Source organism: Pogona vitticeps, chromosome 6 (assembly GCF_051106095.1).
Source record: "Pogona vitticeps strain Pit_001003342236 chromosome 6, PviZW2.1, whole genome shotgun sequence".
In the NCBI taxonomy this organism is placed as follows: domain Eukaryota; kingdom Metazoa; phylum Chordata; class Lepidosauria; order Squamata; family Agamidae; genus Pogona; species Pogona vitticeps.
In genome coordinates this window covers 47,291,968-47,436,146 of record NC_135788.1, presented here as the reverse complement: position 1 = coordinate 47,436,146, position 144,179 = coordinate 47,291,968, and the positions used below count along the sequence as shown (strand labels likewise).

The window sequence follows — 144,179 nt, the reverse complement described above, 5'->3', positions numbered from 1 at the left end:
CATGTATAAGCCGAAAGCTAAAGAGGTTAATATATAGACAAAATAGTCAAAAGAAGAAGAAGAAGAAGGAAAAGAAGAAGAAAGATGAATCTTTATTGGAACATGAATAGATTAGATGCGTATATACTTGATATGTAAGATTGAATGATTATGCATTTGATGTGTTCTTATTCTCAAAACCCTTTTTCCACCCCCCCACTGCCCTTTGCCTTTTGTATTCCTTCCCCATCACCCAATAGTTAAAAAAAAAAAAAAAGAGGTTGCAGGCAGGCGTGCAGATGTGACTCCATCCTGTCTACAGCGACAGAGCTTACCGCATGGCTTGCCTGCGTGATCCTTGAATCAAGGGGAGCTTGGCAGCACGCACCTCAGGCCTTGTGGAGTGGAGAGCAGAGCTCTCCACTGAGGTCTGCAGGTCATTGGGGGCGCAACGCTTGCATGGGGAGATGGGAATGTCAGGCCACAAGGGACGGAGTGGTTTTCCTGAGCCACAGGGGACTTCAGCTGGTGAAGGCTTCAGTTACCATTACTGGAGCTCTGTGGTGACCTTGGCGGTTGCTGCAGAGGAAAGACAGGTGGCTGAGTAGGATTCAGCAGAGACAATGGTGCGGGAATATCTGAGCCCCACCAGTCAGATCCCCTCCATTTCTGGGCTAGGAAAGCAGTCATATGGCCTTAAATTTGCCAGGTGCTGACTGAAGAGCTGGAAGGACTTTATTCCGTAAATACCGGTGATAAGCTCCCAGGCTGCTAGATAGTTGGCACCACATGGAGTGAAGGAAGCAAGTGAACAAACTCTGTGGCCGATGATATTGAGCTTCCTGCCTTCCTTGTTATTAGGAGTAGCATTAGAGTGGTTACGTGCTCTGTTCTGTGTAGCATCGACAATAACAGAATTAGGAGGTGGATACTTGGAAAGGTGGTATTGTCTCTATGAGTTTTACATAATTTTTGACCCTCCTAGAAATTTGTGGTACTGACGACGGTTTTGATCATGATCGGTTGATTAATTTTAGAAGAGATGTGATAAATACCATACAGAGTGGAGGTTTCTGGTCTTCATTAATATCCTTGTATATGTTATTGGATTTTGATTGAACCGGTTGCTAGACATCAAGATCCATGGCCTTAGCTATGTGAAGCACTAACTGTGAGTAGGAGGAAAAATGCTAAGACGGAGATCAAGGATTGTTATTAGCGATGTCTGAGTCAGGAGTTGGTAGATTGGGAGGAGACTCCTGTGGGGTAATGAGTCTGAAGTTTCTGAATCAGAGAACTGTGTAGGCTAATGAGATTGGTGAACTGATGGTGGGTAAACCTGTTAATACGGAGAAGTGGACATGTTAGGAGGGATGTTCTGTGGGTAGTGCTTAGTCTTACCGGTACCATGTTTTGATAGTAAGGCATGAGTGGAATGGTGAGGTGTAAGACACCTATATTGGTGAGCCTGGGTAGCAACTAAAGGTGCAGGTGAAGGCCTGGTATAAGTTGTAGTAACCTGAAGAGAAGATGAGCGGACCTGTGAAAGTGTAGCGGGTTCAGAAGTTGGTAATGAAGCTGAAGTCGATGGTTAGGGTTGCTTCAGTACCGTAGCTGGTTGAGCTGTAGGAGATTCAACATGACTTCTCTTACGAGAGGACTTGTGTGGTTTCGGTACCGAAGGAGGAGGTGCAGTATCTTCCTCAAAAGAGTACTGGTAATATTCCTGGGACCTCAGATGATATCGAGGAGGAGACGGTGAGTCTGAGGAGTCAGAAGGATAATAGTATGTATATCGGGGACCCCACAGGTATTGGAGGTTGTGGAAGTTCAGCATCAGATTGGCACGTCTCCAGTTGTCATGAGTTCAGCCAAAGATTCGGAACCTGAGGGGTTAACTGTAGCTGAGGAGAATGCTGAGCGATTAGAAATACAAGCAGCTGAATCACCTTCAGATTCTCCTCTCCCATTAGACAGGGTGAGGGCCAGGCTTCGGCAGAGACTTATGACGCAAAGGTCAGAGGATCACCTGAAGGCTGCCTGCAGAAGCATCTGGTCAACTAGCCCTGAGTTCTGACAGGATGAAAAGGCTTCCAGCGGTCCAATGATTGTTTTTGCTATATAAGCAGCTCCCAGATGGCTGGAAGTTTGTGGAAGCAACAAGTCAAACCTCTGGCTCGCATCCACGCTCATGACTACCTTGAACCTTGTTCTTTGGACCCTTGGCATTGGACTCTGACCCTGGACTACGTTTTGTGATTTGCCTTTGGTATTTGGATATCGGCTCTGCATTCTCTGAACTTCTGACATAGGACTGGCTTATCGGACTTTGCTGTTGTAACCCCCAGGAATGTGACACCGGTGTATGGTGTATTTTCTCAGAGCGTTTATGTGAAAGTAACGGATCAGCTACAATAGATACTGAATCCAATTCGCACATGGAGACAGAGCAACCCATTGACTTGGGACTCAAGTAAGCTGAATGTGGAATTATTTTTATCTCAGCCAAGGTATTAGCTCACAATAGAGACTGGCCAAGAAGAGGAGAAGGTGGTTGGCCTGATGGTGGTGAGATGCAATCATGCTCTGGAGAAAGAGAGTCGAGATCTACAACTGGTTGGTCTTGGAGAGGGAGTGGTGGTTGTTTAATGGTTTGAGAATCAGTAGAAGATTTCTTTGCTTTCTTAGATTTGAAGTGCTCTGATGCCAAAGAGAGTTTCAGTGTCGGTCTTGATTCTGATGTCCATCCTGATGATTTAGATGTAGAGGTGGATTTTGATTTCAGTTTTGCCAATGTCGTTTTTGGCAGCGCAGAAGTAGTGGCTATATCAGAGGAAACAGGAGGAGGTTGAGATGTTTTTGTAGCCTCCATTATGGATGGTACAGGATGGAGGAATTGTTCCCACAGGAAAGATCTGAGGTGCTGCTGGTGGAGTTTAAGAGCTTGTTTTGTAAGCTTTTTACAGAAGTGGCACAAAGATTGTTGATGGGACTCTCCAAGACAAAATAGACAAGAGTCATGTCTGTCCGAAAGAGGGATCTCATTGGGGCACAAAGTGCACCTCAAACGACCCTGTGGGGACTATAAAATGGCAAGAAGGGAAGGGAGGGGAGAGGGAATACGGATCAAAAAGTCTCTCGCTGATTTCTCTTTTTCTTTTCTTTAGGATTTGAACAGAAGACAAGTTGCGAATGGAGAGCTCATTGTGAGATGAAACCTCAGTGGTGGCAAAATGGAACTGAGGCAATTGCCAGGTTGGGCAGACCACATGTACTAGGGGGGTGGTTCTAGCAAACATGTCATAGAGCTCTACAACATCCATGAAACCCCTATAGTGTGCATTCACAGAGACCATGAAGAGGAAACCACAGATAAACAGAAATCCATACCAGGCACAGGGAGACAAAGGTCCACACCAAACTCCAACAATGAAGGAGGGAAAGTTGATTTCAGTTTTTACAACATGCCTAAAAATAGTATAATTGGAAAATCTTGCTGTTTTGCTGGAGACCAAGCAGCAACTTCTCATAAGCAGAGAAAAGTGCCTTTGGTAACATGTCTGCCATGGATTTTATAAGATTTCTGTACCCAGGCACAAATGAAGAATGAATACAAGCAGAGTGTAGTTCTATTCACACATTCAGGAGAGTATCACCCCGAATGCCAGAGAGGAAACAGCAGCAGGTAATTTATCTCTCTTTTTTCCCCTAGACACACCCTAGTAGCTCTCTCAACGTACCAAGGGGCCACCTGAAAAGCAAAGCTTCTATTAGTTAGGGTGCAACTACACAGCAGTGAAAATTAGAATGGGCCCACTGTGAAGTCACATGCAGGAAATCAGATTTCCCTGTGTGAATTCGTTTCAGCTAACCACACAGGAGACAGCAGAGTATGGGGAGGAAATGAACTTTGTTTGCAGCGTGTTAACTGTTTGAATCTTCCCTTCTTTACATTCAGTGCCTGGGTCTGCTTTCATTTTCCCTTCAGTTTCCTTCTCTCTTTGTTTCTTTCTTTTAAAGTTTTGCTGTCCTAGCACTAGGACAGCTGACCAACCAAAAGGTGGGGGGAAGAGCAAGGAGTTAGCAGAGGGACAGGAGGAAATTTAAAGGTAACTTTGCCATAATGTTTTTCTGCAAATCTGGAGGGCCAAAGCACAGCTACCTTCTCCTTTTTCCCTGGTTCCTTGCTTTTTCCCTTCTTTGGTCAGCCAGCTGCCCTAGGCCTAGGCCAGCAAGAGAGAGAGAGAGAAAAGGGGAAGGGGAAGATGAAAGCAGATCCAGGCACCAGGTGTAGGCAGGAGAGGAGTCAAATGGCAGCCAGTTTCCCTGCTACCTTGATTCTATTGTGAATGATTGACAAGGGCTAGATCTTTACAGTTTTTTGAATGAGGATATGTACAGTGTGAACACATGCTCTGTGAAATATTTGAATCTCCCTCTATATAACAGCGTATACTTTATAACTTTATAACAGCGTATACATGGGGAACTGCCCATCAAATGGTGTCAGTCTAGACTTATCATCATCCACCATCAGTAGCTATGCTGGCTAGAGCTGATGGGAACTGTAGTCTTACAATATTGAAGGGCTACATGTTTCCCATTTTGATCTCTATAAGGAGGGGCTTTTTAAGACTCTTACATCCAGAGACTAACCACACTTGTGTATTTGATGGCTTTCAGGATATTGCTTAGAGAAAAACAGGTCATGATGTGGTAATAAACAATTTAATAAATAGGAAGATTTAGTATGCTTCTTGGGTCAGGAAGTCTACCTACCCATATTCTAAAATGTCCACACCCATTGTTTCAGTTAGTTCATGTTCCACAGCTTGTTTCAGTAAATTTTTAATTTTGGATAAAAAAATTAGAATTAATTACAGTGTAATTTTCCTCTGACATCCTTCTGTTTCCTCCCTAAAAAGAACAGCATAGCTTTTTCTTGCTTGTTTCTGATGAACTGAAATTGATGGATAGGTAATTTTCAGAGGCATAGTTGTGTTAGTCTGCAGCACGACTGAGAAATTAAATAAGAGCTGTTTGGCACATTTATTCTGGCATAAGATTTTGGAGACTAAAATCCACTTAATCAGATGCGTTCATATATAGGGGAGGGGGGAGGGAGAGAGAGAAATAGAAATATGGCTAGTCTGAGGGTTGCAAACAATAGGGACTGAAGAAAATGAAACAAAGAAGTACAGACCAATAATTATCCAGAAATACCTATGTTTCATTAATTAAGCTAATTGAATAGCTTTTAAAACACAGTTTTAAGGTACTAGTTAGTTCAAAATTTAGCCACAACTTTTGTAGCTTAAATTGGTTTAATCGATCTATTTGGCCAGAGGACAGCCAGCAGTGAAAGTATTGAAAGAGTCTCAGTGATGGCCAGGGGAAAAGCACAGCAGAAGGGAACTATTTTGTTTTAAATTCTTTGGTTGCAGGATCAACTTGACACTGCTGCATGAAGAAGGCGGAAACAGAGCAGAAGAGCAGCAGTGCAAAGGATGTGTGCATGTGAGACAGGATACCAGTGCTGCCTTTAAAGACATAACTTGGAGGGGAGGAAATCCAAAAGCTTTGGCCACAGAAATAAGGGGAGATGCATTAGCAGTTCTTTATATCTTCTTATGACTGCACTTTATTATTGACAACTGCAATAAAGATAGAATTTAAAATTAGCTTTTTTTGGGGGGGGGGGCAGACCTCACCTGCTAGGATTCCCTTCTAGGAAACTCTTGAAAGAGCAGGACTCTATGCAGAACTCTATGCAACCTCAAACTCTATGACTGAAATCAGTAATAAGCTGCAACTACAATAAGCCAATGGAATCAATGGAATTTAAAGAGGAATTGACTGACAACACACACACTGAAGCAATGGGTCTACTGCAGTTGCAACTTACTGAGTTTCAGCTTCTCCCTTCTTGAAAGTAATTCTGATTGAACCAAGTTAAATTTATTTTTGAATAAACAACACCAATTCATTCAGTCCTAGGTACTTCTCAGGGACATGAATGATTGAATTTATTTGGAATTTATTATCAGATATCTGTAGCTAGAGGAGATGTGGTGGCGCTGTGGGTTAAACCACAGAAGCCTCTGTGCTGCAAGGTCAGAAGACCAGCAGTGGTAAGATCGAATCCACGCGATGGAGTGAGTTCCCATTGCTTGTCTCAGCGCCTGCCAACCTAGCAGTTCGAAAGCATGTAAAAGTGAGTAGATGAAGAGGTACCACCACAGTGGGAAGGTAACAGCATTCCGTGTCTAGTCACGCTGGCCACATGACCACAGAAACTGTCTATGGACAAACACTGGATCTACGGCTTGGAGAGGGGAATGAGCACCGCTCCCTAGAGTCGGACTCGACTGGACTAAATGTCAAGGGGAACCTTTACCTTTACCTACCTGTAGATTGAAGCCTTACACCAGACTCTTAAGCATGTCTGTTTAGATATAGCCCCTACCAGGTTCAGTGGAATTTAACCATGAGAGTAAGAATACAAACAGATGGTGATATCGGATCATATTGGATCACAATGGAAAGAGTAATTTCAGTGGTCATGTGATCTCTTTTAAAGCAAACCTTCTGTGCACATATGATAGGATCCTAGTTGCTTTAGTCTAGTTCTGGAAAAAGAGTAGCCCTGCCATTGGCTGAAAAAGATCTGGATTGGGCATGCAACAGAGTCAGGCTGTGCATTGTCTGGTTGCCAAAAAACAGATCAAACCGAACCCTGTCATAGATGTTCTAAAAAGCAAAAAGCAGGCTAAATCACTTTCTGAACATACCCTTGGTTTAATTGCTGAGGACACATGGAAAATTAGAACATGTTCCACAATATATAGTCTCCTCTGTCAATATTATTGCTGCAAAACTGTGCAGCAATAGATATTATGCAGTGACGGCATTCAGCATTATGTAAGCCAACTCAAAAAATAGAGGTGCACCAAACAAAAAATTATAACTTTGATAATGGATCTCAGATCAGCACCAAATTTGGCACAGATGAAGCTGAATTGCTGCTCTTTCACTGTATCAAATTTGGGGAGATTTTCCTAAAGAGTTTGGGGAGATTTTCCTAAAGAGTTCTAGAGTTATGTTTTTTTGTGAAAACAGTAACACTGTTTTTACCCTATGCAGAACCAAGACACTTGGAATTAGAGCTGATATTTGATCTTTATAATACATTAATAATAAAAAAATACGCATGTCTGGAAAGAAAAAGTCTCCCACTTTTAGTTATTCTGTGGCAGTTGAGTCATTCATGGCTGCTCTAACTGATAGCTTCAAAGTACCATAAAGCAACATAAACTATGAGTTCACAGACTTTCTCTTATAATTTCACAACAATGTATAAAGATTGAACTTTTGAACCTGCTACTCATAAGCCCATTAAATGTCTGAAAAACACACTTAACTATTTGTTACCAAACATTTTAACTGCTTCCTGTGAAAATGTTTTAAAACGTATTTTAAAAAATACTGAATAATATTCAGCAGCTCACTAAAGATGTGAAATTACGTTTTTGTTTTTGCTTTTGTTTGGGTTTGGATTTTTTTGCTTTGTGGCTAGGGAGGATCTCAAAGCAAGTTTTACCCAGTTTACTCATGAGTAAGGAGACAGGTGCAACAACAGCAAAGTACAGCTGCAACTTGTGGGGAGAACATTGGGGTGAAGGTTAGGGAGACAGAAGGGAGGAAACGTCCCTCATTCCCTCCTGCCTTTCTCGCTCTGTATGAGTTACTGACTTCCAAACTAGCACGTTTCTGACTGATTTTTAGTGACTATATAAGTATTTCCTCTTCTAATCAACACATACATTGATACCTTCCTATTTTTCAATCAACTAATCAACATTCCCTGTCAGTTCCATTTCTTTGCCTTTCCCACTTTTGGCTTCCCGCCCCTCCCCCATCTCTTCAACCGTCTCTCCCTCTGGTTTCCCACTCTTTATGGCCTCAACAGCTCCTTTTAAAAAGTGTGTTGGCTGTTCAAATAAGATCCTATTATCTGACAGCCAGGAATGCTGTTTATTCTGCTTGGGCGAGCAACACCCAACCAACTCGTGCGGCATGTAAAAAATTGACCAAGCCGGCACTTAAGCAAAGGCTGCAAAGGGTTGGATCTCACCTTCGGGAGATGGCCATGAATAAAAAAGGCTTACGCTCCAGTGTCAACTGGTAGCCTATCTCCCCACACTGGCCTCTCAATGGCTGATATAGCATCCAGCCAGGCCTCAGCCAATTGTGTCCTGGCATCAGGGCAGGCGACTGAGGTCCTTCTTTTGGGATCAGACTCTCCTCAACACTCTCCCCGAGGGCATTGGGAGGAACGGAGGCACACTGGCCTCTCGGTGGCTGGTGCGCCATCCAGCCATTCCTTGGCCCATTCAGGCCCTTTGTTAGGGCAGGTGATTGAGGTCCAACTTTTGGGATTGTACTCTCCTTAACACTGTCCTCGAAAACATCGGGAGAGGTGGGGGCACATTGGCCTCTTGGTCGCTGATGCACCATCCAGCCAGGCCTCGGCCAATTGTGGGCCGGCATCAGGGCGGCCGATTGAAGTCCAACTTTCAGGATCAGGCTCTCCTGAACACTTTCCCCAAGGGCATCGGGAGGAACGGAAGCCCACTGGCCTCTCGGTGGCTGGTGTGCCATCCAGCCAGGACTTGGCCCATTCTAGCCCTGCATCAGGGCAGGCGACTGAAATCCAACTTTCAGGATTGGACTCTCCTCAACACTCTTCCCGAAAATATTGGGAGAAATGGAAGCATATTTCTCCTCCTCGATATATGCCTCTGCACAGAGAGTACTACCAGTATACGAGTTTTCCATGGTAACATCATTTTGACTTGGAGGAACTTGTCTCGTATTGTGATCCATATCGCATGGAAGCATACCAAGGGCATTCATATTATCAAGAACCAAAGCATGTGCAATATGCACTACTTTCCATCAACCTCCCTACACCAACCTCAGATGCTATCGATAATCATCCTCCCTCTCCTCCAGAGGATTTCATTTCTTATTCACAGATGATATCCAGAATGGCTAAATCCAACTACATGTCGAAAAACCTCCATCACCTGAGGCAGATCTAATCTTCGACAACATTAATCAAGAAAGGGCACCTCCACTCAGTCTTACTTTTATTCCATCGATGCTCAAACTAATCAAGGAAGCATGGGACAAGCCACCATCTACACTAGAAATCTCAAGACGGACTGAAAACCTGTACAAGATGCATGGAACGGACGCTGAGTTTTTGGTGAAACATCCTACTGCCAATTCTATAATTGTTGGGTCTAACCGGTCCAGAGACAGAAATAAGTCTTCAGTGGCCCCTACTATAAGGAGGGTCGGAAAATCGACATCATCGGTTGAAGAATTTATTTGCTCCAATCCTTTTCACTTAGAGTCGCCAACTATCAAGTGGCGATGGGCGCTTGCCAACCTTGGGACAAAATTCTCGTGATACTGGAATCTGCACCTGAATAAATCAAATGTGAACTGATTAATGCCCATACCGAGGCCACCTCACTGGCAAAACTACAAAGGATTGCGGCTAGACATGCGGCCGATGCGGCATGGAAGACCCTAGCATCCTCAATAGCATTGTGCTGACTGGCTTAGATCCATCGGACTGTCTGATGATGCCAAATCAAGGATAGAAGACCTTCCCTTTGACAGCATAGGTCTCTTTAATCAGAAAACAGACAAGCCTATGGAAAACCTTTATAAAATACAGAAAATGGAAAGATCATACACCAACCAACAATCCTTTCAATACCAACGACCTCAATACAGACAGACTCAATTCTATCCACAATCATTTCAACAACAATCATATCAGAGATTCCAGCCATATCGACAATTCAGATCACAACCAGTTGACAGGTCATTTCAAGTTCCACCACCATCAACATCATCCTTTCAGAATCTAAATCAGTCCGATCGATGCCAGCTTTTTCGAAAACCCCAGATAAAGGGGAGAATGGTTTGTTGTGATCGGTCTACAGGACACTTATTTCTATGTTTCGAACCATCCATCTCATCAAAAATTTCTCAGATTCCAATTCAACAACATTGTGTACCAATTCTGTTCTCTACCATTCGGACTTTCCACAATGCCAAGGACTTTCACAAAGTGCATGGCACCAGTTGCAGCGCATCACCGCATTCAGGGTATAGACATCTACCCATACATAGATGACTGGCTGATAGTTGCGACGTCGTACCAAAATGCCATGCAATCTACAACCATCACTCTCGATACACTTCAGAACCTCTGACTCAAAGTAAAATATACAAAATCTCATCTCGAACCAGCACAGTCACCTACATCGGAGCCCTCTTCAACTCCATGCAAGCCAGGGCCTTCATCCCCCTGGAACAAGTTATAAGGTTAAAGAAGGAAATTTGCCTCTTTCAGTCTCAAACCTCCAGTCCAGCCCATCATGGTCAACACCTCCTCAGGCTCATGGCATCCATAACATCAGTAATCCAACACGCCCAACTCAAAATGAGGTTTCTCCAATCGTGGTACCTGCCACTATTCAACCCAGTGATAGACCACCAGGAGAAATTGATGGGACACCAGAGTTAGCCAATCAACTCACTTGGTGGACATTGATGTCAAACCTCTGTGTCGGACAAGCATTCCTGCTCTTCCATCCGACGGTGCAGGTCACCACCGACTACAGCCCGTACGGCTGGGGAACATATTGTCATCATCACAAAATTCATGGCCTATGGACGAGATAAGAACAATCGCTTCACATCAACCATCTTGAGCCCTTAGCGATCATCAGAGCTTTCTTTTTTAAAAAAAAAACTTTTTTTTATTATATAAATCCATCCATATTGGTTTAACATCGTGTCACCAGGGTACAGCTTATAATCATTTGTAAAACAACTACTACACACATTATACTCCTAATCTATACAACATCCTTCTAACCATTGATAGAATAAGTCCCATGTTTGGTAATATTTTGTATCTTCTTTTCCTTTGATTTTCAGTGTTAGTCTGTCCATTTCGGCGCAGTCCAATATTTTTTAATTATTTCTTGATCCGTAGGTGTTCCTTCATTTTTCCAGTACTGTGCATAAATAATCCTCGCCGCTGTTAGAATATGCAGTATTAAATATACATTTTGTCTATCAACACTTTCTGGTATTATACCTAACAGAAAGAGCTCTGGCCTAAAATCTACATGTTTTTTGATTATTTTAACAAGCCATGTATGTATTTTGTACCAAATTTTTTTTGCTTTATCACAAGTCCACCAGAGGTGATAATAGGTTCCAGTTTTTTTATGACATTTCCAACATTTACTTGACCTGTTAGAGTACATCTTAGCTAATCTATCAGAAGGTAAATGCCATCTATAAAACATTTTATATAGATTCTCTTTATAAGATGTTGCCATTGTCATCTTATAGTTTCTAGACCACAGCCCTTGCCATTTTTCTAAGTCAATATTGTACCCAAAATTTTTTGCCCATTGAACCATTGTTTCTTTGACCTGTTCATCCTCCATTTTCCAATTTAGAAGGTATTTATATACTTTCCTAATTAATTTGTCATCTGATGTTAACATTATTTGGTCAAAAGTTGTCTGTTCTTTATAAAAATTGTACATTTTTAGGTCCCGTTCATATCTTGATTGTATTTGCATTATAGACCACCACGATGCATCTAACCCCTGGTCTATAAGGTCTTGTTTTGGCTTTAATTGCCTATCTTTGTCTAAAATATCTGTATAAGTCAATTTTTTTCTAACATTCAAAAGGTTGGGATGAACAAATGCTTCTATGGGTGAAACCCATCCTGGTATTTTCGTGTACATTTTCATTTTTATTTTTTCCCATATTATATACAAGGAGTTTCTAATATAATGGTTTTGAAAATACCTATGAGATTTGGCTTTCTGATACCATAAAAAGGCATGCCAACCCAACTGTAGATCATGTCCTTCTAAATACAGAAGTCTCTTGTTTTTCAGGCTAATCCGTTCTTTCAGCCAAGTTAGAGCAGATGATTGGTAATATAAGGTCCAGTCCGGTAGACCAAATCCTCCGTTTTCCTTGGATTCTTGGAGCATTTTTAGTTTGATTCTGGCTTTCTTCCCTTGCCAAATATATTGTAGTATCACTTTGTTTAGATCGTCAAAATATTTCTTCTCTATTTTCACTGGCACTGTTTGGAACAAGAAAAGTAGCTTTGGCAAAATGTTCATTTTGATTGTTGCAATTCTTCCTAATAGTGATAGTTGTAAGTTTTTCCATTTTTCTAGATCTATTTTTATTTGGTTAAATAGTTTCATATAATTATCTTCTTTTATAGTTACACATCTAGCAGTTAAATATATTCCTAGGTGTTACATACAGCACTGATGTTACCTGTCTGTCATGGGTTTGGAGGGAAAGTTCCATCCTATGGGGAGTGGAAGGCGGGACATCAGGAGGAGGGGCTGTACTGTATATATATGTGGAGCGTGTGTGGAGAAGCTGGGAGAAGCTGGAAAAGCTGAGAGAAGAAGCTTGAGTGGGAGTCTGTGTGTCAGACAGGGTACTACTGTGTGTCAGTCAGTACCAACCTGATAGGTTCAGGTGTCTGTATGGTTAGCCAGAACTGATAGGTTCAGGGTCTGTGCTTCAAGTTAAGTGTTCTGTGTGAACCAAACTGTGTGTATGTATGATTGAGACTAAGCCACGTTACTGTATCTTATTCACTTGATCCTTTTATTTTCCCTGTGTGTTGTTTAAATAAACTTTATTCCTTTATTTGTTAAAAATCCATCCCTGGTCTGTGTGACTTCTTATAGGGAATGGTTGGTGGCAGCTTAGTGAAACTGTGGCATATCCCAGTAGGTCTGGCTAGCAGTTAAATATATTCCTAGGTACTTAACTTTTTTAACTATTTGTAAATCTGACATCTTTGAGAGTTGATTTTTTTGCTTGGCTGTTAAGTTTTTCACTATAACTTTAGTTTTTTCTTTATTTATCTTCAATCCTGCTACTTTCCCAAATTCATCGATTTTGTCCAGTAGTCTCAATGTTGTTTCCAATGGGTCTTCCAATATAAACACCAAGTCGTCTGCAAATGCTTGTAGCTTGTAGCTCTCGTCCTTTATTTTGGTACCTTTAATCTCTGGGTCGTTCCTCACATTCCTATTTAATACCTCCAGAGTTAATATAAATAGCAATGGAGAGAGCGGACATCCTTGTCTTGTGCCTTTTTAAATATTAATATTATCTGTCAGTTCACCATTTACAATTACTTTAGCTATTTGTTCATTGTAGATTGTCTCAATTACATTTGTAAAGTTTTTGCCAAAATCCATAGCTTTTATTTGCTGTATCATAAATTGCCAGTTCACATTGTTAAAGGCTTTTTGGGCATCCAAGAAGATTAATGCCATTTGCTTCTCTGAATGTACCTCATAATATTCTAATATGTCCAAAATTATCCTTAGATTATACCTTAGTTGTCTTTTTGGCAAAAATCCGTTTTGGTCTGAGTGGATGAACTCCATTAAAAACTTTTTCAGTCTTTCCGCTATAATTACTGCAAAGATTTTATAATCCACATTCAACAGTGATATTGGTCTAAAAATTTTTTATATGTGTGGAGTCCATATCTTCTTTTGGTATTAACGTGATATATGCCTCTAGCCATGTCTTGGGTATTTTAGCTTCTAGTAGGACTTCATTGCAGACCTCTTTTATTGGTAAGCTTATTATATCTTCAAAGGATTTATAAAATTCCACTGGTAATCCATCTGGTCCTGGAGTCTTATCATTTTTTTGTTTTTTAATTGCTTCCGTTACTTCCATCATTGTTATTTTCTCATTTAGGAGATTTTTAATGTTTTCTGGTACTTTAGGGAGATTTGCTTTTTTAATATATTGTATTATCTTTTCAAGAGAAACTTCTTGAGTGTCATAGAGATTAGCATAATATTCTTTAGCTATTTTTTTATTTGCTCTTTTTTATATTGGAGGTCTCCGTTTTGATCTTGTAGCTTCGTTATCAGTCTTTTTTGTTTTTCTTTTTTCAATCTATAGGATAGCCACCTTCCAGGTTTGTTGGCATTCTCGAAGAAATTTTGTTTAGCTCTTTTGACTTGTTGAGCTAATTCTTCTGATTCTATTAAGTTTAATTTATGTTTCACTATCTCCATCTGGTTTTTAAGAGTTTTCTTCTGCGGTTCTTTTTGTAGCTCTAGCTCCAGTTTTTTGAGTTCTTCTTTCAGTTTTGTAAGTTGTTGATTTTTCCTTTTATTCCTCTTGGCTATATATGATATGGCCAATCCTCTGAAGTATGCTTTAGCTGTGTCCCAGATTGTCTGCAGGGATGTTTCCTCTTTTTTATTCTCTTTGAAGAAGAGTTCCATTTCTTTTTTAGTTCTTTCCACAAATTCTTTATCCTTCAAAATTTCCTGATTTAAAGTCCATCTTGTCTTTTCTTTTCTCTCTCCTTTCCACTGCATTTTCATTGGATTATGGTCTGCCCAAATATTGGTTTCTATTTCTACTTCCTGTATTTCAGTTTTTAATTCTGAGGATAGCCAGATCATATCTATTCTCGACCAGGATTTATGTCTATTTGAATAGAAGGTAAATTGAGAGCTTTTAGTATTTGTTTCTCTCCATATATCTTGTAGTCCTAGTTCTTCTGCCATCTGAAAGAAAACATTTGGCAGTCTTCTCCTTCCATTTTTCCCTTTTTTGCCATTTTTATAATCTAATCTCTCATCTACAATTGCATTAAAGTCACCTAATATGCAGATGTTTTGGTATTCTTTTTCCAATATTGTTTTGTATAGCTTATGATAAAAATTTTCTTGTTTACTATTAGGTGCATATATTGCTATCATCAAGACCTTTTTTTGATTTATTGTTATTTCTACCATTAAGATTCTCCCTTCTTCATCGGAATAGATATGTTTAGAGTTTAACTTTTCTTTCACATACAAAGCTACTCCTCTTTTCTTTTGTTGTGTAGCTGAGTAGTAGAGCTTCCCAATCTTCGGGTAGATCAGATATTTGTAATGCTGTTGTTTGATGTGTGTTTCTTGAAGACAAATTATATCTGCTTTGGTTTTTTTTAGTTTTGAAAAAACATGATTTCTTTTTCTTGGTGCGTTCAAACCGTTAATGTTCACTGAGAAGATCCCAATTTCATTCTCCATCTTGTTTACTTGTATTTAGGTTTTACTGCCCTAGTGTTCCTTTTTTCTCTTTGTGTTTTGTTCAAATCTTGTTCAGTATCCTTTTTCTGACTCTCTTCTTCACTTAGCTCACTCTCCTCTTCTGGTGTTTTCTCTCTTTTCTTTCTACTTTGTCTTTCATTTATATCTTGTCCCTGTGCTTCTTCTTCAAAGAAGGTTATATGTCTTTCAAGGAATTCTCTTGCTTTTTGGATAGAGTCAAGTCTGTGTCTTCTTGAGTTCCAATTGACCAGGATCCCTTCAGGTACCAGCCATCTGAAATTCACTCCTTTCCTAATCAATTTAGTGGTCAAAATTGATATTGTTTCCTCCCCTCTCTTATTCTCCAAGATATCTGTTTCAATACCACAATTTCCTTTTGTTGGTACTGTATTGGTTCTTCACTGGCCCTTCGCAGTATTTCATCTCTTGTCGATCTTTTCACAAATTTTACATGTACTTCACGTGGTATTCTATTCTTTCTCGCATAGCTTGAATTTAATCTATATGTTTGGTCTATCTCACTTTCCAACTCTTCTTTTTCAATTCCCAGTGTCTCTGCCAAAATGGTTGCCATCAGTTCTGGTAAGTCCTCCTGTTTATTTTCTGGTATGTTTTGAAATCTAAGAATGTTTGAGGCTCTTTCCATCTCCATCACTGCAATTGAGTCTTGTAAATTTTTATTAGCCTGAAAAAGTTCGTGGTTTTCTCTTTTCAGTTCATCCAGTCTCTTCTCTGTTTCTTCTGCCTTATTTTCCAATTTTTCAATTCTTTGTTGGTTCTTTATAGTATTTTGCTGAATATCTTGGAGTTGCGTATTCATCATCCCGATCTGTTCATTGATTTTATCCATTTTCTCTTCCAATTTCTGTTGATTGAGCTTGGCTTCTTCATGGTTTCTTCTTGCTTCTTCTTGATTTTTCTTTGTCTCCTCTTTGTGTGATACAACTGTACCTTGAATCGCTTGAAGTGTTGCTTGTAGATCTTTCTGAATTTTTTCTTGAAATAACATTGTATCAATAGACCTTTGCTTTACTGGACTGGGAGGCCCAGATGATGGTGCAGAGGCTGTTTTTTTAACAGTTTTAGATAAATTTGGTAGACTCATTATGAATATTTTCCCCCAAATATCAGACCAACCCTCCAAAGTTCTATTGATCTACTACACTATCTGTTCCACCCTTTAGGTATTCAACTATTGTCAATATATCATTATATCAGCAATGCCTTATATTAAATGGTCATCAATAATACCTGATCATCACAGCTCTATATTCTAAGCAAACTATTAGCTTTACAATTTTACAATTTGATATAACAAAGTTTCAAGGATTATTCCCACTGTCCAGTTCTCGACGTATATATCCAAGTCTGACCAGATTATCTAGATTTTTTAATTGTAAATCCAGCTCGATCTGAAAGCCATCAGGTTTATCATTTGTAATCCAAGAGTTAATTGTCTGTAATCATCTGTAATTAATCCAAGCTGCAGGTCCAAAAGGGAAACAGGAAAAAAAACAGGCTTTAAAAGTTTTAGCTAAGCCAAGGTCATCATAAGAGATAACTGTTGCGCTTCATCTGGGCTCACCGCCAGTTCCACTGTTTAGACACAACAAAGTTTCAGAGTTTGTGTCCACTCTTTAATGCCTGGAAAGATGATTCCCCGATCTCCATTTGCAATATTAGGTCCAAAAAAACCACCCGTTATTTCCCCTCTATTGCTTTCGAAGAGTTTCTAACAAATACAGATTAATGTTCGATAGGATAGACTTGCCGTGTCTTCTTAGCCTCCCCTTCAGAGCAGCGAACCGCTCCTCTCTTTGGTCGCCGCTTCCTTTCACCAGCTAGGGGACGGCTTAGAATCTTTCTTTCTTTTAAGGAGTTATTTTAGTCAGGAATGTTGATAGAGTTAGTAAAGGGGAAGAAAAATAGTCTCACCCAGGTTGATAACACGATGTAAAATATCCAAAACTTAGTGCTGTTTTTCTTCGGCAGCCGATGACTTGGACAAACCGCTAGCAAACAAGCGGTTTGTTTTCCTCCTGCTGGTTTGGGGAGTTTCCTGGATCAAACGAAGACAATTGCCATTATCTTCGTGATCTACAGGTATCTCCCCCTCGCTCGTCACCTCTCCGGGGTGACTTAAGCCCCTTGGGGCTCCCTTGCAGGCTGAAAAGCAGTCTCGGGGAGCAGAGCTCTGTCTCCCTGGACTGTATCGTCACAACGTCAAGCCGGAAGTTCCCATCAGAGCTTTCTATGCCTTTCTTCCAATCATTGAGGGTCGAGTGGTGCAACTGGCAATGGACAATAGAACTGCTCTATATTATGTAAACAAACAGGGAGGAACACATTCTTTATCCCTCCTGTACCTAGCCATCAACCTGTGTGAATGGTATTATCAACATCACATCTACCCTACTACAGTACATATTTCCACGGATGACAATTACATAACAGATTGTCTCTGCCGTGTGACATCGAGGACTCACGGGTGGTCCCTTAAGAATACCATTTTCGATCAACTCTGTCGCAGTTGGAGAGTACCTACCATCAATGTCTTCGCTTTGAGTGTGAATGCCAAATGCGGTGTCTATTGTTCTCGAGCCGGAGCAGACAAAAACTCCATCGGGGACATGTTCATGACAGATTCGAACAGGGAATTACTTTATCTATTCCCACCGATACCACTCATACAGTGGACAATTATCTGCCTCCGACACTTTCAATTGAATGTGATCCTCTTCGCTCCCTGGTGGCCGAGGCAACCGTGGTTCACTCACCTAAGGTTGATGTCGATGGACTCGTTTAGACTCTCTCTGGTTCCTGACTTCCTAACTCACAACGACGGGATGGTCTACCATCCAGACCTTCCATGCATGAACTTGACAGCTTGGAGGATACTCCCGCCTTGAAGCGCATCTTGAATTGAGCATGAATACCATTGTGACATACACCCTGTGTCCTTTGTTTATTTTCCCTTAAACACAAGTCCCCCCTTTGGATGCTTGTCCACACTTCACGCTGCCACCAGGTAATATCCCCTTAATACCAAATAGATCTTAGCCACATGCTGCCATTTCAACAGATTTATTGATTTTACAGATGTCATGCAAATCACAGGAGTAAATCACAGATGTTAAGGCTTATTCATTAAATATAATTTGCTTTTACTTTGGTTTGTATGTGTATTTCTTCACTGTTACAATACTTTCTGACTATCTATTTATTTACTATGCATTTGAACTCTTATTATTTCTAGCCTTCCAACTTTCCAATCTCTGACATCTTTCTCAAATCTATCTCCTAACTCTCGCTCTTTGATTCCCTATCTGCAACCTCTTTTCTCCAGCTCTTTTCCCTAACTATCTAACTGTCTCACTGTCCTCTTAGTTCCGCCTCTCCTGTCTTCTCATAGGCTCCTTCCCTCAAGGTTCCAATGATGGATAGGTGTGACATGGGGGTTCCACTAATACCTCCCCCCTTAGAAAGTTTGTTCCATGGGGTAAAACATAACCCTCATGAACAACATAGGACTTGCTAAGCAATTTTCAAACCAACAACACATTTTGTTCATTACGTTTCTCAGTTATACATTTTAAATCATGTTTACTTTTACTCTTTTACTTATTCTATACATACATATTGTTAATTATGATGTAACATATTTTAATCTTATCACTTTACACATTTAAATTGTACTACTCAACCTTTGCATTTCTTACCATTTCTTTACTACTATACTGTTACTTTTATCACTACTTACCATTCATTCAGCAAAACAATTTACAACTTTAATTACTTCTTTTATTCATTCATTCATTCATTCATTCATTCATTCATTCATTCACTTACTTACTTACTTACTTACTTACTTACTTACTTACTTACTTACTTACTTATTTATTTATTTATATGCCACCCACACTATCGAAAGGTCTCTGGGCAGCTTACAACATTTAAAATACAAAAAATTGTAACAATTAAAAACAATTAAAATATATATAATTATACATAACTAGAACCTTTTATTTTATTAAAGTTACTTATTACATTGGTCTCTTTTGTCCGTCTTCTGGTCTTCTTGTCCAGGCATTGTCCACCACATTATGAGTCCCCTTTAACTCTCCGGTACCCACAGTCACAGTCTTGTAGGAGTATGGTACACCTCCTCAGTTTCCTATTGTTCTGTCTGTCAATCCGCAACCAGAACCTTGGGGAATGGTCACTGCCTGGACCCAAATGTCTTCCCCATATGTATGGTCCAAGATTCCTCAAAGACCATATAATTGCTAAGCACTCATGATCGATGGTGGGAAGTTGTCTCTCGCTCACCTGCAGCTTCTCACTCAGGAACATCACCAGATGCTGGTCTCCCTTGTTGTCCGCCTGGCTCAGCATGGCTCCTGGTTCAAATCCGGGCATCTTGTATGGAAGACAGTCCAAATTATTTGGACTCACCAGGTGGAAAATCCTATCACCCCACCACCCCGGGAGTCAACATTCAAGATAAAATATTGTGTAGTCCTTGCTCAAATCAGCTGCCTTACTCAGCTTAAGGGCAAAGCTGCCCAGACCTATGACAGGAGAAGAAAAGAAGACAGATATGAGTCCATAGCAAAAGATGGAAGGAAACCACAGGCTACAAGTCGCATCAGTGACTGACGCCAACTTCTGCAAGACAGTCTTGCCCTCTCATGATGTTTTTGTGGGCTAGGAGTGACTTGAACCCTCTTAGGTCTTCTGAATCTCTGCCTAACAGTCTATATATTAGACTACAGTACCTCTCAAGGGTTAGGATAGCCCAATTCCAACCCTTGTCTTGCTCTACTAGGAAGACCCATCCTGCCAAGGTGAAGGCTCAGCCCAACTGTTAACTGTCTCTCAGTTGGCAGAGAAACAAAATCTCTCCAGATTGTGACCTCATTCTGACATCAGCAAATTCTGTTTCTCTTGGCCATGATCTGTCTCCATGCCAACTGTAGCCACTCATTTGCCATTAGACAACCCTTTAAAAGTGACTTCTTCAGTAGTTCAGTAGATCTTTGGCCTTCTGAGGGACTTGAAGATGAGTCTGTTGTGACCTACGGCTACAGTGACGTGCATTCCAGAAAAGTAACTTTGCCAACCTCTGCTTGGTCTTATTATTTTTAGTCATACATCAGAAAGGGTGTGATGGCACTTGACAATCACCTTCCCTTTCCCAATCAGGGGGAAGTTTTCAGGTCACCCTCAGGTTGTTTCCAAATTAGGGTTATGAATAAATGACTTTCATGCTGTTGATTATTCACTGCCCTGCTCAGCTCTTGCAGAGTCGTAGGCATGGTTTCCTTTCTAAAGTCACTCTGTGGTCTCCACAAAGCTTGTTTGGAAAGGGACATGGCCTGTCCATAAAGCAGAAGGTAAAAGGAGATCCCAAGTGTCAATGAGAAAAATAATGGTGGAATCCCACTGAAGAAACATCACAAATAAGAAAATATCATGACAATCACCTAACAAGCATCAATGATGTACAAATAAATAGACAATATATTGGCAGAGAAACAGACCTCTCGGGATTGTGACCTCCTTCTGACATCATAGAGTTGTCTTGCAGTTTGGCCTGAGCCGTATCTAATCTTCAACAAACTGGATCTTTCATTTCATAATAGTAGTTGTGTCCCATCAATTCAATTCTGATTTATGGCAACCCTTTCTATGGTTTTCTAGGCAGGGAATACACAGACATGGGTTACCACTCCCTTTTTATGGGGCATACTAGGACTGTGCATCTTCCCCATGGCTTTCTAGGCTGCTTATTCTCCCTGGAAGCATGGTGGTTAATTGAACTCACAACCTCAGGCTTTGCAGCCAGATACATAAACCACTGAACTATCCAGCCAGTTTTGGTAACATTGCCCAGGGAAGTGTTTAGTGTGACCCAAAAGCCTGCTTCTAGTATAAAAGAAAAAAAATCCCAAACACTGGTGGTCACCCATTATCTTAAGGGTGAGATTCTTATTTCAAAGAAAAATGAGTTTAATATTGTTTGCATTTAAAATAAACCAGTAACCTGACAAGCAGGCTTGTGGCCATACATTGTGCTGCCAGAAGTATTTATCATACTGTTACCAACTCAAAAAATAGGAGTGCCCCAAGCAAGAAATTATAACTATGAAAGTGTTCCTCAGATCAGCACCAGGTTTCGCATGGATGTACCAGCCCATCTACTCCTCCTTTGTGTCAAATCTGGGGATGTTTGGACAAAGAGTTTTGCAGTTTTGATTTTTTTAAAGTAACTGTTTTTACCCTGTGCAGAACCAAATGACCTGGTGGTCCAGCAAACTTAAAACAGATCAAACACATTGACGAGATGAAATTTGCTTGCCTGGAAAGAAAATGCTCTCTGTCTCCCATTTTTTGTTATTTTGTGGAAATTTAGCCATTCATGGCTCTAATTGATAAATTCAAAGTGACTTCCCACTACCCCCATCACCCCCCACCCAGCATTAAGTTCTGTTCAGATCTTCCAAATTAACAACTGTGGCTTTCTTTATTGAGTCTCATGTTAGAGCTTCCTCTTTGCCTATGGGTCCACCCCACTTTCGCCAGCAATACAGTCTATTCTAGTCACTTTTGTTGCTTGTTCAGTCTGAGGAGAGTTGGAAGGGCCCCTGATAGATCCTCCTTGTTGGTTTCATGCCCCCCTGGTCTGAATAGGTTCCTTTGATGGACAAAGAATGGTTGTGGGTGAATGAAAATCTCTCCTCTGCAGATCTTCTCCATTGGCATGGGTTATTATTAACAGTCCTTAACAGCGGTCTTTCTGGTGGGTATGGTCCTGATCTTTCTGGGGATGGATGAAAAGACAGCATGATAAATAGGAGACAGATTATGTCTAAGGCCTCCAGCCCTGTTCAGTGAGGGGTTTTCTGCATGCACATGTATTACCTCCCTGATCTCTCTCTCAAACCACCTATCTTCTCAGTCTAAAATGAGTACATCTTGGTCATCAAATGAGTGTCCTTTGTCATTCTAAGAGCCTCGTGGTGCAGTGGTTAGACTGCTGTACTGCACCCAAAACTGTGCTCACGACCCGGGTTCAATCCTAGGTAGCTGGCTCAAGGTTGACTCAGCCTTCTATCCTTCCATGTTCGGCAAAATGAGTACCCAGCTTGCGTAACCTGCGTAATTAACTTGTAAACCACCCAGAGAGTACTTGAAGCACTATGGGGCGATATATACAGTGGTGCCTCGCTTAACGAGGACAATCCGTTCCAGCAAAATTGCTGTAGAGCGAAATCCTCGTTAAGCGAAAATAAAAAACCCATTGAAATGCATTGAAAATCCATTCACTGTGTTCCAATGGGCTGAAAACTCACCGTCCAGCAAAGATTCTCCATAGGGGCGGCCATTTTTGGTGCCTGTATAGCGAGGAATCCGTCCTAAAACACAGTGGGGAGCCATTTTGAGCAGCCAGCGGCCATTTTGAAGCCACTGATCAGCTGTTTTAAAATCGTCGTAATGCGAAGAATCGGTTCCCGAAGCAGGGAACCGATCGTCGCAAAGCGGATTTTGCCTATTAAAACATCATTTTGCGATTGCAAAAGCGATTGTAAAACAGTCATCGTATAGCAGTTTCATCATTCAACGAAGCAATTGTTAAGTGAGGCACAACTGTAATAGCACGCTTTGCTTTGCTTGCATTGCTTCAAATGAAGAAACACTGGTGATTGTGGTCCTGAGCCGAACGGCCCCTCCTATGCTGTGCCATTCTCCTGTTTAGTGGCTGTTTTGGTTCTCCAGTGTAGAGCTCAGAACATTCCCCTTTGCATTGAACTGCATATACTATATTGCTCCTGTTGCCTTTTGGTGTCCGGTCTTTTGGGTCGATGTGTCTCTGCCTTAGTGACTTTCTGGATTTGAAGTGTAAGGGCATGTACTGTTTACCATAAATCCATGTAAGGAATGACCAGGTTCTTCCATCAGCTCTGGAGCTCAGACTGTTCCATTGTCCTGTTGGGTCAGGACATCCACAGGCCTGAAGAAGTGTCTTCAGATGTTTGTCTTCATTCTTCTTGGCTTCTGTGGAGGTAAGGATGTTTCTTGCTCTGTAGTTTAGCATCCTGATGTATTACAATGTGTGGCGAGAGTCAAACCAAAACCAGGGGGAAGTGAAACTAATGTGGAGGATATATCAGGGCTCCTACCAACTCTGCTCAGATGGAAGAAGCTACTTGGATGAGAAGTGAAACATTTCAACCTAATAAGAAAGAAGCCTGTGTTCATCACAGCTGGCATTTATCCCAACTGAGGGTTGTGACGTGCACCCCGTGTCCCTGTTTGTTTCCCTCAACCCAGGTCCACGCTGGCAACGTTCTTTCTCTCTCACTGCCACCAGTGGATTTCTCTTATCCACACAGTAAAGAAATGTACCCTCACACTTGCTGCCAGTAACAGAATTGGTTTTATTAAATGGTATGAAAGCGTAACTCAGAATCACGGATGGTCTTTATTCATTTTCATTAGATCACAATCATTGAAATATTATATTTTATGTTCCACATTAGATCACTTCTTGTTTACTTATTTCCAATTTAACCAGTGTATATTTATTAGTAATAATTCTCTCTCTATCTATCTCTCTTTCTCAGCAAACCTCACTCCTTCTTCTCTCTAATTCTCTGACTAACTGACAAAACTTCTGCCTCTGCCTCTCCTGTTTTCTCACTGGCTCCTGCACATGAGGTTCTGCTGTGATCGACAGGAGTGACTTGGGCATCTGCCACAAGGGTTAATTTCAGAATGAAACCAAACAATAATTGACATATCAATATTCATCTGAGTATCAAGGTATAAGTCCATTGTTGGAATGACTGCAGGCAATATCAGCTTGTCTAATTTTACAAGCTTTATTTATATAGTACCTTGCTCCTTTATTTATACATGGCTGGCCCCATCTTTGCTGTCCTTCTGCAAGTAGGCAAAGACCTTTCTCTTTACGTAAGCTTGCCTCTGTGACTGGCAGCCTGATTTTTAAATGTTTGTTAGGCATTCCTGCTTTGAATGTGGTTTGGTGTTGCTTTTGCTTGCCATTCTTAGTGTGTGTGTTTTTTTAAAAAATCCCTTTAAGTTATTATATACTTACTGTTTTTAGCTTCTAATATTGTCTTTTTAATTATGTAAATTCCCTTGGGTCCTTTTTAAGGAGAAACACATGGTAAAAATAGTTTAAATAAATAAATAATATATTTCATGTGCTTAGAAACAAATATTAAACAGACTTACACCTCTGAAAAAATGTAGGCATAAACGCTTAAACAGAGATACATCCTTGCAACTTCTGGAAAGCTGGAGATGTGATGCTTACAATGGCCTCCTGTGAGGCAAAGAGTCACCTCAACCAGGATCAGAAGAGTGTACCATGGTGCAGCCTGATGTATTCTGCAGCTCAGGGGAGTAGGATCAGAAACCATGGCAAGTGAGACCAATTTGTCAGGAAGGTGTCTCCTAGGGAGCTGCGGCTGATGCCAGCTCAGGAGCCGAACATGGCACACATCTTGTTTAATCAGGATGCAAAATGTCTATGCCTGGAGTCCCCCACCGATGACAGAGGCAATGAAAGATGGCATCGTTGAGAGCCTGCTCGTGAGAGCAGAACCATAGTCTGCTGAGATGGACGGCCACAGAATCATTTCTGCCTGTGAAATGTACAGCCACTGGACAAATGTGGCAAGCATAACAGCATTCTGAAAGGTTGATGGTGAGAACAAGAAGGCGTAACGAATGAGCGCCACCCTGCTTGTGTATATAATAAACTGTCGTGGTATTGTCTGATGCGACCTGGACCACCCAACCCCGGAGTAGGGGCTCAGAGGCCCAAAAAGCCTTGGTGTTTGCCAGGAGCTCCAGTACAATGATATGAAGGCCGGCTACCAGCGGCCAAGGGCAACGTGGTGGCGCAGACAAGCCGGCCCTGACTGAACCACCACTGACTGAACCAACTGGGTCAAGAGACCAAAGGGTCTCCCTATGCGTAGGTTGGGGGGGATCCCCCCAGTCCAGTTATGCAGTGAGTTCCGGAGTCACCTGGAGCAACGTGGATGGGTGGTCACAAGATATCTGAAAAGTGGGAAGCCAGGCTTGAAGGGACCGCATCCTCAGTTGAGCATGATGTCCCACGACTGTGGTAGATGCCATCAGCCCCAGGAGTTGCTGGACCTGTAGGACAGGGAAGCAAGCGTCTGAAGAAAAAAAAAAGATCATATGAAATCAAGCAATTTCACAGACTTGTCATCAGGGAAGGAAAACCCTGCTTCAAGAAAGCAACCAAAGTCTCATTAATACAACCTACATACTGTGTAGGTTGCAATGTCGACTTCTCTATGTTGACCTTCAGTCCTAATGCTGGCAAAGGGATCATGTCAAGGACGTGTGTTTACCAGCTTGTGACTTGGACCCAGCGGCCAGGAGCCAGTTATCCAGCTACGAGTAAACAGTGATTCCCCCTGCTGAAAGCCTGAGAAAATGTTGATGGCCTGACCGGATGTCATCATGAAAACAAGCATCCAATTCTCTGGACGTAACATGTGAATAACAGAGTCCAATAGAGCCATACAGAATCTACGTAGAGTAATAAAAGAATTCAGGCCTTCAAAATCAAGGATGGACCAGAGGCCTCCATCCTTTTGGGGTGGGGGGTGGCCATAACATGGCCTATGACAGTGGGGTATATTGAATTCAATAGCATAGCCAGTAGCTATGATAGAGAGTACCCAAGTATTAAACATGAAGGAACACCAATCGGAAAGATGAGGGGCCAGACGGCCTGACTGGTCAACCAGAGAGAAGTCAGGTGCAGTAAAGAGACCACTCAGTTTTGTGGTCCTGCCTGCAGATCTGTTGGTCAGGGCACTGTCTGGCCAGATGTCTAGGGGGTGGCGGCTGGTAATTTTTGGGTTGAGACCTTTGATGTTCCCGGTATGCCCTAGGCTGGTAGGAGCATCACCAGGTACTTGCGCTTGTTACACTGCAAATGACCGTGCCACCTTCCGGAACCTGGGCTGGTTATCAAGAATAACATCAGTTTTCTGACTAAAAGCCGTACACCAACAAACGGCAGATCCTTGACCCGTCAGTTGTTTGGATGCTGGTTTAAGGCATGTCAAGCAGCAATGCGCTCGCGACGCGCCCGCCCCATTGCTTCCTAGTGATATGGGAGGCCTTAACGGTAAAGGTACGCAGGAGTTATCCACAGAATTGGCAATAAGTGGTGATGATAAGCACCCATGGCAGAAGAGTAGTTAGCTACATGGCAGCCAGAAAATAAAAACACTGACCAAAGAACTCCCTATCTGTTAACGGTAAAGGAGGGTGAGTAACTGCAGCAACTGATATGGGAGTAGGAAGATTAGTTGAAAGTCTTCTTCTTCTTCCCCTTCTGACTCTTGTGAGTCCCAGCTGAATAAGGTAAGTCCTTCTGACGACTAGGGGAGCAGTATTTCTTAGCATGAGCCTGACCAAACTCAGTCTCAATATAGTTGCCGGGACAAAGAAGGCTGAAAGGGTTAACAGCGGGTTAGGTTGAACCCGCAAACACTTTGCTGCCAGAGCTGAATTTGAGGGAGCACAACACCTTTGAGGCATAGGTGGAGGCACAAAGCACTCCTTAGCCTGTGGCTCAGAACAGAGCCAGGTGAAGTGGGGCGGTGGCAGTGGCAGAAAAGGTGGCGGAAAAGGCTCATAGCTCCTATACCAGATAAAAGGGACTGGTCCTACACAAACTTGTCGGCATGATAGGACCTTCCTGAGGAAAATTACTAGGGTCTACCTGACAGTAGCAGGGTTTTATGGTTGACTCCTATGAGTCTTTTCCTTATGAGCCTATGCAGGTGGAACAGCAGGCTACTGTGTGAACGAGCCCATTGATAAAGAGGACTATTTTGTCCCAAATTATGAGCCACCAAACGAGTGCTACCCCAGACAGGAATATCACTGACTAGCAGGGCTAGCAGTGGGAGTTGCAGCCGCCCCCCTTTTAAATGCAAAGCTAGGGCTGCCAAATGTTGCCCAAAAGCTCTTGCTTTGGCACCTAGCTGATTTTGGAAACAGCAGCTGTGTGAACGAGCCCATTGATAAATGAGGGCTGTTTTATGCCAGACCACCCAAAGGTGTCACCCCAGTCAGACATATCACTAGCTGGCAGCGGGAACTGAAAGGGGCCCGTTTTATCCCCAAAGGCAAAACCAAGGCTTACCGTCTGTTGCGGGAACATCTACAGCCTCGGCACGCAGCTTTCTCTGGAATTGGTAGCTGTATGAACGAGCCCACGAAGGAGGGCTGTTCTGCGCCAACCTCACACAGAGCCTGTCAGGAGAATCACTGACAGGCGGGGAAGGCAGCCGGCGCTGCAGGAGGCCCTTTCTTTTCCAAGGGCAGGGCTGCAGACGCCCAAATCACTGCAGGTTAGATGTATGAACAAGCCCCTTGATGCAAGAGGGCTGTTCCACGCCAACCTCCACAGAGGCTTTAGCCCAGTTAGGAGAATCACTGACAGGCGGGGCCAGTGGCCAGCGCTGCAGGGGCCCCTCTCTTCTTCCAAGGGTAACCCTGGGGATACAGTGGTGCCCCGCATAGCAACGTTAATCCATTCCGGATTAATCGTCGCTATGCAAAAACATTGCTAAACGGATCGAAAAAACCCATAGGGACGCATTAAACGTGGTTTAATGCATTCCTATAGGGCCCAAACTCACTGTTCAGTGAAGTTCCTCCATAGCGCCACCATTTTTGCGCCCTCGGTAAGCGAGGGCAGGGCGCGAAAACACTTGTGGTGGCCATTTTGGAACCGCCGATCAGCTGTTTAAAAAAACATCGCAATGCGAAGATCGGTAAGTGAAACGCTTACCAATCATCGCAATGCGATGTTTTACCCATTAAAAAATTAGATCGCTATGCGGATTCATCGTTAAACGGTGCGCTCATTAAGCGAGGCACCACTGTACAGGTGCCCAACCTACTGCAGACTTGACAGCTATATGAACAAACCCCTTGATGCAAGAGGGCTGTTCCACGCCAACCTCACACAGAGACTTTTACCCCTTTTCAGGAGAATCACTGACAAGCGGAGATGGCGGCTGGAGCTGTAGGCAGCCCATTCTTCTCCCAAGGGCAAAGCTCAGAAGCTGTCCTCTTCTTTTGATAGAAAGAGGAAGATAGCAAACAGGTGGAAAGTTGTTGCTCTTGAGCCTGGGGGTAATCTTGCTATGAAGGTAAGAGACAGCATGGACTGAGTTCCTACTCCAATCCTCTGAAGATGCCGGCCACAGAGACTGGCAAAACGTCAGGAAGAAAAACCTTCAGAACACAGCCAAAGAGCCCCAAAAAACCCACAACAACCATCAGATCCCAGCCATGAAAGCCTTCGAGAATACAAGGTAAGAGAGACCCTTCTCTTTTTTACACCTCCAACATAGGAATGATACATTTTTATTTATTGTATTCAGTTTTACCAGTGTTAAATACCACCTCCATATTACCTTATAACAGTTTTCCTTTATCCTTACAGACATGTTCTTCATAATTCTTTGGTCCCACATTTTATCCCATTCTTCTCCTAATGCTTCTTTATACAAATCATGTTGCCACTGTGCTTTTAATCCCTGTATATCCTGTTTGGTCTGAATTAATAATTTATATATTTGTTTTATAGTTCCCTTTCTTTCTGTCTTTCCTCTAATTTTAATTTTTTTTCAATAACCTCTTCAAATTTTGTCATTTTTCTACTTTTCCCTTCTTTACTTTTCCATTCCCCTGTCCACCTTTCTATTTGAATCATATTAAACCAAGGGATCCTTTCTTCTCCCAAAATCTCTATTATATTTCCTTTATCTTTCATCTTCTCCATATTGTGGACAAGTTCAAATGAAAATATCTTACCAGGGAAGGATCATCACACATCTGCCTCAATAAAAAAGGGGGGAATGTCTCTTGAATACCACATCAGCCTTCAAATGTGTGTTAAACAGTGTAGCAGTGTTATAGGTTGGGGACCTCTGCATGTTTGAACTACATTTCCCATCAACCCTAGCCAGTTGTTCTAACTGTGATGTACAAATTGAAATGGGTCTTCACTAATATCTAGAAGGCTCATGCCCACCCTTTGGTATAATGTAAAACCACAGTCAGAGCTTAGAACATTTACTTTTTTTGTATGACGACTCCTCAAAGCTCCCAGCCAGCATGGCTAGTAGCTATTGTGACAGCCTCCTCACACGTCACAAAGGAGGTGTCACGTCACTCTCACATACACACACTTTATTCACGCTGCCACCAACCATTCCCTCATAAATCTCTTCAGACAAATAAATGATTTTTAAAATAAAAATGTATGTTTATTTGTGAGAACAAAAGGAATGGCAAATCACTTTATCAATTAAAATAAAAGGCAATCTGAAATAATAAAGTATCCCCTCATACACACTCTCTCTCAGACTTTCACTAATACAGTACTTTATAACTTATACAAGCCCTAACTCCCTAAGTCCCTACCAGACCCTATCCAAGCCCTATCTGGTTCATATCATGTCCCTATCTTGGACCCTATCTAAGCCCTATCTGACTCTCACCTCATTCACTCCCCCCTTAAATACCATGGCTCCACCCTCTGAAGTCCCACCTCCCGTCATGCTATAGGCAGATGAACTCCAGCCACAGCAATGACAGGCAGATGACATCATCGCTACCATCACAGCTATAATAACAGAAAGATTCTGGGAGCTATAGCCCAAAAGGTTACTTTACTAATGGTGTGTTTAAGACCCTATGGTCTCTATATGGAAAGCTGCTAGAAATACTCGAGTTGGGTGGTGCTATAATTCTATATCAGCAGCCATAAAACGCAAGACTCAATCCCAGAGAGAACTTCCACGTCTGCATTGCACCAGTCTGGGAACTGCAAGGAGTCTTTAGATAAGCTACTTGCCAAATTCAGAAGACTGTGGGGGGGGAGGGGGAGCTACACTGGAAGCAAGCTTATTAATTGCTATTACCAGACAAGGAATTTCTTGGATCATTCCATAAAGTTCCCTTTGCTGCCTGTTTCACCAGAGTAAGATCTCTGGAAAATGGAGATGACCATGTTTGGTAACCAAAAGCAAAATATTTTAGCTCATACCTTTAAGTGTTTTAAAGACTATTAAGGAAGAAATGAGTGCCCTTTGCAAAACTAATTAACTTTTTCCTTCCAAAGTCTTTCTTTTGCAAGTTTTAATTAAGCGTTGCCATATTCAGGTGGAAAGCTAGCTAAGATTACAAGGAGGAAGGGCATAATCCTGTCTAAACGTACCTCACGGAAAGTTTTTTACTGAAGACAATGGAACATACTTCTGAGTATACATACATTATTGCATTGGTTTGATACTAGCTTTTAATGTATACAGTTACAAGTTCAACTTATGGCAAAACAGGCAAGACAGCTGCTTATAGACTGTTATCTCTTTATTTATATCCTGCTATTATGAGGGTGAAAGAGGAGAGTGCAAAAATTGGCCTGAAACTCAACATCAAAAAAACTAAGATCATGGCCACTGGTTCCATCACCTCCTGGCAAATAGAAGGGGAAGATATGAAGGCAGTGACAGATTTTACTTTCTTGGGCTCCATGATCACTGCAGATGGAGACAGCAGCCACGAAATTAAAAGACGCCTGCTTCTTGGGAGGAAAGCGATGACAAACCTTGACAGCATCTTAAAAAGCAGAGACATCACCTTGCCAACAAAAGTCCGAATAGTCAAAGCTATGGTTTTTCCTGTAGTGATGTATGGAAGTGAGAGCTGGACCATAAAGAAAGCAGACCGCCGAAGAATTGATGCCTTTGAACTGTGGTGCTGGAGGAGGCTCTTGAGAGTCCCCTGGACTGCAAGGAGAACAAACCTATCAGTTCTAAAGGAAATCAACCCTGAGTGCTCACTGGAAGGACAGATCCTGAAGCTGAGGCTCCAGTACTTTGGCCATCTCATGAGAAGAGGACTCCTTGGAGAAGACCTTGATGTTAGGAAAGTGTGACGGCAAGAGGAGAAGGGGACGACAGAGGATGAGATGGCTGGACAGTGTCTGCGACGCAACCAACATGAAATTGACAGAACTCCGGGAGGCAGTGGAAGATAGGAGGGCCTGGCGTGCTCTGGTCCATGGGGTCACGAAGAGTCGGACATGGCTAAACGACTAAACAACGACGACGACAATTATGACAGTAAGCTCGAGGCAGCACACATGTCTTTCCTCCTCCTTGCCTTATCCCCTCAACAGCCCTGTGAGGTAGGCCAGGCTAAGAAAAAAATATGGACAGAAAGAGAGAGAAAAATATTTGGAAAAGGTCACTTAGTTTGTTTCATGGGTGGGAGTGGGTGGGTGAGTTGAACCCAGATGTCCTGGTCCAGCTCCTTAACTGATACATCACACTGAAACTTGCAGGTAGTATAATTAGGCTGTCCTGAGACTGAAGTACAGGAAAATGTCTGAGAGAAAACTGATCCATCCAAAGGGCAAGCAAATAAATAATTTGCTACCAAACTGAATTTTGGTAGGGTAATCTGGCACCCCATTGTAGTTATAGCAGAGAAGAAAAACAAACAGCCTGATGCTGAACAGTGTCCTGGGCCCAAAACCTGGAAACATTTCTTTTTGGACTACGCTTCCCAGAATTCCCCGGGTGTGACATAAAAGAGAGGACAGAGATAACTTTTCCAAAGGCTATCTGGACCTGACTTTAAAAGGCCTTTGGAAGTGATCAGTTCAGAACTCTAGCTGGTGGCTGAGGGGGAAGAAAGAGGGGAGGAAGAGAAGGCGTTAGAAAAGAGAAGGAGGAGAGATGGAAAGGAAAACATGGACTCACCCACCACCAGTTTGTGGCCCCTTACTAGGTTACTCACAAGGGAATTCAGCCTTTAGTGGAGTGGAGAATCTGTACCCATTTAGTGAAGTCTAGGCATTGAGGTAGCACGCTGACTGGGGCCCCCTGGGAACTGTAGTCCCTAAAAAATAACATTTTCAATCTCTGACTTTGTGTCCCCAAATATTCTTGGACTTCAACTCACAGAAGTCCCAGTTAGCACAGCGAATGGGGATGGAGTCAAATAAAGTCAGAAGACCCTCAAGATGAGAACTACAGTGGGGTCTCTACTTAAGAACTTAATCCGTATTGGAAGGTGGTTCTCAGGTTGAAAAGTTCTTATGTTGAATCTGCATTTCCCATAGGAATGCATTGAAAACCATTTAATCCGTATCTGCTCTTTTCCGTCCATAGAAACTACAGTGGAAACTCTATTTAAGAACTTAATCCGTTTTGGAATGGTGTTCTTAAGTTGAAACGTTCTTAAGTTGAAGCAAAATTTCCCATAGGAATGGACTGAAAACCAATTAATCCGTTCTGGCTGTTTTTTTGTTATGTAGAGGTGCGTTCGTACATTGAAGCATTAGTTCCCATAGGAGGGAGAATTTTTTTAACCTAAGATGACCTAAGGTTAAAAAAAGAGCAGGAAAGGTTTTTTTTCCTGTTCTTATCTTGGATTTCTGTTCTCAAGTAGAAGCAAAATTTAGCAAATGGAGCTGTTCTTAAGTTGGATTGTTCTTAAGTAGGGACGTTCTTAAGTAGAGACCCCACTGTACTGGTTTTGACAATATTGGGCTAAACAGGTGGACAAAGCTTGGAATAAGGCAGCTTCCTATGTCCCTGTTATTACGCAGTCATAGGCATGAGCATAGTGCATAGAAATTAATAGACAGCAAGTAATATCATTTTTTCGAAAGGTGTCTGGAAAAAACACCACCGGCTGGTTTCAACAGGCACAGTAACATTTCAGGTTTATTTCTGGTCAGCTGGTAACTCCACATGCAAGGGTTAAACTGAATTTCCATGCACTCCATCATGTGAACTGAGGAAAGTCAGGTATTAGGGACAGTAAGATTTTTGTCTAGATATTATCTCCTGATATTATTTCCTTCAAAATCTTAAGATTACCTTCTCATCCTGATGGAGTCACATCTGTTTCCTTGGCTTCCTGCCTCTCTGCTCTCTTTCACCTGCACTTTTCCCTCAGTCTTGGGAAAGTTTCCTGAAATGCATACTTTGCTATTTATTCCCACTTCCTGAGAGGACGACTCTATCTCTTTTCACACTATTCTTCAGCTCTGCAATTGTGTACAAAGTGACTGGTTATTTTAAAATACAATAATAGAAAATACTCTTTTCTCAGGAATCTTTGATTCACAGACACAATAATCCTGTTCTGGACCTGAGCCACAAATTAATTTTAAAGAAATAACTGTTCACTTTGCAATCTGTACATGAATTAATAACTACAGTAACAAGAACTGTTTGCCAGTTAAAGATCTAAAGTTGATTAATTATCTGGCTTTTAATCAATCAATTGATTACATTTAAATAAGTGAAATTTGCATATTAACAAACTTGCGGTGAGTTTCTGAGGAAACAGAAGGAAATGAAGATGGCTTACAGTGAGGGGGGAGCTACAATTCTTCACTGAAACTAAAGTCATATTTAGTATTTCTTTTATTCCCTGCAGTAATAGAACACTAGCACTACAGCAGAGTAAACAGAGACAAATATTTTCTTCTGTCAGAGCCACGGTTATTAAAGTGTATCCAACTGACTAAGCAGCTAGTGTTTTACTTTATTAGTCTACTGAATGAAATTTAAATTGAACAAAGCTTGTGTTCTGGTGAGGATGAAGTACAAAGCATTGAATAATATTAGATTTACTTCTGAGTAAATCATCTTTGCATTGCAATGTACTAATAGTACATTGCCACCCAAAGTAGACTTTGGTCTAGATGGGCAGAGTATAAATAAAAAAAAATAATGAATACAATAAATAGTAGCTTGATCAGTTAAATTGTTGGGGGCAGTGGAAAGACCCTGTGGCACAACAGAAATAGGTTTCTGAAAACAGAGATCTCTGTTTTCTGCTATGAGTGGCAGCTACTGGTGAGTGGGAGTTACTGTGAGATAGAAGCAGCACATGGGAAAGGAAAAAAATACTTTTAAAAACCACTACATCTGCCACAACCTCCCAGTTGGAAGACCTAATAGTAACACTGACTGTTTAAGTTTGGGACATGGCATCCAAAACACTACCTTTTTCAAGTTCTGGATGGAAGAGGCATTGATTTCTACCCTCTCCACTGCTGTCACTCCTCCCAGCAATCCTAGGACAGGAGGTTTAAATTTCTTTATACCTTTCTGCTGTGATGCATGTATGTGCATGCATGTGTGTGTGCACATGTACCTGTATACATAGTGTCCAGTTGATACTGGATGCATCCAGGAGGGCTGAAAAGTATCCTGTGTCTTTGTTTTAATGTTCTCATCAACTCTTTGAAGCCCCTGAATTCCATCCCAATAACCGTGCTGCTCAGTTGTTTGTGAGCACAGGGAAAACGTAACGGTGACGGGCAGGAATGACCCTCACTGGATGCTTTCCTCCCCAGCTAGATGATGATGGGGCCAGCCTGCCAACAGCTAGTGACTTACTATCATTTCTCCAAACCACTCAAAAGACTGGTTAATGGCATGAAATCATAGTTTTGGGAGGAACCTTGAAAGCAATAGCTGCAATCTTCCCAGCAGACAGGCAACCATTCTGGGTAAATTCCTAGAGCAAAGAATCCATCATATTCAAGGCAATTTGCTCTATTGTCAAGTAAGTTCTTAGCAATGGAAAAACAAATTCTTCCGATCTTTGATCTATGATTCCCAAAGCTGCTACTTCTTTATCATTTCTATTTTGGTTCTAAAGGTTCCAGTCCTGCATGTCATCTTTGTGTCATATTTATGACCACAGTAATCATGATTATCTAAAAAGAAACTCTGTGGCTTTTTGACAGCATCCTCATTTAATGGTAATGCTTGTGGTTGCATTGCCTGGAAAATACTGCTGATAGTTATATGAGTAGACAGTAAAGGCAACCACAAATTAGAAGTAACTAAAACTCCAGAAACATAGATAAAAAAACTTCATGGGAATTGTATAGTTATTTGACAGGTGTACCGCTATATATGTTGCTGGGTTGTAGGAAGAAATTGTACACTCTCTACTAATGCAGTAAGGGGGAATTTTAATCTGCTGAGACAGTTTCACAAAAATGTGGTAGGTGTCTGTTTGGCTAAATATTAGGTTTGAGGCTTAGCCAAACACAGATTATAGGTGCTAGAATCAACTGGACAACTCAGCTATTAAAATTTTAAATGCAGTAGTTTTCAGTGGGTCAACTCTAAGCATGACAGATTCTGGAGACAACCCACAGACTTCAGAACTGAAGAGAGAGGGCATTTAGATAACACAGAATGAAAACCAAAGGCTCAGGTGATTTAGATCTAGGAGGGATTCAAAAGCCACAATATTCTAACAGGACAAACTAATAGAATGAAAGAAGGCAAAACAACGGGTGTGAAAAACATGTTTTAATGATATTACTTAGTTCTCAAGTGTTATGGAAAAGTTCCCAACATGTTGAATTATTCGAAGACACACCTTCCCTTGTCAAATGGTGAATGTGTGTGACAGACTCAGAGCTTGGAATAACTAGCTACAAATAAGCTACTTATATAATCACAGAATCAGAGAATAATTGAATTGGAAGGGGCCTATTCTACTTATAAGGCCATTGAGTGCAATCCCCTGCTCAACTCAGGAATCCAAATCAAAGCAGTTCTGGGAGATGGTTGTCCAAATTTCTTGTGAATGCCTGCATTGGCTCCATTGTTGTACTGCTCTAACAGTTAAGGCACTTTCCCTCACATTCATCCTAAATCTGGCTTCCTGTAACTTGATCCCAATTATTATATGTCCTGGGATGATCGAGAACAGATCTTGCCCATCCTCTGTATGACTATCTGTCAAATATTTAAAAAGTGCTATCATATCTCCTATCAGTCTTCTTTTCTCAAAGCTAAACATGCCCTTTTATTTCAGTCTGTCTCCACAGGGTTTGGTTTCCAGTCCCCTAATTGTCCTTGTTGTCCTCCTCTTAATTTTTTTTTCAGTTTGTTAGCATCCTTCTTAAAGTGTGGTGTCCAGAACTGGACACAGTACTCTAGATGAGGTCTAACCAGTGCCAAATAGAGGGGAACAAATACCTCATGGAATTTAGATACTATACTTTTGTTAATGCAGCCTAAAACAGTATTGGCCTTTTTTGCAGCCATATCACCCTGTTGGTTCATATTCAGCTTGTCATCTACAAAAATTCTAAGATCCTTCTCATTTATAATATCACTGATCCAAGTATATTTCATCTTGTAACTGTGTGTTTGAATTCCCCCACCAGGTGTAGACCTTTGCACTTCTCCTTGTTAAATTTAATTTTGTTGTTTTTAGCCCAGTGCTGAAACCTATGAAGATCTTTTTGAATGTTGTCTGTCTTCCAAACTATTTGCTCTTCCATCCAATTTTGTGTCATCTGAAATTTGATAAGTATTTCCAATTTCTGCCTTCTATAGCATCACTGAAACTGTTTTAGTTACTTCTAAAATTTCAGGGAATGAGTAACCATGCCACAATGTATAGCCTGCATAATTAACTTGTAAACTACCCAGAGAGTGCTTGAAGCATTATGAGGTGGTATACAGTGTAAGCATCCCACCTTGCTTTTACTTAATTTGCAGGGTTCCTTTGCTACTTCTATTAACATCTTTGACTGTAGCTGAGCTTTTTCAGATGGCTTAAGAGTTTTTTTCATCTATTCCAATTAAACTGATTCTGGAGTCTGCACATGATGAGCTTGCTAAACATTTTGGCAGGAAAAAGTGTTCAATAGGAATGCTACTGAGATTATCTGTTGAGGCCTTCAGTGCAGTGTCTTGTCCTGTTTTGTAGGATCAGCTTAAGTTGTTGGAGCCTAAAGATGTAGACCATGAGTGCTCACTGGAAGGACAGATCTTGAACCTGAGGCTCCAATACTTTGGCCATTTCATGAGAAGACTCCGTGGAAAAGACCCTGATGTTGGAAAAGTGTGAAGGCAAGAGGAGAAGGGCACGACAGAGGATGAGATGGCTGGACAGTGTCATCAAAACTACCAATATGAATATGAATTTGACCCATCTCCGGGAGGGCCTGGAGTGCTCTGGTCCATGGGATCACGAAGAGTCGGACACGACTAAACAACAAAAAACAACCTACAGATGTTGCCAGTGGTTTAGGCATTAATGGTTGTATGTTGCATTATTCTGAGGGGACAGCATATTTACACTGCTTACAAGTTGTATACTCACTCCTTTACATTGTAGCCAAGTGTCATTCCTTCAGTGTTGTCACATGAAAAGATAAACTAAAATATTTATGAAATGTGAGGGGTTGTACTCACTTCTGTGATATACTGTAAATGTGGAAACTGCACTGGCTTTTTACTAGCCATGAAGCTGTGTTCAAAGTTGATGCTGACATACAAGGTCCTAAATACCAAGGTGTCCAGCATATTGCTTTCCCTGGAGATGTCCCCCAAGATCCTCAACAGAGGCTTCACAGGTTGTTTGGCATGCCATTATGCAATCTTAAATCCTTCAAAAAAACAAAACAAAAAAACAACCTTCAAGTTTATGTATGTGGGATATTGTGCTTCTGTATCCAAGATTCCAAATGTCAGGAAATGCCTCAATATTGCTCCACAATATTGCTGCACAATTGTATGCCCATGTTGCCAGCAGGTAAAAAGATGTCAGACTTTACACACAAAGGGCAGCCTGAATATTGACGACACCCATATCAGCAGTCAAGATGTTCTACAGCAGTAGTTCCCAACCTGCGCTGACCAGTGTTTCTGAGAGTTACAATCCAAAAACACCTGGATTACCCAGCATTGGGAACCACTGGTCTAAAAGACACCCTGCTATGCTCATTATCCTTTTAGGCATTTTGATTACCTTGTGACTCCAAGCAATAGATACCTAGAGAACTCGTTGAAAAACAACCCTGAAAATTGCTTTGCATTTGGATGAAAAATGTTTAAGTGATGAAAAAAGGAGTCAGGTTCTGGGATTTAACCCTTGTTGGTGTCCCTTTGTGAACTTATGTGAGGAGACTGTTTGGATTTAGAAAGCCTGAAAAGATACATAGCAAAATAATATCTCCCTTTCTGGAGGACTGTCACTCAATTACTTTCTTTAAAAGAAACCTGTTTTTTTTTTTACCCATTAAATAAAACCAGTCTTTTCTGTCTGTTTCTGTGACCTTTCTCTCTAAATATATCCCTCCCCTGCCCACAAGTGTATACAATATTTCATTTTATGAAGCGCCTGCTGGCTAGCCTGTACCACACATGCTCAGTCTTATAACTGTTACTGTTTTCTTCTTTTGAAAGGCCTCTTTTGATGATTAGTATTGCAGACCCCACAGCCTGGATTTTTTTTCAAATAAAAAAGGGGGCTGGAGTCAATGATTCTTTTTCAAGATAAGCAAGACTGATATTTTCAATTTATATTTATATTAACTATTTTAAATCTGGGGACATTTAGGTTTGCATTTTTCTGCACAGGAAAAACAGTTTTAAGATCTTTTCTCCAGCTGCTAACTATGTACTCCATCTCCAGTCCACTGATCTCTGTCAACTCCTTCTCTTATTTTAACACACAACAAACTGTGTCTATTGTAATGAAAAACATTTTTGAAAATGACTTGGATGATTGCATGCTGTGACATAAGTAAATCTCAGAAAACAATATATCAGCTGAAGATTCTTAATGTTAATGTTGAAATTTTATATGTAATATGCAATGCACATTCCCAAACTTCTGAATAGGAAGCTCTATTTCTCTGAGTGAAAGTAAGTACCAGAGTGAGTAAATAGGCTAAGTACTGAAAGGCGGTTTTTTTAAAGGTGTTGTTACATGCTGTCAAATGACACCTGACTTATGGCAACCCCATGAATAAGTAATTTCCGAAATGTCCTGTTCTCAACAGCCCTGCTCAGTTCTTGCAAACTCAAGCCTGTGGTTCCTTTAGGGAATTAATCCCTCTTGTATTTGCTATTCCTCTTTTCCTATTACCCTCAACTCTTCACAGCATTGTTTTCTGTTTTCAGAAAATCTTGCCTTCTCGTGATGTGCCTAAAGAAGAACAGCCTCAGTTTCAACATATTTACCTCCAGAGATAATTCAGGCTTGATTTGGTCTAGGACTCACTTGTTCATCCTTCTGGCAGTCCAGGGTGTCTGCAAAGTTCTCCTTCTTCATTACATTTCCCTTTCTTTAGGCAGCATTAAAAAATTAGGACAGAAGAAGCATAAAAACACTGGGGGAGGAACTGATGAGTTTCTAACCCAGATGAAACCAGACACATTCATTAGGACTGTATTAAAACAAGTTAAGTGATGTTACTAATACAGAAAGATGTGGGTTACAATGTCAGTCTCCTCATGCTCCAGCAGCCATTATGTATCATATCATGCCTATGATCTCATGGGTTGTTCTAGTGATATGTGAAAATCTGTATCATGTTGAATCACTCATTAAATTGGTTACTGAACACAAAAGCAGAACACTTTATAATATTGCTTGCTTTTAACATAAGGAGACAGTTGTGATCCTATAATTTGGAGTTCCACTGAAGTCAGAGGATTTTGCTTCTGAATAAAAGGACAGGATTCTGCTGCATGATTACGATTCTGACAATTCAGTAAACATGCTTTGGGTCAGGTTGAAAAAAGTGAACTTCACTTTTATTGACAATGGTCTATTAGCAAAATCTGTAAGAATACATAGTCTGGTCAAATCAGCAGCAAAGGTTCCACTGAAAACTTTAATCAAGTTTTGATTTTTAAAGATGTATGACTTTTTGATGGGAATTTGATTAACATGTTGTCACTATTTCCTACAAAGTTTGATGTCATTAAAGGGTGCCATTTTATTAACAAAATTATGCCATACATCTAAAGAAAGAGAAACATCTAAAATTAAAGAACAGGTTAATTTTGCAAACAAAAACAAACCAGATATCCGCGAGCTTATTTTAAAATTGCAATGTCATACATACAGATGCAGTCCTAACCAAGGACAAGTTAACAATTCTGGCCGCAAGGCTCTGACCCATCTCCAGCCACCAGGAAGCATCAGCAAGCACTGCCAAGTGCTACCATGATCCTGATCAGAAAGGAGTACTTCTCCAGTTTGATCTTGCCAATTGTATTTCAAAACAGAAGATGGAGCAGAGTGCTGACATTAAAAAAAACTTTTTGAGAAAACATCTCTAACAGCAAGATCTTTTGCAACCTTTTAAACTCATACCTTTCCTGATAAATATGAAGATCAAATTCTTTCCTTCAAACATGCTTCTCCCAATAATTTCAATTGAAATTTAAAATATTGCAGCTCAAAAACAAATGCAAGTATTTGTATATTTAAAGAGAAAGGGGGAATGGCAAGCTTGGTAGGGTTAATTTAAAGCTGGGTATAGAGTGACACCATTCACACATGATGAACTCTATACTGAAATGTAACTCAGAGATTAAGAAAGATAGAGGGAAAATTAGAGCTAAACCCCTGCATATTATAGGCTGACACAAGAAGGTACATGTGAAGAAAGCAATACCCCTTCTCCAAATTGAAGTATTATTTATAAGTGTTTTCCTCAAACCACACGTATCTGCCCTAAAATACTTAAATTCCCCACCCCCGCGAGAGGGATGCTCCCATGTTTGGGAATCCCTGATTTATAATACAAATTAACCTACATTAAAATAGCAAGAGCGGGACGTGGTGGCGCTGCGGGTTAAACTGCAGAAGCCTCTGTGCTGCAAGATCAGAAGACCAGCAGTCGTAACATCGAATCCATGTGATGGAGTGAGCGCCCGTCGCTTGTCCCAGCTCCTGCCAACCTAGCAGTTCGAAAGCATGTAAAAACGTGAGTAGATAAACAGGTACCACCATGGTGGGAAAGTTAACGGCGTTCCGTGTCTAGTTGCACTGGCCACTTGACCACGGAAACTGTCTATGGACAAACGCTGGCTCTATGGCTTGGAAACAGGGATGAGCAGCGTGCCCTAGAGTTGGACACGACTGGACTAAATGTCAAGGGGAACTTTCACCTTTACCTAAAACAGCAAGAAATTTATGTCTGAATAACTTGCCTACAAAGAAGAGGTAGGAAGTTAGGAAAAACAGGCTAGGAGGGGAAAATGAAGAGAAAAAAACATCAGCACAGTGAAGAGCAAATATGTGTAGTGACTCATTGGGCGGGGACAGAAAGCCAAGGAGGAAGGAGAACAGAAAGAGGTATCCTGGAAATGGTCATGGCTGATTGATAAGAGCCCTGAAGGAGAGCATTCTGCACTGCAACGTTTTGTTGCTTGTCTTGTTTATTATATCTCTACAAATCAGAAGGATAATTAGCATGACAAATCTTCAAGTATTTGTTACCCTTGCCCTTTGTTTTAAAACTGAGATTTACCATCTTCCACCCAGTCCTATGCCTAACTCTATGAAGGATTAGTCTTAATTCAGAGACTATAGCAAATAAAAAAGGTGGGACACAACAAACCTACTAGTCTTAATTAAAAAAACGAACATTAGTTTTAACAGAACAAAAACAGGAGACACAACCAAAAAAGCTGTATCTCTCATAATTACCCCTTATGTGAGCTTAAAACGTATACCCAGTTCCTTTATCCTGTGTTCCATTTCCCACTATCTTAATATTTCAGAATTTAATATGAAGAGAATATGCTTTGCCTAATTTATTGAAAAAGGAAGAGGCAAAGTCTAGCAGAATTACACTGATCTGAAATTGTGATGCAAAGCATATATTACTTAAGTAATAACAATGCAGCCAAACATAATGAATGAGAATAGTGTAGAGATGTTCATAATCTGTAATCGACTAGTATCTCTTAGAATCAACCAGAATGTCACAAAACAAAGTTTTTGGTGATAATTTGTTTGGTTGTAATAATTAGGAAAACACAGGCAGTGGTGAATTTTAATCATTTTTTCCTAATAAACACAGCTTTGTCTGCTTTTTATTAGCATATCCTGGTATTTAACATTGTGGTGTTCACTGCTATTTGTTTAGAACCAAAGTTGTTTATTTGGTAGTATGATGATAATTAGTTTGTCATTATAAGAATTAAAATAAAGGAAAAAGGAATTCTGTTGCAGAGGTATAGATAGTTTAAGTTCTAGAATTTACAGTTTTAGAGTTCCCATCCAGTCTGGGGTTCCCAGATAAGAAAATGATGCAATACTGAAAAGTTGGTTTTTAAAATATTTTATTACCCCACCTCATAAAATAAAATTTCCAGGAACCAGATATAAAATCAAATTGAAACCTAATACAGTCATTTTCAAACCATCACAAAAGAAAAACAGATGTGAAATACATGCAAATGATTTTAGTCACAGCAAGAGTAGAATTACCTCAAACTATAAAATCTAGCTGAAACTGTGGTTTAAATCTATCTTTTAATATGTGAAGCTGTTTACATTTTCATCATATCATGTTGTATATAATAACTTCCCTGACTCCTGTTTTAGAAGGAAGATGGGATATAATTCCAGTAAAGCTAATGAACTACTACCATTGAAATACCATCGAATCCCAGAGACTCCTAGAAGTTCTTAGAAGTACTAAAAATCTACAAGTGAATTTGATTTTCAGTTAACGTTAAGAGTGATTAAAATTATCATTAAAAGTCCAGGAGAAGACATAAAGCCATCTGTAGAGGTGCCTCCAGTGACCAAATGTCACAATCGGAAAGTCTAATTAATTTATTTGCAGAAACACTGTGGCTTACAAATTATGCTGCTAATGATTTTTTAAAAAATTAAAAAAAATCCAATTCCTCCTCCAGAAATCTTGAGGCTTTCATGGGATTTCATTTCATTGTGGGGAAACCTTTGGGAACTGTCGGATGGGAGGAAGTCTTTAATTTTCAAAAAATGCCACTGTATTGTGTTTTTCAGAAATTAAAGACTTTCCTCTATCACCCAAGAATTTCTTATGATGAAAGGGGTCCCCATGGGAGCCTTCAGACCTTTGAGTGGGGGAATTGGAAATTCACTGCATCTGATGCAATCATTAATCTTAAACAGTATAGCTTTACAGCACCAGGATTTCAGCCATAGTTACCTTTCTAATTCAGTTTGAGGAGGCACTTGGAGAAGTCCCTTCCCACATAGGCATTATTAGGGCACAAGAGATAAATGTTGAAAGAAGCATTCCTTCAGGTCCCAAGCCATATATAATTTTTCTAGTATGCTGTGCATTCATACTGTTTTAGCTATCTTACTAACATATTTTGCACCAGGTTAGGTTTCTAGTTTGTTTTCAAAGAGCATCCTTCTGTTTGGCACGTTACAGCAGATTTCTGCCAGTGTGCAAAGCTCACTTTTTTCTTCACCATCAGAAAGGAAGATGTTTTTGAAATTCACACATTGTCCGCCTGTACATTACTGTAATCCACAGCTGGGAGGCCATCAAGGAATTCATCAGGAATTGTCAGCTTTCAAATTGATACAGAAGCAAGCAATGAGTCTGGGAAATGCTCAGTTTGGAGCAAGATAAAAACCTTCAGATGCTTAGTAGCATATATATAAACAGTCTGTGGCACAGGAATTCAAGATAAGAACCCTTCTAGCTGAACTTCTGAGCAGCATGTATGTTATATGCATGATCAATATAGTTGTGAACACATGAAGACTATTGGATTTATTTCAGTGTAATATTTTCTGGATTACAATCCACTTCATCATTAAACAATAAAATCTTGAATTTCTTTTTAGTTTTGAAAAAAAAATTCTATAGCTTGTCTTATGTCTCTACATTTTTGTACAGAAGAAAACATAGGAGTCTGCTGTCTTTTGCAGTGTTGAAGTGCTGTTTTACCTAGATTAGTATTGCTAAACAAATTGAGGTGCTAGGCCTGTATCTCTCCACCACTGGGTTCCAATCCAGCCATCCAAGGTTTCCCAGAAAGCCACTCTCTCTTCTTTGTGCCCCCTCTTTTTGGCAGTTTTCCAGTTTGAATTTGATGGATTTTTTTCTCATTCTAAAAGGCTAAAATGCTTCGGCTAAAGCGCAGTTACTGGCAGTAAGAACTGTAAAGTAACATTGCTATTTTTGGCCCATCCCCACTGGAATGTACCCTCCCTCCTCCCAATTTTATCAGAAATTAAATTTGGCCCTTGAGCTGAAACAGGTTTTTCACCCTTGAGAATCTCTCTTCATGTTGCAGACGGAGGTCTCCTGGGGGTGGCGTGGGGGGCTGAGCCAAGAATATTTTTTAACCAACACCAAATTAAATGGGAAAAAAGGGGGCAAGGCCATATGGTCTTCAAAACAATATAAATGCAGTAATAGGCAATACCTTTATTGGACCATTAAGAAAATAAAATAAAAATAGCGTGAGCTTTTCAATGATCATTCATTGTCCTCAGGCTCTGCACCAAGTTCTTGTGGGTAGCTCCAAAATAATACGTTTACATTAAACCCCAAAAGTTTCATGGCTGCTGTTGGGGGTCAGATACAGCTTTTTAGATGGAGAGAGCTGAATTTAGTGGGCAAGGTTCCTGCATGATCCCTGTGAACAGAGGAATTATACATAACTAGCATGGGTATCATGAAATATTAATGTATTGTATTTATATTCTTTCAGGTCAAGGACCTACAGCCTACAATTTATGGCAAGACACACTTGTTTACTCACAAGTGGATCTTGCGGGTTTAGGACTACATACAGCTGAATCCAGATTTCTTGTAAGTTCCTGGAGTGCTTTCACTTGTGGTTTCTGTTATCTTAAGCATTTTAAGAAAATCAATTAATTTTTGTTAAAGCCAATAAATAGTTTCCTTTCTAAAAAGGTAACTAGCTATATGTCTTTTCTGATATTTTTGATCACTAATCCCCAAACATGTTTTTAAAAATCAGTAAGGCTGTAAAGGCTAATGTTACCGAAACGAAAATCCGTATGTTGTGATCCCACACATTATTAATTGGGAGCAACTTTGTTTTTGAAAGTCAACAGGCTTTCCTATGGAATAGACCTGATCAGCATCATTTCACGGGCTCTTAAAATAAGTACATTTGGTGGGAAAGGCAAACCAAAGCGGAAATTTGAAGTCGTTACGGAAAAGCTAAACTAGTCCTAGTTCTCCCCGTCAATGGCTCCCCACTTTTAAAAAGATGTGAAAGGAAAACATCTAATTGAAACAAGACTCCTTTTCTTCGCCTTCCACCGGGTAGCCTCCCGGTGGAAAGAGCCAGCCACGCACAAAAGGAAGCAGTAGTAAGAGGGTTAATGTTTCCTGTTTGGTTTTCGATTCGCCCTCCCCCCCGGCCGCCCCCCCCCGCCAAGCGCTCAGGCGGAAGTGAGTTCGCTCCTTGGGAGACTAAAAGGGTTCCGAACTCGAGATCAGTTTCAATAATAGGCATTCTGGAAGAGGGTTTATGAGCAACGTGATCGTATCGGCGCCGTGCAAACATCAGGCTCACCTAAACCGACGGGAAGGGAAGAGGAGGGGGAAGCATCCGCGGCGGAAATTTAAAAACGCCAAACGCCGAGCGCCGCGGAAGAAGGGAAGCCACTCTTTTCTCCCCACCCGGCTGGACTCCAAGGCGGCGTTAATTCAAGCCCTACCGCTCACCTTTTCTTAAGGTTGGGATTTTGATGAAAAGTAAAGCCGGGATTGTCTCTCTCACCTCCCCCCCCCTTTTTTTTTGTTTCGTCTCAAACGAGAATCGAGACTCTTCTTTTCCTCCGAACCCCTGCACGAAGGGTGGACATGACAAAGGAAACGTGACACACACACCATCCGGTCATTGCGAAGGCTTGGGCGGCTGAAAGAACCGAAGAGAGAGGAAGCCAAAGGACTTGTGTCTGTGGGGGGGGGGGTGTCGGACTGTGGGCTGCTCGAATAGCATCGCCCCGCGATTCCTATTTGTGTAAGTGAATATAATAGGCCCTCCATGAATAATTCAGGGCGGGCGTCCGAGACCTGCCGTCGCCGCCGCTGCTCTTTTCCCAGGCGGCTACTTTCGCCGGTCTAACGCAAACTCCGCGTGCGCTCGAGCGAAAGGACGGCTCTAAACCGCGTGCGCGGCGCCGCCGATCCTGCTCTGCTGGTAGCGACTGCGAAGCGGGAGCACCGTCGGCGGGGGGGGGGGAGGAAAGAGGAGGGAATCTCGGGAATAGAGGAAGGGACGTGATCAATGCGATCATCCGATCTCCCTGGAGGATCTTTGCGGAGACCAGGGAAAGGCGCGGAGCAGCAAAGGCGACCACCCCCTTAGCGTAAGATCGCTCTTTCATTCATTCATTCATGCGCACATCCCACCCACCCCTTTCTCTTTTAGTAGCCCGCCTGCCTATAACCTCCTGCGCCGGCCGAATCGCCATCTCTACTTCCCGCGTCTCCGACATGCCGTGGTGGAGCCGGCGTGGGCAGATCGGTTCCGAAGGCGTCTGCCTGGAAATCTCGGGCGGCTGGAGCCTCACGGAGTCCTCAAGAAAGAGCTGAACCAAAAAAGCTCTCTTTTCTCTGCCCCTCCCCCCCCTTTCTCTACTGGGCGGAAGAAAGTCCTTCTCTCGCCGTCAACCCGCTTACTTTCCAACGATCTAAAAATATAAAGCGCTGGATTTAAGGACTTTACCCCCTCCTGCTCCCCGAGTGTATCCCGCCGAAGGAATCGCGAAGGAACCACCCAGCCGATCCACTTCACGCTGGATCTCCAAGGAGGGGCCGATGTACTTTTCTGCTCAGGAGACCTCCGCTCGCCTCCCACGCCATCGCGAAGAGGTGCCGAGTTGGGAAGCGGAGGGGTGGAAGGCAAAAGGGAAAGAAAGACGCGGCTGCCGAGGCTAGGCAGCGCCTTGCAGCCGGGAAGAGCGTGCGCGGCTCGGGTGGGAAGACCCAAGAGACCTCGTGCCTGACGCGGCTTAAGAAGGGCGGCGGACGGGAAAGCTGAGGAGGAAGGAAAGGCCCGGGGAAAAGGCAGAGGACGAGCGGCCTAAAGAACACTCCCCCCCCCGGGCTCGCGAAGCCCACCAAAAGGAGGCTCCCGTGGGCGGCCGGGGCCGTCGCACAGCGCTGCTCTCCCCCCCCCCCGCAGCGCCTAATTGATGCCACCCACCAGGGCTTGCCAAGCGGGTCGCCGTCGCTCGCCTCGGTTCATGGTGCCGCCTTGCTAGCGAGGCGCGCGCTCTGCCCCTCCCCCCCGCTCCTCTCCTCCCCCCTCCCTCCCTCCCCTCCTTCCCAATGGCTTCGTTCCCCGAGTCGGATTTCCAGATCTGCCCGCTGTGCAAGGAGATGTGCGGGTCGCCGGCTCCCGTCTCGTCCAATTCCTCCACCTCGTCGTCCTCCTCTCAGACTTCCAACTCGTCGGGCGGCGGCGGCGGCGGGTCTTCGTCCTCCTCCTCCTCCTCTTGCACCCCATCGAGGCGCCTGCACGTCCTGCCCTGCTTGCACGCTTTCTGCCGCCAGTGCCTGGAGGCGCAGCGCCATCCAACCGCGGGGGACGCTCTCAAGCTGCGTTGCCCCATCTGCGACCAGAAGGTGGTGATCTCGGAGCCGTCGGGCATGGACGCGCTGCCTTCCTCCAACTTCCTCCTCAGCAACCTGCTCGACGTGGTCGTGGTGGCCGCCGCCGCCGAAGACCAAAAGAACAACGGTCGGCCAAGCGGACCCGGCGGCGGCGGCGGCGGAGGAGGAGGAGGCGGGGGTCCGGGAGGCGGAGGGAGCGGCGCCGGGGGAGGCGGGAGCAACAGCAGCACCAACAACCGCCACCACCACCACCCCCGCCAGCAGCAAGCGCCGCCGCCGCCGCAGCAACAGCAGCAGCAACACCGTGCCTCAGCCGGCGGCTCTTCGCCGGGCTCAGCCGGCGGCTCGGCGTCGTCGGGCGGCGGCGGCGGCGGCTCCTCGCTGCTCCTGCGGCGGCCCCACAGCCGGCAGAGCGGCGAGCCCCGCTGCAGCTCGTGCGACGAAGGCAACGCCGTCAGCTCCCGCTGCCTCGACTGCCAGGAGCACCTGTGCGACAACTGCGTGCGCGCCCACCAGCGTGTCCGCCTCACCAAAGACCACTTCATCGAGCGCTTCGCCCCGGGCCCGCCCGCGCCGACCGGGCCCGGGTCCGCCTCGGCGGCCGCCCAGCTCACCCTCAGCCAGCCCTATGCCGCCCAGCCTTACAACATCCTCTCCGTCTTCCCGGACAGGGTGAACTACTGCCAGCACCACGACGACGAGGTAAGGCTCCCGCTTCCTCAGCAGCGCCTTGGGAGTGTGAGGGGAGCCCGTTGCAACCGGGCGGTGGGCGTCGAGGACGAGGGAAAGAGGCCGGGGGGGGGGGTGTTTTCGAGGCCATTCGCGTAATCCTGGCTTCCTCCTTCGGTATGGGGGGTGGGGACCGGAGGGAGGGAAGAATGGAGTCGTAACAACAACAACAACGTTTTGGTCGGGAGGATTGAAGTAAGAAGGCTTTGAGCGCGTGAGGAGAGGTTCCGGCCCCCGCCCTACGTTTTAAGGGCCGGAACTTTTGGTGCTTCTTGTATTTGGCAGTATTTTTTTTTAAAAAAAGTTGCAAAACAGCGAACCTTTTTTTGGCTCCTTCATGTGTAGGCACAAGCATCTTGCTTGGATCACACACACCCGCCCCGAAATAAGGCATGCTAACTTTTTAGGGTTCCATCTGTGGGACCCGTGTTCTGCCTCGTGGGATGATGATCTGGATTAAAGGGCAGGGCGATTGAAAAGGGCATTTAAACGCTTGTCGTCTTCCTTAAGCTTACTGTTGGTTTGTGGAACTTCATCTGGTAATTTAGAAGTATTCTGCTTTTCCACTTGTGCGTAAATTAATCTGCATTTTGATCATGAGGATGCTTTGAGGAAAATGCAAGAGGAAGAAACGACACATCACTCTGATCCTTGTTGTGGTTTTGGAAAGGTGCTTTTAAAGACACACACTAGGATGTTCCCCTACAGCAGTTTCTCCAGTATTCTGGTGCAGCTACTGCAAAATAAAGGACTTCTGTTTTCGTAAAGTGAGGTTATGTAAGGAACTTCTGAAACCCTTGACTTTTTCTCATTTTGTGTCTTCCATGTAACATTTTCTCATCTTGATAAGCTGATGGTTCTTGTACCATGTGTGGAGTATTTTAAAATTGACACAGATGAATTTATTTTTGATGAATTGTCATGTTGTCTCTCTCATCCCCAATATTAATAGGAATAGACTTTCCTTTCCAGGACATCTGCCACCCTTCATTCCTTCCCTAAAACAGTTTCAGGGGGCCCTGGTTCCAGTTCTTACTTCCCTCTTCCCTTGCATGCTTTGTTCACGTGGAGCTGTCCATGCTTAACCAGAGCAAACCAAATCTCCACAATGCGCTCCGCTGCAGAGTAGCAGAGTTCTTGCATGTGCTGTGGGGGGGGGGGATGCTTGGAGTTGTTAAAAACAACACCTGGGGGGGGAGGGGATTCTGAAAATCAGCTGTATACCTTCCATTTGGCAATTCTGATGATTGTAGTCTACAGCCACAGAATGCAGCATCTTCTTTGCTGCCTGTTCTGACAAATCTGGTGGCCTCATGGAGGTAGCTGTGTTAGTCTGTTTCAGGCTGTGTAACAAGACCCTAGTATTGTGGGTCATTTAAGACTAGCAAATTTTATTGAATTGTGAGATGTACATCTGAGGAAGTAGATGATAACCCACAAAAAAACACAGTGAAATGGATCTATCACTTTTAAAGGTGCCATGACAATTTTGGAGGGTTTTTTTTGTTTTTGCTGTGTTTTGTTTCTGTTAGATGTGGTGATTTCATGGTTGTTTCTAGCATTTCCTGAGACCAGATGGGCAGCTAAAGTGGGGAGGTCCCCTTCCTTGAATTTAGTGGCTTACAATAAAGAAGTTGCTAAAAATTCACACCCTGCTTGCTGCTGCTGATCCTTACTGTACAAATACTCTATATTACACATTATGGATGGAGCATAACCTCTTAGGGCATGGGATTGGGAGAGAGTCCAGTCATTCTCCTTTTTGTGAAGGGATGTGGTAAACAAATGTACTAATTTGATTTGCAGAAACTTTCCAGGACTTAATTTAAACCAGGGCTGAGGAGTAGAAGTTTATGGATGACTGTGTCTCTGAGAGTATGTGGAGTTCCTTTTTCTTAATACTACAGATCAGTTGTTCACATGTAGGATTAGAGTCTTCTGTTCTCCTTTTTTTTTTTAATGAAAGCCTTTGCATCTTCTGCTTCAGCTTAGTGTTAAATGTTGGCATGGTTAAAAAATAATCCTGCACAATTCTCTTGTGGTAGTTTGGCATTAGAAAAAGAATAAAGTAATTTAATAACTGTTCTGATTACTTGAAATGCGGAATGGATGAGTTGGGAGAAAATGTGTAAATAAGTTGAGTTGCTGATTCTAAACACTACTTCAAATAGAAGAAAGTTTTTTTCTGGAATTTTTTGTCTCTGTAGGTGCATTTACAGATGCTCAAAACAAATCTATTCTAAAGAGATGGATGGATGACAGAGTATCTGAGATGCTGCTTTTGATAATCTTTCCACAAAAATCATGAATGGCTGATCACAAGGCTTTTGCTGTTCTTCAGGAGGAAACTTACTTTTGTCTTTAACAGTTGATAGAGGGCAAATAGTTTCTATTTGTAGAACAGTGTCTTTAAGAAATTGGAGATTTTTAGCAAGTGATAGAGATGCAAATATCCTCACATTTGAATTCTGGGAAACATTTCATTTGTAGTATGGATTTCCTGTTTTTATAGGTGTGTGATGAATGCATCAAAGGAATACAGGGAAATAAAAGAATTATATTAGGGAGAGTTTATGTAGTGATTATTACCTTTAGGTTTATGTTCTTTTAGTATTGTATGTGTTTGCAGTTGACTAAGACAGCCACTGATTATTCTAGTTTAATGTATAAATAAAATACTGCAGCACATTGAAACTCCCAAGTTAGTGTAATTCTTTATTACCTTTATTCCTTGAAAGTACTGGCACAAAGGAACATCATACTTGATATTGATCTATATCAGTATATAAAATCAGTTACCCTAACATGCAATAATTATTAGGGAGTTTAATCCTAAAGAATAACATCTAGTTGCAGCTGCGTGGACTGGAAGTTCAACTTGTAAGCTGACATTCCTCTTGATGGTTTGCGTAGTGCCAGAGTGGAATTTTCCATTAGCTTCATTGTTAGAGGCTAGCCTGTTCCCTGCTGAAGTTCTCAGTTGATCCTGACTGGTTTTGAGATAAGATCCATGTCTGAGGCTGAAGGATTCCCTTAACTATTCCTCTGTAAATAGTCTCTTTAGTTTAAAAAAAAAGAACAAAAATTTAATATATTTTTGAAAGGGCTGGTTTCTTTGCTGTTTATTACAGGAGTCAAGCATTGTTCCTGCCAGGAAACTAGTAGCCTTTTTCTGTTTCTTTGTCACCATTTAGAAAAACAAAGAAATTTACTGCCTGAATTTGGTGAATAAAAGGAACCTTTAGAAAGGCTTTCCATGAAGGGTTTGAGGGAATGCAAAAATGTACTCATTAGCTTTTGGCTGTCTCCACTGAACTTTCTAGTGTTTGCCTATTTCTGATCGTCAGAAGGACATTCAGAAATCCAGACCAAAATTAAAAATGGAAGGTGAACTGCTCTCAGAATTGCCCACCTTTGTATGTATGTGTCTTAAGAGTATTGAAATACTGAACACTCTTTATTCCTGTGGCACACAACAGCATTTTCTGTACTGCACAATTCACATTAAATTGGTTAGCTTTAGAGAGGGTTCTGGAAATAATTTTGTTCCTGTAGGTACATTGTCTTTCTTAATTGAATTAGTACCTAGTACAAATTAGTTGTAATTAAACCTTAATGTAGGTTCCAAATAATAGTTAGTGCTTGTGCATGTTGAGTAAATTATACTATTCCTTGTATTGTGATCATGCTCATATATTTTTTTGCTCCTGTAACATTATACAGTGGTGCCTCGCTTAACGAGCGCACCGTACAACGATGAAATTGCATAGCGATCCCTTTTTTGGGATCGCTAATGCGATCGCTCAACGTTTTTTTAATAGGGCAAAATTCGCTTTGCGAAGTCTGGTAAGCGTTTTGCTTACCGATCTTCGCAAAACGAAGCCCGACGATCAGCTGTTAGGCGGCCAAAATGGCTGCCGGAAGCCTGGAAATGGCCCAAAATGGCCGTGTGCAGCGTTTTCGCGCCCTCGTTAAGCGAGGGGAGGGCGCGAAAATGGCTGCCGGCCATTAAGAAGCATCGCTGAACGGTGAGTATTCGGCCCATTTGGAACGCATTAAACCATGTTTAATGCGTTCCAGTGGAATTCCCTGCCCCGTTCAACGATGCTTCAGCATAGCGAAGGTTAATCCGGAACGGATTAACCTCGCTATGCGAGGCACCACTGTAAATTATAATTGAACGGGCAGAGTGTAAAAAAAATTGTATCACTGAATTTTTGGGATAGAGTTGAATGCATTTTGTCTGTGATACTTTTTCTATAGTAGGTTGTGTATAACTGACTAGAAACTCTGTCATTACAACTTGGTTTTAATTTTAGGGTTAGGTTTAATTTAGGAAAGCAACACCACTGAATAAAATGGGAATTACATCCATGCGAAAACATATTGCACTCTTAAAAGAGGAGTCAGACTGTTATACTTTCAGATGTGTTACATGCTGTATATTCTGTAGGGACTTATTGCCACCTTGCATGTTGCCTCTAGTAAGTGTGCCTGGCAGGAACCTTTCTGGGCTGGCATGATGGTCAGGCTGTCCAGCACTAACCAATCATTCCTTCCCTGCTTCTGAATTCAAAGAGAGCCCCACCTCTCTCCTTTTGAGCTCTCTTTCTCTCTCTGTTGTCGGTGGCAGTTAGGAGACGGTTGAGGTCTGTTGCTGAAAAGCAGTCATATTTGCCAGTTTCCCATTTGATCAGTTCAATTGTAAGTAATGCAACCTTTTGTTCTTTCTCTTATTAGTGTCTCGGAGCAAGTTATTGAGACTGTAAGTGTCAGTTGAGGAGAAAAAGGGGTAGACTAATCTGGAGAATTTGAAGCTATTCTGCTGTGTAAATCTCTCCACTTCCGTTACACAGCTAGAGGAATTTACCAGAATCATATTCAAGAATAAATTAAGATTTTTTAAAAAAAATATTTTTATTTTTTGCCAGGAAACTGTAGTGACAGTTTTATATGGCATAGATGGCTACAGTACATGGATAGATTGGTGAAAATTGTGTCTTTTACTCTGACCAGACATCAGCATAGCCAGTGATGAAGTTACCTTACAACACCTGGGCAACAACACTTTGCCATCTCTACTCTAGCAGAAGTGCCTTATAATAGCATTGAGTGCAGCCTCTGTGTCTGGCTCACCTGCTGCTCAACAGCTGATAAAGGGCCTGGCCTCCCATCACAGCAACAGTGTAACCTGAACAATTTGTTCTTGCCACTGACTGAGCTTTTTAGGAATGTGGCGAGCTGTACAGGCACAGCTGCTATATGGATCAGTTTAAAGTAACATTTTCTTGTCCTGGTGGCCTTTACTTTCCTAAGAGAATATTAAAGAGTGGCAGGAATATGAGTTAAAACTTGTCAGCAACAAATGTAGCTGAAGTACATCCAGTGTTGTTTATTTTTCGTATAGTAACCCGCCCCCAAGTAACAAAAACAAAACCTAGAGAATGACCGAAGTGTGTCTTTAATATTGTTAAGAAAGAAATATTGTTCTAAATACATCATTGTTTTATTGTACCTAGCAAAATCAGAGGTGAGGATTTGAGTGTGTGTGATCTGGGAAACTAAACGGTTGAGTTTTAGTAATTGGTCACCGCTAGTTATAATACTGTATTCAGGAGAATTTCACCAAAATATTGGGTGCATTGAAAACCCAAACAATTTGGGGAAATTCTTCTGTATATTGTAATTAGAAGTCTGACTAAACAACTTTAGTCATTCATGGTTACTCAAAAGTAAGTCCTTTTGTGTTGAATTATTCCTTCTCTCTGAAAAGTCTGTTAGGACTCCCATGTTAATAAAGTCTTCAGCTTGAAACATCCCAAGTGCCTAATCAACCAGGCACCAAAACCCTGATGGTGGTTCACCAGAACAGGAAATATTTTTAATTCTACATTTATGGCTTTAGTTGCCTTGGATGAGGGAAGTAAGGTGTCCTGCATTTGTTGATTTCGACATACTTTGCAGTCTTTTTCTATAATTCTCCCACTTCTCCTTGGTGTCAAAGTCAAATGCATGATTCTGGAACAAAGTCCTCAGAACACTACATGATTTATAACATGGTAATTGGTAATTGGAAATGAAAGGAAAGTCCAATGTTGCAAAGAAAAATACTGCATAGGAACCTGGAATGTAAGATCTGTGAACCTTGGTAAGCTGGATGTGGTCAAACAGGAAATGACAAGAATAAACTTTGACCTCCTGGGTGTCAGTGAACTAAAATGGACAGGAATGGGCGAATTCAATTCAGATGATTATCACATCCACTGTTGTGGACAAGAATCCCATAGAAGAAATGGAGTAGCCCTCATAGTCAACAAAAGAGTGGGAAAAGCTGTACTAGGATAAAATCTCAAAAATGATAGAATGATTTCAATACAAATTGAAGGCAGACCTTTCAACATCACAGTAATCCGAGTTTATGCACCAACATGCTGAAGAGGCCGAAATGGACCAATTCTATGACTTACAACACCTTCTAGAACTGACTCCAAAAAAGAGAGATTCTTCTCATTATAGGGGACTGGAATGGTAAAGTAGGGAGTCAAGAGATAAAAGGAACAACAGTTTGGCCTTGGAGTTCAAAACGAAGCAGGGCAAAGAATAATAGAGTGTAGTCAAGAGAACAAGCTGATCATCACAAACACTCTTTTCCAACAACACAAGAGGCAACTCTACACATGGACATCACCAGATGGGCAATACCGAAATCAGATTGATTATGTTGTCTGCAGCCAAAGATGGAGAAGCTCTACACAGTCAGCAAAAACAAGACCTGGAGCTGACGTCATCAGCTTCTCATAGCAAAATTCAAGCTTAAACTGAAGAGAGTAGGAAAAACCACTGGGCTAGTCAGGTATAATCTAAACCAAATCCCTTATGAATACACAGTGGAAGTAAAGAACAGATTTAAGGAACTCGATTTGGTGGACAGAGTGCCTGAAGAACTATGAATGGAGGCTCGTAACACTGTACAGGAGGCACCAACAAAAACCATCCCAAAGAAAAGGAAAGGCATGAAAGCAAAGTGACTGTCCAACGAGGCCTTACAAATAGCAGAGAGAAGAAGGGAAACAAAATGCAAGGGAGATAGGGAAAGCTACAGAAAATTGAATGCAGACTTTCAAAGAATAGCAAGGAGAGACAAGAGGGCCTTCTTAAATGAACAGTGCAAAGAAATACCCGGAAAAATAGAATAGAGGCAAAGAAATAGAGGAAAAGAAAGGGAAAAACCAGAGATCTGTTCAAGAAAACTGGAGATATTAATGGAACATTTTGTGCAAAGATGGACATGATAAAGGACAAGAAAGGTAGGGAGCTCACAGAACCAGAAGACATTAAGAGAAGGTGGCAAGAATACACAGAGGAATTATGCCAGAAAGATTTTGTTGTCCTGGACAACCCACATAGTGTGGTTGCTGACCTTGAGCCACACATCCTGGAGAGTGAAGTCAAGTGGGCCTTAGAAAGCCTGGCTAACAACAAGGCCAGTGGAGGTGATGGCATTCCAGTAGAACTATTTAAAATCTTAAAAGATGACGCTGTTAAGGTGTTACACTCAATATGCTAGCAAGTTTGGAAAACTCAGCAGTGGCCAGAGGATTGGAAAAGATCAGTCTACATCCGAATCCCAAAGAAGGGCAGTGCCAAAGAATGCTCCAACTACCGTACAATTGCACTCATTTTACACGCTAGCAAGTTTATGCTCAAAATCCTACAAGGCAGGCTTCAGCAGTATATGGACCGAGAACTCCCAGAAGTACAAGCTGGATTTCGAAGGGGCAGAGGAACTAGAGACCAAATTGCTAACATGAGCTGGATTATGGAGAAAGCCAGAGAGTTCCAGAAAAACATCGACTTTTGCTTCATTGACTATGCAAACGCCTTTGACTGTGTGAACCACAACAAACTATGGCAAGTTCTTAAAGACATGGGAGTTCCTGTCCCATATATAGATTTCCTGAGAAATCTATATATGGGACAGGAAGCAACAGTTAGAACTGGACATGGTAGAAGTGATTGGTTTGAAATTGGGAAAGGAGTTACACAAGGCTGTATATTGTCTCCCTGCTTATTTAACGTATATGCAGAATACATCATGCGAAAGGCAGGACTGGATGAATCCCAAACCGGAATTAATATTGCCAGAAGAAATATCAACAACCTCAGATATGCAGATGATACCACTCCGATGGCAGAAAGTGAGGAGGAACTAAAGAACTTCTTAATGAGGGTGAAAGAGGAGAGTGCAAAAAATGGTCTGAAGCTCAACATAAAAAAAACTAAGATCATGGCCACTGGTCCCATCACCTCCTGGGAAATAGAAGGGGAAGATATGGAGGCAGTGACAGATTTTACTTTTGGGGCTCCATGATCACTGTAGATGGTGACAGCAGCCATGAAATTAAAAGATGCCTGCTTCTTGGGAGGAAAGCAATGCCAGCCTTAGACAGCATCTTAAAAAGCAGAGATATCACCTTGCTGACAAGGGTCCGTATAGTCAAAGCTATGGTTTTTCCAGTAGCAATGTATGGAAGTGAGAGCTGGACCATAAAGAAAGCTGACCGCCGAAGAATTGATGCCTTTGAATTGTGGTGCTGGAGGATACACTTGAGAGTTTCCTGGACTGCAAAAAGAACAAACCTATCCATTCTAAAGGAAGTGGTTACTGGAAGGACCACTTAAATACTTTGGCCATGTCATGAGAAGAGAAATCTCCCTGGAAAACACCCTGATGTTGGGAAAGTGTGAAGGCAAGAAGAGAAGGGAATGGCAGAGGACAAGATAGTTGGACAGTGTCATTGAAGCTACCAACATGAATTTGATCCAACTCCGGGAGGCAGTGGAAGACAGGAGGGCCTGGCGTGCTCTGGTCCATGGGGTCACAAAGAGTCTCGTGCATGACTTAATGACTAAACAACAACAATTGGTAATTGGTAATTTTAGTCTGTGTGGGTTCATCAGTGGGTTCACTCAGGCAAAGTTAGCATAGGGCACAGGTTTTTTTTTCCCCATTACACTCTTGGATTTGTGATGGCTTCTACTTGCCATAGTTAAAAAATATTTTCCCATCTGTGCCTTTTTGGCATACTAATTGTAACAGTGGACAACCATTATTAATCCGGTTTCCTGTACCTGTGTACTTACTGTGAGTGATGAATGTCGTTACAAAGTGTTTATAGACATGAATGTTCTTTTAAGCAAAAAAATAAAAATAAAAGGACCTTTTATCCTTGTCATGGTGGGGCTGAGATTCTTTGATAGGAAGATTGGTGATATGTACCACACGAAAGATTGACAAAACCTGTTTTAGGGGACCTTTCATGTGGTTAATCCAGCAGGGCTTTCTTCCATATGTGGTATGTGATGATGAGCACTTCCATTTCTGATTTATTACTGTGCTTGCTAGGTGGACACTAAAGAAGTGTCCTTGAATGGGGATACCTTTAAGGCAAAGGGCAAACACTTTTATCTTACCTTAGGTCTGCCGATTGCCCTGGGGAAGTTTAAACAGCAGCTTAAAAGGTGGGCAGCCAGGGTGGGGGCTGGAAGAAGGGAAGGTTATTTATTTAAGCAGCACTCTTCCATCTGGGGAGGCTTGGCATTCTCAGAGTGTGGACGTGTTCTAGGTGGGGTGTCTTCAGAAGAGGGACAGGAAGTTTTAGAAGAGAAACAATCTCTCCCATGCTCACTGTACACATTTATTCTCTCTCTCTCTCTCTCTCTCTCTCTCTCTCTCTCTCTCTCTCTCTCACTCACACACACACGCACGCACGCACGCACGCACGCACACACACACACACACACACACACAGAGAGAGAGAGAAAGAGAGAGAGAGAAAGAGATTTGTACTCCAGGTTTGAATCAAAGTTTACAGATAATATGGATACGAAATATCTCAAAACTGCATGGGGTTTCAGCACAAAAAATTCTCTGTGTAATTTTCAGAAACAGGGATTGTGGAAGTATATTTGCAGAGCTTTTTAACACAATAATTGCACTTCACCCTCTTATTTGGTGTAGGTAATGGGTGTTCTGTTGTGTTGGTTCTACCTTCTTAAATCTGGTTTTCATAAATAATTTATACACGCTGAGGATACCTGCCAGTGCTATTGCTGCCTTAATCAGATTTTCATAAACGTCACATTGGAATAGTCATGGCTTGTGGTTCTTATAATTCTGAAGTATCTCTTGAAAATATTGGAACAGTGCCAGTTCCAAGAAGAGAACCAATGGTAACATAAAAAACACAGCTATCTGCTGTGCAAACTACAACATGAGAGAGTTGATCAAGTTTGCACTTTTTTCAGCATTGAAAAGAGGAATCTCCATTTTTGGTTGGGACAATGTGACCTGTTGCAGAAGGATGGCACTCCGAAGAGTTTTTAGAATGACTCATGCCGGTCTAAGTGAACTTGATGCTGGGTTTCAGTCATAAAACCAGTTTTTAATGTGTGCAATCTCTTGTATCTGTACATTAGAATTGTCCCTACTAATTTCATCCCTTCTGATCACTTTGGCCTAAATCCTAATGCTTATTCCAACTATAGTAGACTAATTGAATCAGTTGTTGAAGCTTGCCCCAACCCTTATACAAAACCCATTGATTAAATGGTTCTGCTGTAGTTGACATTTAAGATTATGGCTCTTATTCGTTACTGAGATTTATACTATATCTATCAAATATATTTTCATGGCAGCTTACAATGATATTGTGGGAAGTGATCTTTCTAGTAGATGTTTCTATCTTGTTCCGTATAATGCTTTTTGCCTTGAGTTTTACCTTACTTTTGCAAATATAACTGCTGCTGGAACTAGAACAGTTTTTAATGTTCGCTGTTCTTCCTCTTCTTCTACCTTCTTTTTTTGTAGTTAATATTGGCTGAAATCTAGTAGTAAGTTGCAGTTAGAGTGGGGTCACTTGAATCAGTGAAACTTACAGAGGAGTTGACTCCCCACTGATCCAGTGGGCCACATCTAGTTGTGACTTACTAATAGATTTCAGTTAGAGTCTTCTATTGTAACTTATTTTGACACCTTTTAAACAAATGGGTGGAGTTAGAGTCTACATGTATAATTTGAGACTTTATGATATCTCAAGTCTGTGCCCTTTTCAGTAATCCTTTCTCTTGCGTGTAAAGCTGCAGTACTTATATTCAGAGTTTCTCCCTGAAAAAAAGTTGATTGAAATAGGAAGGAAAGATTCCAGATGTGTTATTGCTAATGAAATATTTTAGCACTTGCAGATTAAAAGGTAGTTGCCTATGTAAATATTCTGTTTGATCCTTTTAAATATTTGTATACTTGCAGATTTTAGCTCTAAATACTGTCTTTTAATGATGTAACCTTCCTTTTTAAGGAGAAAAGTGGGGTAAGATTATTTTAATTAAATAAATAAACCCTGAATGATTTCCATCACCCAAACCAAATATGGCCAGTGGCAAAGGATGGCACAAATTGTGATTTGAGAATAGGGGAGGGGGATAATGTTGCCTTTTCTGGTCTCAAATTTGGAAGAGGGAAGATGGAAGTGAATTAGTGCCATAGTTTGGTGGAGATATATATGTCTGTATGAAGAATAGAGGTAATGAGTATATACAACCTTCCATGGTGTGTAAAAAAGGAGGATTACCACAGGATTCTATAGTATTATATTTCGCCTTCTGACTTTAAGGGAGAATCATTTTTAATATAACCACCTTTTTATTGTGATCTGCTGTAATGCACGTTGGTCTTGGCTGTATGCTGTTAGTCTTGGTTGCATCAAGGTATTCATTGTGGACTCCAGCAATTTTTTTTATTTTCATTTCTTTCCTTATAACTATTAACTGTTCTCAGTGCTCCCTGTGATATAGAGTGTTCGCCATGCAAAACAGATAGAACGGATGGTTTTTTGGGGATTTTAGCAAAGACATAGCTGCACAGATTTGCAACCTATTTAATTTCTCTCGAGATGTGTTTCAGCTGTGCTCAAGCCACTTCACTCAGGCTATTGCTTACAATGTGTGTTGTGACTTGTGCTGAGTCTGAAGAAAGATTTACTCTTGCAGAGAAAAGCATATTCTTTAAGACAATACAGTGGTGCCTCGCATAACGAGCGCACCGTTTAACGATGAATTCGCATAGCGATCCGTTTTTTGGGATTGCTAATGCGATCGCATACTGATGCCTAGATAGGCAAAAACTCGCTTTGCGACGCTTATGTTGTGTTTCGCTTACCGATCTTCGCATAGCGTTTTTAAAAATCAGCTGTTTGGCGGTTCCAAAATGGCCACCGGAACACCCAAAATGGCCACGCGCAGTGTTTTTGCACCCTGCCCTCGCTTACCGAGGGTGCGAAAATGCCTGCGCTATGGAGGAACATCGCATAACGGTGAGTTTTGGGCCCATTTGGAACACATTAAACGAAGTTTAATGCGTTCCAATAGGCTTTTTTGTCCTGTATAGCGATGTTTCCCCATAGCGATGGTTAATCCGGAACGGATTAACCTCGCTATGCGGGGCTTAGATAAGATTGTACTAATTCCCAAAGTGATGTGGATTTGTGTTCCTAGTACTTTGTTAAAATGTGAGAAACAAATTTAAATGTTGAAGGTGAAATAGTGAAAAAACCTTGTGTTGTATGTTCTGGAATCTGTATACTCTACTGCAACAAGAGGTGTGGCCTTTGGAACATATGAATGACCTGATTTCAATGTCTTGATGCAATTTTGCCTCTGTAGCGTATGCTAATTGCCCCAAAACAAGTCTTGTGATGGCTTGGCTGTGAGTGTTTAATTTTTTATTAACGTTAATTTTTTTAAAAATTAAGGTCCATCATCCCTGCAACACTGAAGCCATAATAAAGGAATTTTGGTGGCAAGTTTTTAAAAACAAAAATAGTGTTCTAGCATTGACATATCTTTTGCCTACTTCCTTATTTCCGACTTTGCCATCTTAATTGTGCATTCAGTTAAAACTGGGAAGTTGTATTTCCTTAGAAACTAAGTAGTGGCAATGATGAATACCAGTGTAGTCCATTATGTTGCCCTGTGAATTCTGAGGTGGGGGTGGGGTGAAGAGACTCTCAAACTTCAGTTCCTCACAGCATGAATAGAGCAGAAATGAAATGGGCACTTTTATCTCCTTGAATCTATAAAAACTGATTCCAATCTGATTCTGAGCATACCTCAGTTAGAATTTCCAGTTGTTTTATGGGTTTGTCATTTGACCTTAGTAACTAATCATTAAAAAATTTGTTACAAACTTAGCACAGGGTGGGTAATATAAACACCAGTGTTTTTCTTAGTAACTTGGTGTGAAGAGAGTGACAGAGAGTAATTCAGTTCAAAAATACCTTTCTTTCTAGAGTATTATATTTCTGAAGAGTGGTATGCTACAACAACCCAGCAATTGTGTTAAAACGAAATCTGTCCAAACAGTTGTGTGGCAGCAGCTACAACCCAGCTGTCCAGTCTACAGTGGGCGCAGAATCCATCCACTCTGCTTCCTTTGTACAACTAATTCATAAAATCAACAATTGAGATTGAGTAGCAAGTAGTTTCTTAAGCCAGTTCTGGTCAGGATCTGCCTGGCTTGAATGTAGATAATTTCTGAATTGATAAAGGTAAAGGTTCCCCTTGACATTTTTAGTCTAGTCGTGTCCGACTCTAGGGGGCGGTGCTGATACAGAACGCTAAACCAGACATTGTAAGAGACAAGGAGCTGCTATTTCTCCATTTTGCTCCTTTCATTTACAACATCTTAAAACAAACCTCAAAAACCTCAGTTGTAGAGTTATAGGTGATAAATGGTGTGGTCTTTGTGTGGATGTTGTAAGGAGAAGAAGCTAACGCTGTCGTACTATAACAGCTATAGTTGGCTGAGACTAGAGAGATGTAGGTTCTAGTTCCCATGGAGGTGTGAAATACCTACTGGTGATCTTTGACCAGTCATTCTCAGCTTTCCTTACCACACAGGGTTGTTGTGGGAATGAGGGGAGCTACATGTGCTGTCATAAGCTTGATGAAGGGCACTATACAAATTAATACGATTAATGATTTGGAGCATTTAGTTTGGCCATGACACGTTTTAGAGAGATTTGGACAACTTGCTTGTTGGCCTTAAAAGTTGTAGAAGAGAGGAGTTCTCATTAGCCAGATGTTCTAGTCTTTCCTCAGTCTGAATGAAACCAACATCAAAAAAAGAGTCCAGTGCATTAATATCATGTATTTGGGGATATTAAGTAGGAAAGGGAGCTTCCAGTCTTCTTCCTTTCATATAGTATGTTGTATAAAATGAAATCTCATGGTTGTGGATATGTTTCCTTCATCATCATTATTGGTTATGGCAGAGCAGTAGGAAAGAGAAAAATGGTCCTTTAAATTAGGGTTGTGTTATCACTGAGACTCAACAAATAAATTTTGTTTTGGATAGCAAAGATGAACTGGTAGAACCTCCTGGCTTGGATCTTCTTGTTTGTCTTTTCTGCTCCAAAGCAGGATTGTAGATTAACTTGAAGAACTGCTCTGATTCTCAACCTTATCTGAGAATGGAGATGAATAATGGAGGTGAGCTTTGGTGTGCTGGTCAGATGGCTTCCTGACCTGTTTTCAAACTCTTCCTAGCTCCTTCCACTGTACTTTGTCTGTTATTAATACTGCGTGTATTGGGAATAGTGAATTCTGCTCCAGTTATCCAATATACAATGAGATCTTTGTTAGGCTAGATTGTGAACATAATATGTTCTAAAATTGGATATTGAAGTGTAAGAAGCTTTCCTGTGGTAAGACAGAGGAAGCCCATTTAAACAGGGGGCAGCTTACGGTCCTAGTATAGTCCTGCTTCTATACCAAGGGTCTTGTGACTCTTACAACATTTTAAAGCAGAAATTCCCATTTATACAGCTAGAAAAAAGGGGGGAACATAAAAATGTAAATACCTAGGACTGAAATCCTTTGAATTGACTAAACAAGAGATACCACCTTTTCTTTCAAGTAGTTGGTGAGGAACATCCTGTTTTCTCTCTTAATGTATACCTATGAAGTAGATGCTGGTCCTGCTTACCTTAAACTCAAAAGATAACTGTCCTTCTGAAAAAAATACACATGCTACTTCCTTCCATCCCATCCCCCTTTAAAGAAAAGGAACACATTGATAACCTCAACAAGAATCATTGACTGTTTGGGGCAGTGTAGACTTAGGCTCTGTTGGCATGCTTGAGTAGTGACTCAGATGCCTGGAAGATTCTGTGTTTCTCTCTTTCTTATTCTCTCTTGATAAGTACTGCAAGGATTTGTGCTACCTTAGGCTAGTTAAATCCAGACTCTTAAAAGTTTTTATTGGTTTTTATACCAGTAACTAGTATAGAGCGCCATCTGGTTGCTTATCATTCAATGTCTGCAAAAATTAAAAAAAATGATGCATAGCTGCAATTCAGCAACTTTTGGATTAAAAAACACATTTGGTATTGCTTACTTAGATTGGTTTGCTTGGAAAGGTACCCTTTTCTAAGTTAAACTGTGCATACACATAATTATTTAGGACTGCCTTCCCTAATTTGTCATCCTCCAGATACGGTCTACAGTTCCCCTGATGCCAAACCAATGTGACCATTAGGGATGTTGGGAGTTGTGATTAGATATATCTAGGGGGGTACAGGGTGGGGAGGTTGAATCAGGAAGTATATAAATTACCACCTAAGGCCTGTAGGGCAGCATAATATTTTCATGGGGTAATAGAAACTTAAATCTGCTTTCATTATGTTGTAAATACTGTTTGCATTCTGCAGCTATTGGTATATGTTCCCAATTTCCACAGGAAACCTACTTCCAATTTTATGACTGATCAGGAATTGAAGGAAATTCAGTAATCTTGTATCATGTACACTTTTAGTTTACGTTGTGGTGAAATCCTGGACTGTGTATTAGAATACATTTCTGTTCCTAGACAGACTTTCCCAGTACATCAAACCATATGTTTCTTTATGATACAAAAGCACTCCAACTATACTGAAACCTTACTGAATCATTAAAAGCATGCTTACAGTTCAGTTGAAGGGTATATTGAGAGTGGATGGCGTTAAACTACATTATTATGTATATAAGAAAACAACCACATTAACTGTAAGTGTGCAGGCAAAATTACAGCCATGACTGTTGGTATCTCTATGTAAGATAACCTGTTTCAGTACAGTACTTGTTCATTCATTTACTTATTCTCATATCATCTTACACTGATTTTAAAAGATTTGCAGAAATAGAGTTTATAGAATATCAAAATACCTTAAACAGAGCTTCAGAAAAAAACTTAAATAGGGGGCTAGTTACATGCCTCCTAAAACAAAAATAACAGGTGATGAAGGTTGAGGAGAGGGAGCCTCTAAATTCTTTTATGGGAAGGAAATGTCAGAGTTAGGGCAGAGCCACAGAGAGAGGGCTTTCACCAGCTACTTGCAGTGGATATAAAAAGTTTACACACCCCTGTTAAAATGTCAAATGTCTGTGATTTAAAAAAATGAGACAAAGATAAATCATTTCAGAACTTTTGTCCACCTTTAATGAGACCTATGAACTGTACAACTCAGTTGAACAACAAACTGAAATCTTCTAGGTGGGGGGAAGTAAAAATAAAAAACCCTGAAATAATATGTTTGCATCTGTGTGCACGCCCTTAAACTAATACTTTGTTGAAGCACCTTTTGATTTTATTACAGCACTCAGTCTTTTTGGGCTTGAGTCTATCAGTATGGCACATCTTGACTTGACAAAAATTCTGAAATGATTCATCTTTTTCTCATTTTTTACATCACAGACACTTGACATTTTAACAGGGGTGTGTAAACTTTTTATATCCACTGTATGTATCCGTGCCTCTACCACTGCCACCACTATCAGGAGAATGTAGTGTATCTGTGTGTATGGTGGCAGAACTGTAAAAGAAAACCACTGGCTACTTGCATGGCATGCCAATCCTTCACAGATCATTCTTACTTGTAAAACTAGTTGTCACTTGCAAAGCTAGTTGTTAGGCTAGCCATTGGATGCTGGGCATTATGATGGCTAAAATCCATTGAAATTGCAGTTGCATATTGGATCCCCTTTTAAACCTGTTGTCTGATAATTCTGAGTAAAACTAGAACTGCTGGTCAGAATTGGATCAGCTACATTCAATGGCATATCTCAGTCAGCATTTTTCTCAGCAGCGAATTGCCATAAGTTATTATGCCGTTGGGGGTGTTTGCTGTTGTGCTTTGAGTTGTGCTGCAAATGCATACCCTGACATTAATGTGGGACAGTTTGTCACTAAGGTTTTCAGCAATCTTGCTGGTGCACCAGTGAGGTACAGAAGTGTAAAAATGTATGAGAGTCAGGCCAGTGTGACTAAAAAGAAATCAGAATATTTTCAGATTTAGGGAGAAATTTTATTTTGATTCTTAAACTTTTTAAAATGAAAATTACAGTCATGGTGATTTTAACCCCACACTCCAGTTACATACGTAATCATTCTCTGAAACTCTGGCATGTCCTTATAAGTTGGGAAAGATCTACTGGTTGAGAATCCTTTCATTGGGATATGCATGTTTCTTTTGATCAAGAATAGTCTTTGGAACCCCTTTATTGCTTATGTGAATTTGGAAAATGAGACACATTCTTCTCCACAATAAACTGTAGTAGGTTATGTGATGTTGATTCAGGCTAGCCAAATATATTGCCTTCAGATGTGCAAAAACAGACACTAGAGTATTTATGTGATACAAGAGTGACTGCTGGACAGAGGAACACATTTTGTATCCTACTCAGCATTTGAAAGATTAAAAAGGTGATGAGTAAGCTGAAGTTGAACTTTAAGAAGATGAAAATCTTGATTACAGAAGAACTAAGAAACTTTAATGTTGACAATGAAGAATTTGAAATTGATTTTGTATTGCTGGGTTCAATCATCAATCCAAAAGAAGACTGCAGCCAAAAAATCAAAGACTGAGACTAGGGAAAGCAGCAATGAAAGAATCAGAAAAGAACATCGAGTGTAAGAATGTATCACTGGAGACCAAGACCGTCCACACTTTTGTATTCCCGATTACCATGTATTGATTCACAAACTGACAGGGGGGAAAATGGTTCATTCTAAATATGGCGCTAAAGGAGAGCTTTGTGGATATCCTAAATTGCCAGAAAAAACAAGTGGGTTCTAGAGCAAATCTACCCTTAAGTATCTCTGGAGGCAGAAATGATGAAATTGAGGCTTGTCAGAATTTGGGCACATCATGAGAAGCCAAGATTTTCTGGAAAGACGATAATGCCAGGAAAAGTGGAGGGCAGCAGGAAAAGAGGAAAACCAAATACGAGATGGATTGACCCCCTAAAGCAGGGGTAGGCAATTAATTTCTATAGGGGGGTTCATGAAAAATCTGAACTGTGTTCGGGGGGTGGGTAGTAATAGGCCACCATTGGGTGAGGCCCTGCGGTGAACAAATGACAAGGCTGACATAGTTAACTCCCTAAACTTTTTAGGGAGTTTACTATGTGAGTGTTGTCATTTGTTCACCGTGCGGGGGGGGGGGAGAACCCCCCCGACACTGAGCTAACTCACCTGTCCTCCATTCCCCCGTGGCATTCCTCTCCGATTGTCTTCTATCCTGCGCAGGTGACGTGATGTGTCATCATGTCGCCTGCACGAGGATTGCTTCTGGCCTCTTGAGCTGCAGTCTCCGCAGCCTGCGGCTCAACAGTAACAGTCAAAACTCGTGAGATCCCAGCGTCGGATCTCGCAAGTTTTGCTTACTGCTGTGCTGAGTGACTGGAGCCAGAACTCTGGCTCACTCAGCAGTGGCAGGCGGGCCAGACAGGAGCGGCAACGGGCGGGCCGGACTGGAGGGACGACCGGCGGGCCAGACAGGAGCGGCTCCCGGGCCGTATTTGGCCCTCGGGCCACACTTTGCCCAGGTCTGCCGTAAAGGAAACCAGAGGCTTGAGTTTACAAGAGCTGAGTGGGAGAAAATCAGAAGTGATACAATATATCTTGTTGCTGGAATCAAAGGAGAAGGTAAGTGACAGCTCAAGTTGTAAGTAAAGCCTATTATTTCCCATGCACACTCCAATCTCTGAGAATCTACACAGGATTCAGACTGAAGTTACTGCATGTATACACTTGGCTTAGTTTACTGAAATCTACACTCCTGAAAATTGAGTGTACAGTAGACCCCCAGTATCCACTGGATCAATATCCACTGATTCATTTATCCGCTGTCACCTGCAGTCAATGAAACCAGTTCACTAGAAGCTGTTTAAATTCTGCAGATCCATCCAGGCCAGATTTTCAGAATGTCTGGAGCAAAGTTGCGTAGAGAAGCTATAGGAGAATTCTTGCTAGCTTGGAAGAAGTTGTTGGGGGAATGAGGTTTCTTGAAGGAAAAGAGTTCCTCTTTCATACAAGTAAGGAATTGATAAATTAAAGTTTAAAAGCAAAGTGTTTGCTCTATGTAACTGGATCACCCAAAGCAGCTTAAGTTCTGGCAGATCTATTCCTCGGATCCAGGCCAGATCTTTAGAACACCTGGAACAAAGTTTCACAGAGAAGCTAGGAGAATTGCTTGCTTGATAGAAGATGGAAGGTTTCTCGTGGAACAATGTTCCTCTATCCATACAAGTAAGAAATTAATGAATTAAAGTTTAAAATCATATTTACTAGATGTTTGCTATTACCTGTGCTTTTTAAGCATCTATGGGGAGGCTTGGAACCAATTCCCTGAGGATACTGGGGTTCTACTGTATGCGTGCGCGTGCGTAGATGATTGCTGTATAGTCTTTGAGTGGACATGTCACACACTTAGGACATGTTGTTGCCCTTCAGATCATAATTATTTGCATTTCTCCCCACTTCTGGTAGGAATTTTTCATTTACTAGATTTCCAGCAATACAGAAAACATAATGGAATTAGGGACAGAGTGGGTTGGACTATCTCAGAAGCAGCACAGGGAAGGCTGGCCACATCCTACTATACACTTTATTCAGGTACAGAGCAGATTGGGTAGGGGTGTCTTTGCACTCCTAATTTGGACTATATAGTAATTACAGGATCTGTTAATGAGTATTGGAGGGTATTCTCTGTTTTAAGTGAAATTCATATCACAGCTGCCAGTTATTTCCAGTTATTTCATTATTTCTTTTTCATTTCTACATATCTGTTCAGTGTTTTTAAGTTTTTCATGTTCTTTGCTAGTCCACTTGTTTGTACGATGAGAATCCTCTTAGCTATAACCTAAGTACAATTAGACTTCACAATTAATGAAGTAAATTGCAGTGGCAAATGGTTCCTACTTAACAAGTCACTGATTATATCTTTCTTTGCACTGAATTGGTAAAAAACAAGGAATAAAAGCAGCACCTCATTAATTAATGGCAGTTTGCTTCTGCAGGAACATCAGAAGTATGAAAACATTGCACTGTAAGTGTAACTAATAAGTAGGATTCTGGCCAATGTTTAATATTTTGCAGGGTTGGAGTGGCAATATTTGATTTTAACATGTATACAAAAAGCTATGGTCATGTGCACTACTAATTCTAGAGTAATACCTCAATCTGCTACTGCCTAGGGATAATTAACGTTGTAATCCAGCACATCTGGAAGGGTACTAGTTTAGTTAGGGTTTCAGAGTGGGAGTTAGTAGTTATGCATACCTTAACTAAGGCATGAGGGATAGGGAGGTCCTCTAAATGCACAGTGTGAGAAATTACTTACTTCCTAGAACATCAAAATATATTATTAGATAGGAACCTGAGTGTTTGTTCTATATCCCATCATCTTGTTTATTTACAGAGAATTAATTATTTTCTTCAGTTTTATTTTCCTTTTCCAGCATACTACACTCTAAAGTAACTATAATGCCATAGTGGGAAATTTTATGATGAGAGTAGAGCTCTGCCAGATTGCTACCAGAAAACTTCATGGGCCATTTCTTGCAAAATAAAAGGTCAACACTATGCCTTGGTAGCAGCTGGGAACTAATGATTTAACACTACTTTGACCTTTGACTTCTTAGTCTATTTGAATCTGACCCAGCATTTTAATTTCTCAGTACTTCCAGGCTTTGGACTTTTGTCTTTTTCCAGATGTATCTGGAGACTTGTTACCAAATTGGGTGCCCCTGTACTACATCACTGAAGTCTTTAAGCTTGAAAAGGAGAAAAGAAAACATGACACAGGCTTTATACTTGCATTTAATAAGTCTTGATTGCTTATTAGCAATAATAAATATAAATGTATTAGCCCATATGATAGAAAGGCCTGTCCTTGTAACAATCAGGTACTGGTCATAGACAACCAATAAATGGTACTTGATGATCTGTTTTTGTATTCAGTTTGGGATTTAAGAGTTCCTCTCATATTTATTATGAAACTTGCAGTCCAAACATTCAAGTATTCAGTTTGAAATAATTAAATTGTTTGTATTTCAAACAGAAGCTGTAGAGGGATGGGCAGAGAGAAATTTGACGCTAAAAATGTGTTCTTCAATACACTTTTGCCCCATCAAGGAACTCCCTCCTGGAAGGAGGTCAAAGTGATGTACAATGCTTTTCTTCATTTTATATTTCATAATACCCCTGTAAAATAGGTAAGTCATTAAACGGGCAAGAACACTGTAACTGATCCAAGTAACTAACCAGAGGAAATGAGTGCTATTTTTAAACCTTTTCTCCCTTCTTTGGCTTTGCTTCTGTTTTATTATTGAATTTTATTATATTTTAAGTTTATTTTTCTCAGCTTGTCTGATTACAAACAATCCTGGTATTCTGAAGTTTAAACATTGGTCTTCTAGAGTAGAACATTAGGTCTGCTTGCTAACCACTAGCTTCTAGCTTCATTCTAAAGCACCACCTGAGAGTCCTTACTGTGGAACTCTAAATTGCTCTGGGTGAGTCAAATGGAATTTCTAATTGTCCGTCATCAAATATTTTTAATGAATTAAGAATGCTTTTAAATTGACAGCCTGCATTTTTGTTGGCTTATGGACATGACTGGACAAAAATTGTCAAGGGGAACCTTTACCTTTACCTTATGGAGATATTTAATATAAATGGCAAGATGACAGACTCTTCTTACTCAGTTCTGTATTCAGGGTCCACATAGACTTTGCTTGGTAGTTTGGGAGACATTCCTTTCTGAGTTCTCTTCAGAGAACTTCTGTTACCTCTCTGAACTAATTTCTGCTGGCCACTTTCTTACTGCTGGCATTTTCTTACATATCGCCAGGGTGGATAAAAACCAATTATTTTTAAAAATCAAATTGATTTAAATCACAGTTTAAATAAAAAGAATCATTTTTATTTAACTTGTCAAAGAAAATCTGATTTTTAAATTCAAATCAATTTGATTTCAGTCAAATCCACCCTGTATATTACTTACTGGCGACCTGTTTAAATGTACCGGACTGGTTAGTAAGAATGAACTTGAGTTACATTGACTTCACTGCATCTGCTCTAATTAGGACTAGTATTGGATTTAACACATTATCTCTCTTCATTCATGAGGCTTCCAGAGACTCTTCAAAACAATCCACACGAGCTGTTCTTCACATATGTGTGCTGCTGGGCATTTCCAGACAGGTTTGTTGGGCTCAAGGAAGAAGCTTGAGACTTCCATGCAAAACATGTATTGTAGTACAGCAGGTTTTCAGTTTTCTGATAGTCCAGATTTATTGCTGCATGTACATTTGTCAAGTCTTGACTGAAGCCAAACTTGTGATTATCCCTGTTCTTCTTTGTGTCCTCTGTGAATGCACACAAATGGGTTTTACTGAGCCTGTGCAGGACTTCTCAGAATATTCTAGAGCTTAAAAAGGCATGATTAGTAGGACGTTACCCCGTGGCGCGCATGCTCTGCCCGCCCATAATACCTCAGTTCCTTTTAGCCGCCGCCGAAATCTGACTTCTGTAGCAACTACTAGAGCAATTTTCTGATTTTCTCAGTCATATGTTTTTTTGATCTTATGGACTGGACTGCCTTATGTTTTCGATTCCTGGATTACGGACTTGATCAGTTTTTAATTTACAGACGTTTCCCTGTGAGTTATTTTTCTTTTGTATTCCCCCCCACCTTCCCGCCCTTTTTATGGCCTCTTCAGGCCCATTCAAGCGTTGTATGACATGTGCCAATAAGATTCCTTTTACTGACGGCCATGATCATTGCTTGTTCTGCCTGGGCGAAAGTCACCAGACCCACTCCTGTCCAGAGTATAAAAAATTAACAATTAAAGTCAGACTGCAATGACTTTGGTCCCATTTGTGGGAAAAATCCTTTATACCCTCAAGCCATCCAACCAGCCCCACAATGGAGCCTACCTCCACTCCAGTGCCTTGGTCTGAGCCTTTTCACCCACCGGCTCCAATTACTCCATCTACCAAGGCTTCCAAGCCAAAATCCTCTTTGGCATCGACATTGACCTTGGTGTCGAAGTCGTCCTCAGCTTCCACTATGGCCCGACCTGGTAAAAAGCAAAAGGAGAAGGACAGGGCTAAGCAAAAGAAAGCTAAGCAGATTCCTAAGCCTCACCACCCTCAAGAGCCTCCGGTCATTCAGATTTCCCTCCTGTCTCCCATTTTGAAGGAGTCATCTGGAGATGTACTGGACCAGGACTCCATTTCAGAAGCGGGAGAGTCAGTACCGCTTACTCAAGCTCCAGCTTCGGTATTGATACCGGGCTTGTCTCGAAGTCATGGCCGCTCTGAGGCTCAGTAGCGCAGTGGTTAAACCGCTGTACTGCAGCCAAAACTGTGCTCACAACCTGGGGTTTGATCCCAGTTAGCCGGCTCAAGGTTAACTCAGCCTTCTATCCTTCCGAGGTCGGTAAAATGAGTACCCAGCTTGTGGGGGTGGGCAATGTGTAGCCTGCATAATTAACTTGTAAACCGCCCAGAGAGTGCTTGAGGCACTATTTATTTATTTATTTAATTGAATTATATACCACTATGGAGTGGTATATAAGCACCACACTTTGCTTTTGCTTTGATGTCATATCCAGCCCGGCCTCGGCCTGTTCTAGCCCTCTTTCGACCAGGCAGGCAACTGTCACCCATCTCTCGAACTCAGAGGCATCGCTCTCACGGTCCCCTCCGTGTAAGAGGGCAGCAAAGCGGCACCATGTTCCCCCCATCTTCTCAGTATCGGAAGGTAATCTTTGTCCTGCATCTCTCTCGATGCCACTTGCTTTCTGAATATGGAGAGCCTGTTTATGAGGTTGGCTGACATGGTGAACACTATCGATACCGCTTTGACGAGTTCGATCTGCTGTTTGAACAGGATTACTATGAGCGTCCCAAGCGTGTTCACTACGTTTATGTCCCATTTGAGTCCTCACCATCACTGTTGCTTCCTCCTATTCGGAGCCGGCATCGAGCCTATTATCAACTTGATCTTATGGTACCGACCTCTAAGAAAACTAAACACCATCTATCTCAGCCGGGTGTCTCTCGATGCGATCCAGCTTCTGTTCAACACAAGCCTGTTCCATCCAAGTGCACATGCGCTTCTTCAGTCCTTCGGTTTCAACATTGTGCCCCACAACCACTTTGTGTGGATCCCAATCTGCCCATCATGTCCTGACACCGATTGCTCTTTCAACTGCTCGGGTCCGTCAACGCTCTCCTTCACCAACTCTCTCCATCTCTGGAAATTCCTCTGTTTCGACAGCTTCTGAACATGATCCTCCCTCTGAAGCTTCCAGGGAGTCTCCATTGAATTTAGCGACGCCGAATTCGGATGTTGCAGATGTTCATCCTCTGTCCCCCTCTGAAGACTTTACCTCTTATTCCCAATTCATTCTTCGGATGGCAAAGTCCTTGGAGCTCGATATCTAGCAACCTCCTCCCCCTAAGCATGATCTCGTCTTCGACAATATAAATCAGGATAAATCCCCTCCGTTGAGTCTGGCTTTCATACCAGCGATGCTGAACTTTATTAAAGAATCATGGGACAAGCAGTCCACCTCCCTCCAAGTTTCCAGATGGATTGAGAATCACTGTCGAACACATGATACCGACACAGCTTTCCTTGTCAAACATCCTGCTCCAAATTCTATTATTGTCCAGTCAAATCAATCTCGCACTGGTAACCGGTCAACAGGTACCCCCACTAACCGTGAGGGCAGAAAGATGGACGTTCTTGGCCATTGTTTATATTCTTTGGCCTCATTTGGGATGAGAGTTTCCAACTATCAAGCAGCAATGGGCGCTTATCACAGGCAGTTGTGGAACAAAATACTTCCTGTCCTACTCCGGCCTCTTCACAGACAGTCTCTAGATGGATTGTCTCTGCCATTACTTTGGCTTATGACTTGGCAGGCAAGGCCAGCAGATGTGCTAAAAGCACACTCTGCAAGAGCAATGGCCACTTCCACTGCATGGCGTTGAAGTCGCTGACATTTGTCGAGCGGCCACTTGGTCAACTCCCTTGACTTTCGTGACACATTACCATCTGGATGTCAGGACCAAGAAATAAGCAAGTTTTGGAAAGGCTGTGCTGACTTCATTGTTGGCGTGACGGCCCTCCTTCCAGTAAGTGAGCTTGCTAGTCACCCATTTGTGTGCATTCTTTGAGTGGTCCTCTGTGAATCCACACATCCCACCCATCCTCCCACTATCTGTCACTTAGTGTCTTGAGCTTTGTTTCGGTCAGAGTCTTGACAACAGCGGACATTTTCAGAACTGAGGTATTACGGGTAGTCAGAGCATGCACACCACGGGGCAATGTCCTACTAATAACATATTTTTAAGCTCTAGAATATTCCAAGAAGCCCTGCGCAGTGGCAGTAAAAACCAGTTGTGTGGATTCTCAGAGGACCGCTTGAAGAACTATGGTTACAGGTAAGTAACCTCTCCTTTTAAAGAAATGGTATCTGCGTTTCTGATTTTTTTTTTACATTCCTCTGTTAGTTAACACAAACCTTAGATGAAGCAAACTTTCATAGTTGTCCATAAGCACTTACATTACTGTTATTGTTTACTTGCTGGTAAGATGATGATGATAATTAAAGCCAAAAACTATACACATTGATCAAGTAATAAAGTTTTTATTGATGCGGCCAATCAACTGGCCATAATTCTTCCTTTTAAGAGGCCAAGTATTTTTAGCTGTTTGAGAGTTCAGTATGAACTGCACATTAGAGGAATTTAGTACAATATAGCTGTCTCTGCATCTCCAAGGAAAAGGAGAGTAATAAAGTGCTTTGTTCAGTCTGCCACCTTCTCCCTTGTTTTTATGGAATCATAGAATAATGGAGTTGCAAGGGGCCTATAACACCATCAAGTCAAACCCCTTGCACAATGCAGGAATCCACATCAAAGTATGTCTGACAGATGGTTCTCTAATTTTTTTAATGCCTCCAGCATTGGAGTGCTCACCATCTCCTGAGGTAACTGTTTCAGTTGTTGTACTATTTGAATAGTTGGGATGTTTTTCCTGATAGTCAACCAAAATCTGACTTCCTATAATTTGAGCCCGTTATTATGTTCCTGCACTGATCAAGAACAGATCCTACCTCTCCTATTTGACAATTTTTCAAGTATTTGAAAAGTGCTATAATATCTCCCCTCAGTCTGCTTTTCTGAAGGCTAAACATACCCATTACTTGTTTTTCCAGCAACATCGCACAGCTTGCGGTCTACAATAATTCCAAGATCCTTCTTGCTCTGTAGTAATGCTGAACCAAGCAATGTAACTTATGTGTTTGTTTTTTTCTTCCTCTAAGTAAGGGGTCTCAAACTCAATTTACCTGGGGGCCGCTGGAGGCAGAGTCTGTGTCAGGTTGGGCCGCATCAGATTTTCCACCAAGCAGAGTAAGAGCCCAAGGAAGCCGCCCAGGAGTTTCCTTAGCCTAGCTGGGGCTCCGAGGAGGAGGGGGAGCGTGCGACCCCTTGTCACTGGCCACGACCCCCTCCACCTCCTTCTTCACTACCACCAGCTGCAGCAGGACGAAGAAGCGGAGAAGGGAGGGAGCACTGGCGAAAGGAGGGCACAACATAAAATAAAATAAAAAACCCCTCACAGAATCGCCTTGCCAAACGAGAAAAGCCCCCATCGGTACCCGCGAAATTAAACAGAACGGGGTGGGCCCCCCACAGATCCGCAACACACACACACACACACGGAGGTCCGGCAACCTTCCTCTGAGGGGCCCCCTCAAAAAAAGGCGCACTCAGCAGCAGCACCTACCTCCACCACGACAGAGGAGCAAACTTTGTGAGGCGAGCCCAGGCAGCCTCCAGAGCCGAGGCGGCTGAAGCAGGAAAAAGAGGAGGAGGGGGAAGCACTGCTGGGTGCTGAGGCAGCCACTGGTCAGGCTGGTGCTGGGGGTGCTAAGAGAGAAAGGGAGCCAGAGAGCCCCTTCACTGGAAGAGGTGGTGGTGGCAGCAGCTGTTGGCGGCACTGTTGGAGGTGCTCTTCAAGGCCGGGCTGGGAGCGAGCTCCGCTCTCAGGCATCGCACGGCGGTGGCTCGGGCACTCGGGGAAAAGGACTGGCAGTGTGCCTCACTCGCCGGCTCTCCCCCAAGACAGTGTCTCTTGCACCCTCCATCCAGAACTGCAGCCTGCCAGCCAGCAGACAGGTGGGCTGGCTGGCAGGCAGCAGTTCCGAATGGAGGGTGCAAGAGGTGCTGTCTTGGGGGAGAGTTGGCGAGCGAGGCAAGGCTTTTTTTTGGCTCTTGGCAGCAGAGGACACGCGGGTGCTTCAGGGGGGGCAGGCAAGGCTGGGCCCGCAAACTATCATCTGGCGGGCCGCAAATGGCCCCGGGCCGCATGTTTGAGACCCCTGCTCTAAGTGTAGTACTTTGCGCTTATCCCTGTTAAATTTCATTCTGTTGTTTTCAGCCAGTGTTCAAGCCTATTAAGATCTTATTGAATTTTGTTTCTTTTTTCCAGGGTATTAGTTATTCCACCCAATTTTGTATCATCCACAGATTTAATAAGCTTTCCCTATGCCTCCTCATCAATATCTTAATAAAAATATTGAAGAGCACCAGACCTAAGATTGAGCCTTGTGTTATCCCACTTGATAACTTCTCCCAGTTTGAAAAAAAAAATCATTGATCAGCACTCTCTTGAGTAGAATTCTGTAACCAATTGTGTATCCAGCTCATGCCTAGTTAGTGTGCTAATCAGAATGTCATGGGCACTGTACTTTGTCAAAGGCTTTGCTTAAGTCAAGATGCATTATGTCTACAACATTCCCACCAACTACCAGGGAAGTTACCCAATCCAAAAATGAGATAAGATTTGTTCTTGAGAAATCTGTGTTGGGTTCTAGTTATTATTGCATTGTTTTCAAGGTACTTGAGTGACACTACAATCTGCTCCAGAATTTTCCCTAAGATTGATGTCAAGCTGAATGAATGCTCTATGATTCTCAGGTTCCTCCTTTTTGAATTTTTTAAAAGATATTGATAATATTAGCTCTCCTTAAATTGTCCAGCACTTCATCAATCCTCTGTAATTTCAAGAAAATAATAGACAATGGTTCTGAGAGTTCCTTGGCCAGTTTCTTCAATAGTCTTGGATACAGTTCATCCAGCCGTGGAGATTTTACTTTTATTTTGTTTTTTAATAAATTGTGTATTTGGAAGAGAATGAACATGTGTTTCCACTGTGCCAAATCTCTTTGCATTGGTGTGGTTGTGTATTTGTTCATTTAAAGAAACAGTTTTATTTCTGAATCTTAAGTCCTAGAAAGAGAGAGGTGAGAAAGGGAGGGATACGAAACCAGAGCAAACTTTTTGAGGAAGTGGGCTAAGAACTCAAAAACCCTTTCTGGATCAGAACAAATCTTTATTTAGCCCAGCAGCAACATGTTTTCCACTGTGGTCAGCCAGATACTTCTGCAAAGACTTAATGCTTTATATTGGAAAGCCTGCTCATCATTTCTGTGCACAAGAGTAGAAGGGAAGCTGCAGTTTTACTGTTGAGAGTAAACAAAATACTTCTCCATTTTTGATATACAGTATACTGTGGCTTGCCTTTCATCTTTTGTTGGGGGTTTTAGCTATGTTCTGCTCTATTAAAACTGTTGGAATAGAGCATTCTTGCAGCAAAGGATTTGAACCGGCGATGGGGTGGCGGCAATGGAATGGACTGGGATAAAAATAAAGAGGCCTCAGTCTGTTTCTCATAAAAAGGTAAAGGTTCCCTTTGACATTTAGTCCAGTCATGTCTGACTCTAGGGCACGGTGCTCATCCACGTTTCCAAGCCATAGAGCCAACGTTTGTCTGAAGACAGTTTCTGTGGTCACATGGCTAGCACAACTAGACATGGAATGCTCTTACCTTCCCACCGTGGTGGTACCTATTTATCTACTTGCATTTACATGCTTTCGAACTGCTAGGTTGGCAGGAGCTGGGACAAGCAACGGGAACTCACTCTGTTGCGTGGATTCGATCTTACAACTGCTGGTCTTCTGACCCTGCAGCACAGAGTCTTCTGTGGTTTAAACTGCAGCACCTCTTTTTAAATTTATATGGCAATTCCACTGTTAGGCTTCCTTCCTTTTTCGGAGGTCACTTCCTTCTTCTTTCTCTTCTCCATCTTAAGAAGAGAGGCAGCCTGCACACATGGAAGCCAGCTCTAAGTGTACCTGTAACTAAGTTTTGGACTCTGTGTCTCCCTGTAGTACATCCTAATGATTTCCGAAGTTAATGAACAAGACATTTTTCTTTCATGCTTTAATACCAGTCTTGAGAGTGTTTGCCTCTCGATTCTCAAAACAGAATTATATGTGTCTTAGCCTGTTTGTGGAAGAACTGCAGGGGTGGAGGAGAGACTGGAGAGAGTAGAAATGCTTCCACTGAAATAACCAGATATGTCACTTGATATGTTTTGTGTGAATTGTTGTTGTTAGAGAAGGGTGGAGTTTAAGGCATCTCCCAGGAAAACCATGAGCGTTTCTCCTTGCCTGAGGCCCTGTGTATACTGTATATTAAAAGTACTTTAACAAAAGCTGAATTTTACAACCTGTAAAAACTTTGGACTTCTATCTATTTATTGAGGCCAATGATCTCCAAGTGCCTTTTGAAGAATTAGAATTTCAGGTGTATTAATCTGTTCTAGAGAATATGGCCACACTAGTGGAGTTACCTACAAAATTTTCATCTGCCTTTTTTTTCATCCATGGAACTTGTTATTCAAAATGTACAGTGGTGCCTAGCATTACGGTGTTAATTCGTTCCAGCAAAATCGCTGTAGAACAAAAAATCGTAAAGCAAAATTTAAAAGCCCATAGAAACGCATTAAAACCCAATTAATGCATTCCTATGGGCTTGAAACTCACCGTCCAGCGAAGATCTTCCATAGCGCAGCCATTTTCGCTGCCTGTGCAGCGAGGAATCCATCCCAGAAAACAGCAGCCGGCCATTTTTTTTACCCGGCGGCCATTTTGGTGATGAACTACAGTATAGAGAGGCCAGAGCTAAACTGAAAAGGGGCATTAGGGATGCCAAAGCTATGTACAGCCAGAGAATTGAGCAACATCTTGAGAGTTCTGACACTCGTCGAATATGGCATGGCCTAGGACAAATCATGGGGCAGAGTAACAAAAACAGTCTGTGTAGCAGCAGTGATTTTTTGGCTGAGCAGTTAAATCAGTTTTTCAGCCGTTTTGAGGTGGAAACAGGAACAACCATTATTCCAGCACCTACTGTCTATAATACATCACTAGAATCTACCATTGACAGACAACCACTAGTACTGCAGATTTCAGATGTGAGACACGCTTTCCAGAATATTAACGTTCGAAAGGTAGCTGGACCAGATGGAATCATGGGACGAGTTGTTAGGGGCTGTGCTGCAGAATTAGCTGGAGTTTTTACAGATATTTTCAATCTATCCTTGTTGCAGTGTTCTGTCCCCACTTGCCTGAAGACATCTATTACAGTGCCAGTCCCCAAGCAGTCAGCTTGGTATCTCTCAATGATTATAGACCAGTAGCTTTAACATCTGTTATTATGAAATGTTTTGAGAGATTGGTGCTGGATTACGTTAAGGCTAGTCTTCCACCTTCTTTGGACCCATGGCAATTTGCATGCAGGAGAAATAGTTCTACTGATGATGCTGTGTCCATTGTACTCCATACTGTATTGAGCCACTTAGAACAACAGGGAACTTATGCGAGGCTGTTGTTTGTGGATTATAGCTCTGCTTTTAATACTATTCTACCAAATAGGTTGTTTTTTAAAATGATCAACCTGGGATTACCTCAGGAGATCTGCATGTGGATAAAGGATTTTCTGACAGATAGGCCACAGTCAGTAAGGATAGGATCTCACCATTCTTCTACCCTGGTACTAAGTACAGGAGCTCCCCAGGGCTGTGTGCTAAGTCCCTTCCTCTATTCCCTGTACACACATGATTGCACCCCACTGTATAACACCAATGCAATTATTAAATTTGCGGATGATACGACGGTGGTGGGGCTCATAAATAAGAACAATGAGTCTGCTTATAGAAAGGAAGTACAAAGGTTGATACTTTGGTGTAAAGAAAATCATCTCACACTTAACATCAAAAAAACTAAATAACTCATAATTGATTTTAGGAGGAAGAGAAATGTACATTTACCACTGTACATAAATGGCGAGGAAGTGGAGAGAGTTGGTAGTTTTAAATTTCTGGGCACTTACATCTCAGAGGACCTCTCATGGAATATAAATGGCAACATGCTAGTGAAGAAGGCACAGAAGAGGCTATATTTCCTGAGAATGCTCGGCAAGTTAAATTTATCTCAGCATTTACTTCTGTCATACTATCGTAGCACCACTGAGAGTGTCCTAACCTATGGCATTCTGGCATGGTTTGGGAGTAGCTCTGTAGCGGACAAAAAAGCTCTACAGAGAACCATTAAAATTGCCCAGAATATCATCGGGCTCCAGCTACCAACCCTGGATGACATCTTCACATCCCGCTGTCTGAGGAAGTCACACAGCATCCTGAGAGACTCTTCCCATCCTGCTTATAACTTTTTTGAACTGTTACCATCTGGCAGAAGATATAGAACAATTAAGACTCGGACCACACGTTTTCTGAATAGTTTTTATCCCAGAGCTATAATTGCAATCAATAATGAGCTTAAAGACCACCAGTAGTGAATAATTAGTTGAACTGTGTTACTTGGCCTGCGGTGTAGATGTTTGTATTTTTAGTGGGAGACTTTTAGTGGGTGGGGAGTGTTTGGGGAATTTTATGTGTGTGCATGTGTCTGGTCTCTGGGTGTCTGTGAATTTCGTTGTATGGGTATACTGTGTATATACTTACAATGACAATAAATTATTATTATTATTATTATTATTATTATTATTATTATTATTATTATTATTATTATTATTATTATTATTATTATTATTATTATTATTATTATTAATTAAACCGCCGATCAGCTGTAGGAAAATCATTGTTTTGCGAGAATCGGTTCCTGAAGCAGGGAACCGATCATCACAAAGCGAAATTCCCCCATATCGTAAAAGCGATCGCAAAAACTTCATCGTTATGCGATTTTGTCGTAAAACGGAGCACCCGTTAAGCAAGGCACCACTGTATTTTCATCATGGATAACTAATCATTCTTTTGCTTTCTATCATCTGTTTATTGAGAAGAAGCCATTATATATTACTTGGAATATAATGTTGTAATAGTCTTCTATAAGGTGTTCCATTTTACAATGCAAAAACCCTGTTTGTATTTTGTAGAGTTGAGAGTAGAGGTGGGCACGAATTAAAAAATGAGTCACCAAAGCATTTTATTTTATTTTATTATTAGATTTTTATCCCGCCCTTCTGAAAAATTGTTGAATCATCAGTTTGTGTTTTTATGAACCAATACCACCGATCAATGAATTTTAGTGATTTTTGATTTCTGAATTTGTTTTGGCTATAGAACACCCCACCCAGCACTTAGAGACACCAAAATTGCAAGGACGTTGACTCTTCTCTACAAGCCCTGAAAGTTTGGTGAAGATTGGTTTTCAGATGTCTGAGTAATACACCCATAAATAGCACCCTCCCCAGAAAATTCCCCCTAGGCACCCAGAGACATCAGAATCACAGAGAAGCTTAGTGAAGATTGGGTTTCCCCAAGCCAGCTGCTAAAGAGCACTTTCCTTGGGGGGGGGACCCACTTTGTGGGTGTATAACTTGGATGTCTGAAACTCAATCTTCACCAATGTTCAAGGGATTATAGAGGAGAGTCAGTAAAACCTTCTCTGTGATTTTGGTTTCTCTAGGTACTTTGGTGAAACTTTCCTGGGGGGTGCTCCTTGTGTATGTATAACTCATATGTCCAAAACCCAAACTTCACCAAACTTGCAGGGCTTGCAAAGGAGAGTCCAGGGAAGCTTTCCAACGAATTTGGTGCCTCTTAAGTACTTTGGGGGGATTTTATAAGCTTTTAAATTAAAAAACAAATTGATTCCTTGATTCATCAGAACAAATTTATAAATTTGTGATTCACGATTCATCAACCTTGATGAATCATGAATCAAAATGAGTTACCATTTTTCTGATTTGTGCCCATCTCTAGTTGTGAGTTACAGCAATATGATGTTTATAAAGCCAGTGGTTTAAAGTGACAACCGGCTTCCCTTGCAGCTGCCCATTGACTGTGGCTCCAGTGCCGCAGGAGAGCGAGTGAGTGAGCGAGCGAGCGAGCAAGCTGTGCTGCTGCTACTGCCTGTGTCAGCCATGCACCCAGCAGGGTGCAGCGCTGCTTGCTGTCAGGGCTCAGCTTGAGCTCATGCAGCTGCCTTGTTGCCTGCCTGAAGAGAGCTCATGAGTGGCACTGGAGGAGGTGATTGGGTGGCTGCAGCAGCAGGAGGCGGAGGCAAAGGAGGAGCCATGATTGGCCATTCAGCATGCATCACGGCTGCCCATTGACTGCGACTCGAGCACCGCAGGAGAGCAAGCGAGTGGGGTAGAGCGCAGCTCAGGACGCCCAGGCAAAGGCCCTGCCTATATTTGGGGAAGGGGAAAAAGTTGTCCCCTGGGTGGCCCTCTGGAGGATCCACTGACCTGGAGGGTGCCTGCTGAGGCCACACAGGCTAAAAAGGGCCAAAATTGGGGGCTGTCCTATACACAGAAAAAAACCAGTATGTGTTTGTGTCATTTATGCTCATCACAAAAGTCGTGAAAGATGGTAGATGCCCTACAGGCAGAAGTCACAGCGGTGTCCTCAGACTGAAATTTTTATTTAATTTCTTAATCTTTAATGACTTCCCTTTGTTGTCTTGAGGTTGAGTCTTAACCTCGAGGGTGTAGTGAGTACCATATTGGCATCAGGCAATAGATATACCAAAATGATCCTGTTGTGTTTATATGGGTGGTATAGCTTGATGGCACTCTTCCATGCATAGAAAACACAATGAATAGTTGTTTTTCTAGTCTGATGTGGAATAGGCTTCACCCCTGATACTATCAAGCAGCAAACCATGGCATTCGGCAGCATTCTGGGACCTCTGGTTCAGTTTTTGCAAGTACAGTCGTGCTCCGCTTTACGATTACCCCGTTTAATGACGAATCCGCTTTATGATGATGTTTTTGCAATTGCTTTTGCGATCGTAAAACGATGTTTTGAATGGGGGTTTTACGCTTTGCAACGATCGGTTCCCTGCTTCAGGAACTGATTTTTGCTTTACGACAATCAAAAACAAAATGGCCGCCGGCTGAAGAAAATGCCCCCCCCCCGCTGTGCTTAGGGATGGATTCCTCACTGCACAGGCATGGAAAATGACCGCCCCTATGGAGGATCTTCGCTGGACAGTGAGTTTTCAGCCCATTGGAACGCATTGAACAGTTTTCAGTGCATTTCAGTGGGCTTTTTTATTTCGCTTTATGACATTTTCGCTCTACAGCGATTTCGTTGGAATGAATTAACGTCGTCAAGTGAGGCACCACTGTAAAATGTTTCCTAAGGATCCTGAATTGCTGCCACTGCCACCAATTCATCTGTTAGCTTATAATCTGGTATAATAGGCATTTAGTCACCCACACTTTGAGGCTGTGAGGACTGTTCCTCTGGAAGTGCTAGCTTGGAAGATGGTATTCACTGTGGACCTTTTCTCTCTCCCCCCCCCCCCCACCCCGGTTATTGGGCTGTGCTTCCTACTAACTTGTCCTTTCTGTTGGAGATTAACTCTCTGGTTCTTTGGAGTCAGGATGGTTCTCCCTAAATGTTATCTCACACAAATGAACTCTGGGGAGAAGTTGTGGCACAACTTTGACATAAAAAGAGCTCTGAAGTTGTTCACTAGATGTAGAACATATTACCAAAAGTCTGTTAGCCTGTAGCAACATGTATATTGGCATTAATATTAGTAGCTGTTCTAATCTACAACATACATATAGGATGTTTTAAAGTAGGACATAAGGGGTCTAAAGTTAACAACAAAGTCAGTGGGTGGAATTCTAATTTTATATCAGAGGGCTTATGTATTAAACAAATATAGCATGTAGTTTGTATTCTACAACATATTAGTCAAAAGCAGTATCTTTGAGTGAAGTGGTGCTTTGGATCCCAGAATTAAAACCAGTCTGCAGAGACACAATCTATTATTTGTTAAATTGAAAAGTTGACTTGTGTGTTCCATTTTACTGGCCAGAATCCTACTACCATTGTATGCTTACTTAAAGGAAATGATGTAAGCCTTCATGGCAAATTCTGCTCATTAAAGAGGTGGTGGTTTCAGTCCTGGGTGCCTGCCTGATCATGCAATTGGACTTGTGCCTAGAAAGGCAACCAGCATCTCCTTAGTGAGGAGCAATCTGCTGCCAAAAACTATGCAGTTTTTCTTATATACGTGTAAAGTGACTGTAGATTCTGGGCCCTGATTTTTCTAAGCTTTTGTTCTCTTCATACAAAAAGTATTTTTCTTGCATTATTAGTTCTGTGAACATGCAAATGCCAGAATATGTAGAGTGACTTGTTCAGAAAGTTAGTAAATAAGTTAACTAGTCTGACAAAGTTGTTTACAAGTGAAGGTCTATTAAACTTTATAAGGTGTTTTTACGAAGCATAGCCTTTCAATAACAATTTAGCATTTCTTCAGCAACTTCACTGATAGAAGCCTGTCGGTGGATGTCTTTTATATGATGTTCATTGGAGAATCTTCATGGTTATCCAGATGCCAGTGTTGTAATGTGGGAGGAAGACCCTGCAACCAATTCCAGTGTTCCATTTTAGAGTTACTACTGCAGGTAGTGTTAACATTTCATATATTCACTATTACAGAGTGTCTTGGTTTTAGTGCTAAGAGCAGGAAGAAATTGAAAACTCTTGCTCTTGGATTCGTACATGACTACACAAAGTATGATGAGTAAACAGCAAGCCAAGTCCCCATCAGCTTCACAAAAAATCTGAACTTCTTTTGCATCATTGCTTCCAGTAGAAGCTGCCACAGGGAGAATTCGCATTCCATTGCTTTTGTTAACTGTGCCGGGCACTTGAAACCTCTGTAGAGAAGAGGCAAGTGGGTGGAGCCTACTGAAAAGCTGACCAGCAGTGAGGGGGGGAGGGGAACTGGCATAGGAATTGTCCCCCTCAGGTCAGAGTTTATCTCTAGTGGCCATTCATCAGATGTAGGTTGATTACTATGGACTCCTAGGAGACATTGAACTGAATCACAGCCCCATCCGCCCCAATCCTATGTAAAAGCAGATGAACAAGGGTAGTGGTGAAGGAGTATGACCCACCACCCCCCAGGAATTCTTGCTGCTGTAAAATGGGTTTTTCTTGGTGGTGGTTGAGGTTTTTTTTTTTTTGCAGTGCACTGTAAAGCTCTTTCCTAGAGCAATCAGGTTTATGACCTGGTTCTGGCACCCTTTGGCCTGCTGTGGCTATAAAAGATGAATAGCCCTGTGATATGCTTCACCGACTTCTGAAAATGAAGTAGGTTCCTGTTTGCCTTGTTTGGCTTCTGTCTTTTTAAAATGCTTATGACCAAGAAGTATCTCCTATGTTTAGGAAATGGACAGTTACGTTACAGTTAATGTCTCTCTTCAGTGCTAATTGCTAGTAAGAATATCTAAACAGTTCTCTCTCTGCTTTGCTCTCTGCTTCCATGTCATATTTGTGCTTTGTGAGATGTCCTAAAAAGATACTTTAAAAGATACTTGTATGGCTGAGGCTAGAAAATTGGTAAAGCTTAATGACTTCATCAGCAGATGGGAAATGTGGCTGTGTTCTCCCATGAAGTGTTTCTTACTTAGTTGAAAATGAGGTCCGTTTTACCCCAGTGGGTAGGATGGCATAACCAGAAATGACACTAGGTTGTTTACAGATATTATGAATGGAAAAATGTATTTAACACAAAGAACAGAAGGAAATTATAAATGTCTTTTGTTAGTTCAAAAATGATACAACGTTTTCAAGTAGAAATCAGAATGGCAACATTCCACGAATAAAATGATAGCATTCACAAAATCCAACCAGTTGTTGCATGTAAAAATTTTCCCAAATTAAACAGACTACAATTCTGCTCTCATTAAAGCAGTCTGAATAGATACAGTCCTGAACTAACTGAATTAGTTCTTTAAATGAAATTTCTGTGATATGCAAGATTGAGAATCTATGAAATGCGCATTCACTTGAAGCGTTATCACATAAACACCCTCCAGCCCTGACTTCTAGAAGCAGGCCTAAAAGTTCTCAAATCTATGGCAGCAAAGCTAGTGAATCAAAATATGATTAGAACAGAAACTTAAATATTATATCTACCTGATCCAGTGCAGGGATATGCATAACACTGTGCTGAACATCCAGTTAGGTAGGTCCAGCATAACTTCCTCCTAGATCCCAAATGGGGGATTCTAGAAAGGGTCAATAGAAAGTTTGGTTGGGAAAAGGATGGATGGGGGAGGGAAAGTAGGGAATGGGAGCTTTGTATCATCACCTGGGGGAGAAGAATATGAAGCTCACTACTACAGGTGGCCAATCCGATTGGACCCTTCCTCCCCAAAACCAGGTGTCCACTTACCACTTGCAGTACAGTGCAGTGCATGGGGCCATTATCCTTTACACAGTGCCAATCACAGAAGTAGCCCCATTGGGGCTTCCCCACCTCCCTGTGCTCTCAGCAGCTGAGCTTGGGAGGCTTATCATCCTGCCCCCTTGCCGGATTTATCAGCAGTGCAGGGAGGCAGGGAAGCCCCAACCAGGCTACTTCTGCAGTTGGCAGAGTGCAAAGGACGATGGCCCCACATGCTTCAAGCGGTAAGTGGATGCCCAGCTCAGAAGGGGGATGGCCCAACTGGACTGGCCACTTCTGGTGGTGAGCTTCTTACTCGTCTCTCCTGGGAGACAAATTCGAAGATGCCATTTCTACAGGAAAATCATCTTCTCTTGGAAAGGGAAAGGAATGAAGAAGCAAGATTTAGGAAAAAGGTTGAGGGGAGAATGCTTCTTCTCTCAGAATGCATGGGCTTTGTGTTCCATTGTGACACCCATTAACTTTCCTACTTTCTGATCAGCTTCTGTACTTTATTTCTGAGTTGCTAGCCACAAGATGGTTCCTCATAGGTGAATAACATTGTAGGGCTAAAACTTTTGGAAGCAGTTCTATTGTTTTTATGGGGTGACATATAAGGAACATCCCAGACTCATGGAGTAACACATTTTCAGAGGTCTACACATTATGTATCAGTCTCCATACAGGCCCATTGTTTCAGGTTCAAAGACGTTGTGTCAGTTATGCCATGACGTTGTCCCCAGCATCCCATTTTATCTTACCCTGCATAGGAGCCAAACCTGGATCTGACCATTTTCTTGCCCCTTGTTCCCCACTTTAGTCCCCTCTTCCTCCCATTTAGGTATCTTTAGGATATTTTTGAGGGTGAAAGAGGAGAGCGCAAAAAATGGTCTGAAGCTCAACATAAAAAAAAAACTAAGATCATGGCCACTGGTCCCATCACGTCCTGGCAAATAGAAGGGGAAGATATGGAAGTAGTGACAGATTTTACTTTCTTGGGCTCCATGATCACTGCAGATGGAGGCAGCAGCCACGAAATTAAAAGATGCCTGCTTCTTAGGAGGAAAGCAATGACAAACCTTGACAGCATCTTAAAAAGCAGAGACATCACCTTGCTGACAAAAGTCCGAATAGTCAAAGCTATGGTTTTTCCTGTAGTGATGTACGGAAGTGAGAGCTGGACCATAAAGGAAGCTGACCGCCAAAGATGTGATGCTTTTGAATTGTGGTGCTGGAGGAGGGTCTTGAGAGTCCCCTGGACTGCAAGGAGAACAAACCTATCAATTCTAAAGGAAATCAAGCCTGAGTGCTCACTGGAAGGACAGATCCTGAAGCTGAGGCTCCAATACTTTGGTTATCTCATGAGAAGAGAAGACTCCTTGGAAAAGATCTTGATGTTAGGAAAGTGTGAAGGCAAGAGGAGAAGGGGACGACAGAGGATGAGATGGTTGGACAGTGTCATTGAAGCGACCAACATGAATTTGGCCCAGCTCCAGGAGGCAGTGGAAGACAGGAGGGTCTGGCGTGCTCTAGTCCATGGGGTCACAAAGAGTCGGACACGACTAAACAACTAAACAACAACAGGCTATTTTAGGATAGAAACCTAATTAACAATCTGTAATTCAGCAAAAACCAAATTCAGATCTCACACCAATTAGATCAAATAAATTTCATTCCACTCACACTAATGTTGTCTAGTCATTAAGTTGTGTCTGACTTCAATGACACTGCCCAACCATCCAAGTTGGTCGCTTCAATGACACTGCCCAACCATCCAATCCTCTGTCATCCCCTTCTCCTCTTGTCTCCACACTTTCCTAACATCAGGGGCTTTTCCAGGGAGTATTCTCTTTTCATGAGATGGCCAAAGTATTGGAGCCTCAGATTCAGGTTCTGTCCTTCCAGTGAGCACTCAGGGTTGATTTCCTTCAAAATGGATAGGTTTATTCTCTTTGTAGTCCAGGGGATTCTCAAGAGTCTCCTCCAGACAAACAGTGGTTTTTTGTTTGTTTCCTTCAAAATACCTCTTGAACATCAGACATTTCTCACTCCAAATAACCAGGGTTCAGCAGACAACCTCACCTTGTACTTTAAAAAGGGAGAGTGTCTGGACCATGTATTTGTAAATATAGGCTCTAAACCCAATATCTCATTGTTTTCAAATGCACAGAAAAATTAATAGAATGTTTGATTGGTTTCTTGGCAGCCCTCACAGTATTAGTGATGTGTCTTAATCTACTTTTCTATGAAAATATCAGGCATTCAGGTGATTTGAAGCAAGGAGAGCATACAGTGGATAAAAAAAAGTTTACACACCCCTATTAAAAAGTCAAGTGTCTGTGATGTAAAAAAATGAGACAAAGATAAATCATTTCAGAACTTTTGCCACCTTTAATGAGACCCGATGTTCGACCCACCTACCAAGCTGCTAGAGGTTACTCCTGAACTCATAGTCCAGCTGCTATGGTGGGATACACCAGTCAGTCTCTTTATCAGCATACCCTTTGTGTCCCTCCAACATACACTTTATGCCGATGTCTCCTTTCTCCCGAAGGTTGTCTCTGAGTTTCACCTTAAGCAACCCATTATTTTATCTACCTTTTTTCCATCACTGTTCAATGACTTGGAATAGTACTTTCTCCACTAATTGGACATCAGAAGGGCTCTGTCATTCCTTCCACAAGTCGAAGGGACTCTTTGTCACCCCTCAATTACCTCACAGAGGTTCCCATGTCTCTTCCCAGACCATCTCTGAGTGGATTGTCACAACTATATGCCTCGCATACCAGCTCACCAGAAAGCCTCTGCCCTCGGGCATTAGGAGGGAAAGCTGAGCAACTTTGTCTGTCTGACTCTAATGGTTTTGGGATGAAAATTTAAGGGCGAAATTCATCTTTGGGATTTTAAAATGGAAACTGATTTGATATGTTGTCTTTGGGAATTTCAATCTAATCTTATCAATCAACTTAAGGCTCAAATTTCAGAACTGGAGACAGATATTAAAGCAATACTTCTTGGCTCGGACACTATGATAGAGACAGGAGACAAACAGACAGCATCTTCTGAATCAGCTGAACAACTATCAGCACCAGAGAGAGAGGGAGAGACCACTGTTCCTGAGGAGGAGACGGGAGATGAAACAATTGACTGCTCTGAACTAATCGAACAATGGCCTGCGGAGAGGCAGAGAGAGACTTTTTTTAAAATAAAAAAAGCAGAATGAAATACTTTAAAATGAGGAAAGGAGGGGCGGGGATAAGGTGGGAGAGTACATGGATTTTATCCTGATGGAAAATAATGTTAAAGGGAAGACATGGGAGAATTTAGAGGCAGAAATTTATGATCAGAGGTCAAATAGACCTGTGTTGCTTGGAAATCAAGATATGGATTATACTGAGAGGAAATTAGTAAATCGCATAGAAAATGTCTTAATGAAATTTTATAGATGCCATTTTAAAACTGGTTAAAGGGGAGTAAGAAATTAATCTTGGAAGTTTGATACTGGAATCGAGAAGCAAAAGTGAAAAGGGAGGAAAGTAACCTGCGGATTAAATGATAAAATTTCTTGGTCCTGAGAGATATATATTCACACAGAAAGCAATATGAGTAATTACATTATGAGCAATTTTGGCTAGGTGGGGTAGCTAAAAGGTAGTTAAATATATGTAGCTATAAATTTCATAAAGGTCAATGAAGAATAATAATATTAGATGCTTTGGCTCTTATAGTTTATATAGAGCTTAAATATGAGTGAATCACTATGTTGATTATATAGACTAGACTTACAATGTCTTTTTACCTGTAAAAGTGGGGATCTTTCAGAAATGTATTGAGCTGGCCTAGAGCTTCTGTGTGGGGAGGTGTGTATGGCTAAGCTACCTTTATGATGAAATTAGAATTGCTTATGATGAGTACTGGTTAGAGGTCTATGCAGGTGAAAGAACATATAGAGACTTTATAGATAGCACTTTAAAAGCCAGTAAAAAGAATGAAAGAAATGAATTCCTAGATTCACAAGGCTATAAATAATTGGAAATCCCTGGTTTATACATGGAGCAAAGACATATGATAAAAATGGGGAAGTTACTGGCTGAATGTCTTAAATGGTTGATAAGTATAGGTAATGCTTAAATTAGATTACATATTCTGATCACAATTGTTTAGAAGGTATTGATGATGAGTTAGAAACATGAAGATACTAAGTAACTTGTGAACTATAGTTGGTCTATGCAACTAAGAATGGCTTGAATACAAGATCAATACAGGTTTAAGTTTATATATTAGACAATTTAAGTATGTTAATCTTTAGGGTTATGTAGTCAGAACTATATATTAAATGGATATGGCCTAAAGATGCTTAGTAGGGCAATATGGTTTATGTAGTCAGGTTTATATGTTAGATGGATATACTATCCCCGCATATATGTTTTGTGTTTGTTTTGTATGTTTGTCTGTGTTTAATAAAATAAAAAAAGAAAAGAAAAGAAAGAAAGCCTCTGCCCTCGGGCATTAAGGCACATTCTACAAGGGCTGTTGCTGCCTCCACAGCTTTCCTGAGAGGTGTACCTCTACCTGATATCTGCAGGACTGCTACCTGGGCAACTCCATCTGCATTTGCAACTCATTACTGTCTAGATGTCAGGGCAAAGACGGATGCAGCCTTTGGCAGAGCAGTGCTGTTATTTGTTATTCTGTGATGTCCCTCCTCCAGTAAGTCAGCTTGTTAATCACCCTATAATATGCATTCACAGAGACCACAAAGACCAGGTTCTTCAAGTGGTCATCTGTGAATTCACACTCCCTGCTCGTCCTCCCCTCTGTCCGTCATGTCTGTTTCACTTTGATACAGTGGCGGTCTGTTCTTAGGGACTGAGGCAATCTCCAGGATGGGCGGACCACATGTACTAGGGGGGCCATCCTGGTGAATACATAATAAAGCTGTAGAACATTCTGGAAACCTCTGCAGAAGCACAGATTTAACCCTATAGTGTGAATTCACAGATGATCACTCGAAGAACCAGAGTTATAGGTATGTAGCCTCTCTATTAGTTACTTTAAAATATTTTTTTGTCTTTGTCACATGAATGCATATTGAGCTGTTTGCACAGAACCTGAAAATAACACATCACAAGTACTAATGTTGCTTCTGGAGTGATAATGTGACCAAAGTTGCATTCTAAAAGTAATACAGGAACTAGTAATGTTCTTAGGTTTTTGTTGTAATGATTAAGCTTGTGCTTGTTAATTCCAAATGATGTTTTGTTGGGGTTATTTTGGGAGCAGGTTGGACAATTAAAATTCTCTCCATCAAAAAGTTACTGAGTAGCAGTGAGTAACACAGTGAAACACCAAAGAGATAAGAAAAGGCCAAAATGTTGCTTCCTAAAAGTAATGCACAATGTGATAATTTTTCAAAGGGAACATTCCAAGCTATGTACGATAAATTAGATATGCAGTCATTTCAGGACCTTAAACCTCTGCATCTTTTCTGAAAAATTACCATGTGTTGCGTCTTAAAGTCCTGGACTCTTGGATTGCATTTCTATGACTAAATGATCGGTTGGATATGATGGTTAATTGTTATATATTTACTTGTGGAGTTGAGTCAAGCCAGGAAGACATAGGTTAGAGAGAGGTGGGATTAAAATTGATGTTTAATAAAATGAAATATATAGTTTTTATTTAAGTTATACTTTTAAAAATCTGTTGTATAAAAGCTAGGATTATTTTAGTAACTTGAGTATAATTGCACTGTACTCAGTACTGCTTACTAGATACAGTACACTGAATGAAAGGAGACTTTTATATATAAATGGATAACTGTGTAACAATTTCTCAAATATGAATATTTACATATTACTTGCCAGAGATGGGCTACAGATTGTTCTCATTTGTTTGTTTGTTTGTTTGTTTGTTTATTAATACATACCCCGCCCATCTAGATACAAGTTTATGCAGCAATTATATTAAACCTAACTTTGACTTGATTCATACTTATTTGCTATAATTTTTTGTGGAAGGTTAAGATTGAGTTAAGATAGAATGAAACTGAAAGGAGACACAATGAAAAACAAAAAAGAACAATAGCAGAGGACAGCATTAACTAGTGTACATTTGTGAATGCTTAAGGTTCAGTCCTGTACCACTTGCTTCAAAGTAAGTCCAACTGAAATTAGTTATTCTTCTTTCTGAATAGATATTCATCGGAGGTTGCACTGTTACCTCAGGCTACAATGTCCACTGTCAAAAGAAAGATATTACATAGGAATAGTTTAAAAGCTTGTTGTTGTTTAGCAGTTAAATTGTGTCTGACTTTTCATGACCCCATGGACCAGAGCATGCCAGGTCCTCCTGTCTTCCACTGCCTCCCCGAGTTGGGTCAAATTCATGTTGGTAGCTTCAATGACACTGTCCAACCATCTCGTCTTCTGTCGTCTCCTTCTCTTCTTGCCTTCACACTTTCCCAATATCGGGGCTTTTCCAGGGAGTCTTCTCTTCTCATGAGATGGCCAAAGTATTGGAGCCTCAACTTCAGGATCTGTCCTTCCAGTGAGCACTCAGGTTGATTTCACTTAGAATGAATAGGTTTGTTCTCCTTGCAGTCCTGCAGCACCACAATTCAAAAGCATCAATTCTTCAGCGGTCAGCCTTCTTTATGGTCCAGTTCTCACTTCCATACATCGCTACTGGAAAAACCATAGCTTTGACTATGTGGACCTTTGTCTCTGCTTTTTAAGTTGATGTCTAGGTTTGTCATCGCTTTCCTCCCAGGAAGCAGGCGACTTTCAATTTCGTGGCTGCTGTCACCATCTGCAGTGATCATGGAGCCCAAGGAGGTAAAATCTGTCACTGCCTCCATATCGTCCCCTTTTGTTTGCCAGGAGGTGATGGGACCAATGGCCATGATCTTAGTTTTTTTGATGTTGAGCTTCAGACTATTTTTTGCACTCTCCTCTTTTACCCTCATTAAGAGGTTTTTAAAGTCCTCCTCACTTTCTGCCATCAGAGTAGTATCATCTGCATATCTGAGGTTGTTGATATTTCTTCTGGCAATCTTAATTCCGGTTTGGGATTCATCCAGTCCTGGCTGTCACATGATGTATACTGCATATAAGTTAAGTAAGCAGGGGGACAATATACAGCCTTGTCATACTCCTTTCCCAATTTTGAACCAAACAGTTGTTCCATATCCAGTTAGAACTGTTGCTTCCTGTCCCACATACAGATTTCTCAGGAGATAGATAGGGTGGCCAGGCACTCCCATTTCTTTAAGGACTTGTTATAGTTTCTTGTGGTCCACACAGTCAAAGGCTTTTGCGTAGTCGATGAAGCAGATGTAGATATTTTTCTGGAACTCTGCCTTTCTCCATAATCCAGCGCATGTTAGCAATTTGGTATCGTGTTCCTCTGCCCCTTCGAAATCCAGCTTGTACGTCTGGGAGTTCTCAGTTCACATACTGCTGAAGCCTACCTAGGAGGATTTTGAGCATAACCTTGCTAGCATGTGAAATGAGTGCAATTGTACGGTAGTTGGAGCATTCTTTGGCACTGCCCTTCTTTGGGATCGGGATGTAGACTGATCTTTTCCAATCCTCTGGCCACTGCTGAGTTTTCCAAACTTGCTGGCATATTGAGTGTAGCACCTTAACAGTGCCATCTTTTAAGATTTTAAATGCTTCAACTGGAATGCTATCACCTCCACTGGCCTCATTGTTAGCCATGCTTTCTAAGGCCCACTTGACTCCACTCTCCAGGATGTTTGGCTCAAGGTCAGCAACTACACTATCTGTGTTGTCCGGATATCAAATCTTTCTGGTATAATTCCTCTCTGTATTCTTGCCACCTCTTTTTGATGCCTTCTGCTCCTGTTAGGTCCCTCCCAGTTTTGTCTTTTATCATGTCCATCTTTGCAAAAAAATGTTCTTTTAATATCTCCAATTTTCTTGAACAGATCTCTGGTTATTCCTTTTCTATAATTTTCCTCTATTTCTTTGCATTGTTAATTTAAGAAGGCCCTCTTCTCTCCTTGCTATTCTTTGGAAGTCAGCATTCAGTTTTCTGTAACTTTCCCTATCTCCCTTGCATTTTGTTTCCCTTCTCTTCTCTGCTATTTGTAAGGCCACATTGGACAGCCACTCTGCTTTCTTGCATTTCCTTTTCTTTGGGATGGTTTTTGTTGCTGCCTCCTGTACAATGTTACGAGCCTCCATCCATAGTTCTTCAGGTACTCTGTCCACCAAATTGAGTTCCTTAAATCTGTTCTTCACTTCCACTGTGTATTCATAAGGGACTTGGTTTAGATTATACCAGACTAGTCCAGTGGTTTTTCCTACTTTCTTCAGTTTAAGCTTGCATTTTGTATAAGAAGCTGATGATCAGAGCCACAGTGAGCTCCTGGTTTTGTTTTTACTGACTGTATAGAGGTTCTCCATCTTTGGCTGCAGAGAATATAATCAATCTGATTTCGGTATTGTCCATCTGTAGATTTGCCTCGTATTGTTGGAGAAGAGTGTTTGTTATGTTATGTACAGCTTTTCCCACTCTTTTGTTGATTATGAGAGCTACTCCATTCCTTCTACGGGATCTTGCCCACAATAGTAGATATGATAATCATCTGAATTGAATTTGCTCATTCCCATCCATTTTAGTTCACTGATGTCCAGGATGTCAATGTTTATTCTTGCTATCTCCTGTTTGATCCACCTCCAGCTTACCAAGTTTCATAGATCTTACATTCCAGGTTCCTGTGCAGTACAGTATTTTTCTTTGCAGTATCAGACTTTCCTTTCACTTCCAGGTGCATCCACAGCTGAGTGTCCTTTCGGCTTTAGCCCAACCACTTTGTTAGCTCTGGAACTACTTGTCCTTGTCCTCCACTCTTCCTCAGTAGCATGTTGGACACCTTCCGACCTGAGGGGCTCATCTTCCAGTGTCATATCTTTTAGTCTTTTGTTTCTGTTCATGGGGTTTTCTTCGCAAAGATACTCGAGTGGCTTGCCAATTCCTTCTCCAGGTGGATCACATTTAGTCTGAACTCTCCACTATGACCTGTCTGTCTTGGGTGTCCCTGCACAGTATAGCCCATGGCTTCTCTGAATTACTCAAGCCCCTTTTGGCACAACAAGGCAGCAATCCATGAAGGGGTAAAGGCTTACTATCTAGAAATAAAAAAGGGAAAAAACCACAAAGCCTTGATGACAGAATGAAACTATATACTCATATTTAGTTGTAACCTAACAGGGTTTCATGGTCAGACCTGCACCATTATTCATGAAATATGTGAAAAGTATCAGTGGGAATCTAAATTTAAATCAGTTGTGAAGATCAATTTTTCATCATTTAAATCAATGAATTAAATCAACCATTTTTCCTTGCTGATTTAAAACATTGATTTTAAATAGTCTTCACTTAAATCAATCCACCCTGCTATACATATCATCCTGTAACTTACAACTAGTAACTAGATTTGAACTTTAATCAGGATACTCCTGTGGTGTTTGAATGGGTTCTGCCAAATCTGATGTTAGAAATTGCTCCAATAATTCCCCCTTTGAATGGCACAGTTGGCATTAAACAGCCACCGTCTAGATCAGGGGTTTTAAACTCAATTTACCTGGGGGCCACTAGAGGCAGAGTCTGGGTGAGGCTGGGCCACATCAGATTTTCCGCCAAGCGGAGCAAGAGCCCGAGGAAGCCACCCAGGAGTTTCCTTAGCCGACAGACAGGTGGGCTGGCTGGCAGGCTGCAGTTCTGGATGGAGGGTGCAAGAGGTGCTGTCTTGGGAGAGAGCCGGCGAGTGAGGCAAGGCTTTTTTTTTTACTCTTGACAGCAGAGGATGTGTGGATGCTTTGGGGGGGCAGGCAAGGCGAGGGCCACAAACTATCATCTGGTGGGCCGCAAATGGCCCCCGGGCCTCATGTTTAAGACCCCTGGTCTAGATAGTGTACAGATAGCATTCTGTTTTCAGATAGTTTGGCCCTGGCTAACAGCTCACAGAGGAATAAACCATAATTTCTGTGACTGTAGCCAGTCCAACTCAGACTATGTGACTGGGGAGCAATGTGTAAATAACTATCTAGCTCAGTGGCAGTGAATTTTTTTGGACTCGATTGCCCAAACTGAAAAACCAAACCCCAGCGGGCGGCGTGCCGCAGTGGCGGAACTGGAAGTAGCAGTGGAAGGGAGAATCCCAGGCACAGATGTACCTCAAGATCCCACTCCGCCGCCAGTGCCAGCTGCTCCAGATATGCCTGTCAAAGTGCCAGCACCAAGGCTGCAGTCGTCTTCTCAGGTTTGGCTGTGTGGAGGTGGGGGGTGGGTAGCAATCCGGCGACTAATGGCTCATGTGCCTGCAGAAAGGGCTCTGTGTGCCAGCTGTGACAGACGTGCTGTAGGTTCGCCATTGCTGACCTAGCGTCTAATAGCAGGGGAAAGGGCTACAGAATGGAATTATATAGAATTATAGAGATGTCAAGAGCTGTCCAATCCCCTGCCAAGGGGGTGGGAATACTGTAGCACAATGGTTTCCAAACTGGCCAGGATTTCTGGGAGTTGTAATCCGAAAACATCTGGAGACCCAAAGTTATGTACCACTGCTGTAGCAAAAACCTCACAGGCAATTGGCATCTAATTTCAGTTTTAAAATTCCCAGTGAAGGAGTATCTACTACCTGTTAGGCAGTCCATTCCCTTGGCCAGCAACTGTTACTGTCAAGAGGTTCTTTCTATTGTTTACATGAAATCTCTTCCCTTGAAGTTTAAATCCATTATTTTGGATGGTTTTGTCTAGAGCTACCAAAGCAACAACAACAACAAAACCTTGCGCCATCAATTGACAGTCCCCCAAATGTTTGCACATGGCTATCATAGTGCCTCTGTCTTCTCTTCTCCAGTTAAACAAGCATTTCTCATAAGATTTGATTTCTGGATCTTTTACTATCTTGTTCACTCTCCTCTGGATACATTCCAATTTGTTGATTTCTTTCTTAAACTGTAGATTTTGAAAAAGTAGCCATGTTAGTCTGTGCAAGCTTTTCAAAGTAGTAGTAGTAGTATTTATTCATTTTATTTTTTTATTGTATTTATACCCCGCCTATCTAGTCATTTTGACCACTCTAGGCGGCTTACAACATAAAGCATAACAAGTTCAAGAAAATTTATAACAAATTAATTAATTAAATGATTCTGCAAGATGGGAAAAATACAAAATAAATCAAATAAAGAGGGGAAAAAAGGAAAGAGGACAGGAATTAACTGGAAGGGAAGGCCTGCCTATATATCCATGTTTTTAGTTGGTTCTTAAAAGTACCCAGCGAGGGTGCAGCGCGAATCTCCGGAGGTAGGTTATTCCAGAGGCAAGGAGCCACCGCCGAGAAGGCCCGGTTTCTAGTTCTTTCCTTCCGGGCCTCCCTCGGCGTCAGGCTCCTCAGCCTCACCTCCTGGCTCGCGCAGGTGACACGGGTAGAACTAGTTGGGAGTAAGCGTTCTGCCAAGTATCGCGGTCCTAAACTGTTTAGGGCTTTATATGTAAGCATTAACACTTTGAAGTCAATGCGGAAACGGATGGGCAGCCAGTGTAGCATGGCCAGAGTAGGAGAGATATGTTGGTATTTTCTCACTCCATTAAGGAGTCTGGCCGCCGCATTCTGCACCACTTGAAGTTTCTGCATCAGCTTCAAAGGAAGCCCCATGTAGAGCGTGTTACAGTAGTCTAATCTAGAAATTATGAGTGCATGTACTAAGGTAGTGAGCGCCCCCGTGTCTAGGTAAGGTCGCAGCCGTGCAATCCGCCAAAGGTGGAAAAAGGCGGTGCGGACTACCGACGCCATCTGTGTTTCCATAGTGATCATCGCGTCCAGGTGTACCCCCAGGCTGCGGACCCCACTCTTCGCAGCCAGGGCCACCCCCACAAACATGAGGGAGTTAGTAACAACAACAACAACAACATAAACATAAACATAAACATAAACATGTTGGCAGTCCCAGTAATTAGATACCCAGCTGGAATAAGAGATTGGACTCAAAATGAATTCGAAGAATAGGGTCAGAAAACATGGAACCTAATGAACATGCATCACACACTACAGTAATGCAAACAGATTATGTTTACCACAAAAAATCTGAAGCCATGGATTACTACAAATACAGCAGGTAGTAGAGGAGGAAAAAAGAAGCCTAAATTATTAGATCAGTACAAGCACAGAAAAATTACTTAAGGCAGTGAAAATGGAGAATATTTTGAGAATAACAGAAACAAAGGCTTGATATAAGAAACAACAATTTGAAAAGAAATTAAACAGCTGGAAAAATAAACCACTACATGGACAACACCTGAGAAATATTGATGGAAAGCATGATCATAATTCAACATAAGCATGGCTAAAATTGGGGATCCTTAAGAAAGAAACCAAAGGCTTGATTTTTGCTGCACTAGAACAAGCACTCCAAACCAAGGTGATAAAAACCAAGATCCAAGGAATTAGTGCTAACAGCAAATGTTGACTACACCAAGAAAAAACATGAAACTCTGTCACACCACATCTGTGAATGTCCAAAGAATGCACAAACAAATTACAAAATTAGACATGATAGAGGAGCAAAAATTAGTGTACCGGTCATTATGCGAAACATATAACCTGTCAGCCTCTAAAAACCCATGGGAACATCAGATAGAGAAGATGTCAGAAAATGAGGAAGTCAAGATCTTGTGGGATTTCTGGATCCAAACTGATAGACAACTTGAACATTAACACTTGAGACATAGTAGTAATAGAATGAAGAAATGTCTAGTTCATTGACATTGCAAATCCAGGGGATGCCAGAGTTGAAAATAAAGAATTGGAAAAACTAACAAAGTACAGAGACCTGGCAATTGAAACATCTGGCTTGTGGATGAGACACACTTCAGTGGTCCCTGTAGTCATGGGGCTTTAGGAACAATACAGTGGTGCCTTGACTTAAGAACTTAATCCGTATTGGAATGGTGGCTGTAAGTCAAAACGTTCTTAAAGCAGCATTTCTCATAGGAATGCATTGAAAACCGATTAATCCATTCCGGCTGTTTTTTGTCCTTATTTCAAGGCATGGTTCTTAAGTCAAAGTATTAGTTCCCATAGGAACTAATGCAAAGCCAGTTAATCCATACTCTACCACTAGGGGTACAACTTTTTATTTTATTTTTTTCTTCTTTTGACCTAAGATGAACTTAGGTCAAAAAAAGGGCAGGTGTGTTTTTTTTTTGTTTGTAAGTCAAGGCACGGTTCATAACTCAAAGCAATATTTCGCATCCGGAGCTGTTCGTAACTCAAAACATTTGTATGTCAAGGCGTTTGTAAATCAAGGCACCACTGTATCAAGAAATTTCAAGCAGTACTATAAGCAGATGCAGATCTCAGAAATAACACCATTAGACCTAGAAAAAATGGCAATACAGTGGTCCCTTTCATAATGAGTGCACCGTTGAACGATGAATCCGCATTGCGATGCGGATTTCCCCATTGCTAATGCGAGGGCATACTCGCATTACGATGGGGGAACAGCTGTTTGGCGGTTCCAAAATGGCCGCTGGAACACCCAAAATGGCCACTGGGACACCCAAAATGGCCGCCGGGACACCCAAAATGGCTGGCGGAACACCCAAAATGGCCCCCGGGACACCCAAAATGGCCGCCGGAACATGGGAAAACATCGGAGAACGGTGAGTTTTGGGCCCATTTGGAACGCATTAAATGAAGTTTAATGCGTTCCAATGGGTTTCCCCGTTCCGCTTAACGATGTTTTCCCATAGCAAAGGTTAATCCGGAATGGATTAACCTCGCTATGCGGGGCATCACTGTATTAGGAATAGCATATATGCAGTGCCAAAATGTAACAGAAACTTAGGTTTTTGGTTAAAGCTTGCATCTGTTATATAATACCAGTCAATGTTTTTATAGTTTTGATTGACTGTGCCTGATGTTTTTTAATGATGATGATGATGATGATGATGATGATGATGATGAAGTAACATTTGATCGATAAAGCCATCCGTTCCCTTGCGCCTGCATTTTCCTTATACCTTCTGTATCTTGTTCCCTTGTACCTACATTTTATCAAACCTTTGTTTGAAACAGGACTCTACCAAAGTGCTTATGATGTAAAAGACTCATAATCTTCCCACAACTGTTCCATATTCAATATAGCTGGCATTTTGAAAGACACTGAAGCTAATGGATTCATAGGTGAATGGACACCATAAGCTGTTCCATGTTTAGTGCTCTGTGTTGGGTATCATCTTAAGCAATTTGAAAATTTTGATTTGTCCTTATTTGCATGGAGAGCGGGATTCCTTTACTCCAAAAGTGGAAAACCATCTTTCTTCCAGATATTGTTGGACTTCATCTCCTATTGGCACAGGTCACCATGACTACTAGTCAAGGCACTTAGAATTATAATTCAGTAACATCTGAAGAGCTATAGGTTATCCACTGCCTATGAGTCAAGCCAAGAAAAAAGGATACAGTAATGCCCCACCCTATTTATGGAAATTTAATGAAGAACACTAGCGAATGAGAGCAGGTCTGTTAATTTGCCATTATCGGCCAGTAGCAGGGTTCTTAAGGTGATGCTTGATACACATCCATCTTTCGCAGTTATGGAGATGAATGGACTTACTTTCAGTCATGAACTTGGTTTCTTCATCGTGGTCTTCTGTGAATGCACACAAAAAGGTTTAAGTCAGTGCCAGCGTTGGTTCCTTCGGAATGTTCTCAAGCTCTGCAGAAAAGAAACATAGTTTAAGATTGCCTACACTGCGCATGCTCTGCCCGCCCAAGCCTCAGTTCCATTTTTCCGCCATGCGAAGTGGTTCCTTTCGGCTTAAGCTCTGCTAATTCTTCTCTACTGTGAGTTTTCTCTCAGTTTTATCGGACTTTTTTGAATTTGGCGTGTATTTGACTACTCTTTCTTCTTTACGGACTTGAATTGGCTGCTTCTGATCTTTCCCCCTTGCTTTAGCTGGGGTTTTGCTTTTCCCGCCATTTTTACTGGCTGAGCCTTCCTGCGTGGGTTCTTGCCTATCCCCCCCCCCCACACTCTGGCCCTTTTAGCCGGTGCGTGGCTTGCTCCGGGAAGATTCCCTACCACGACGGGCACAACACCTGTCTTTTTTGCCCATCTTCTTCTAAGACTACTGCTACCTTGAAGCCTGTAAAACAAGCGAAAATCAAGCAATCTGCCAAAAGCAAAGGTTCTGCCCAGCAGCTAGCTCCCATCTCTTCATCTCTCCCTTCACCAGTTTTGGAAGATTCATCGAGGGACAAGGATTCCATGTTGGAGGCAGCCCCTTCGCTTCCTCCTAGACAAACAGAGCCAATTTTACCCCTTAGCGTCCCCTCTCCGACGCCTAGCCAGCTTGTTCATGCCACCACAAGCTTGGCTTCAGCCCCTTTGAGCCCTGTTTCCACCGGGCGGGCATCCTTGCCTCATTCTATATCTCTGGCTTCCTCCCATCCATCGCCGCCGCGCAAGAGAGTGGAAAAGAGGAAGCATGTTTCTAGCGATCGACGTCGATCGCCCCACAGGGAGGATAAAGGGAAACATCGTTGTTCTCAATGTCATCACAGGTCTTCTTCAGAGGATTCATCTACCTCGGGGTTGAGTCGCAGAAGGCACAGACAACGTCGTAGAAGAGATTCCTTTACTTCCTCTTCTTCAACATCATCAGACCATCGTTGACGTCGTCATGTTAAATATGTGTATGTATCCTCTTCATCTGCCTCGACCCTGCCGCGAAAGCATCAACGTCGTCATCGGGACAAAGTTGACACACTCCCTCAAGCACCGTGAGGAGTTCAAGCGGTAGAGCACCCTGTTAATTCAGCTTCGATGTCGACAGCGCTGCCACCTCAACAGCATGCTACTCCAGTAACTTCCTCGATAGGAAGGCGTCTTTACTCCCTTATTTCTTTCATTATTCGAGTGGCTAATTATCAGACTACATTAGGTGCTTACCAGAAGCAGTTATGGCTCAAGATTCTTCCGGGTTTAAAGCTGTTGGCTGAAGATGTTAGGCAAGGGTACCTTAACACCTATGAGGAGGCCCAAACTGTCTCTAAGCACCAGAGAATCGCCACTAGACATTTGGTGGAGGCAGCTGCTAAGATTCTTGTGAAAGCTGTTACTCTTCGCAGACATGCCTGGCTTTGGTCTGCTAATATTTTGGATGATGTGAAGACCAAGGTAGAGGACTTACCCTTTGATGCTTCGGGTCTTTTCAATGAGAAAACCGACGGTCACCTTGAAGAGTTGCACAAGGCCAAGAAAACGGCTAAATCTTATTACATTCAGCCCCAACCCAAATTCAGTAGATATCAATGGAAGAAGCCCTCCGGCCAATATTATCAACCTTCTCAACAATACAGGCAATTCAAGGGTCCATCTCAAGCTAGGTCTTTGCAAGGTACTTCTTCAAACTCTACTTACCATGCTCAGCCTTCCCAGCGACGTCAGTCGTACAAGCCTCCTGCCAAGAAACACAAGCAATATCTTTGACTCAACAGCAATACTGCCACTCCCCACCCCCGTGACAAGACTACAACCATTTATTCAAAATTGGTCCATCATCACAAGAAACTCGTGGGTTCTAGACATCATCCACTCCGGTTATTGGCTGTCTTCAAAACGCTCAGAGTGTTCTTCTCCCTAGTACATGGGCGTGGAGTACAAATAGTCACAGACAATACCACGGCCATGTACTATATAAACAAGCAAGGGGGCATACGTTCTCACTCCCTGTTGTTTCTAACGGTGACACTATGGGAATGGTGTTATCGCCATCACATCTTCCCAGTGGCAGTCCATGTGTCGATGGAGGACAATGTGCTAGCTGACGGGTTGAGTCGATGCATGAATCAGATGCATGAGTGGGAGCTGAATGCCAAGGTGTTCCACGATTTGTGTCGTCGTTGAGGCATTCCCACCATAGATATTTTTGCCACGCAAACCAACAGGAAATGCCCATTTTACGCCTCCAGGGCAGGTCGGGGACGAGGTTCCATGGGGGATGCCTTCATGATACCATGGACTATGGGGCTTCTCTGTCTGTTCCCACCGTTTCCTTTAGTACAGAGGACGCTGGTCAAACTGCAACAGGAATCTGCAGAAGCAATTCTAGTGGCACCGTTCTGGCCTCATCAGGCGTGGTTCCCGCTCTTGGCCTCAATGGCAATCGACTCAATGACACTTCCGACCTTTCCCACTCTGCTCACTCAGGATGCGGGCAAGGTGTTTCATCCGGACTTAATCTCATCTCACTGCCTTGGGTTTGAAAGATTTATTTCAGTGTGAGCTTTTGTGGATTATAATCCATATCCTCAAATATATGGAGCATAATCAAAGGGGGAGGGGAGCCATGTCACACTTGTACCTGCTCCAAAGGCAATGGTGGATGGTTTGTTGTTGTTTAGTCGTTTAGTCATGTCTGACTCTTTGTTACTCCATGGACCAGAGCATGCCAGGCCCTCCTGTCTTCCACTGCCTCCCGCAGTTGGGTCAAATTCATGTTGGTAGTTTCGATGACACTGTCCAATCAGCTCATCCTCTGTCATCCCCTTCTCCTCTTGCCTTCACACTTTCCCAACATCAGGGTCTTTTCCAGGATGTCTTCTATTCTCATGAGATGGCCAAGGTATTGGAGCCTCAGCTTCAGGATCTGTCCTTCCAGTGAGCACTCAGGGTTGATTTCCTTCAAAATGAATAGGTTTGTTCTCCTTGCAGTCCAGGGGACTCTCAAGAGTCCTCCAGCACCACAATTCAAAAGCATCGATTCTTCAGTGGTCAGCTTTCTTTATGGTCCAGCTCTCACTTCCATACATCGCTACAGGAAGAACCATAGCTTTGACTATTCTGACTTTTGTTGGCAAGGTGATGTCTCTGCTTTTTGAGATGCTGTCACGCACAAACAAATGCTTTCAGCCTATAGGGGCCTTCATTAGGCACGACACCACTTATATGTGGGTGGTGCTGGAAAAATATAAGGTCCAAAAATCGTAACTACCCTGTTTCCCCGAAAATAAGACTTAACCTGGAAATAAACCCTAGTATGATTTTTCAGGATGCTTGTAATATAAGCCCTACCTCAAAAATAAACCCCAGTGAATTGAAACCCCGCCCTCCACCATTGTGCATCAACCAGAAGAAGATGACATGACTATAATTGAATAAGTTAGATTGTTGTACATAAAAAAATAAAACATCCCCTGAAAATAAGCCCTAATGCATTTTTGGAGCAAAAATTTATATAAGACCCTGTCTTATTTTCAGGGAAACAGGTAGACGTCTATGCTGGAGCTGCAAATTCAAGCCAGGAGTCTTGATGTTAAGTGCCACCTCTGGCAATGTGAATTGACTTGTCCCAAACTTGCCAGACAGAAGGGACAATTTATTTGTCCTTTTGTTGAATATTTGGGAAATTTCGATTCACGTTGCTAGAAGTGGAATTTGAAACCAACTCTTCTTGCTTGTCTTTGCAGCCCTCCTTGTGAAACTGGTATAAACAACTAGTCGTGATTTTTGGGGCTCTTGTATTTTTCCGGAACCATCACTACTAGTAAATGGTGCCCTTCTTTGATGAAGGATCATACAGACCTAAAGCTAGCATTTGTTTGTAAATTTTTAGTGGCCTAATAGAGATGTCAGCTTTGAATGGAGCATAGTATATACAGAAGACATGGTAGAGGGTGGGAACATGCTGAGATGGGAAAAAGATGTTTTTAAAGAAATAGCCATGTTAGTCTCTTTCAGTCTGTTAACTGAAATAAAGGGAAGAAAAGGTAAAAAGGAGAAAAAGTAAAGGATAAAATATTGTAGCACCTTAAAGACTGATACATTTGTTTCAGCATGAGCTATCATAGATCAAAATCTGAGGAATTGTGTCTAAAGAAGTAGATTCTGATCCATAGAAGTTCCCACTGAAAGAAATCTGTTAGTCTTTCAGGTGCCATAACATTTTGTTTGGGTCTCTTTCAGTAGCTTTCTTTTTAAATTGGAGAAAAAGGATTTAAATTATGTTGCTAATATGCTTTCAAAATGCCAATGAGATTGTCAATGCCAATTTTACTTAAAAAAATTTGCTTTTGTCACTTGCTCCATGGATAAGGCAGATCCATAAACAGCCCCTAAGGATGATTGCTTTAAAACAATACTGTGAGCTGTTTAGTAGCATTATGAGCTTTTGTTCAGAGTGAGAAATGTTCCTAGATTTTCATAAAATGCATTTGAAAAACTGTACTATGTGCATGAAAGCTCATGCCAAATAAAAGTTACTAGCCTTAAAGGCGCCACAAAACTCTTTGTTATTGCTAGAAAACCATTTTCCAGCCGATTTGGGTAAATGGAGAAAGCAGGCATGTGAAATAGCAATCCTTTCCCCTCCCACTACCTTAAGATCAACATCTCTTGATGCCTTACCACCTTCTGTGATGAAAGGAGAGAAAGGAACTCAATTATTATTGGAGATGCTTCTAATAGTTAGCCTAGGAAAGAGTCTTTTGGAGTCCTGAGCCTAACTTGAAAAACCAGTTTTATAGTCAAGACTTAAAAAAAGAGAGAGAGACTTCAAGTTAGCCTTCTTAAAAATTTTTTTTAAAAAAAAAAAATGTGCTGGACCTTTGAAGGACCATTGTTACTGAGCTGGCATTTCTTAATATGCAAGTAGACTATACAATTTCTTTAACAATCTGTTAAGTGTTTTGATTACTTTTTTCTCTCCTTTGTGGTTTGTGAATGACTCCTAGTACTGCGCCTTGTATTCTTGCAGAAAGTAGCATCTGGATCTGCATGACAGGACTGCTCTCTGGCCTTTGACCTAGCATTGCTTCTGGCATTAACTGTTTCAGAGGGTTAATAGTAGGTTTAGCTTGAAGCTGAACCCTTGCTCATATTGACGCCATTTTCTCTTCAGATGGCCCCTTTTCTCTAGAGGGAGGGGTGATACTTTTAACAAGCAAGAGAATTGTGATATTCATGTGACTCAATGGCTGGGCTGATGCCTGAGGTTCTTTCACTACAGAGCTTTAAAATTAGTAAAAAGATTTTTGCCCTTAATGGCCACTCTCTATATTTAGGAATGAAATGAAACTTAACCATACAATAAATTGTGTTGCAGAGGAACAGAGAACTTCCTGCCAAAATTGCACTGCTGAACTTTACATCAGATAACGCTCCCAAGCACATTATCTATCTGTCTGTTTGTTTGTTTTGTTTTGTTTTGTTTCTACTCCCTTCCTCTCCCAGTTCAATGACCTAAGGCTGCTTACAAAAACTGCTGGTCAAAAACTGCTATTTTATAGCAAATTATTTTTATCCTCAGCAAAGACTCACAGATGCTGTATTGAAAAATTGCTCTGCATGTGTTTTTTCAAGTATTTAACAAAATTATGGGGTTAGATTGTAAAGTGGGTGCAGTAAAAATGAACTAATTTCTAATTTTATTCCTCTAAAATTCTTTGTGCCATGTACCTGTATGCTTTGGGTAAACAGATAATAATAACCACCACCACCACCCATGGAAACATCAGATAGAGAAGGTGTCAGAAAGTGAGGAAGTCAAGATCTTGTGGGATTTCTGGGTCCAAATTGATAAGACACCTTGAACATAAATAACACATGAGACATAGTAGTAACAGAATGAAGAAATGTCTAGATCATTGACAAATCTAGGGGATGTCAGAGTTGAAAATAAAGAATTGGAAAAACTAACAAAGTATAGAGACCTGCCAATCTAAACATCTTGCTTGTGGATGAAACACACTTCAGTGGTCCCTGTAGTCATGGGGCTTTGGGAACAATATCAAGAAATTTCACACAGTACTATAAGCAGTTGCAGATCTCAGAAATAGCACCATCAGAGCTACAAAAAATGACAGTATTAGGAACAGCATATATACTGTGCGGATATTTAACAGATACTTAGGTTTTTGTTTAAAGCTTGTATCTGTTATATAATACCAATCAATGTTTTATAGTTTTGATTGACTGTACCTGGTGTTTTTGAATAATAATAATATTAATTATAATCATGATGATATGATGATGTGCCGTCAAGTCAATTCTGACAGTGACCCTTTTCAGGGATTTCCAGGTAGAGAATACTCAGGAGTGTTTTACCAACAGTTGAATAAAATATTGAGTCACCTGGTTTTGTTTGAAATAAAATGTAACCTAAATTTGGGGAGCACCAGCTGGAAATGGTTGACTGTTTCCCATTGGCTTGAATTCTGTTGAACTAGCTTTGTTTTTGCTATTTTAGTGTATTGTGTTTTTTAATGTCTCATATCTTAGTATCTTTTGCTTTTCCATCTGTAAATCTAAAGCTGCTGCATAGCTCTTCTGTGAACAAACTATAGCCTCCAGCAAGTTGCTAGATTGCACTTCTCATAATCCATAACTCCTGGTTATGCTGACCCAGGCAGTCCAATATCATCTGAGCAGGCACAACTTGCCCATTCCAAAGAAAAAGTAGAGTTGAATTAATGGTCTTCTGAATTAAATCAGCTGCAGCACGATGCATAATTTTTGGTGTTGGAAAGGAGGAACATCAATGGCTTTTGCCATTGCTCTTAATGAACAATTAAATATGCTACTGTCTGCTGCCTCCCTCTGCTGGGTGGAATGTGAAAACAGCTGTATAATTTACTGGGGAATGCATCAACAAATCACTTGATACAATATTTTAGCAAAGTTTAGTGTAAACCACTTGAGTGCAAATATATAGTTAAGAGGGGTGGGTGGGTAGGGGTAAACTGCCGTTAGCCTTTGTAAAGGTAGTTCAAGCGATAGTCTTTATTATGTCAGGACTGATGCTAAAAAGAAGTTCATTGTCCAGCTTGGGTTAATATCCAGATCCTAAGATCTGGTTTGCAAGGAGACTTCTATACCCATTGTTCCCAGTGAATTTTACTGGTGTTAATTGTTTGTGTTTTAGACAGCAAGGGAATTTATTAGTGTTATTTTACTTCCAAATACCAGCTGTGTCCACATACATGTTGCTGAACCTTACTACTTGCAAGTGTTTACCTCTTGTCTTATCTCTTCCACTTACAGGTGTTGCATTTCTATTGTGACACATGTTCTGTTCCCATCTGCCGGGAATGCACCATGGAACGGCATGTGGGCCACAGTTTTATCTACCTCCAGGATGCTCTGCAGGACTCCAGAACCCTGACGATTCAACTATTAGCTGATGCTCAACAGGGACGCCAGGCCATTCAGGTAAGTGTGCAGTTAGTATCAAGAATGTTGATGCTAGGGCTGTTTCCCCAAAGTCCCCCGGCTGCTCTCACACATTCAGTTGTAATAGCAGTCATTACCCATTGTTAATAAGATAATTAATATGGTATGGAGGGTTGGGCTTGGACTTGAGAGAGATGGCTTCTAGTCACCACTGAGCCATGAAACTCACTGTCCAAAATTTTGTTGCTTAGGATAGTAAATTGCACTGAAGTAGGGCTCAATGAATTATTGGAGATTTGGTGAGTAAACTACATAAATTCCATTGATTCAAATAGGCCTACTCTGACTGCAACTTACCTTAGCATGGACAGTTGCAGTTAGAGTAGAACTGTTTGAATCAATGGAACTTCCAGGAGAGTTGTCCAGTGTCTTTTGGAATTATCTGATATTATGTGATTTTATCTAAATAATGTATATTTATCTTTCTGGTCACTGACCGTAAAAAATACAACAACAACAACAACAACAACAACAACAACAACAACAACAACAACAACAACAACAACAACAACAACAACAACAACAACAACAACAACAACAACAACAACAGGAAGTTGACTGACCAAATCCCAATGATTCAGTAGATCAACTCTTGTGCAGTGTATTATGCTAAAGCAGCAGGATTTTGACCACTGAGTGATCTCAGTCACTTTTTCTCAGCTTGACCACTAAACTACCTCACAGTATTGTTGTGGAGAAGGGACACATAGAATCAGGTATGTATTGAGCTCACTGGAGGGATTGTAAATGCAACAAATAAATAATTGAGGCATTAGTCTTCAGGGGATAAATTAACATTTTTTTAAAAAAAAAACAGAAGTATAAAGCCATCTCTGCTTGGCAGTTGATCTCTGATTCCATTTTTCACTTTGGATCTTGAAAGATAGTAAAATTTCCAGAGGGGGTTAGCTTTCTTCGTACATTGCAGCAAAAGCAGCAAAATCATGTGGCACTTTAAAGTTTAAAAAACATAAGACTTCCCAAGACCATGCATGTAATTGTGTACCATGAAAACTTAGAATATAATAAATCTTATAGTCTGTATTAAGATACCACAAATGATCAAAGTCATCTTGTGAGTTGTGTCTCCATTTGCAAGTGTTTGAAATGGCATAAATATACCATGTAGAAATATGGTTTCAGCTTTAAATAAAAAATTCATTTAGAGACACATCATTATTTCAGATTTGCTGTGGACCAAAAAATAAGGTAAATTACTTTTACAAAAAGAATTCACAATTGGGCTCCATTTTTTCAACAGTGGAGGGTCAAAACTCTCTTCAGCCTTTTGTTCTTAGGCAGGAGAATGGCTACTTCCTTCTGTAATTCAACACATGGGAGACCCATATTTGAATAACTGCTCTCTCTCTCTCTCTCTCTCTCTCTCTCTCTCTCTCTCTCTCTCTCTCACACACACACACACACACACACACACACACACACACACCATAGATCAATGCCTTTTTTCCTGTTGTGCCCCTTATCCCCCCTCCGATAAAGGGATTTTGAGAGCTTGTGCACAGGTTTGTGCTTCCTACCCAATTTTAATTGGCCTCATTAAGGTTTTGCCCACATACAGTGTTCTGATTTTGGATGTTGTAAAAAGCAAGGTGTGTCAAGTTTATTTCTAGTCTATGCGAAAATATAGTGGTTTTGTTTAGGATTGCAAGTCTTACACAGTGAGATTCCCAGAACAGTATATTCTCTAGGCATTTCAAGATTCATTGTTATTCATTGTTATTCTTGGAAGTCTCTACATATTTGGCAATATTTAGAATGTAATGGAATAGTGAAATTGTAAGCGGCCTATAAGGCCATCAAGTCCAGTTCCCTGCTTGATAAAGGAACACAAATCAAAGGATACCTGCTGGGTGGTTGTCTAGGTTTCTCTTGAATGCTTCCAGTGTTGGAGCACTCACCACTTCTCGTGGTAATTGGTTCCACTGTCTTTACTGCTCTAACAGTTAGGAAGTTTTTCCTGATATTCAATCAAAATCAGGCTTCCTATCACTTGAGCCCGTTGGTGCATGTCCTGCACTCCGTATGGCAGCCTTTAAAGTATTTGAAAAGTGTTAACATATCAACCCTCTGTTTTCTTTTCTCAGGGCTAAACAGGCTCAATTCTTTCAGTCTATTCTCATAGGGCTTGGTTTACTGTCCCCTGATCATCCTTGTTGCCCTCCTCTGAACTTATTCCAATTTATCAGCATCCTTCTTAGAGGGGAACTAGCAGCTCATGGGATTTGGAAACTGTACTTCTGTTAGTGCAGCCTAAAATAGCATTTGCCTTTTTTCCAGCCACATCACGCTATTGGCTCATATTCAGCTTGTGATCTACAACATTTCCAAGAACCTACTCACTTGAAGTATTGCTGAGCCTGGTATCCCCCATTTTGTAACTGTGCATGTGGTTTCTTTTTCCGAGGTGCAGTCAGGTAAAGGTAAAGGTTCCCCTTGACAAATGTTCATTCATGTCCGACTCTAGGCACAATGCTCATCCCCGTTTCCAAGCCATAGAGCCATTGTTGGTCACGTGACCAGTATGATAGACACGGAATGGCATTACCTCCCACAGTGGTGGTACCTATTTATCTACTCACATTTTTACATGCTTTCAAACTTCTGGGTTGGCAGGAGCTGGGACAAGGTATGGGAGCTCACTCCGTCGCGTGGATTCGAACTGCTGCTCTTTCGGCCTTGCAGCCCAGAGGCTTTGCAGTTCAACCCTTATCCCTGTGGAATTTCATTGTGTTGTTTTCAGCCCAGTGCTGCAGCCTATCAAGATCATTTTGAATTACAGTGGTGCCTCGCTTAGCGACGTTAATTCGTTCTGCACAAATCGCTGCAGAACAAAAATGCCGCTATGTGATATTAAAAAGCCCATAGAAATGCATTGAAACCCCTTCAGTGCATTCCCATGGGCTTAAAACTCACCGTTGAGCGAAGATCCTCCATAGCGCCGCCATTTTCGCTGCCTCTTAAGTGAGGAATCCGTCCCTAAACACAGTGGGCGGTCATGTTTTTTTCCCTGCGGTCATTTTGAAATTGCTGATCAGCTGTGTGAAAATGGGGGCTTTGCAATGATCGCTTCCTTGCGATCATCGCAAAGCAAAATTTCCCCATAGAGAACATCGCAAAGCGATCGCTTTTGCAATCGCAAAAACAGCATCACTAAGCAATTTCGTCGCTAAATGGAGCGATCGCTAAGTGAGGCACCACTGTATGTTTCTGTCTTCCAGGGTATTAGCTGTTCCACCCAATTTTGTGTCATCCACAGGTTTTGACAAGTATTCCCTATGCCTCCTCATCCATGTCATTAATAAAAATGTTGAAGACCACCGGACCTAGGACTGAGCCTTGGGGTATCTCACTTGTTACTTCCTCCCAGTTGGAAAAGGTCCCATTAATCATCACCCTCTGAGTACGATTCTATGGCCAATTGCATATCCACCTGACATGTGATCTGTTCAGGCCACACCTAGTTAGCTTGCTAATCAGGATATCATGCGGTGCTGCTGAAGTCAAGATGTACTATGTCTACAGCATTCCCTCTGTCTATCAGGGAGGTTTTTGTTGCTTAGTCGTTAAGTCATGTCTGACTCTTCGTGACCCCATGGACCAGAGTACACCAGGCCTTCCTCTCTTCCACTGCCTCCTGGAGTTTTGTCAAAATCAGTGAGGTTACCTGATTAAAAAAATGAGATCAGATTAGTTTGACAGAATTTGTTCTTGACAAATCTGTGTTGACTTCTAGTTATTACTGCATTGTTTTCTAGGTCCTTGCATAAAATATTCACTCTACTTCGTTGGTGCTCTTGCTTTCAAGGAATCAAACAAGAAGGATGCATGTCTGTGAAACACAGGGGTCAAGTTTTTGTTCTTTTCCCATCCACTTGCAGGCTATCTTGAAGTGTCTTTCAATTTTCCCATCACTGGGTACTTAGTGAATACTACTAGTATTAGTGCATAAAAGGCCAGAATCCTATTAGTAAGTTATGTAGGCATAAGTGACAGTGGCAAATTGTCATTAATTAAAAATGCGTGGTCAACCAGTATCTTTGTTAATTAGTGGCAGTTTGTTACTGTGACTTGGGCAATTTCATTCAGGCACACATAAATCACCAATAGGATTCTGTTCTAAAAACAAGAGTATAACCTGTTAGTTGTCACAATATCTTCTTGAAAGCCTTAGTCTTAAAGGTTTAACATCATAAGCAATTCATTTACTTTTGAAAATGTTACAAAAACTGGTTTGTGTGTGTGTTGTTGTTGTTATTTAATTCAAGGTATGTTGGGAGAGTTTTGTGTTTTTTAACTGGTTAAACTGGTTTAACACATGTTGAAATGAAAAGTTTGCGGCTAAAAGAATTTTCTCACCTCATACAGGGCCTGTTTTAGTTTTGTGACCTGGAATATGGGAAAGGGCATTACCTCTTGTATCATTAGTATTCAACAGCACTTGTGATTATGTTATCTACAATTTCATAGTTTATATACTTAGTCATTTTGAAATGGAAAAGGCAGTATGTAGTTTCTCACTAAACAGCCCCATCTGCTGGCAGCATGGTTTTTGAAAACCTTATTTTGAAAAAGAATGATTTACTTTTTTTTTCTTTATCCAACCAAAAGAAAGAAAAAGGAGGAAAAGGTAAGAAATATACAAAAGGTTGGTGAGTATTGGTTGCCTTATACCAAAGAGATTTAGTTGTAAATTCATGCCCAATAGTGAAGCTTGTTTTGTGATTGTGGACAGGTGGCTATTTCTCAGTTTAACAGCATATATTGGGAAAGTTAACTTTTTATACTGTAAGTCCCAGGCTTCCCTTGCCTATAGTATGCATTCCCTACCTTTGGTCTGTCCTCAGCCCAGAGATAAACAGTGAACAAGATTGCTTTAAAACGTTCTTTATTACATAAAACAATAGGTACTGCACAAGAAGATAACAGGCCAGAAATGTTGCAGAAACAGACTGACTTGTTACAACCAGTTCTAATTTGATCTAGTAACAGAAAAGCATCCAGTCACCAAAGCAAGGGAGCTGTTGGAATCTAAGCCTTTCTCTTAAATAGACACATCCTGTATACTGCATTTCCCTCCTTTGGTAGCTGCTGTCCAGTATTATAGTTGCACAGTGAAAAAGATATCTGAAGTTGGCCTGCAAAGGCTCGAACTCATTACTCCATTTGAGTCGTCTTTACCAGTTCCCCCTAGTTAAGCCATCAAATTTAGGCAGAGAATGACTTGATTGTTTCTGAGTGGGGTGGATGTTTCTTGTGCGTCTGTTGTTTTCTTGTGCTCCTCCTCCTCCTGATCATTGTTCCATTACACATTTTCACTATATATGCTTGTGGTTCACCAGTTTGTGAAGTGACAGGTGCTGGAATGAAACTTCTGTTTGCTGGTGGCTTTGATCACCAACATGGAACATCAGCAAGGGAGTACTTGCTTTAGCATAACAACATTTCTGTTGCTTTAGGAGCTGGCAAGGTCATGCATGTAGTTCTGAGGACAAAGCTGTAGAAGTGGCTGCAATGTGCTATGCTTCCTGAACAGCTGGGCTGGAACAAGAGGAAAACCTGTGACCAGGATGTTTCTGAGCCTCAGCATTGCTGAAGGAGTATTGGGTACCATCTTGGAGTTCCGTACGCAGCATCTGTTCAGCAGTTTTGACTCTAAACTCAGCCAGTCCATTAGAGTGGGGGCAACTGGGAATTGAGTTTGTCATGATAATACTCCATTCTATGGCAGATCACTATGCATGGTTGATGGACCATGGTCAACAAAGATATCTGTGGGAATGTTCTGATGATCAAAAAGTGATTTCACTTTAGCTAAAACAGCAGGAGCTGTTTGAGGTAAAGAATTTGAAGATACTTAGTGTAATATCATGTTACGAGGAGACCATGATCTTCCAATCTCTCTCTCTCTCTCTCTCTCTCTCTCTCTCTCTCTCTCTCTCTCTCTCTCTCTCTCTCTCTTTATTTATTTATTTATTTATTTACTTACTTACTTATTTATTTATTTATTTATTTATTTATTTATTTATTTATTTATTTATTTATTTATTTATTTATTTATTTATTTATTTATTTATTTATCTAGTATGCCACCCACACTACCCAAAGGTCTCTGGGTGAGTTACAACAATTTAAATATAATAAAAGTTATAAAGTTAAAACAATTAAAATACAATTAAAAATACAGTACTCTAAAAATTTCCATCGAGACCCACAGTTGATATTATTTCAATTAAACATCTTCTGGAACAAGAAGGTTTTGACCTGGCACCGAAACATCATCAGTGTCAGACGAATCTCAATTGGGATGGTGTTCCATAGTCTGGAGGCAGCTGCTGAAAAGGCCCTTTATCTCTTACCTCCTTGAGGGATGGCTCTTTCAGGAGGGCCCCCTGGCTAGATGTTAATTGCTGGGTAGGTTCATATAGAAGGAGGCGGTCCTTCAGGTATCATGTAGTTTTCATTTCCCATTTTTAGTGAGTATGGAGGAATATACCTTATTTTTCTGTGTATAAGACGCCCCCATGTATTAGACACCCCCTTTTCTAACCCAAAATTAAGAAATCTAAGTGGGGCTTAGCAAGTGTAGGGGGAAAGTGATCCAAGTGCTGCTTTCTCCCTTCATGCTAAGCCCCGTGGGAGGGGGAAAGGGATCAAAGCAATCCCACAATTGCACAATCGTTTTGATCCCTTTCCCCCTTATACAACCATGGGATTGTTTTGATTCTTTCCCCCCTCCTTTTGGTAAGCCCCATGGGACTTAACAGTTTGATCCCTGCTTTCCCCTCCACTTGTTTTTGTATTCTCCTCAGCTTACTTCTGTGTATAAGACGACCTTCAATTTTTAGTCTAAAATTTTTAGACAAAAGTGTAGTCTTATACACAGAAAAATACGGTACTCAGTGTTTAGATAGATAGTAACTGGCCAGTTCTAAAGACAGAGATGAGCAGACTGTATTTAAACTGGTTTTAATACACAACAAAGTACATATGAACAGGAAACAACAGTTTGGGCATGCTGCAAAAAAAGTCTTGACTCGTCACAACCAGTTCTGACTAGATCTATCAAGACAGCCAAACCCATTTACCTAGTCAAGTACACACAAGTGCCCTTGTTGACTGGAGGGTTGTGGAAGTTGAAGTCAAAATATAATTGTTTGAAGCTTTTTAGTTTAGTACTGGTGGGAGTCTGAGAGTTCTGGTGCAAAGAAGTAACTTTTTGAAGCTCAGCTCTATCTACTTCAGAGGGTTTTGTCAGATTTGAAAGTGTGTACATGTGTGTGTGTGCATGCATGAAAAACCTCCAAATAAGGATAAATGGGTAATGCAGAATAATTAAATATAAAATTCTTGATTCCTGTTCTGTATTTCAAACATGATCCCCTTATTTGATTTCTTTTTATTTTATGTAAGTGTTTATTGAGATTTTCTGTAAACTGTATTAGAAGTGACTAGTACTAAAAAACAAACTCTTAAAGAGTGAGAAATAAAATTCTAGCTCCAAATAAATATAATTAAATATGAAATCTAAACGTACAAATAGTGTTATGTTCCAGTTCAGGAGGATTAAAGTAAATTCACTTTTGTTGATCAGATTTTTTTCAGCAGCTAGACAGAGGCCTAACACAGAGTTACAGCAAGACCAAACAAAACTGCTTTGGGATTTCCATTCTTGAAAGAGCAGTTGCATTAATCTGTAGAAAGTTCAGCCTCTAAATTAATAGAAAAGATACATTAAACTACTTTCCCCAGTAGCATAGTTCAATGCGTCAGAAGCATCAGCCATTGCCTGATAAAACAAGTGTGTCTTCAGTGTCTGCCTCAGTGAATTTGAATTGTGGAATATCCAGATTTTCAGTTGTTTTTAAAATACTTAATTGCCATCTGCTGTATCTCTCTGATGTCACTGAGACATGGATCCAGGGTCACTAAAGCAGAACTTAAGATGGGTCCCAGAGATGGGTCTCTCATAGGAGAGAAGGTGTTCTGATTATAACCTTCCCAATGATTTTGTCTCACAAACAAACAAAAAGAAAAAGAAAAGAAAACGATCTGAGGGGTTTTTGACACAGAATATTTTGTGTTGATCGTCATCTCCAGGTTACTGTGTCTCACTTTTAAGTGTGCAACAGAACTAAGTGGCAAACCCTTGCTGTGGACTTCAGGCTAGAGATCTGCATGGTTAAATGCTGCCCTGCAAAAAGCTTCTGCATGAAAAACTGCAGTGTGTGAGGGAAGTGGTTTCAGTAAGCCATTCTGCCAGCAAATTTGCTTTGTACTTACAGTAGTGGGAAGATTGTTTCAGAGGGAGGAGTTAGCCATGTGGCTCTCCTCTTTTAGCTTGAAGTAGTACAGCAGAGGAAAAGACTGATAGTACAATTTTTCTGCATTCATAAAACAGTACCTTTGTTAACCTTTAAAGGAAGCAAGAAGAGAGAGCTGCCATATTAGTTACTATGGCCAGACCTTTGTGTTTGTCTGCTAGTGAAGAATATCATGGAGGAGGCAGTCTGAAAAAAGGTCACTTAGAATGCCTTATAAGGCTTCTCAAGAAAGCCTTGACCTTTTGAATTGGGGCTGGGAGTAGCCATGGGTTCTCTTTGCTTAACTTTTGTGACAAAGGCCAGTGCTTAGTTGTTTAGTGGGCTCTCTGGCAAAGAGGTATATAATGATGATGTGGACTTTGTGGAGGAACTTCTTAAAGGAATGAAGCTAGTTCTGAAAGTCATGCTGTAGGTCTTGCTCTTTCTGCAATTGCTGATTCCCCCCCCCCCCCAGATCTTGCTTTTACAAAACCACAGCTGTTACAGTGTGAAAAGGTATGTTGCTGCCCCAATATATCACTCTTTTAAAAAACCATCACTGTCAATAGTGGTGACTCCACAGACATAGGAGTAGGAGTTCGACCCTCCCTTTCCTTAGGTGAATTTTGCTAATCTAAACTGTGTCAGTGGTGCTTTTGTTTGTAGATCTCTAAACCTTAAAATAAGATAGAAACTATCTGCTTTCCCTTTTCTAGAGCTATTGTTAGCAGTAAAACTACCAGTGCTAATTTCCCAGTCCTAGTGCTTACTTAAAAAGTACAGTAGATGTAATCAAGGTGGATTTGATTTAAATCATGGATCAAATCAATTTGATTGTTTTAAAAAATCATTGATTTGTATCCACCTTGGGTGGAATCCAGACTTCATCGTCCTTATAGAAGGCATCACTTGGACTTAGGACTGATTTGTCCCACAGAAGCAATTGCTCTACTTCAAGCATGACTAAGTTAGAATCCAGCTAACATTTGGAGCTAACATTTATTTGGTGAATCTGGACTTCTAAATTACTGCTACTGTTTAATTAATCTGAAACCATTTTTAAATTTTGGATTGTGTGTAGATGTCTTGCTAAGTTGTTCAGAATGAATGATTTAGCTCTGTGAGAGGTTAAAACTGATTGAGCTTGTACTCTTCAGATTGATAAGATGTAATCACGCTTGGAGTAGCACTTGTACATGAGCTTTTAGACAGAAATGCCCAAGGTAGTGGATACAATTTCCTGTTCTATTTTTATTTTCACAGTGTGCTTTGAGATAAATTAGACTTAGAAATGGTGGCTGGCTAAGAAGGATTGGTGTTGTCACCAGTCTTACTGTACCACACATGTTGGCTAGGCATAATGGGAGTTGTAGTCCAGCTCATCTAGAGGGAGAGCAGATTGGGATGTTCTTCTTCATGGCCTTTGTGAGCACACAATTGGGTTTAGACAGCGCCTGCGCTGGTTTTCTCAGAATCTTCTAGAGCTTTTGTAGAAAAGTAACGAAGTTTAGAGTTGCCCCTATAGCACATGCTCCACCCACCTCAGCCCTCAGTTCCATTTTACCACCTTAGTGCTTGGAACATCTTGGTCTTCGAGCTCTCTTTTTCGACTAATTTTATCTAAATCGCCTGGTTTTTGACACGGACTCCCTTTGACTACTCGATCTCTCTGTTGCCCCTCGACTATGGGCTGTTTGATTACTCCTTATTTGATGATTTGTTGATTGAATTAACTGGAACATTTCAATTTCCTGCCTTTCTCTGGCTTACTGCGTTCACAGTTCATATTACTTGCTGTATATCTACTTCTCCTCGGTTCCATCAGACATTTCTCAGTGGACTTTCCTGTTCTGGACTTTACTACCCTCTCAACCGTGAGTCCTTCTGCTCCCTATCCCCATTTCTACTTTATGTCCCCCTCAGGACCTTTCAGTAGGTGCATGTCTTGTTCACGAAAGTTACCCTTCTCGGATGGTCACGACCGCTGCCTTTTTTTGTTTAGGGGAGACACATCAACCCCATTCCTGCAGACATTGTAAAATTGTTCACTAAAGCCGCTCTTAAAGCTTGTTTAAAACTTTCTGTGGGATAAGACCCTCTCCGAGATTGAGGCGACACCAACACCCTCAGCTACCCCGCAGTCAGAAATAAGGATTGCCTCTCCACCTCCCTTATCGATGTTGAAACCTGCTGACAAAATCGCAAAAAAATCATCCATGTCAACAACTAAAAAACTACCTGCCTCCACGTCAAAGACTTCTTCAGGCGCCTCTTCGAAGAATCCCCTGAAACAGAAAAAGTCATCGTCTAAGGACAAGAAGGACAAGCCTAAAGACCATCACCTCCTATTTCGCCATTGTTACCATCACCAGTTCTGGAAGATTCATCCCGGGACCGGAAATTTCTTTCCGAAGCAGCAGCTTCTCTTCCTCCATGTCAGCTGGAGGCTTCACCTACCACACTTGACCGTTCTCCGAGCTCTAGCCAGCTAGAGGACATTGTTATTTCTAGCCCAACTTCTGCCGATCATAGCCCTGTTTCTACCGGGCGGGCATCACCAATACCTTCATCGCCGTTGACTTCCTTGAGGCTGATTTCTCCACCTCGAAAATGAACGGCAAAGAGAAAACATCTGTCTCCGGATCGGCACCGAACTTCTCAACGTGAGGTTGTGGTACTACCTCGATTGTCTTGGCCCCGACATAAGTCAAAATACAATGACCCCATTTACATCGAGGTTGATCGTAAGAAATCACACCATTGACGTCGACACAACGATTCTGACACCGACTCGTCTTCGAGTGGGGAAGACTATCGTAAAAAGAAGATACAATATGCGTATGCTTCTTCATCTTCCTGTACTTCCTTGTCTCTGCCTCAGCATCGACAAGATCTCAATGTTGACACCCGTCAAGCTTCTAAACATCAAGACGGGAGTAAAGATACCACTAATTGTGCCAAGACTTCCCAGTCAGCGTTGAAGGTTGCACAGTCAAAGACTCATTTGACCTGCATACATCAAACATCTGGACTGGACAATAAAAAACAAAAATCAAATAAATCTTCGCATTTACCTTCCACTTCTGATCAGGAAGACATGCTTTCGTCTGCTTCTTCAGATCAGGATGATGAGTTTTTTTCTGAGGCCTCAGGGGAAACACCTGAAGAAGGAGAAACTTTTGAATCTGATGCTGGTGACTCCCACCCATCCTCATCTTCAGAGGATTTCTCCTCATACGTTCAAATGATTTCCAGGATGGCCAAGACACTGAAACTCCAACTGAACAACCTCTACCCCTTAAAGAGGATCTTGTGTTTGGAGATATTAATCAGGAAAAGGCTCCACCATTGAGCCTAGCTTTCATTTTGGCTTTGATGGAACTTATCAAGGAATCCTGGAACCAACTATCTACGTCTTTACCAGTAGCTCGTAGAACTGAAAATCTATATCGCACGCATGGAGATGACACTAATTTTCTCATTAAACACCCTGCTCCTAACGCCATAATAGTACAGTCAAGTTCATCTAAATCATCTGGAAAATCTTATGTCACTCCTAAAAATAGAGAAGGGTGTAAATTATATGTTTTAGGTCGGAAAATATACTCCATCACCTTTCTGCTTAGAGTAGTGAATTATCAGGCAGCCATGAGGGCATACCAGAGACAGCTTTGGTCAAAAATTCTTCCAGCCCTTCAAGCAGGCCCAGAAAATACAAGACAGGGTTTTTTGAATACATATGCCGAGGCTCTTACAGTTTCAGAACATCAACGCCTGGCTTCCCGCCACTCAGCAGACGTAGCTTCAGAAACACTAACATCATCTATTACCCTGAGTGGGCATGCATGGCTCAGGTTCTCAGGTATTATAGAGGATTTTAAGACACGTATAGAAGGCTTACCATATAATGCCAAAGGTCTCTTCAACGAGAAAACTGATCTCATTGGAAAATTTACACAAATTTAAAAGAACAGCTAAATCCTACGTAATCCAACAACAGCCTAAATACCACAGATATCAATGGCGCAAGCAATACCCTCAACAGCAGTACCAACAATCATCTTCTCAATCTTCCAAAAATCAGAACCAAAATAGATCTTCTCAAGCTTCTTCTTCTGCCTCCACCCTCCAACCACAAACGTCCTCACAACGACAGCAATCATACAGGCCACCTGCTAAGAAATCAAAGCAGTATCTTTGACTTAAACACAAGGCTATTCAAACCCTGGCAAACTATTCGACTGGCTCCATTCTTTCACAACTGGGCCCATATCACAAAAGACTCTTGGGTCTTAAATATCATTCAGTTCGGCTACCATTTAGAGTTTGCAGAATTTCCTCCTCTGGGACACGTCAAATTTACGTCTTTCGACCCTGTTCTAGAAGAAGAGATTCTAACTCTTCTCAAAAAAATGCTATTCGACAAGCACCACCACGGGACATACCAAACAGTTTCTACTCCCGTTACTTCGCAGTACCAAAAAAGGATGGTGGGATCAGACCCATTCTAGACTTAAGAAACCGAAACACTTACCTGTATTCACAACGTTTTGGGATTGTCACATTAGAATCCATCATTCATTTCCTAAAATAAAAAGATTGGGTTCATCACCATCACAGAAAATATCTCCACTTCATTTTTCAAAAAACCATTGACCAGTTTTGTGCCCTTCCCTTCGGACTGTCCACAGCTCCTCGCACTTTCACGAAGTGCATGGCTCCAGTAGCAGCCTTTCTGCGACTACACGGCATACAAGTCTTCCCTTATATAGACGACTGGCTGGTGGTATCTCCGTCCAAACTAAAGGCAATTCAAGACACCAAGTTTGTTGTGCACACTCTGGAAGACCTCGGTCTCACAGTGAATGGAAAGAAATCCCATCTAATACCATCTCAAATGTTCGCCTATATAGGAGCAAGACTGGACTCCATCAGAGCTTGAAAATTTCTACCACCAGACTGCATCATGAAACTGCACAGAGCTGTTTGCAAGTTTCACCCATCATGCTCAGCATCTCCTCGGTCTCATGGCCTCCACAACATCTGCTTTAACACACACGTCTCAAAATGCTCTCCCTTCAAGTGTGGTTCCTGGCTCTCTTCAACCTTCTTCTAGACAGCCCAAGAAAACAACTACTTGTCACCTCGGAACTTGCAAATCAGCTGGGGTGGTGGACGTTTCTGCCTCATCTTCTGATTGGCCGTCCATTTTGATGTTGCAGCTCTCAGTGCAAGTGACAACGGATGCCAGTCCCACAGGTTGGGGCCCCCACTGTGGACCCCACATAATACATGCTCTCTGGTCCCATCGTGACATACATCTCCACATCAATCATCTAGAGATGCTGGTGGTCATAAAGGCTTTCTGTGCCTTTCTTCCACTAATACATGGTCGGGGTGTACAAGTGATCACAGACAACACCACGACCATGTTTTACATCAACAAACAGGGAGGGACGTGTTCCATGTCTCTTCTGTACCTATCCATACATCTATGGGAGTGGTGCTATGACCATCATGTCTTCCCAGTGGTGCTTCATATATCATCGGCGACAACGAGCTAGGACATCCCAGAATGGGGACATCCTAGAATGGACATGTTTGCAACTCAGACCAACAGGAAGTGCAGGAGATATGCCTCTCGAGCGGGAAGAGGATTGAACTCACTTGGAGATGCCTTCATGATTCCATGGGAATCAGGTCTTCTTTACCTTTTTCCTCCAATACCGCTCATACAGAGAACTCTAGTCAGCTCATCAGCTGAGAACAGATGTAATCTTCAAACCCTGCTCACATACATCATTTGTTTGATGCAGGTTTGGCTTTGTCTACCCTCAAGGTTTACATTTCAGCAATTGTCTCCTTTCAGCCTCACGACTCTGACTCAGTGCGTCTCTTCTCTCATCCAACTCTAAAAGCCTTTCTCAAAGGTCTTTCAAATATCCAACCTCCTGTACCTCAATGGTCTCTTCATCTTGTGTTACACGCTCTTATGTGCCACCCTTTTGAACCCATGGCCTCCTGTGACATTCACATACTGTCATTCAAAACTCTATTTCTTGTGGCTGTTACATCTGCAAGAAGGGCAAGTGAACTGGCAGCTCTTTGATTTGACACTCCTTATCTTCAGTTCTTCAAATACAAGGTTATTCTGTATCCAGACGTTTCATTCTTGCCTAAGGTTGTCACTGATTTTCACCTTAATCAACCTTTGACATTGCCAACTTTATTTCCTCAACCGTCCTCCGACATTGAACACATGCTCCACTCATTAGATGTCCATAGAGCCCTTGCTCTATTACACGTCTCGGACTACGGACTTTCGTAGCTCTCCAAAGTTATTCCTCTGTTTTCATGGATCACATAATGGTTCCCCTGCTTCTTCTTCAACCATTTCCAGATGACTTGTCTCCACTATTGCTTTGGCTTGCAAGCTAAATGGCAAGATTCTTCCAGAAGGCCTAGAAGCACACTCCACCAGAGCTGTTGCTACATCTACAGCGTTGCTGCGTTGTGTGGATGTTCCAGATATCAGCAGAGCAGCAACATGGTCCAATGCGCCGAGTTTTGTAATGCACTACAGGCTGGACCTTGGGGCCAAAAAGGAGACAAGTTTTGGAAGGGCTATTTTGACATCTGTTCTACAGTGACAGCCCTCTTTCCGGTAAGTGAGCTTGCTAGTCACCCAATTGTGTGAATTCCCAGAGGCCACAAAGAAGAAAAACAAATTACTTACCTGTAACCATGATTCTTCAAGTGGACCTCTGTGAATTCACACATCTCACCCAGCCTCCCCACTATCTGTCACTAACTATGTCTCTGCTAAGCACAGGCTATTGTGGCGGGTAAATGGAACTGAGGGTTGAGGCAGGTGGAGCATGTGCTATAGGGGCAACTCTAAACTTTGTTACTTTTCTACAAAAGCTCAAGAAAACTCTGAGAAGACCAGCACAGGCGCTGTCTAAACCCAGTTGTGTGAATTCACAGAGGTCCACTTGAAGAACCATGATTACAGGTAAGTAACCTGTCTTTTTAGATACTTATCTAAATGAAGTTAATTTTTAAAATTTTCTCATCTAGCCTAAAAGCCTTCTGGGGATATTAAACCACTCTTCAAGGTGAGAATTGTATTTACTTCTCAAAAAGGAACTCAAGAAGCTTGCCAGTTTTTAAAATCGTAATGGTCCCTTAAGCAGATATGGTAGCATGCCTGGGTACATACTAAGAAACAATGAAATGCTAATGTGGTTTTAGGAAGTTTTAGATGTGCAGTCTTCATTCTGCAGAAAGTAAAATGGGAGTGAGGGCATTTGGTATACTCGTATTGGTAATTTATTCCAAACATATGGGGTCACAATTAAAAATGCCCAGTTTCTGGTGGTAAATTCCTGGGCCTTCTTAGATGTTGCTGTTAATAAGCCTGAGGTTGGATGGGTGGCTATTTTGTAGAAGAGATGTTATAGCAGGTATCAGCATTGTAAACCGTTTAAGGGTATATAGGTGATTACCAGCACCTTGAATTGAGCATGGATGTGAACAGGAAGCCAAGTGGAGACATGCCAGAACTGGAGGTATGTGTTCATATCTGTTGATACCTGTCATCAGTCAGCATTTTGGACTTGCTGGAGCTTCCATGCTAGCTTCAAGGTCAGTCCTATTTAGAGAGCATTACAGTAGCCTATTCTGAAGATTACCAAAGCATGAACTACTGTTGTTAGGCATTTTTGCTCCACATGAGGGTGCAGCTGAGCAATCAACTGAAATTGATAAAAATGCTTCTTCGTAGTGGCCTCTGTGAAAGCGCACAAATGGGTTTTACTCTGTGCCAGCGCAGGATGTTCAGAAGATTCTAGAGCTAAGAAAAAAGAAACAATTTAGTCCCCCCCCGGGTGCAAGCTCCGCCTCCTCAACTTTCCTTTCAGTTCCTTTTTTCCCACTGTTGAGTTAGGACGTGAGGAACAGTAGAGCATTAAGGAAAGTAAATTCAGCTTTGATAGAGATTGTACCTCATTTCATTTTTTCCCTAATCGTCTAATTTGTTGATTATTCTATTATTATTTTTTCGTAGCGGTAGATCTCCATTTTGTCCTTTTTCACTACTCTCCCCCTCCCCCCTTCCCACCTTTTCCTCTGTTTCTTCAACGTGGTTCTCTATGAATCCACACTAGTGGGTAAAGACAGCGCTTGCACTGGCCTCTCGGAATCTTCTAGAGCTGAAACAGAAAAGTAACAATGTATTAGGTTGCCCTGTACAGTGCATGCTCCGCCTGCCAACGGTTCAGTTCCATTTTTCCGCTTGCGAAAGTTGGAACCTCTCGGATAGAGCTTCTAGAATTCTATTATTTTGCTATCTTGAACTTCCTTTTTTTTGACTTGGACTGACTACCGCATATCTTCTCGCTGTTGCCCTGACCTCGGACCGGTTTTTGACTATTCTTTGCCTCTGGCGCTTGTGTTTAGAGCCTGTGTGGCCTAATTGGCCTTTCGGGCCCTCCTGCTGAGGTGCCACGCGCCTACCGGACTCATCCAATTAAGTCTAATTGGCCCCTGTTGAGCCGCCACGCGCCTTCAGGATATCTTCACTCAGGTCTCCGTTCGGGCTTTACTTCGGCAAGCTCCCGCACCCTACTCTTTGCTTGGAAATTTTGCTCCGGTCGGTCTATGCCTCCTAAGGAAAAGCTATCCCCGAGGAGAGGACCCTTTCGGCTCTGCACCGCCTGTTCCAGAAAGCTTCCTTTTCAGGATGGGCATTCTCTCTGTTTGTTCTGTCTGGGAGAATCGCACTCGGTCTCCCACTGCAGACATTGCAAACAGTTTACAAAAGTCACCCTCAAGGCTCGTCAATAGCACCTGAAATATTCTCTGTGGAAGCAAACATTGTCGGCCTCTCAACCTTCCGACATGGAGGTAGCCCCCTCCACTTCTTCCGTGCGGTCAGAGATCAGAGTGATCCCATCCACATCGGCGGAGCCATCTAAAGACAAACCCTCTAAGGGCAAATCTAAAAAGAAGGCTTCGTCAAAAAAGTTACTTACCTTGGCTTCGGCTGAACCTTCCATCCCGTCGACATCGGAACACCTGAAAAAGAAGAAAGAAGTGGTTAAGTCGGCGTCGAAATCGAAGGAGATTACCCTGGTGGTCCCTCCTATCTCCACTTCGCTCCCTTCACTGATTCTGGAGGACTCCTCTCGTGATCGAGAATCCATGTCGGATCTCGGAGCCTCTCTCCCGCCTAGACAGGAACCGCCTGTCGTTGTTGAGAGGTCTCCAACAGCAAGCCAGATCGGAAAAATTTTTTCTGGCTTGACCGATGCCCCTGATAGCCCCATTTTGACTGGGCGGGCGTCTCGATCACGGTCGTCGACACCGGAGTCTCGAGCCACTAAGTCTCTGCCATCCTCTCCACAGAGACCGGTGCAGCCTACCGAACCTTGCCCTCCTCGACGCCCAGCATCTGATGTGGAGGAGGAGCTCCCTTCGAAGAAAGGCCGGCAACATTGTAAACGCAAGCGCGTTTCCGACGCCAACAGGCGAAAAAAGCACCGTCGTTGGGACTATTCATCCTCTGACTCTGACGACAGCTTAGAACGAAGAAGGTCTCATCGCCATCGACGTCGGAGAGACTACTCCTCCGAGTCTTCGTCAACGTCGAGAGACAGGAGGCGACGGAGGAAGAGGGTGTGCTATTATTCTTCATCTTCGCCCTCTACATCGCCCCTGAGGAAAAGTCGACACCGCAAGTGTTCTGTTGTCGACAAAGGCCAACACTCTTCGTCGACGAATGGACGTCCTGCTGAGCCAACGACGTCGAATGTGATGCCCCCCTCTACGTCTGTGGCACCTACACCACCTCCTGGGAATCCTCCTCCTCATAAATCGGGCAAGCCCAGAGAGATGCCCCGTCAACCCATTGTGCTACAGTCTTCTGGGGATGATGGTGGTCCAGAGTCACATCCTTCCTCGGATCAAGAGGATAACGATGATCCTGAGGCCTCTTTAGAAACTCCGCCCCCCCGGGAGCCTTTGGGGTCGGATGCAGCTGATATCCATCCCTCCTCCCCCTCTGAAGATTTTTCCTCATACCCACAGATGGTTTCTAGGATGGCTGCTGCTTTGAGGTTGGAGGTGGAAAAGTCACTTGCCCGTGAGGATGACCTCATCTTCGGTGATATTCACAAGGAGAGGTCTCGTCCTGTTAGCTTGTCCTATGTTCCTGAGCTTGTGGACCTTATTACAGAATATTGGGAGCACCCGGCGAATTCCACGTCCTTCTCACAGAGGACTGAGAACATGTACCATGTTCATGGGCCCAAGACTGCTTTCCTTCTGAAACATCCTGCTCCTAACTCTCTTGTGGTGGAGTCTAGCGCCACAAGGCTACCCACCAAGGGTCATCCAACCCCTACTAATAAGGAAGGCAAGGATCTAGAGGTGCTCGGCAGACGGCTTTATTCTATGACGACCTTCGCTCTCAGGGCCCTCAGCTATTTGGTTGCCATGGGTGCCTATCAAAAGCAGCTGTGGGCAAGGGTTCTTCCAGCTCTCCAAGTTGCACCGGAAGACATTAGGCAAACATGTCTTAATGCTCATGCGGAAGCACAAACGGTCTCCAAGCATCAACGTTTGGCTTCACGTCATGTTGCAGATGCCGATGCTAGAAACCTTGCCTCTATCATAACACTGAGGCGGCATGCTTGGCTACGATCAGCCAACATAGTGGATGACATTAAGGCTAGAATTAAGAACCTGCCTTTTGATGCCTCGGGCCTCTTTAGTGAAAATACAGATGAAAATTTAGAAAATTTACACAAAAGCAAGAAAACAGCAAAATCCTATGCTATACAACAGCAGCCTAGACCCTCCAAATTTCAGTGGCGGTCTCGGCCTCAGCAGCAGGCATACCAACAAGCCACAACGTCCACATATAGGCCGTTCAGACCTCAATTGACTGCAAGGGCTTCCCAGGCCTCTTCTTCAGCATCCAGCTTTAAGCCCCAGGGTAATAGGCGCCAATCTTTCAAGCCTTCTAGCCGGAACTCTAAACAATATCTTTGACTTTCCTGTGTGCATCCGGACCTCTCATCTACCAACACGCTTGTCTCCTTATCTTCAGCATTGGCTAATGATCACTCAGGACACCTGGGTCTTGAACATTATAAACTCCGGCTACCGCCTGGAGTTTATAGAATTGCCTCCTCTAGGATGGGTCAGGCCTACATCCTTCGATCCCATCCTAGAAGAAGAGATTCTCACCCTCTTACAGAAACAAGCGATCCAGAAGGTACCTCACAGAGACATCCTCAACGGGTTTTACTCCCGGTACTTTACGGTACCCAAAAAAGACGGGGGTCTAAGGCCCATACTGGACTTGAGGGACTTCAAAACCTACCTCAGACCTCATCGATTCAGGATGGTCACTCTGGAAGGGATCTTTCACCTGCTGAAGAAGGGAGATTGGTTTGTAGTGGTGGACCTCAAGGATGCTTATTTTCACATTTCAATTCACAAGACCTACAGAAAGTACTTTCGCCTGATGTTCAGAGACTCTGTATACCAGTTTGTAGCTCTCCCGTTCGGCCTCTCCACAGCTCCACGGACCTTCACCAAGTGTATGGCTCCGGTGGCCGCCTACCTACGCCTGAAAGAGATTCAAATCTACCCGTATATCGACGATTGGCTGATTGTGTCAAAGTCCAAACAACAAGCTTACCAGGACACTCAACAGGTCCTACATACCTTACGGACTTTGGCCCTATCCATCAACTACGAAAAGTCCCATTTACAACCCTCTCAGGTGATGGACTACATAGGTGCTCGTCTGGATGCTATACAAGCACACATATTTCTTCTTCCAGAACGCATTCAAAAGATAAGGAACGCAGTTCGGAAGTTCAGACCGTGGCGGACAGTGCCTGCAAGACTAGCACAACATCTGCTAGGCCTTATGGCTTCTACAACAGCTGCTCTACCCCACACGCGTCTCAAAATGCGCTCCCTTCAGTCGTGGCTGCTGACCCTATTCAACCCTGCAATGGACAGTCAGCACAAGCGCCTCCAAGTCACCCCAGAGCTCACGGCCCAGCTGCAGTGGTGGACCTTTCTCCCACATCTTTTGATAGGGAGACCCTTTCATCCACTGGAACTTACCAGGCAGGTGACCATGGATGCCAGCCCAGTGGGATGGGGAGCTCACTGTCGGGGGTATCAGATACATGCTCTCTGGTCCCCACAGGAAGCATCTCTTCATATCAACCGCTTGGAGATGTTGGCAGTTATAAAGGCGTTCAGGGCCTTTCTTCCCCTTCTCAAGGGCAGAACTGTTCAAGTAGTAACAGACAATACCACTACAATGTTCTACCTAAACAAACAGGGAGGCACGAGATCAAGGTCCCTTCTGTTTCCGGCGGTCCACCTCTGGGAGTGGTGCTACCAGCAACACATCTTCCTGGTAGCCATCCACATTTCGACATCGGACAATCAGGTGGCCGACGAGCTGAGTCGCCGTCCTTTCCAGTCCCACGAATGGCAACTCGACAAGAATGTGTTCACCACTCTTTGCCAAAGATGGGGTCAGGCAGTCGTGGACATGTTTGCGACTGAAGACAACAGGAAGTGTCCACTCTATGCATCTCGCACAGGGAAAGGGAAGGAATCTCTCAGAGATGCCTTTATGGTACCATGGAACGGAGGTCTACTTTATCTTTACCCTCCCCTTCCACTCTTGCAGAAAACCATTGTCAGGATTCTACAGGCAAAAGCAGAAGCGATATTGATTGCTCCTTGGTGGCCACGTCAACCGTGGTTTTCCATGCTTCTTCAACTGGCAATAGACAAGGTGACATTGCCATTGCATCCACATCTACTCACTCAGAGTGACGGGAACGTCCTTCATCCAGACCTCGAGACACTCCACTTGACAGCGTGGAGGATTTCCCCTCACTGACTGAAGACGTTGATAAGGCCAGGAAAGCTGGTACAAAGTTGCTTTATCAATACAAATGGAAGAGTTTTTTGAAATTTACTAAAGAACGTGGTTTGCAGCCCTTACCTGTCTCCCTTTCTACTCTGCTGTTATTCCTGCGCCATCTTTTCAATTTTGGTTTGTCTAGGTCTACTTTGAAAGTTTACACGTCGGCTGTTGTGGCCTTTCAACCTCCGGGTTCAGAGTCATTCAGATGGTTTTCTCATCCAACCCTTAAAGCTTTCTTCAAGGGCTTTCTTCAACATTAGACCACCATTAAAGAAACCAGTGCCACAGTGGTCTTTACAGACTGTCCTACATTCTCTTACCAGACATCCCTTCGAGCCTATGGCATCTTGTGACCTGAAGTTCTTATCCTTTAAGACCTTATTCTTGGTAGCCATTACCTCGGCTAGAAGAGCCAGTGAATTAACTGCCCTCCGTGCGGATTCCCCTTACCTGCAGTTTTTTAAGGACAAGATGGTCCTCCATCCCGATGCTACTTTCCTTCCCAAAGTTGTTTCTGAATTCCATGTTAACCAGCCATTGATTTTGCCTACGTTGTTCCCTGATGCAGTAACGGATGTTGAGTGCATGCTCCATTCTTTGGATGTTCGGAGAGCATTGGCCTATTATGTTGCTAGAACTAAGGATTTCAGGAAGGCCTCGAGACTTTTTCTTTGTTTCTACGGTCCCCATAAGGGGTGTCCTGCCTCCTCGTCCTCTCTCTCTAGGTGGTTGGTTTCCACCATCTCCTTGGCCTATGAACTGCAAAAGAAATCTGTTCCAGACTGCCTCAAAGCCCATTCTACCAGGGCCATTGCCACTTCTACGGCCCTTCTTCGGGGGATTGACATGCAAGAAATTTGTCGATCCGCTACATGGTCCAACGTATCCACCTTTATTACACATTACAAACTGGACCTTCGGGCTAAAGCTGAGGCCAAATTTGGAAGGGCTGTTTTAACTTCACTGCTCCAGTGACGGCCCGCCATCCAGTAAGTGTGCTTGCTAATCACCCACTAGTATGGATTCATAGAGAACCACGTTGAAGAAGGACAGGTTACTTACCTGTAAACATGGTTCTTCAAGTGAATTCTCTATGAATACACACGTCCCGCCCGGCCTCCCCAAATGCCCATCACTGGTAGGTACCTTGGGTTCCAACTTTCTCTATGTGGCGGACATATGGAACTGAGCTGTTGGTGGGCGGAGCATGCGAATCCGAACAGGAGTCCGCTATATGCACTCTTAAAAAGAGAACCAAGAAGCACAAACATACTTCTCCATACCAACCTTACAGCCATGAGGTTCTGCAGCAATACGGCTATCCTTACTTTGATTGATACCACCCGTATCTGTACCATGGCTATGGCTGTCACGATGAATATAGGGGTCTTAACTATCCCCCACCAACTTGGTACCCTTCTGCGGCACCGCTGCCAAAAGTCCCTTCTGAATGCCAAGGGGATACCTCTGCTCCCCAAGTCGAACCACTTTGAAAAAGAAGGACGGTACCGGAGGTCTCTATACCGGCTAAATGACCTAAACATCATAGAGGCCATTCTTCAGCCATGATACAGACCCTTTTTCTGCATCTACGCAGTTGGATGCCGACCCCCCCTTCAAGGATCCATTCAAGGGGCTTTCATTACTCGCCATCAAGGGCTTCTATCTCTTCTAATAAAGATGACTCATCATTGTTGGATGTGTCCGAGGCTCAATACCCCTCCGCTGATACCATGGACAGTCATCCCCTGTCTTCTGCAGACAACTAGACATCTTACACCCAACTCATACCGCGTATGGCAAAGACCCTACAACTTGATGCCCAAATATCATCACAGCAGGAGAAAGACTTAGTGTTCCATGATATGGACAAGGATAAGATGCTCCCACCTAGTTTGAGCCTTATCCCAGCACTTCTTAAGCTGGTTAAAGACTCATGGGATAAGCTACCCTCAACTCTTCAAATTCCACGAAGGGTTGAACATCATTATAAGACGCATGGGTCGAATCGGACTTCAATAGTGGTGGAAGCCACACAATACAAGTTCCCACACTAGGTCTCTCACGACACCGATGAATAGAGAGGGACAAAAGATTGACTCCTTGGGGAGAAGACTTATCTTGCTAGTGGCATTAATGATCAGGATCTCCAACTACCAGGCAGCAATGGGCACCTATCAGAGACATTTATGGGACAAAATCCTCCCCACTCTGCAAGCAGTGACAGAGCCATCAAAGACTGAAATCCTGAACATATGTACAGAGGCTACCACCCTTGCGAAACAGCAAAGGGTAGCTGCGAAACATACCGCTGACACCGCGTCGAAGACCATGTTAACTTCGATAGCAGTCAGAAGGCACGCCTGGCTCAGGGTGGCTAACATCTTCAACAATACCAAGGCTAAGACTGAGGACCTCCCTTTTGATGCCGTTGGGTTGTTCAATGCGAAAACTGATGGAATAATGGAAAACATCCATAAGATGAGGAAAATGGCTAAATCTGATGTTCTGTACCAACCATACAAATACCAGAGGCCTCTTTACAAGAAGCCCTTCTACCACCAGCAATATCAATTCCAGCCCTTTCGTTACAATAAGCAGCAACCTCAGGAAAGGGTCTACCAACCACAACAGACCAACCCCCTGCAGTTCAAACAGCAACAAAACCAGGGCACCAGACAGCCCTTTCGCAAAACACAAAAGAGAGGTAAGCAATATGCCTAACCCCTGTTATAGCCCCACAAGACACTTCCCGTTCCTCCCAGAATGGCGGAGAATTACAACTGATAAATGGGTTTTGGCCATTATCAAAAAGGGTTACCTCATAGAATTTGCAAAAATCCCTCCATATAATTTCATTAAAAGTGCCTCCTTTTCAGTACTTTTATGAGAGGAAATATCATCACTCCTCAAAAAGGGTGCTATAGTCAGAGTCCCACCTTCTGACTCTAACAATGGGTTCTTCTCCCGGTACTTTGCAGTCACTAAGAAGGATGAAAGTATTAGGCCAATCATGGACCTTAGAGACCTCAGCAAATTCATACTGTATAGAAAATTCCATATGTTGATTCCATTCTCCCTCTTCCACCCCAGGGAAACTGGTTCATAACCATTGACCTCAAAGATGCATATTTTCATATATCAATACATCCTACTCACCAAAAGTTTCTCAGATTCCAGTTCAAGACTATCAACTCTCTGCTCTCCCTTTTGGGCTCTCGACAGCCCTCAGGACATTCACCAAATTTATGGCTCACGTGGTAGAGTATCTCCGTATAAAGGGAGTAGTGGTCTTCCCCTATATCGATAACTGCCTCCTGGTTGCTCAATCCTACCACGATGCCGTCAGAGCCACAAAACTCACATTGGACACTTTAGACAAACTGGGCCTAAAGATAAACCGCAGAATTCTCATCTAGAGCCATCTCAGCTCATTAATTACATCAGAGCCGAGCTCAATGCCCTAGAAGCAAAGGCGTTCCTACCATTCCAAAGAAGCATGAAAATTCAAAAGGCAGTGCACTGATTCCGGCCTTACAAGACCGTAACTTCCCATGACGCACAACACCTACTCGGCCTCATGGCATCCACAACATCAGTCGTCCTCCATGCCAGATTGAAGCTGAGGATACTCCAATCCTGGTTCATTTCTCATTTCAGCCCCGTAGTGGACTGCCCAGTAAAGAAATTGCTTATATCACCAGATCTGGCAGACCAACTCACTTGGTGGTCATCCATCCAGAACTTATCAATGGGCAAGTCCTTCGAACCACCTCACCTGTCCATAGAAGTAATCACGGACACAAGCCCCTCGGGATGGGAAGCACACTGCCAAGAACTCCAGGTCCACGGCTTATGGACAAAAAGAGAGAGAAAACTTCACATAAATCAGTTAGAGATGATGGCTATCATGAACGCGCTTCAAGCCTTCCTACTGCACATCAAAAGAAGAGCGGTTCAACTAGTAATGGAGAACACTACGGCCATGCATTATATAAACAGACAAGGAGGGACACATTCTCTGTCTCTCCCCCACCTCACCATAAAATTTTGGGAATGGTGCCGCCATATTTTCTCTTAAGCCATCCATATTTCATCAGAGGACAACTACCTTGCGGACTGCCTCAGCAGGTTTCCCACCCGCATGCACATACGGTCTCTAAATGAGACGGTCTTCCGGGACATCTGCTTCAGATGGGGCCAAACAACGATAGACCTCTTTGCCTCCCAAAGCAATACAAAGTGTCCCAGATACTGTTCGAGGGCAGGCATAGACACCAAGTCACTTGGAGATGCATTCATGACAAATTGGTCAGGAGAATTCTCCTACATTTTCCCTCGGATACCCATGTTACTCAAGATGGTCACCAGTATCATCCAATACCGAGCAGATGCAATACTCATCGTCCCGTGGTGGCCTCAACAGCCATGGTTCACCCACCTGAAAATAATAACAAAAGAGTTGTTTCACCTACCTGCGATACCAACCCTCCTATCCCAGAATGACGGATCCATTCTCCACCGAGATGTCGAATCCCTGCACTTGACCGCGTGGAGGATAACCCTGAGTTCCATACGATCCTAGACTACGCTTGAAAGCCATCCACTTCCCGACTCTATCAAGGCAAATGGCAGTCTTTCATTAAATTTACTCAATCTCGGGGACTCACTCCAGTCCCAACCTCCTTTAGAATGATACTCACCTTCATCCTGCATTTATTTAATCTTGGACTCGCTCATTCTACTATCAAAGTATATATCTCGGCCATTATAGCTCACCAGCCTCCTGGTTCTTGATTGGCTAAACTCTTTTCCCATTTGACACTCAAGAAATTTCTCAAAGGCCTGCAAAACATCAGGCCGCCGTCACAAAGAATTGTACCACAGTGGTCGCTTCAACTTGTCTTAGAAATGCTTACAAAACTGCCATTTGAACCCATGGCCACCTGTAACGAGAAACTGCTCTCTCTTAAAACCACCTTCTTACTAGTAATCAATTCAGCGAAAAGAGCCAGTGAGCTAGCAGCTCTGAGATCAGACCGTTCATATTTACAGATGCATCCTGATAAAGTGACTTTACACCCTGATGTTTCCTTCCTACCTAAGGTGATATCAGATTTCAATCTTAACCAACCTATCATACTACCAACAGTATTTCCATCTCCATCTACACCAATCGAGCACAAGCTTCATACACTAAATGTGAAAAAAGCTCTGGCTTTCTAACTAGATAGGTCAAAGTTCTTTAGACGTTCACAAAGACTATTCATATGCTATCACGGTCCCAACAAATGTGCTCCGGCCTCTTCTCAGATCATATCGAGATGGATAGTGCATACCATCCAGTTAGTATATCAACTTTCATGCAGACTGGTACCAGACCATTTGAAGGCACATTCCACCTGTGCAGTCTCCACATCGACCGCTCTGCACTGTGGCATGCAGATACAAAATATCTGTAGAGCAGCTACCTGGTTGTAGTAGCAAAGCACTACTGCCTTGATGTCAGAGCCAAAAATGATGCTGCATTTGGAAGGGCGATACTGACATCCTTACTGCAGTGACGGCCCTCCATCTAGTGAGTAAGCTTGCTAATCATCCATTTGTGTGCATTCACAGAGGCCACTACGAAGAAAGTTAGGTTACCTACCTGTAACCATGGTTCTTGTAGCGGACCTCTGTCAATTCACACATCCCTCCCTTCCTCCCCTCTGTCCATCATGTTGCCTTTCTCTTAAATACTTACCTTTTGGTAACTGTTGACTAAGGGAACTGAAAGGAAGGTTGAGGAGGCAGAGCTTGTGCCCTGGGGGGACGGGACTAAATTGTTTCTTTTTTCTAAGCTCTAGAATCTTCCGGACGTCCTGCGCAGGCGCAGAGTAAAACCCATTTGTGTGAAGGTCCGCAAGAAGAACCATGGTTACAGGTAGGTAACCTAACTATTCTTGGCCACAACAGATATTTGCGCCTCCATAGAGAGGTCCAGGTCCAGGTCCAGGAGTACACCCAAACTGTAAATCTGATCCTTCAGGTAAATGTAGTAAAAATATATACAGAGAGCTGATGGCAACAGAATCTAGGAAGTAAATCTAATAATGTAATGTAGAATATGCTGTAATACAGATTTGGGCTTGTGTCTTGATGACATTTGAGTGGGTAGTTTATGAGCTAGTGAAATGGAAGACCTGGCTTCTGAAATGCACAGTATCATATTCTTAGAAAATAATGGTAAGAAAGATAATGAAAAAAAGAGAAGGGTATCTAAAGAAACAGCACTATGAACGAATGGTTGTGTATAAAAGATTGTACATTACTAATTTGTGTAAATCAGTCTAGAGTCAGTAATGTTCATAATCTGTGCCTGTGAAGGAGGATGCACCCAATAAATCAAATGCCTTCATACATTTAATACTGATCGCAGTCATCATGCAAACAAAACCTTTCCTTCTGTTGCTGGCAAAATGGTTTAATTATTGGGAATGGCAACTTTTCTTCCTCTGGATATATGATTTAAGATAGCCTTGTAAATGAATTTACAGCAGTTTTTTGCCTGCAAAAAGGAAAAGAAAAGTGACTAGCTTGCAGTGGCTGGTGAAGTAGGGACAGATAATTACGTTTTGGGGATGGCATGAAGGAGCAAGGGGCTTTACTGTGTCAACCTGCCTGGTGCAGGAGAAAGGCTACTTCATCCTTAGCCTATTCACTCACTTGTGTATGATTCATGATAATCTTTGGCAACCAGTGTAGCTCTTAAACAGAAGAATGATTTAATACTAAGGAAACTACATTTACTGTGCATAAGAGAATAGCAAAGCACCAGTCTGTGGTTTGGAAATCTATTCCTTCCTGTCATGGAGAGGAGGTGATTTCCAAACAGCAAACAAGTTGAAAGGCATTTGCTCTCTGAATCCTGACCACAGCTGTCTTTGGTATCCCCGGGCCCATAGTTATTCTGTCTTTGAATGTGGCGTGTCATGTTACAAATGACTTTTGAAAGCCCCCTCGATTTCAAAAGTTGTTTGACATGCTCAATAGTGTGAGCTGCATCTTGAGAAACATGAGCCAAAAGCATTCTTGCTTGGATGGGCCCAACCTCAAATTTCTCTGCGATTGAGCCCATATGTTTAAATTATTTGATATTACTGATGAAAAATTCAGGAACCAAAAGCATAAAATAGTCAAACAGTAACAGACAGACAGGACACAGAAGCTGTTTACACCACACAGGCTGAAATCCTGTTGCTTTGTTATGCTAGCAGAAGGCAAATGGTGTGACATACACTCACTTCCATCAGACAGTTAAAGAGTTCCCAATGGGATTCTTGAGTGCATGCCAAGCCAGCAGGCACACAGAATTTCAGCAGTGACTATTTAATTGCCAGTGGAAGGGACATAATATTACTCTATTTACCTTCCACCTGCATAGCTAAGTGACAGTGTGTTCATTGTGTTTTATGATACTATCTTTACAAACAGTGAAATGTGAGTTAAAACTTAGTCCAGTACACAGAACTTCATAGAGTTTGACAGTGGGCTTCCCACAATGCTCTTGCTGATGGTTCATATCTGAAGGTGCTTACTTTTAGTGGATGTACATGACTTCTGAAATATAGGTGGTTTGGCACCACTGTTTTAGCCAGGCTCTGAATATAACCTTTTGCCTATTTGAAGACTAATTGTTAATTTCTTGGATATGCTGCTTGAAATTTAGACCCATGTTTAAAGTTGGCAACATTGGTTGTTTCATGCTTCAGTTTTAGAAACTTAGGGTTACATGATTAACCCCCCTGTCTGTTGCTGTTCCATTACTTTTTTAAAAACTAAACATGTATTTTCTCTCATTTCAGCTCAGTATTGAGCAGGCCCAAGCTGTAGCAGAGCAAGTTGAAATGAAGGCAAAGATGGTACAATCTGAAGTGAAGGCAGTGACATCTAGACACAAGAAGGCACTGGAAGAAAGGGAGTGTGAGCTGCTATGGAAGGTAAAAAAAAGGAGGGGAGTTTGGGGAATTGGGACAGAAAAATGAAAAGAAAAAGACACAATGGAAGGTTTAAACCAGGGCCATGGGACAAAAGTAGAAACTGTTTAAGTTCCAAAAATTGCCCCCTTGTGATGTTGTCATCAGCCTTCCATAGGTGCATAGTTCATAGCACAGGATTTCAGCCAGTACATTGTGTATTTTTTTAATATCACTTCCATGACATGAAACTTCTACAGTTACATACCCTGCCCCAGATAAAGTATCAAGCATCCTAGATTTAAAAATAATCTCTAGAAATCCACCTGTTTCTTTATCCCCTCTCATGTCTTTGGACACAGGCTTTCGTATGCACTGAAGAAGAACTATTTAAAGTGGATGAATTGAGATTTGTAGATTTTTTATAAAAAAATGTAACAGAAAAATGGAGCACATAAACCTCAAGACAAATATTAACACTGCATCCCCATGCAATAACACATATCTTTCTGCAGGGCCAGATCATCAGTATCTTTTCTGCTTGTAACAATTCCATGGCCATACATATACGTTCATGCCAGCTTATATGTACATGTGCTCGGCTCTGTGATGAATGAAGTCAAGCATTTAAATGTGTGCACTTATTTTCATTTTAGGTGGAGAAAATCCGTCAAGTGAAAGCCAAGTCACTGTACCTACAGGTTGAAAAATTACGTCAGAACCTCAACAAGCTTGACAACACCATCAGTGCAGTCCAGCAGGTGCTGGAGGAGGGCCGGAACATGGACATTCTCTTGGCTCGAGATCGGATGCTCGCTCAGGTGCAGGAACTGAAGAATGTTCGGGGCTTCTTGCAGCCTCAAGAGGATGACAGGGTCATGTTCACTCCTCCTGACCAGGCATTGCATATGGCCATCAAGTCCATGGGGTTTGTCAGTAGCGGGGCCTTCGCTCCTCTGACCAAAGCCACTGGGGAAGGTCTCAAACGTGCACTGCAAGGCAAAGTGGCCTCTTTCACAGTCATTGGCTATGATCACGATGGGGAGCTGCGCCTTTCTGGGGGGGACATGATCTCTGCTGTGGTCATGGGGCCAGATGGAAACCTTTTTGGAGCAGATATTAGTGACCAGCAGAATGGAACCTACCTCGTCAGTTACAGGCCACAGATGGAAGGGGAGCACCTGATATCAGTCATGATGTGCAACCAGCATATAGAAAACAGTCCATTCAAAGTCACAGTCAAGTCAGGGCGTAGCTATGTGGGCATTGGACTCCCAGGGCTCTGCTTTGCCAGTGAAGGGGATAGTGATGGGAAGCTGTGCCGTCCCTGGGGGGTTAGTGTAGATAAGGAAGGCTATATCATTGTGGCCGATCGTAGCAACAACCGAATCCAGGTGTTTAAGCCTTGTGGTGTTTTCCACCACAAGTTTGGCACCTTGGGTTCCAGACCTGGCCAGTTTGATAGGCCTGCTGGCGTTGCCTGTGATTCCTCACGGAGGATTATTGTGGCAGACAAGGACAATCATCGCATCCAGATCTTTACATTTGATGGCCAGTTCATTCTGAAGTTTGGGGAGAAAGGCACAAAGAATGGGCAGTTCAATTACCCATGGGATGTAGCAGTAAACTCTGAAGGAAAAATCCTGGTGTCCGACACAAGGAATCATCGGGTTCAGCTGTTTGGGCCTGACGGAGTGTTTCTGAATAAGTATGGTTTTGAAGGAGCACTCTGGAAGCACTTTGACTCCCCAAGAGGTGTGACATTCAATCACGAGGGCCATCTAGTCGTGACAGATTTCAACAATCATCGTCTCCTGGTTATCCATCCTGACTGTCAGTCAGCCCGCTTTCTTGGTTCTGAAGGCACAAGCAATGGGCAATTTCTGCGCCCACAAGGTGTGGCTGTGGACCAGGAGGGTCGTATCATTGTGGCAGATTCCAGGAACCATCGTGTGCAGATCTTTGAGCCGAATGGTAGTTTTTTATGCAAATTTGGAACTCAGGGAAGTGGCTTTGGTCAGATGGACCGTCCTTCAGGTATTACAGTCACCCCAGATGGCATGATTGTTGTGGTTGACTTTGGAAACAATCGGATCCTTGTCTTCTAATCTGTGTTTATCTGTAATAGGAACAAACTGTCTCAGGGAAAATCATTTTAAGAGAACACACACACACATACACACAGAGAGAGACATATGTATTACAATGTTAGTTCAAACCTACCTCATCTTTAATTTTTTTTTAATAGACGAATGTACTTTCTATTTTTATCTGCAGGGAGTGAACCTGTAGTGTTATTAAGAACTCTTTATCTACCTCATTATCTTTGTGTTCTTACCTCCACAGTATACACAGAGCAGTTTAAAGTTAAACCTCATTTCCCTGGATGGGACATTCATGCTAAAACATGTTTGTGTGCATGTTCTGCTGGTTTATATGGTATATTCTGTAGATTCTGCAAAAAAAAAAGGCACACTCATCTTTAAAAAGAAGAAAAAAAAGTAGGTTTAGATATTTTAAAGGTCTTTTGTTCCGATCATATTGTGGATTTCTTTGTTGTTGTTGTTTGGAGGGGGTAAGAAAGGGGCTTGTGTTTTTTAGATGCTGCTGCAGCAGAGAACTCTTTCCTTGTTCTCCTTTTTTTTAAATACCTCAGTGCATTTGACATACTGTTCAACATAGTGTCTTGTTTCCAGAAGACTTTGGTCTTTTGAAGTGGAATGGGATTCACTGGGGGAGGGGGGAAGAAGCTAGGGGTTCTTCCTATTTTTTTTTGTTTGAGAGCATATTGTGGGGACAGGTTTATACAGTGACTCCACAACACAGAGAGAACTACTTCAGAATGCACAAAATATTTCCGGTTTGTGTTATTTGCCGGCTTTGGATTCTGATCCAGTGATTCACATAGTAATGGAATTCAGCCAGGAGGGACTAGGAGAGCCTGCCCACATTTGAAGGCAGCCCTCTTCACTGTTGCTAGACAAAGCTGTTTTCCAAACTTGGAAGTTACCTCAGATGGCAGCATGGGGAGCTGGTGCGTAAGTGAATGTGTGAGGAAGGCTTAATGAAACACTGCACAAATATAAGCTGTTCCTGATGGAAAAAGGAGACCTTTGGATTGCATATTTGGAGTTAAAGGTGAAAGAGAACTTCCTGTCTGAGCTTGAATTTCCCTTACAGGCTTTGTTTCTGTTCTTTTCTTTAAACAAAACACTTTCTTTACATGGTGCATGTATGTGGTTAAATGTCGTTGCTGGTGTTACAATTCATCATGAAATGCGGAGGATCAAATGCTTCTTCCATTTCATATGTTTTTAATGTTTGTGTAAAAAAAAAAAAACCCAAAATATAGCTCTCCCAAGAGAAGTGCGTAATTTTTCTGCTGTAAATAACAGGAAGCAGAAATTTTGGAAATTCAGGGTGTGTTTCAGAAATCCTAGATGAAAGAAAACAGATTACCATAACTAATCTCTGGAGCTGACTGTTTTCCTCCCTCTTTCAGACTCTCTCTTTCACACACACACCACACCCTTTGGAAGGAACATCTATATGGGATACTCATCTTACTAGTACACCCATGTAGTCTCCTCTGTTGACGCAGAGACTGTGGAAAGATAGCCACCCTAAACCCTACCTCATTTGCTCCAGAGCCAAAGAATGCCATGTGAAATGGGGGTGCAGTTATCTAAAACCAAAACTAGCGAGTTCCTTGAATTCAGTCATCCACATAATTTCTCCCTGAGAAAGTTCTGGATTCTTGTACTTCTCCAAGAAGTTCCATATTTCATTTAAAAAAAATAAATCCTAGGAATGTGATTCCTTCCATTTTGAGTCATTAATCTCTCTAGTTTGCATCCTGCCATTTGATATTCCTTTCCTCTATTGATGTAAGAAGGGTCTCGTTTATCACAAATCGGGATTTGCTTTAAGAACATGTGGTAGATAAATTTTAGCTGTGGTGCTTGGGTCCTCCGTTGATTCCAAATATGTATTTGTGCTGAGTTTTTATGTATCTTTTTTGGGATCCTAGCTGGAGATCTAAATAAGGGGATCTAAAAACATGGCTTGGATATTTTCAGGATGCTTTGTCCTGTTTCTAACCAGAATAAGCTGTGATTAAATGCTTTCCAGTTAAAGTAACAGAAATGGCCTCCAATTAATGTTGAGGAATGCTTCTTTCCTACTTGTCTGCCAGTTTTTGGCCAGAGATGTTTGAGTTATCTCTGTAATAATAAAAATAAACTGCACTTTCCATGCTTGTCTAGAAAGTAAGCTGTGTTCCATCCTTTTAACTGGACTGTAACACAGACAAAACCAAGAACTTGCATCCTGTGCCCTGGCATGTAGGATAGTCCAGAAAGGATGTGGAATTGCTGAGATTCTGAACTATTTTGGCATTTCCAAAGTATTTTAGTTAAAACCATTGTGTTTTTATAAATTACTTGCACCATCGACCATGAATAGCATCTTTGAATAGCACTATTATAATAGGTTTTAAGGCAGGATGGCATAAATTGACCAACACTGCTATCTAACCACACTGCTGCTCTTGGTATCATCAACATGTTGCAGTTTTAGAGGAAGTTTAAAACCATGTGGTTCATCAGTTGCAAGAAGCTTCTCTAGTAAAGGAAATATGGGATGTGGAACTAATAGCCACACTCAAACATTCAAGTGTGTGTTGGGAGAATGGTTTTTTCCTTGTAGATCATCTGATGTCATTTCTCTTAATTCTGATGAGAGTGGTTGGTTTCAGCAGGCTACTTGCTGTGTGCGTGTTGCGCAATCATGCTTGTTGTTGCAGTGCAAGCAGGGCTAGGATTTGTGCATCTCACAATGCCCACTTACTGCTGGAGACAAGAGTGTGTATTCCATCTTGCTCCTCTGATAGAATGTATGAAGACATTTCAGTTAGAGCATTTTATGTGGGACTCAATTTGAGAAATAAAGCTGGTGTTTCCAATAGAGCTACCAAAGATAATTGGTTGAAAAGCTTTAATTATTAAGAGTTTGCGGAATCCCTTGTGTATATTTGTGAGTAAGGCAAGGATTTCCCCCCCCTTTTTTTTCTGTTGATATTATCCCTGTTTTCTGATGTGCTTTTCATAAAATAAGCTAGTATGTGATTGTCATATACAGAATTCTCTTGTGCTGTTCTGTCTCTTCTTGCAATGAAAGGCTACTGGGATTCTGTTTTGAGCTTCATGACTTTTGTATGTATTTGCTGCACAAGCTTGGAGAAGCCAGAAATCTCTTAATTGTGGAGGAGGAGTGTATAGCTTTGGTGTTTTTTCTTCTTGTTCTGTGTATGTTATTAACTTCTGCTGGTAGAATCTATGTATCTGCTGGTTTGGCACAAAGTAACAACACCAACACACAGTTATCTCCATTAGAGTTTCTAGAGTGCATATAAAATAATTCTTTATTCTTGAATGCTGCTGTCTGGCTATACATAGTGACTGACTCCCTGTACAGTTACTGTAGTAGGTAGTGCAAAGCACATGTTATCCCACTTAAAGTATTAGTGTAGCTTCTGACATAAAAGTGTTTATAATGCTATGAAGCTAAGTAGTGTAATAATACAGGAAACATTTAATGCCAACATAAAATGCCCCTTAGGGGCTTGGTTTTTATTGGGTATATAACTGACAGGATTTAAAGTCCATCTGTTTGCATGCTTATTGGGCAATCCGGATACACAGAGATACAGTACACATAAACCAGGACTTCCTAAAAGTGTCTCAGTGCAGGATTTGAAATGAGTAAAAAATGTATGCTTCCTTACTGATCAGTGTAGTCTTTTAAGAAACCATATCTGGACTATGAAAAACTTAGGATAATTGAAACTTTCTACTTTGGGGAAGGTTGTGGTGTACTAAAATGTATAAATCTATGATGTGAACTGTTAAAAAATATTTATGGACTCAAAGTATTGTCCATTCAAATGCTCTCCACCTTCTTGAATCACTTTTGTGAAGCAAAGTGCTTGCTACTTTTTTTAAAAATTATCAATTTTGCTGAATGTCCGGTGAGAAGTCTTGATGCTAAGCAGCAGTATTCCAGGTTGTAAACTCTGCTCCCTCAGTGTAACTCATTTGGGGAGACCTTCAAGGGTATACCTTAGATGTAGGATGCAGTGGGGCCCTATAATGTCCTGTAAATAATACTCTGCCTAAATCTAATTAGATATGGAAACAAGGGAGACACTACCATATGCTATTCCACTGGAATTGGGCAAGATTG

At 42.0% G+C, this 144,179-nt stretch overlaps 1 protein-coding gene across 1 annotated transcript; it reads left to right on the top strand.

The window, feature by feature from the left end:
• The first annotated feature begins 47,376 nt into the window (after positions 1-47,376).
• On the top strand, positions 47,377-141,738 carry TRIM71 (tripartite motif containing 71). The gene is made up of 4 exons (XM_073003452.2): positions 47,377-48,426; positions 108,499-108,666; positions 137,826-137,960; positions 138,593-141,738. Exons 1-4 carry the CDS (start codon positions 47,440-47,442, stop codon positions 140,042-140,044), a joined length of 2,742 nt encoding a protein of 913 aa, XP_072859553.2. The 5' UTR covers positions 47,377-47,439; the 3' UTR covers positions 140,045-141,738.
• Positions 141,739-144,179: the final 2,441 nt, after the last annotated feature.

Coding starts and splice junctions, on each gene's coding strand:
- TRIM71 (XM_073003452.2), top strand. CDS start 47,440: ATGGCTTCGTTCCCCGAGTCGGATTTCCAGATCTGCCCGCTGTGCAAG. Junction 48,427..108,498: donor GCCAGCACCACGACGACGAG/GTAAGGCTCCCG, acceptor TTCCACTTACAG/GTGTTGCATTTCTATTGTGA. Junction 137,961..138,592: donor AGTGTGAGCTGCTATGGAAG/GTAAAAAAAAGG, acceptor TTTTCATTTTAG/GTGGAGAAAATCCGTCAAGT.